Here is a 113,162-nt window from a genome sequence, read left to right on the forward strand (position 1 = left end):
AACTTCGAACTTTACATTTCTATGAAAGTTAATTTAGTCGAAATAAGAGATTGCTTAGTGTTGAGTCGTTAATGAACAAAGCTGTATGAGATTCCTTCGACTGAATAAACCAATCATATCACTGTATCCCTCTAGGACTTTATTTCTTATTGTATGACAATGATATTTCCAAAAGATTTTATGTCCAATTTCTGCAACCCTATTTAAAAATAATTTAAAATATTTTTAAAACGCCTAAGTATTAAATTGGTTTTCATTTTTATTCGAAACTTTTAAAGAACGAAAACAGGTATGCTATATACAGGATGGCCCGTAAGTCCCTACCCATTTATATATTATTATGCTATATTCAATTACGCATGTATTTTTTTCAGAGAAATATGGCCGATGTAAGCCAATTTAAGCTTGAAGAGCGTATTGTGACAAGTACGTGGGTACATGAGCGCAAGAATACTGGTGACAGCACACAGATACACTGGATACATAAGATATATGGATGGGTAGGGACTTACGGGCAACCCTGTATATAAGTATAAAACAGTAAAACTAGAACAGGGACTTACACTGTGATTTATCTTTAGAATAGTCTGTATGTATCACAGAAAAACGTCATCATTGGTAGGAGTTAAATTAAAAACCAGTTATCATGTTACACATGGCGTTATTTGATCCACGAGATAAATTCAGATATAATACTCATGTTATGAATGGGATTCTGATTTAGTTAGAGGAAGTAAAGATATATCTAGGTGTCATTATCACAAAGTAGATAAAAGTAAATATCCCGCTGAAAGATACTGGACGATAAATTTGTACTGTGTCATAGGGGGATCCATTAGGGAATGTGTGTCTCGCGCATGAAAATTGTTAAATGATGAAATTTACTGAATGCAGCAAACGTTTCGTCTGGAAAACCGTGAGGCCTTCTTCTTCTACTGTTCAACCTTCTTCTGCTGTTCAACCTTCTTCTGTTGTTCAACTGTTCAACCTTCTTCTACTGTTCAACCTTCTTCTACTGTTCAACCTGTTCAACCTTCTTCTGCTGTTCAACCTGTTCTTCTACTGTTCAACCTTCTTCTACTATTTCTGTTGTTCAACCTTCTTGCTGTTCAACGTTCTTCTTTCTGTTCTGTTCAACCTTCTTCTTCTGTTCAACTGTTCAACATTCTTCTTCTACTGTTCAACTAACTTTTCTTCTGCTGTTCAACCTTCTTCTGCTGTTCAACCTTCTTCTGCTGTTCAACATTCTTCTGCTGTTCAACCTTCTTCTGCTGTTCAACCTTCTTCTGCTGTTCAACATTCTTCTGCTGTTCAACCTTCTTCTACTGTTCAACCTTCTTCTGCTGTTCAACCTTCTTCTACTGTTCAACCTTCTTCTGCTGTTCAACCTTCTTCTGCTGTTCAACCTTCTTCTGCTGTTCAACATTCTTCTGCTGTTCAACCTTCTTCTGATGTTCAACATTCTTCTGCTGTTCATTCGATTTTCGTGGAAATCGCAGCATTTTTTGTACAAGTTTTTCCCCTTCCTAATGACCTGGTCTCTGTTAGTCAGAATGCATTGAACATGGTGTAAACTATTCTTACGAAATTTCCAGTGCAAACGATTTGCGAGGTAGGGCCTTAAAGTAACGAAATACTGTATGAATAAAATAGATCACCTCTTCCTTTTTGGATGCGCTTACAATTCGGTTTCTTCTACTTCGACACTTCCATACAACTGTGAACCGTTGAATATTTTCGTGATTACGATAAACAAACTTGAAGTAAAAATGTATCTCAGGGCGGTTGGTATGAGTATTAACACTTTTACTAATAAAGCAGAGAACATCTATTGCAACGCCCCCTAAAATCCCATACCCATTTACACTCTGTTCTATAAGACATGTGCCGGCAACAATTAGTTGCAAACTCTCTCTTTGTTAACCTGAATATGACCTAAGAAAGTCGAAACCTTGATCTCTGGTTTATTGGTAAAAGTGTTAATACCCATACCAACCTTCCTGAGCTACGTCGAATCTTTTGTGAAATCAAGTCGTCTGTGTATCACAGAGGTGAAATTTTCAGAAAGTTATGGTCTTCTTAGGAATGGCATTCCCTGCAAATACTACTTCTGTGTTCCACAAAGATTATTCCATATCAGAACGAGTCGTTTGTCCTATACCATCGTATTACCGTCAGTCGAATTTTTTATGCCTCTAACACATTCTGTCTTACCTACAGTCGTTAAAAGCAAACGTACATCCTCCTTTATTGTAAGGTGACATTTTAGGCTAATTTAATCGTTTAACAAACACCAGTCGTTTATCATTTTTCTAATTTACCTAGAGCATCACTTTGCAATACCGTTACGTAGATAAGGAGTCTTTTGGTGTTGTTATTTTCCTAGAACTAAATCTAAATGTAATCAAGAACTTATCGTTGGGCTGCATACCGAAGGATCCAGGGTTCGAGATACGAGTATATGTCACCCATTTGCAGTTGTGGACACGTTATGAACGTCAGTCCAGTTACTTTATTCACAGAACCAAGTGAAATCTGTAGAATGCTGAGTGCATTTGTTCGCCTGTTTGTCTTTCTTCAGGTAAGTGATCCGACATTAGGGACGACTGTACTTGAACCCTATGGATCTCGGACCTGGCTGTTTCGCTGAAGTTGAAAACATCCATTTTTGTAAAGACATTTGCACTACTTCATTGTGAAATAATCAGTCTTCCTAGTAAACCTTGTTTGGTCAGGTGGTTAGGGGCGCTCGACTCGTATTCTGAGAGTTGTGGGTTCGAATCTCCGTGCCAACACAATTATAGCTCGTTCTTTCAGCTTTAAGGATGTTACTATATGACTATCAATTTTACTATTTATTGATAAAAGAGTAGCTCTAGACTCTTACAGCTAAATTAGGAACAGCTAATGTAGAGAGCCTTCGTATAGCTTTGCGCGAAATTCCGAACAAACCAAATCACTCTTAGTAGTCTGAAATAATTGATTTCATTAGTTCGATATAACTGATATTTTTTGAATGTGCGTCCATTACTGTTCTACGGTGGGACAGTAGTAAGTCTTTGGATTTACAACGCTAAAATCAGAGGTTTGGTTCTCTTTGGTGGACACAGCAGATAAATCGATGTAATTTTGCTATAAGAAAAACACGCACACTACGTCCAATCTGTGGGCACACGTGAGCTCTGTCATTAATACTATTAACAATAAAAACTTTCACTTAAGTTCCTAAAGAAAGAAATTCTTTAATGAACAAGATTCATTGAAACAGCTATATTTCTAAGAGTGAGTCATAACCACAAATTATTTATTTTATCCATTATGGACGTTAAAAGGTTTTGACTTCTTTTGTTTGTTTGTAATTGAGCGCAAAGCTACACAGTGAGCTTATAGGGCTTGTCTCACCATGGGTATCGAAACCCGTTTTTTAGCGTTTTAAGTTTGAAGACCTACCATTGTGTCACTGGGGGGACGGCAGGTTTTTGATAAGTTCAAATATACATTTAACTTATGCATTATTATTTGAACATTCTGCCTAATATTTGACTGTGCTGTGTTCACAACAAAAACTGTTCGCAACCTAATAAGGAAATAAGAGAGCAACAAGTATGAGAACGTTAGTAATTCATGACTGTTAAGTACAAAATGGTAAGTTAGGCTAATACCTACATGTTTTAGTAGTATTCACAGTGCTCACATTTTCCCTGTTAAATGCTAAAAAAGTTTTTTTTATTTTTATTTTCCCTTTTGTTGTTTTCAACTTCCGAAGCTCTGCTCAAATAAGTGGTTGAGTCTAACAACGCAAAATGCATATTTTTCTTTATGTTCATTGGCCTTAAGATTTTGGTCAGCAGTGTATGTTTGTGTGGCCCTCTGGGAAGAAAGTTTGTGCTTTAAGAGACGGTCAAATCGTGTTATTATGTCCGAAAACAAAAGTAGCCCGAGAGTGACTGGCTGCATTCGTTATCAGTTCAAAGTTAGTTTTTGTGTTAAAATGACGCAAACCATGAACCTTTTAATTCACTTTAGCTATTGGACCACACTCGACTATATATATATATATATTGATAATGATCTGCAAATTAACCAGAAGCAAACACAGTTCGTTTGACTATCTGATTGGAACCAAGTTCCTCAGAATAAACACTATTTTAGAATACTGACAAATCAGGGTAATAATCATTTTAAAAATTAGACATCAATCTAAGTTGCAAACTAAAGATACTTAATATAGAATTATTAATCAATAACATTAGAAATTCCAAATTAATAGTTTCAAAAAAATTAACTTGGAATATTAAGCATTATTTTTATTTTTCAGAAGAACGTTAAACTTAGTTGTTTGATTTGTCAGGTTATTTCTTTTACGACTATAATTTTCTGTACATTTATTTCTTTTTCAAAAGTAAAATTTTCTACTTTTCCATATATTTTCCACAGATTCAATCTTCACCCCAAATCAAAGTAATGTAACCAAATCGTAACTTTTACATAAAGAACATTTAGAATTTATATATAATTTATCAATATATCTAACGATTAAAAGAAAATAAGTTTCAGTGTAAAGTTATGAAATAAGTTTGAAAAAATTATCCAATAATAGATATATGACACTTGATATTTCATGTGTTATAATTAAATAATCTAATTCTTATTTCTCTGGTCAGAAATATTTCTTGTGTTATAATTAGATAATCTAACTCTTATTTCTCTGGTCAGATGCCTCCCTCCAATCTTTTTAACCATGCCAGCCTTTAATATGCCGATAGTGCAAAGAATTGTTATAATAAATATATATGTATACAGAATGGCAAGCGACTAGGAAAATATCTAATTTACAGTTCTCTAATTATTTTAATTAATTCGAGAAACGTATAAAAGTCCCGACTGGAGGCTAAAAAACTGTGTCATTAGAAAGACGCTTCTCGTTCTTTTGCGTTTTATGGAATTTTTAGGATCAAGTGACAAACACAATTCAAACAACAACTGTATTCCTCCTAAAATGGAAGACACGTTATAGCCAGGCACTATGTAATATATCAAGGAAAAAGCCGAACTAGTATTACCTCTATCATATCAAACAGTTGGATCTGGGCTTCATCTGTGACAACCTATATTGGTTTGATGCCCCAAACTTGATTACGTCATATCTACAACAATTAATAGTAATATGGTTCAGTCATCTTTCATGCAATTTTTTTTCCGATATGAAAAAAGAACATATAAACATTTTTTATTAATGTTCGAACGTAGCGCTGTTTCAATAATCGTGTCTTGGATACCGAATCTTATAGGATGCACTCTGAAGCCTGTTTCCGTGTCGAGGTTTGGAAAACAAAAGTGTGAAGAATGTTATATATGGTGTTACAATGGCATTTTGAAAAACCCGTCTCAACAAACAAACTCAATGTCCCTTCCTTATTTTGAAATTGAGTTCGCTAGGTTTTTTTGAAAAAAACAAAAAAAAAATAAAATAAATGTATTGAAGTATGAAAATTAAACCGTTAACAAGTAAATAAAAAATCGCTGAGGAAAATGTGTGCGAAAATTAATTATGATCGTACAATTTTGGTTTTAATGAAATTACGTCTCTATAAAAGTTTTCAAATGTATTGGTTGTTTATTATTCAATGATTGAATGGAGCATTTATATTTTTAAAGGTAAGCAAATTTTTGTATATGCTGAACCTATTGTGTTATTGATTTAGAATTTTTGACCAAGTTAGAAAGATATTTGCACTTTTATTAAGTCTGTAGATGCTAGTTAGTGTATTAGCTTAATAACGGGTAGGAAGTTCACGTATTTGAGCAACCAATCTGCTTAGAGTAAATTGTAAAATTTCTTATCACTTAACTGATTGGACGTATTCTTTGGAGATTGATGTTAATTTAGTAAAATCATTTCCGTGTTGATCACTAGGGTTAATAGCAGATCGCGTGCTGTCTTTGAAACTACTACTTCAGTAGTTGATCATGCAGCTTGATAGCCATAACTGCGCACTACTGCTAGACATTGCAATACATTTTTATTTTCACAATCTTCTGTGAAGATAATGGCATTTCAAACCTGAACGACACATTATAAGACATATAGGCTAAAGAGCCATGTTAAATACTCCAAATGACTGCTGATTAGAAAGAAGGCAACCTACCAATAACACCCGCTGCCTGAGTGGTTACGTTTAACCGAATAACAGGATTCAATATCACAGTAATAACATCCTCGCAACAGAATATATATTAAACGTGTTCATCGATATAATTTTGGTTTGAGCCTTGGACCTTCAGGTCTAAAGCCTAGAATGCTAACCACTAGACTATACCAGACCTTTCTGTGAATGTCACCCATGTCAGTCTTAGGTCAGACATTTTGAAAAACCTTTAACAGTCATCACATTACATGCAAATGCCCGCTTTCAAGATCACTTTTAAGCAAATCAAGGACACAAAATTCGGAATTTCACAAGCGCGGGGCGAAATTAAATGTGTCCAGCTTTTCTGTTATCCTCTTCATAAAAACAAGACTGGCTAGATTTCCAATACCAGCTCCTCTGTCATCCTCTTCATAAAAATAAAGCTGGCTAGATTTCCAATACCAGCTCCTCTGTCATTCCCTGATGTTTAGTATTTCATTATTGGTACCAGATTCATTTTATAATGCTTTTGGTCAGGGAGTTCTTCTTTATAATTCTTCATTTTTCAAAAGAGGGATTTGGTCAGGATTAATTTAAGAGGTATTTCGTTGCTGCGTGTGTCCCAAATTATTTGATGCGCGAGTTGTCTCGCTTCTTTGAATACCATTGTAAGTTCCCTTTGTGAAATATTGCACTCTCTACCTGTAATAAAAAGCAACATTATTTGGAAAAAAACAACAACCTGTGATATTCCGTCAGTTATAAGTCCGTCTGTCGAACGATTAAGAAAGCACCGAAGTCATAATATAGAGGTGATGTGTCATTTGTGGCGTCGTGGCTCGCATCTGCAGTATCAAGTCGTTACATTAGCCTATACAAGTCAGGTATGTGAGGTTATTCATCTCTTAAAACTCCTGTAAAATATTTAGATATTTTAAGGCACAGTATTTCAAGCAGAAAACAAATCCAACAGACTTTAAGAGCTTCGAGTTTTTCGTGAAGCAGTATTCCTAGAGATGCAATTTCCATCTAGACATTATCATCTATTCAATAAATATTTGTTTGATATTTGAAGGTATTGTTAGAAGGGATGATTGACGTAATTTTCACATTCTAGCTTGTATTGATTAAAGTCTAGTGAACAATGTGTGAAACCCATTTAGTATGTTGCACGTTGCTCACAGACAATAGAGTACGTGAAGACTGAACAATGTATCTTTATCCCTTTCTTCTGAATTAGAACCTAATGCGTTTTAATGTAAAACCAGTTCAGTGACCACAAGCGTTCGTGAACACATGGATTTGTACCGGCTTGGTTTCAGTTACCTCTCCTTTCCTAGACTTTTATTTGTCGCAAAAGTTGATTGAGCTAGTTATTGGAGTTAAGCTAGTATTACAATGGCAAGGAAATATTAAATCCACGTGCATTGTGACACGGGCTGATGTGTGAATGAGTGGTGTCACTGTGTAATAAGTAGAGACGTGCGCATTTACGCAGTGAATTATGTTTCATATACTGTTTGAACCTAGATGTTATGTTGTATCTCTAAATAATGTACTTTTAGTGTAAAAAGTCGGATTACTTCTTTCTTCTTTCGAATAGTTCAGTCTTGTCGAATAGTTGATGTTCGATGTTACATAGTATCTACATTTTTAATGGAATTAATTCGTAATATATGATGCTTTTCTTATGAAGCCAATATGCAGAAAACAAGTTTAGAGTGAATCCTATATTAAACTAGACTTTCTACAAAATATATTGCACGTTCGTACAATTTCGTTTCGGTACAGTGATAAATTATTTAGATTATATTAGAGAATCCGAATGTTAAAGAACGCACGTTCATTCCCTACTTCGAATACTTATTTGTGTTTAATTTTAGATATTAAATTTTCCATTATATATTTACTAATTGGAGAATTGTTTACAAATTTATCTTTCCATAGCATAAGAAAGGGACATAAACTTAATAATAACAAGGACTGAGTTTCAAGTAATTCTGTATTTTCGCAATTACAGTTTCTCATTTATTTCATATTTCTTCCAGTTAAGTTCTAAGAGTTTTGTTTTGTTGTTTTTTGAATTTCGCGCAATGCTACTTGAGGGCTATCTGCGCTAGCCGTCCCTAATTTAGCAGTGTAAGACTAGATGGTAGGCAGCTAATCATCACCATCCACCACCAACTCTTAGGCTACTATTTTACCAACGAATGGTGGGATTGACTGTCACATTATAACGCCCCAACATCTGAAACAGCATATTTGGTGTGACAGGGATTCGAACCCGCGATCCTCGGATTACGTGTCGAGTGCCTTAAATACCTGGCCATGCAGGACAGTTCTAAAAGTAAACGACACCATCAAATTTTTTTACTATTTAAAGACAATGTAAATAGCTTTCTTTATGCTTTGAGTTTGTTTGGAGTTAAGAATGATGAAGCTACACATTGTGGCTATCTGTGCTGTGCCAACTGGTTTTTAGCACTTTAAACCATCAGACTTATAAATGTGCTACTGAAGATAGGGGTCATCTCATAATACTTTTATATTAAAGTTTATTTTTCTTAGCATAATTTTTTTTACCCACATTAAATGTTTTATAAGTGTCCTGATTGCTTTCTTTCACATAATGCCGCTACATTTTAATTTTGTCAAACAGGACTGACAGAACTAGCAACAAGAGAATATCATTCCACGGAGATGCTCAGTAGAAGCTTCAAACACTTGCAGTATGTTGCTATGGAAACTGGTTCGTCCCTTGTTGCAGCTGTGCTAGCTTAGAGGTAACACTATTTTATGTAACGACTTGAATATATCGGAAATTTGGTTTTAAAAGACTTGCTATCGCATAATGTATAACGCGTGAATTAATTCACATTTCCACGTGTGCTGTGGTAACGATGACCTCATTACTGGTTAAATCTTACCATTTTATGAAATAATTTGCAGAAAACAAGATCATTTTTAACTTGGTAAAGGTTTTTTAGTAGGAAACTTATGTAATAAAGGATAGTGTTATAAGTTCAACTGAGTAAATTACCATGTGGAATCATGGAATAATTGTTTATTTGCTTGTTTTGAATTCCACGCAAAGCTACACGAGGGCTAGCTACGCTAGCCGTCCCTAATTTAGCAGTGTAAGACTAGAGAGAAGACAACTAGCTATCACTACCCACTGCTAACTCTTGGACTACTCTTTTACCAACGAATAGTTGGACTGACCGTCACATTGTAACACCAAAAATTCCTCGGATATCTCATCATCCAAATATTATAAGATAACTATACGGCAGGTAAAAGCGATGGGCAAAACATTTTTATTCAATAAATCAGAAGTTAACGCAGCGTACTACTATTTTGTGCATCTATCTATTTATATATAAAGCACAAATAAATCTGTGTGTCTGTTATCTAACCACTTCCAAGTCGCTGGACCAATCTCAACCAAACATTGTGTGTTGATAATTTAGAACAAGGGGCACATTACTAAGGAGTTTACAACCCCTCCACATCGTTATTACTGTTATGGAACATTTGTTCTATTTGACTAGTTAATGCTAACTATATTCATAGATGGCGCTATGTCCTTACACAATAAAATCCATTATATTTTCATCAGCACAACGTGCACACAGTGTGTGGGGAGAGGAGACAGAAAAGTATGATAAATCTCAATGGGGCACTCTTTAAAGACGAATACGATGAAAGAATGACGACCACTATTACTTTAATACATAAACTCTGTTGAAGGTTACACTCCAGCATCCACCATAAATTTGATAATAAAAGCCGTATCTTGAGTTATACCTACTTCTTACTTTGACCCATGACCTTTCAACTTTGGCTCATAAGAAACTTCTGCGCCCAGTGACCATCAATTAATGAATCTAATGAAACACTATGGAAGGACATTAAGAAGTGGCTTTTGTTCAGCTGCTAAAGATGACTGAACTAAGTATCTAAACTCGAAACGTACCGAAGGAATAAAGTTAACATTAGTTTTAAGACCACGAGTTTCTAGTGAAATAATATAAATTTATTATTACTATACAATAACTCATGAAGCTTTTATTATAAGTTTAACGATTTTCAGAAGTTTTGAAAATTTAATAACCAGAAACTTTGTGATTTAAAGAAACAAAGAGACTTTTTTTTTTATCAGTGATTGTTTAAATAAAACTTAGACTTTTGAGTATAAAGTAAACTTTCTGAAATACACGTGGCTTAATAATATCAAAACATTTATGAGAGACATTGTTTGTTTGTTTTGTTTATTAAATTTCGCGCAAAGCTACACGACAGCTATCTGCGTTAGCAGTGTAAGACTGGGGGAAGACGGCTAGCCATTACCACCTACTGCCAACTCTTGGGCTACTTTTTTACCAACGAATAGTAGGATTGACTGTCATTTTATAACGCCCACATGGCTGAAAGGGTGAGCATGTTTTGTGTGACGGGGATTCAAACTGCGACCCTCAGATTACCAATCGACGTCCCTAGCCACCTGGGAAGGCCAGATCTTCTGAAAATGAATACAACTGAGTTTCCTTTCAGGACTTTGCCAAGTAGTGTAAATATTACGTTAACGAACGTATCAACTATCAAATGTCCCAACATGGAGATTACATATGTCGCTTGAATAGAAGAGTTTGCATGCAACATTCCAAACGAACTAACGATTAATAAATTGTATAGCAAACGAACAGAATGAAAAAGCTCGCAAGCGTACTTGTGTACATGTGAACCTTAAAAGGAAGGGAATTTTCAAATATCAAATTTAAAGTTGACACCCTGATGCTAACAGGTTCAGGAAAACGAATAAACATTTTAACAATAATTAACCCCTTCCACTGAAAGCCCAGGAAGAAGTAAACAAGTTAACGTGATTTTAAAGCTTTAAATATGCTGATAAGTTTGTGATAAAATATAAAGCTACACAATTGGTTATCTTTGCCTATCCTCCTCAGGTATAGAAACCTGGTTTTTAGTGTTTAAATCCACAGACGTATCGCTCTGTGACTGGGTGTGTGATAAGTAAAGTTTAGACTGTTTTTATTTCTTGCTTATTCAATACAAAATTTATTCTTAATATTTGGTGTAATTTACATTGTGAAAACTGTTCACATTAATTGAACTGCTAGAACTTACAACAATATAGTTCATAATTAACATTTGTCGTAAGACAATAGTTTCAGGCTTATTGAATTTTTTTAAAAAATCCATTAAGCCTAATGCTATTATCTTATTAGAAATACTAGAGATTATAACTGTGGTTAATCAGATAACGTATTCACAACACGGCCCGGCATGGCCAAGTGGTTTAGGCACTCGAGTCGTAATCCGAGGGTGGTGAGTTCGAATCCCCGTCACGCCATTCATGCTCGCCCTTTCAGCTATGGGGACGTTAAATGTGACAGTTAATCCTACTATTCGTTGGTGAAAGAGTAGCCCAAGAGGGTGGGTGGTGTTGACACTTGTTGCCTTCCCTCTGGTCTTATACTGCTAAATTAGGGATGGCTAGCGCAGATAGCTCTCGTGTAGCTTTGCGCGAAATTCAAAACAAACAATATTCACGTCATAACAGTTATTATTACAACAAATGATCCATAGTATTAGGACCACTACTGTATTTGATGTTTCTAGACTGACCTCATGAATTTTGGAAATAATCAAAACAAGTAGTTGGCAATGGATATGGTCGATCTGGTGTGTTGAAATACACACGTGTTCTCGATGCAACCCTAATTGAACGAATAAAGAAAGTCGTGTCAAAAAATATCCCACAAGCCTGACACTATTGTCTTTTGAGAAATATTATTGATGATAATTAAGTGCTACCAGAAGAAAAAAGCTTTTATACATTAATAAATATAACTTAGTGTTCAGTGTACATTACAATGAAAGATATATTCAGCTTAATTAATCGCTAGATTTAATACAGTGAAATTTTACGTTTTATATACATTACGTTGTAGGAGTGATAAACCGACCATGCTAATAAACCCGCTAAATTTAAAATGAAGAATTTGCTTATGGATTTCGCGCAAAGCTATTCGAGGGCTATCTGCGCTAGCCGCCCCTAATTTAGCAGTGTAAGAATAGCGGGAAGGCAGCTAGTAATCACCACCCACCGCCAACTCTTGGGCTACTCTTTTACCAACGAATAGTGGGATTGACTGTAATATTATAACGCCTCCACGGCTGAAAGGGCGAGCATGTTTGGTGCCACCGGAATTCGAACCCGCGACCCTCAGATTACGAGTCTAACGCCTTAACACGCTTTGCTATGCCGGGCCTCGAGAGGATAGCTTTCTTTATAAGCTAATAGCACAGAATTGTATAGATTTTTTGTTTGTTTGTTTTGAATTAAGCACAAAGCTACACAATGGGCTATCTGTGCTCTGCCCACCACGGGTATCGAAACCCGGTTTTTAGTGTGTAAGTCCGCAGACATACCACTGTGCCACTGGGGAGCTGTAAAATGAAGTAACAGTGTTAAATGGAATTTCGATTTCAGTAATCAATTATTATTCAACTCAGTTAACGTGTTAAAAATTAAAACAATATGATTTATATATAATCACAATATTATGTAACAGAATAAAACTGGTCAGGGTATACTGTAAATGCTACAACGTATTCTATATAATACAATTTACGCGCAGATAGCTCTCGCGTAGCTTTACGCCAAATTCAAAACAAGTAAACAAACAATAATTCAATTTAATGATATTAGATGCTTCTCACCCCACAATATTTATTGTTGCGTATATGCAGTTCTCAGGAAAGTGTAAATTAAAATGCGTACTTTTGTATTATAGAATGGACTTGCAACTGAATGTTACAAACACATTTATGTGCTAACAAGCAATGAAAAAATATTTAGAATATACGAATAGTCTGCAAAGATTCCAATCAACACTCTTAAAAACACTCACTCAAGTTATACAGAAGTTTCAAGCTTTGCTTTTATATTCTAATGAAAATGTTTTGCAATTTTTCAACTGACAACAATTTGGTACAGAAGCAAACAATTTTATTCCATTTTTTAAGGTAAAGATTATCAAATTTTTAAAGTTATTTTACGTTTTCACATAACACGTCGACAACCAAGTCCTAAGCCTTTCTGTTTTTGCTCTATTCAATTATCGTTCTGTATCTTCTCCTAGGCTCACAGTGGCATAGCTGTATATCTGCGAACTCACACCGCTAGAAACCGGGTTTCGATACTTGTGATGTCAGTGCCCAGATAGCCCATTGTGTAGCTTTGTGCTTAGTTCCAAACAAACAAAATCATTCTCCTGATAGCACACTTCGTCTGGCCTTGGAAAAATAAAAAAAAACTGCCTGTAAATTTGAATCTTGAATACAAGATAGACAAGAGGATCCTCCTATGGTAGATAAGGTCGTATTAAAAGCTCTCTTAGTTACCGCTAAGTCACAAGGGTGCTGACAAAGAAATACTTCCGCCTTTAAGGCGTTATAAAATGACGGTTAATTCCATTATTCGTTGGTAAAATGTAGCCCAAGAGATGACGGTTGGTGGTGGTAACTAGCTGCCTTCCCTCTAGTTTTACACTGCTAAATTATGGATGGCTCATGTAGATAGCCCTCATGTAGCTTTGCGCGAAATCCAAAAACAAACAAACAAATACTGCGGCTCTTATATCATTATGATATTAAACTGATTTGAAAGGAATTTGATTTGGTTTATTAATAGCGTAGTGACTAATAACAAACTAACACATTTCTTGCCATATGTACGTTGTTTAATGAATGTCAAGTGTGTCGGATGAATTCAATTTTCTAATATGGCTTCGAATGTTTAGAGTTTACTGTATTTGTACAAATTAAAAAAGGTCCTTCTACAATTTATTTTACTTTTTTATTTTTAAATAGTCAAAAATAAAATTATTAATTTCTGGCGGATCAGGCTGTTTAACAGCTCTTCTTTCTGTTTATATATATATATATATATATACAGTCTATGTATGTTAAGTTATTTGTACATGTAATAAGAAATGTGCATTGACGTCAGAAGCAGTTTGGAAGTATTCCCTTTGGACACAAACGTAATTGTGAAGCTCAGAGGAATTTAATGTTTGTCGATGTAGAAATACACGTGGGTGCTGTTTACTTTACATATAATTCACAGGCTTTCGCGCATGTCAAGATGACTCCAAACTGTATCTGTAAAACGCGAATTGTTAAAAATCGAGAATGAGAAACACTTTGCTTTATCAGCTCCCACTTGCGAATTTTACCAAACCTCTAAGGACGAGAAAGAAAACACCAGTCACAGTTACCTGAGGATCAAGGGGCCTGACATAACGGGCGCACGTGTTTTGCAAACTAAATTAGAAGTAAAATAAATAACGTTTTTAAGATTTTTCTTTCAGTTGCAAGAATTGCGATGGTTATCTTCCAAAGACGATAATGTTTGTACAGCTTCAATCACGAACACAAAGCTCTTTTTACATTCTGATATTGATATTTGAGAGTACTCAATAACGTTTAAGAATAATAAATGTCGAGTGTTCCTCAAGAAAAAACACAAGTTAATTTTGGTTATGGTTAAGCACAATGCTACATACAGGGCTGTCCGTGCTCTGCCATTCCACGGGTATCGAAACCTGGTTTCAGCGGTGAGAGTCAACAGACACACAGATGTACCGCTTTGGGCTGTAGCAATTTGTTGGAGAGTCCAACCAGCATCACGTAAAACTGTTATGCGAACTCTGCTTTACTGACAATTCTCTACACTTTTTGGGCCGTGACATGACAACAAAACTTAATATTTAATGTTAAACACTCTTTTTATCAAGTTTTCTTTGTGGAGTGCTATTAAATTAATTTCTTCTAGCATATACCAATAAGATATGCTAGCTCCTTGCTAGCTTCTTTCTGTATATTTAAGACACTGCATGGGGTACCGTAACAGTTATTTCAGACCCTAAATTTTACCAGTATGTTTTTCTTCAAGCAGAACCCTTGTGACATACCTTCTGTACAAGTATATGGGAATTCTAAAGAATGATAAGTTTTCTCACTCTGGCTCATTCAATTGTCAACAGGGATCAGTGAAGCATTACCACAGTGTTGAACCTCACATTTTGTAGTAACATCGAATAATTAGCCCCATAAAGTGGAGAGAATTAGAAAATGTTCTCTTGTTCCATCACTTTTTCACAGTACTGTACATTTTATGGTAAAAATAGATGGTTAACACAGTTATATTACTAATCTGTTTTACCTATTTTAGGAGGAATGACTTTTTACCATTGATTTTGTACACTTTGGATATTTATATGTGTATTTTTAAGGAAAATCACTCCTATCTTTATTCTCAGATTCGATCATAACTTAACCTCTTCTGGCTAGTTTTGCAAAAAAAACAACAACAAAAAACACACCAAAAAACAAACAAACCCGGGTTATCATTCCGTTAGTTGTCAATAACAAGTAGCAAAACACTTCTGGCCACTATTGGTCACTTTTGTTCTCTCAGCAAGATGGGAATAATAATTTCTTAATTCATGTTTTTACGTCATAGAGGCGTTGTAATAAATGTGGCAGTCAATTCCACTATTCTTTGGTAAAAGGATTAATCCAAGAGATGGCGGTGGGTTGTGATGTCTAACTGCCTTTCTTTTAGTCTTACACTGCTAAATTAGGGACGGCTAGCGCAGATAGCTCTCGTGTAGCTTTGCGCGAAATTCAAAACAAACAAAAAATCATCCGACTACGCGTCCAGATAGCGAAATAATTTCGCTACTCCGCTTCAGTTTACTATCCTTAGGTTGTGAAAACACACACAATAAGGAAAATACCGATTTTATTTCCATATACCGTTATTACACTGATGCAAACCCCATATTAATTCACATTAGATATGATTTTAGATCTTGCCTATTGCAGCAATAAGTTGGAAAACTAACAAAGAAAAATATCGTGTGAAATCATACCTTTTCTGTGTAACAACAACACCGGAGAGACCATTATTAATTAGAGGGATTGAATTGCAATGTTGACCATGTTTTGGTTTAAGTTTTTTTTCTTTATACACATTACGTTGCGAAGGGCTCTGAAACAAACAAACTCATGAAACCCACAATCAACTTGGTACACAAATTTTTGTTGTTGTTAAATATAAAATGTGTTTTTAAAAACCAATGGAGTCTGTGAGGAACATATCGATGACTTTAGGGTTAAAATATATGCTCTGATCTTTATTTTTACATTAAAGAACATAAACTGTTTCACTGCTATAAACAGATTAGGTTTTGTGATGATAGTGCTTTAAAATATCTTAAAGCAATAATATACTGTTGCACAGAAACTGAGTACGTTATATTAAGACCATCTTGGAGTCTCTCTACGTCGTTACAGTCTATGTCGCCATGTCCCGTCATATTCTGTCTGAACACTGTACATCTTGGCAATAGCTCCAAAATGTAGCTTCCAGATAAAAAAAATTATATATTTAGAATGTCACGTTCAAAGCACATCCTTTCCAAAAAAAACCAACAAAAAACAATAAACAAACCATTTTTTGTATTTGGTGACCTGAGCGGTTTGTCTTCACATGAAATAGCATAGATACTTTAATTCTCCAACTTCTTGAGATATGTAATAGTTGAACAAGTGCATCACGGAAGCAGCTTGTTTACTCCTGACTTGTGTCTCTTTTACCAGATGGAGGCCATTTTTTATTACGTTGCATATTGTTGCCTGTAGGGCTTGGACGTCGTTTGATATTGACCTTCATATGTTACAAGACGCTTTACTTTGCCCACCACGATCATGATTCGATTTGTTGAAGGTTTCTTTCCGAATTGTTCTGACACCACAGTTTGATCCATATTTTTGGTTTTTTTTCCAGTCCCATTAAAAACAAGTAATATTCAAGTTTTAAAAATTCCAAATTTCCAAACTGAATAAAGCTTTATAATTTTAGTGTATAAATACTTTGAGTTGAAATGGCGCATTATATGCCCTTTTCAGAAGTTGTTGTTGTTGTTGTTTTGAATTTCGCACAAAGCTACTCGAGGGCTATCTGTGCTAGCCGTCCCTAATTTAGCAGTGTAAGACTAGAGGGAAGGCAGCTAGTCATCACCACCCACCTCCAACTCTTAAGCTACTCATTTACCAACGAATAGTGGGATTGAGCGTCACACTATAACGCCCCCATGGCTGAAAGGGCGAGCATGTTTGGCGCGATGGGGATGCGAACCCGCAACCCTCAGATTACGAGTCGCACGCCTTAACACGCTTGGCCATGCCGGGCCTTTTTCAAAAGCAGTTAGTATTTATTGACATCAAACTAATTATTCAACATCAAACAATTTCAAAATGTAGTTCTAATACATTCCGTTCCACGGCAACGTTAAGTCGTCTGAGGCTGTCGTGCGAGTTACTCATTTACATATTCAAGTCGTTTTGGCATAACGTTTTTAACCCTATCATCTTTATAGAAAATAAGAAAAAGTTATTTATGGAATAGTTTATCATACCCACGAATAACTCTAAGCAGGTCTCACTGGGCTGAAATATTTGAATTCTACAGACATCAAGTTATAAATAGACACGTTCTTAAATTTTAGGTTCTTTTAGGCCGTAGACGTATCCAAATATGTTCTACCAAAAAACAGAGATATTTAAAGGATTTCATCGTAATAAAAAGAAATAATTCAAAACTGGGGAAAGTTTCATGTTAACAATGAATTGTTCAACAGATTTCATATTGCTTTCTTTCAGAATAACACCGTTAGAAACGGGTCTTCCATACCTGTGATGGGCAGATCACGGATAGCTCTTTATGCAGTTTTGTACTTAACTACAAACAATCAATCAACTTTTAGAATAAAAAACATTACTTGAAATGAGTGCATTTTTTGTTTGCTTGTTTGCTTTTGAATTTCGCGCAAAGCTACACGAGGGCCATCTTCGCTAGCTGTCCCTAATTTAGTAATGTAATACTAGAGGAAAGGCAGCTATTCATCACCACCCACCACCAACTCTTGGGCTACTCTGTTACCAACGAATAGTGTGATTGACCGAACATTATAACGCCCCCACGGCTGAAAGGGTGAGCACGTTTGGTGAGATGGGGATTCGAATCCACGACCCTCAGATTACGAGACGAACGCCTTAACCACCTGGCCATGTCAGGAGAGCCAATAAATTAAAAAGCACAAATCAAATATAATAGTGAGTATAGAATTTTTAATTTTTTATTGAATGATGAATTTTATTATACATATAAAAACTGAAAAATCATGTGATAAATACGCCTAGCTTTTTCAGGGGTCAGACTCCCATGGCTATGCCTCTGGTACTAAGAGACAGCCAAACTCTTAGTACCATTAGCTGCTGTCGAATGATTGTTTTCTCCTCTGCTAGGTATTTAAACATTACGTTGCTACGCCTGAACCTTAGGGATCACTAATCTGTAGGTGTTATCTTTCGTGCACACAGGATGTCATTCGGACTGAAAATTCCAGTTCTCAGAATAAGATATTTCTCTTACTTGAACCAAAGCATGTAGTACTCAACATTTCCTTGCATATTATTATCGCTATAGTATTTAATAAGTTTTTGTATTACAATGTGACAAATATTTAATGAAAACAAAATGCTGTTCGATAAGCTATGACCCTTTTTTTTTTTGCATTTACGTTGTAAACGGGTCTTCAGAATCTCAGGACATAACACCCTTAGTCTGGAATTTCGTTTCATTGATAACAGTCCTTCATTATGTTCGAATGTACTTGAACAAATAACAGAAATTACTTAAACATCTTTATTACTGTCCACATAAAAGCTGTTTATAAATTCACAAATACTCCTCAATTTGTCGCACTACGTCATTCAAACTGTCATGCGCTCGGCATGGCCAGGTGGTTAAGGCGCTCGACTCGTAATCCGAGGATCGCAGGTTGGAATCCCAGTTACACCAAACATGCTCGCCCTTTGAGCCGTGGTGGCGTTATAATATGACGGTCAATCTTACTATTCGTTGGTAAAAGAGTTGGCAGTGGGTGATAATGACTAACTGCCTTCCCTCTGGTCTTACACTGCTAAATTAACTCACGGCTAGCGCAGATAGCCCTCGAGTAGCTTTGCTAAAATCCATAAAAGAAACAAATTGTCACAACGCCAAAATCCAAGATTCGATTCCTCGAGGTGAACCTAGCAGATAGCTCAATGTGAATTTGCTCTAAAAATGAAATAAACAAACCTATCATAATTTACGACGACTGTTTCTTTTCGTGAATTATTAGGATTAGATTTTCAACGAGCTCTTTCGTGTAAAATAAATAATAAACTCCTTTGTTTTAAAGTTTCAGAAATTATCCAGATTAAGTTAAAAGGTTAAGTCTCACCTCTTTGTTAAATCTTTTATTTATAGTTACGCGCTAAAACGATCAAATATTAAGGTTCTTATTAATTTATATTGTTCCATTAATCTGTTTGTTATTAGCGTCATAATTACATGAAGGAGTTTTATGTTAGTTCGTATAAATTACATGTTAATGCGTGGCAATGAATGGATTAGTAACTTTTCAGGCTTTTAACGTGGATTTGTTAATTGGTATTTTCAGGTGGCTGTATTTCAGTGTCCATACTAATCGTATGGACATCTTCAAGGCTAAGGTACTTTGTAAGTCACTTCAAATATTGATCAGAGAGAAGGCAGCCAGATTTCAATATCAGGGTTCGCTGAGTCCCATTCTGCTTTAAACCTAAATAAAGGGATTGACTGTAACTCTTATAATGCACCCACAGGTAACCGTTGGATTACACTAGGTCCATTTATTATTTGAAAATAGATATCCTGCACATATATAAATCAATAGTTAAGAAGCACGTTGCAGAAGTTGTGACGAAACGAATCATCACATCTGTAGAACAACATATTTACCATTTATTCATTCTTTAATCTATATTTGATGGAGTGACGTTGGACAGTTTTATACGCATAAAGATAAAGAAAATGGCGCAGTTCAGGCAGTAGGCAACACTGAATATAGAATATAACATACACAGGTTCAATGCTGCCGCTTGTCAAGTCATCATGCTTGAATAAACAGATTTTTCGTGCAAGGAAAGTGCAGTATAGGGAACATGTTATTGAACGCTAATTTTCCTTGGGCAATTTATTTGAAATAACGATTCTAAAAAAAAGGAAAATCGTTTGCATATGTACAAGTGAGAGAACGCAAGAGTTTTGTATAATACTTATTAAACCCGGCGTAGCAGAACAACGGGTAACACCTACTTGTGATTTAAACTACTTCGCAATATCTGGCACAGATAAATCTAAGCAGATCAGCGACAATTAACTTCAAAAAGGACTCAGATCGGGGGTAGTGTATGTTATTAAAGATGAAGCTGTTATGTTAACAAGATATCGTAGTGTTTAGCTGCTTAAAAAACGTGATGATCTACTTGTCTTTTTAAGTTTTAAAAACACCAATCAGTATATTCGAATTGATGGTCTTAAAATATGTAAACTGTTTATACTGACTTGTACACCCCTCACACCAAACTTGCTCGTTCTTTCAGTCATGGGGGGGTTGTAATGTTACGGTCAATCCCACTATTCGTTGGTAAAAGAGTAGCCCAAGAATTGGTGTTGAGTGATAATGACTAATTGCCTTACCTCTAGTCTTACACTGCCAAATTAGGGTCGGCACAAAGTTCAAAACAAGCAAACAAATATTAAATATTATAAAGAAAGCCATTGTTGAGTGAATGTTCCAATCGTTGATGCTTCACTAGGTGGCGTTTTGTGATATTCTTTTAGGGTATTAAACATTTGTATCTTAGACTAGAATGTAGTCTGTTTTTAGACTGATTTATTAATGAATAGTTGTGTTACCTTTCATTTCTACAAGTTCTCACTATTATTGTCCATAAATATATATAAATTAGAAACAGTTTTGCCCACACAAAGTAATGGAACTATCTGTTTACATACAATATTTACTTAGTACGTAGTACATGTTGGATAATCTGATTACATATACAGGTCTTACAAACAAACCTGACTTTAGCCACAAAGAAAAATATTTTCTGACAAAAAAAACAACAACTTAACCATCGAGTTTTCCTCGCGGGTCACGTGACTTATCGATTAAATGTCAGTTTGTCCAGATTGGATTGTCTCACGTGTCCAACAGTTCATGTCACGAAGTTACCGTTTCTTTCTGCTGAACGTTTCGGTTGTTATCGAACTTAATGAACAAAGATCAACGTCATAGTGCAAGAAGAAATTTAGGAAAAATGTGCTTATTGACGCACTTAACACAACTTCTTAGTATTATAAAATGCATATACAAGTTAAATGTTTTTTTTTTTTTATTTTCTACCTTAATTTAAATATGTTCCACCATTTCAACTGATATCACTATGTTGGTTCTTTTCATTTCAAATTTTCTAATCGAAGTTGCGCTTATCGAATTATTTAGCCCAAAGATATACAGTGTCGCTGTATTTGATATGCTATTTTTTAAACGATTGTTTACGCAAATATGTAAAGAAAAAATATACGAACTCGTTTTCATTGAAAAACATTGTTACCATTAGACAAGAACAATATATGTGACAATTTGTCAGTCACTTTAACAGGTAGCAATATTTGTAATTACAAAACCTTTGAATCTACTTGTTATTGAAAATACCACAACTATTTAGATGTTATGTATCGAAAAACCCGGATTTTTAATCAATTGCAAACATATTAAATAACATTTTACTTCTGTGTAATTTATATATTTTTTGATGGATCTGATTTGTCTGTAAATGTACCTAAAGCAGAATTTTATGCTACCTTTTTCGAAGCCATCATGTAGTTAGAATCACCACCAAGAGAAAGAAAGAAATGTCCAAAAACGTATAAAAGTTTAACTTCAACCGGTAATGTGATAACGTCTAACTACATTCAAAGATGACGTTATGTTAGAGAGTTCGTGTCAAAAGACGAAATACAATGGAAACATGAGCAATCGAGATAAAACTTCAAAGAAACCTTATGATCGAGAGTAGGTCCTTTTTTATATTTTATTCTATTATCGCTTGGCAACAGAAAATTGCGATGAACAGGAGTTAAAAGTAAAAAAAAAGTATGCCCGGCATGGCCAGGTGGTTAAGGCACTCGACTCGTAATTTGAGGGTCGCGGCTTCAAATCTCCGTCACACCTAACATGCTTACCCATTCAGCCATAGAATGGTTATATTGTGACGGTCAATCCACTAGTTGTTGGTAAAAGAGTAGCCCAAGAGTTAGCGGTAGGTGGTGATGACTAGCTGCCTTCTCTCTAATCTTACACTGCTAAATTAGGGACGGCTTGATCAGATAGCCTTCGTGTAACTTTGCGCGAAAATTCAAAACAAACAAGTAAACAGTCTTTAATTTAATATATTCATATGTAAATGATAATTATAATTAAGTAATTAAGAAAAAATAATTTTAAAAATTATAACTTTCACCTTAAATTAATTAAACAATATATTGTTTTGCGAACTGAGTTGAATTAAAAGATAACCGAATCATTCTTTACTCTTCAACTTATGTTTAGCGGGAACCGCGCATTTCTTGGTCTGTTGTGTCGCCGATAATTAAAAGTTAATTTTAAGTACCACTCTGTTTAAATAGATGTTGTATTTCTACGTCTCAAGAGTTGATTATTCCACAAGTGTTTCATAATCTTCGCGCAAAGCAACATGTCTATGCATTACCATACTAATTTTTAGCTTATAAGCTCGGGATGAAAGGCAACTACTTAACTGCGCCCACCGCCAACTTTTATGTCTACTCCCATCTGACCAAATTATCATCCTTATAGTTTATCCACAACCTCATGGTACGGAGAACGTTTTTACATCAAGGGTCGCGAGCCACGAACTCTTGTATTCACAGACGGAACATACTAACCATTAGGACCACTCTTCAATAAAGGAAATATAAGACGTAGCATGCTGTAGCCAATTTTATGTATAATAATATCATACAGAATATACTTAAGATAGTCAACCGGTGAACACAAACTGTTTTATTAACTAAGTCTTTAGAAATGTGACATTTTTAAGCGTACGTGTTTTAGAACCAACTACTAAAATAAGTATTTTTCATTTAAATGTTTAATTGCGCTTGCGCATGTAAGTATAACATTTCTCAATGTTAATTTCTAACAAAGGGTTTTTAACAGCCCCTGTAATCTTCCTCAGTAATTCTGAAAATATAAATACTTAGTATATATTATTAAGCACGTGGAATATTCAAGAAAACAGTTCTCTTATGTAACATGTAAAAAGCATTCTTAGAATGTCTTGAAAAGTTAGAAAAATCAATTTTCATCTCGTTTTCTTTTTAAAATGTCATTTACCAGAAATTCTCGGAGTTCTTGTTTCGTCTCTTTTAATAATCTTATAAAACGCTGCGCGCGCATTACGGCTTACTGCACCATTAAACTAGACATTAGCTTCACACAACCACTCTCGTCGAGGCGAACAGTAAAACCTACTGTTATGCGCAATTTCGTGTGTATAAGTGTTTAATGCACTTCATATTCATTTCTTTCTTACGAAGAAGACACTTATAACTAACTAAACAAACGCTTTGCTTAAAAATTATATTACCAAAGAAACTATGGTCTTAAAAAATGAATAATAATAAAAGTCAGTAAGTTCCCCCTTCAGGTATTTTTAACTTCTCAAAAAATATGCGAACCATTAAAATAAAAGAAAGAATAACCTTGGAATAATGATTGTTTGTTTTGAATTTCGCGCAAAGCTACACGAGGGCTATCTGCGCTAGCCGTCCCTAATTTAGCAGTGTAAGACTAGAGGGAAGGCAGCTAGTCATCACTACCCACCGCCAACTCTTGGGCTACTCTTTTACGAAGGAATAGTGAGACTGACTGTGACATTATAACGCCCCCACGGCTAAAAGGGCGAGCATGTTTGGCGCGACGGGGATACGAACCCGCGACCCTCGGATTACGAGTCGCACGCCTTAATCCACCTGGTCATGCTGGGCCTTGGGATAATGAAAATACTGAACAGATTAGAGATTAAATTTATCTTAGTTTTCTTTCTTAAAACGTTTCACTCATAAAATTAACTTTTTACATTCACCTTACTAATATTTACACTAGCCCCTTCCCACCAAACATGCTCGTCCTTTCCGCTGCTAGGGCGTTATAATGTTTCGGTCAATCTTACTATTCGTTGGCGAAAGAGCAGCCCAAGAGTTGGCGTTGGTCAGTGACAAGGCCTGGCATGGCCAAGTGCGTAAGACGTGCGACTCGTAATCCGAGGGTCGCGGGTTCGTGCCCGCTTTGCGCTAAATATGCTCGCCCTCCCAGCCGTGGGTACGTTATAATGTGACGGTCAATCCTACTATTCTTTGGTAAAAGAGTAACCCAAGAGTTGGCGATGGGTGGTGATGACTAGCTGCCTTCCCTCTAGTCTTACACTGCTAAATTAGGGACGGCTAGCATAGATAGCCCTCGAGTAGCTTTGTGCGAAATTCCCAAACAAACAAACAAAACAAAACTGGTCAGTGACGACTACCAGCATTCCATCTAGACTTTTACTGCTGAATTAGGGACGGCTTGTGCAAATAACCTTCGAGTAGCTTTGCGCGAAATATATAACAAACCAAACTAATATTTACATTAAAGTGAGTACACTATATAGCACAAGTTACGAAAAGTTCGATTTTTTTTCTCTATACCTTAACATTATTCCGAGTTTGATTATGATCCTGTCGTGGTAAGAAAGCTAATCACACAAATTTAACTAATTTCACTGTTTAACAAATTTAAAAACGAATAAATATAAAGCAAATAATTTGTTTAATCAAAATTCACAGTTTCTGATTCGACGTATTTTTATGTTTCTTTATGTTCTTTGTGCTTGAAAATAGAAACTGACAATTCATTCCACTAGCAGATTATTCAGTCTAGTGAAGTCTTAGAAATAGTTCGAAAATAGACAAAAGTTTCTTCCCTGATTAGATATTCGAAGAATCTAATTTTGTTCTTATTAATGAGAGACATGAACACAGAGCGTTTGTGTAATGATTTATGAAATATGTGTAGTAGCTTACTTGACTAAATTCGCAATTAGGAAATCACAGCTTCATGTCATATTTAGCCCAACTTTACACTTCTTAATGCAAACGTCCGCTTGTGAGACAGCGGTATCAACGGAATTATAACGCTACAATACGTGGTTTGATTCCCGGCAGTGAACACAGCCGATAGCGCAATGTGGCTTAGGAAACAAATAAACTAAACGAAAACAAAATTCAATGTAGTTCTGCAAATCGAAAACATGTATTGCGTATAAACATTATCAACTGAAACTGGAAACAGCTCACCCAAGTTATATCATCAAACCAGAGATCTCTAGGATTCAGGTGTAATTGTTCATAATAATGAACTATTAACCAGAAGTAAAAAGAGTCGGCCATTAGCACCCGTTGCTACAAGGATTTTGTTTTTCTTTTGATCCTAACTATGAGTTTGACAGTCACTTTTATAACGTGCCAACGGCGTTGAAAGTATGGATTGTGTTTAACAGCATCAAGTATCGAACCCTAGACAGTTTGACTTGTAGCCCAACATGATAACCTCTAGACTACCTCAAGATAAACAAAATAGAATAACCTCACTCACAGCTGAAAACATTTCAGCTCATACTTTAAAAGTAAATGTAAATATTGCCGTATCCCTTTAAGTGGTAGGAAATGTGGTTTGTTTTAAATTTTGCGCAAAGCTACGCGAGGTCCATCTGCGCTAGCATTCCCTACTTTAGTGTTGTAAGACTAGAAGGAAAGCAGCTAGTCATCACCACCTACCGCCAACTGTTTGGCTACTCTTTTACCAACGAATAGTGGGACCGACTGTCACATATAACGCTCACATTGCTGAAAAGGCGAGCACGTTTGGTGTGATGTAACAGGAAAGGCAGTGAATTCCGATTGAAAGCTCTAAAGGTAGCAGGTGTTGTTTTTGATCATTTATAATGTGCTTGTGTTCTAGTAACTTTACGTATTTTCAGTCGTTTGTTTTTCATTGTCTAGCTTATAGACGTCATAACATTGTAGAGTCTGTTTTCAGTGAAAGGAATGTTAAAGAACTGTTTAACATTGTTGCCAAAGACGCCGGGCCCGGCATGGCCAGGTGGTTAAGGCACTCGACTCGTAATTCGAGGGTCGCGGGTTCGAATCCCGGTCTCACCAAACATGCTCGCTTTATCATCCGTGGGTACGTTATAATGTGACGGTCAATCCTACTATTCTTTGGTAAAAGAGTAGCCCAAGAGTTGGCGATGGGTGGTGATGACTAGCTGCTTTCCTTCTAGTTTCACACAACTAAATTACGGACGGCTAGCGCAGATAGCACTCGTGTAGCTTTGCGCGAAATTCAAAACAAAATCCTTTTTGCTGGGTTTCCCACAGTGGCACATCGGTATGACTTCAAAATTACAACACTAGAAATCAGGTTTCGATACTCGAGATGGACAGAGCACTTATAGCTCACTGTGTAAATTTGTGCTTTTTTTATTAGAATTTAACAAATGTTTTTGCGGGTGTTTTTTTTCTTTTCTGTAGTCGCTTTAAAATGATTTTCGAGCTACTTTATGGAGGTGAATTTTGTGTGTAATTTTTTTTCTTCATGTTGGTCCTTCCACTGATAATTGTAATTCTTTAGCTCGTGAAGTGATACTGATTAATGTTCATGGCTTATGCTGTGTCTGTAGGTGGGTGTTTCGGTAAGCATAGATGTCCAATATATAAGATTCACCTAAAAATCGATCTTAAAAAAAAAAAGAATGACCTTAATAAGAATAGGGTTTATCGTAAATAACTAAATCCTTATCACGTTGCAAAGTTTATTTGTAGTTGAACATAGTTAAACAAGAGCTACATAATGGGTTATCTATACTGTGCCCACCACGAGTACGAAACCCAATTCTTAACGTTATAAGTCCACAGACTTACCATTGAGCCACTGGGTTGCATTCTGGGAGGACACCTGAATCGTTTTTATGTAACAGTTTTGGCTGTTTATGTTTCAGGAAAGAAATTAACAATAATTCTCCTCATTGTAATAAAAGAATATCTTAGACATAATTCTAATTTATGCAGAATTATATCTGATACATCCTGTTTTTTTAACCTCATACAAGTTTAACATTCTTTATTAGCGACGTCAATAACCTGCGCTCTTTGCGTGCGCTTTGGAAGACCTCGCGCATTGCCCTCTCCTCTATGTTTAGTCAGTGAACCAGTTGGCAGCAATATAAATTTGTACTGGGTTCTAGGTTTTGAAATGCTTGATGTGTAAGTCGGACGGATGCTCTCTTGGGCTCATTCAGACCCTCAGAAAGGAAACCTCTGCGGATAAGAAGGTAAGGCAGAAATGAAATTGATTTCTATGTAAAATATAAGCTATGTCATTTTTAAACGAAGAAGTTCTAGGACCCACTATCTTACTTCTTTTGCAGCAATAAGTCACTTTCGTATTGCATCATATACTCGGCGAACACATAACACCGAAACGTCTTAGAAATTAACTGATACATCTTTGCAACTTAAAAGAATACCGATAATAAGTTATACTTAGATACATAACGATGACAGGGATAGGTGTTACAGTTTAATGTACAACGTGTGTAGTTACGAGCGAATTATCAGAGATGTAACATTGTGAAACACAAATCCAAAGTTAACGTTATTTGTTCAAACAATTAATTATAAAACGCCCGCCAGTCTCAAGATACTTTGTTTCATATGAGTTAGTGGAAAGTCAAGTAATTTAAAGTATATTTAATTACGTTTAATTAAATTTCATTAATCTGTAATAAAATGACTAATTCAGATGTACATAAAGTTATCAGTAAGACCGTACAACGGATAAATTGCGTTGAGTATCTTCAATCTCAGTGTTATTTCCGACTGTAAATCCAAAAATGTCTCATGAGGTTTGGCCACTTTATATTAAGCTAGAATCGAAATAATCGAGACAATAAACTAAAAATAAAAGTATTATAGATATAATAAATATTTTAACCAAATGTATTTGTTAACTTAATATCAAATAACCAAGAGAATATAATTAAAACATAAAAGTGTCAATATTTATTAGCATCTTATAAATATTTGCTATTTGTTATTTTGAAATTCACGCAAAACTACACGAGGGCTATCTGAGCTAGCTGTCCTTAATTTAGCAGTGTAAGACAAGAGGGAAGGCAGCTAGTCATCACCATCCACCGCCAACTCTTGGGATACTCTTTTACTAATGAATAGTGGGATTGACCGTAACGACGTTGTAATGCCCCCACGGCTGAAAGGGTGAGCATGTTTGGTGCGACTGGGATTCGAATCCGCGACACTCGGATTACGAGTCTTGCCGGGCCCTGTTATAAATAAAACTATTTAATTGGTATCTGGGTGTAGGTATGGTTAGGTTGATTCTGTATCGATTTTGTAAAAAAATATCATATTGTTGAAAGCTGAAAAATTAATTATTGATTATATTTAACATAAAAAAATCGGCTTGTATGTAATGTATCCCGAAACTCAAAATTAACTATGAATGTAAGAGTTTCAGCAGATTTCAAAAAATTGAAATTGACAAATCAATTGATAAATCAATTTCCAATTAGGTATAAATCCAAATATAATGGTGGATACTGCTGAAACCTAGAAGAACGGGGAAACTTAGCATTCATATAAAAACAAGTAATATTGTAGTTATCTTTGATATTTATAAAAGGCAATTTCAATAACTTTCATAGAAAACTACATCCATAATCAGATATTTAAAAATAATACAGTAAATAATGTAGCTTATTCAGTGCATTGATTAGGATTATTCAATATTACAAAATAAAATGAAAACCTATTGTGATTGAAATGCAGTGATTTGCCAGATGAGTATCGTGACTGTTACCAGTATTACCAACCGTAATCCCAATAATAACTCATGAGATTCGCCTAGCATGAGATATTGAAATTAGCCCTAGATCCATATATTAAGCTAACATTGTATATTCATTCTGATTACTAAATTCAATACAATAATTAAATAAGTGAAAAATAATAAAAACAATTATATTATATATATTAATAATTTCTTTTTATTATTTAACCAGTACCAATGAAAATAAGTTTAAGGGCCAACTCATGTTTCTCTTCTTATTTCGAAAATAGTGAGAAAAAAAATGTTCGGTGGTAAAAACAAAAGAGTTTTCGGAAGTAGAAATCTTGAGAAAATAAAACTTAAAGTTATTAATTTGAAATAACGTTGTCTTAACATTAATTAAAGTTTTTCCTTTAATTTATAAAATTATGCAAAACTTGTACTTATTTTATTTTTCACGCTGAGTTTTAGTGACAATATAAATAAACTGAAGAACTCTGATGTAGTCTTAGTTTCAATATTGAAATAGGACTTAAGGCCCGGCATGGCCAAGCGTGTTAATGCGTGCGACTCATAATCTGAGGGTCGCTGGTTCGGATCCTGGTCACATCAAACATTCTCGCCTTTTCAGTCATTGGGGCGTTATAAAATGACGGTCAATCACACTATTCGTTGGTAAAAGAGTAGCCCAAGAGTTGGCGGTGGGTGGTGATGACTAGCTGCCTTCCCTCTAGTCTTACACTGCTAAATTAGGGACGGCTAACACAGATAGCCCTCGAGTAGCTTTGTGCGAAATTCCAAAACAAACAAACAAATAGGACTTAAACTGTCGCTTGACTGTAGAGAAAAACTGGGTCCAAACATGATATTCATTTATTCTTTGTTGATCGATGTATTTTCCCCAAACGTCCTCTTTTATTTTTGTAAAAGTTATTTTTAAGGCTAGAGGAGTACAACGTTTCTTCTGGCTGTAACAAGTGTAGATGTCGCACTAGTTTCTTTTATAGGTGGCGTTACGACCTTGAGTAGAGTTCTCGTTCTTGGAAACTAATGTTCAATATATTATGGCAATCGCAAGAAACTGGGTACAACTGCAAAGAACATATTATACAAAGGGACGTGCTGCCTTGATTTAAGAGATTTGCAGAAATGGAAAGAACCAGTCTTTACGACAGTCTTATGAGGTTTAACACACAGTAGGAGTTGTGCGGGAATAGAGAGAACCAGTCTCTATCACAGTCACATGAAGTTTCATACATATATTTACAAATAAAAAGCAAACTAAACCGTAAGAAGCATATAATGTCTTTCTTCGTAAGAATTATAGAAGTGAATTATAAAACATATACATTAAACCATAAAAGTAAACATAGGTGTAATTTTCCATAGATTTAGACAACTGAGATTTATTATTTTTGATAATAATATTATAATATTATAATAGTATCTTTGTTAAAATTTATTGATAACATTATTTTGTTAGAATATTTCAGTAGCTTTAAGAAACAATTTATACCAGTTTCCGAGAAGATTGTTTTTGTTTTTTTTTAATTTCGCGCAAAGCTGCACGAGGGCTATCTGTGCTAGCCGTCCCTAATTTAGTAGTGTGAGACTAGAGGGAAGACAGCTAGTCATCACTACCCACCGCCAAATCTTCGACTATTCTTTTACCAACGAATAGTGGGATTGACGGTCACATTATAACGCCCCCACGGCTGAAAGGACCAGCATGTTTGTTGCGACGTGGATTCGAACGCGTAACCCTCGGATTACGAGTCGAACTCTTTCACCCACCTGGCCATGTCGGACCGTTTTCAAGAAGAAGAAAGATTGTTTAAAGTGAAATTCCTGTTTAAATCGTATGAGAAAGACTGTTTAGATCGTATGAGAAAGACTGTTTTAAATGGAATTCCTGTTTAGATTGTACGTGTGTATAAGTGTGAATTATGTATCACATTAAAAAACCCACTCTATTTTAACTCCGTTTATTTAAAGGTTTTTATCTCTTTGCTAAGTGGCTACATTAGTCAAAATTTCAGTGTTAAGTCCTGTTCTGGTGATCAATGTTTTTAAAATTTTTGTTATATTTTAATTTGTTTTATGTTTACATTTGTCTTCGAAAATCTTTAGAAACATATATGGAAAAAAATTTCCGTTTTTTATTATAGCTCAAGAAACATTGCACTCTGATCAATTATTTCTTGTGTAGAAAATGTGGTTGTTATGCTGAGTTGTAGGACAAATACGGTTTTTGAGTGTTTGTCTGAGGACTTTTATTCAGTTGTGATTAGTAAAATTAAATTGTTGTATTATTTTGAGGTTTGTTATCAACGTACAAAATCATGTGTTAGTTTTACTTTGTGTTATACCTCAGCCATATGTTTCGAAAATATTTTCAATGCTCTGTTTTGGGGAAACATTTTGTAAAAGAAATGTTTGTTTTAACACAATGTGCTACATAGTAGACTATCTGTCCACCACAGGGAATCGATCCCCGGATTTTAGCTTTATAGGTTTATAAACTTACACTAGAGTGAATAAATTTGATGTGATCTGTTGCACGTGAAATACTGCTGGTTTTATATACATGACACATTGGTTTTGTTGATTGTTATTGATTTACTTGTTTCTAGGAATTTTAAACTTCCGTCACCATTTTGGTGTGTTCGTAAACTGTTCACTCAGGTTGTAACTCTATGTTGGAGATGATGGAAGTTTTATTTATTTATCTAATGAAGTTTTCTGAACGTTAGTTTGGATGCAAGAAACAAAACACAACAACAACACAAAACAACAACTTATTTTGTTTCTTAAAATGAGAAAACTGTTTGATATGATAACCTTTAATTCTGTGTAGATGCTTTTGAAACTGACACTAGGTACTTTAAGCTTTAAAATCTGCTACACCCCCTCAAATAAGCGTAAAGAATGTCGTCACCGATGTCTTCTTTTATAGGAATGTCATAGAGAGTTGAAAGCAATGAACAGGAACCCCTAACTGTGTTGTTGTTGCTTCGTGTGTTTGTTTCATATTTTCTCGTACTGCTACACAAGAGTTATCTGCTCATAATTTTGAACTGATAGACTAGAATAAATATAATTAGTTAATAACACCCACAGTCAGCTCTTGATCTGTTCCTCTTTGATCGACAGTAATAGATATAATTAGTTAATAACACCCACAGTCAGCTCTTGATCTGTTCTTCTCAAATCGACAGTAATAAATATAATTAGTTAATAACACCCACAGTCAGCTTTTGATCTGTTCTTCTCTGATCGACAGTAGTAAAATATAACTAGTTAATAACACCCACAGTTAGCTCTTGATCTGTTCTTCTCTGATCGACAGTATTAGATATAATTAGTTAATAACACCCACAGTCAGCTCTTGATCTGTTCTTCTCTGATCGACAGTAATAAATATAACTAGTTAATAACACTCACAGTCAGCTCTTGATCTGTTCCTCTTTGATCGACAGTAATAAATATAATTAGTTAATAACACCCACAGTCAGCTCTTGATCTATTCTTCTCTGATCGACAGTAATAAATAGAATTTGTTAATAACACCCACAGTCAGCTCTTGATATGTTCTTCTCTGATCGACAGTAAGATTTGACTTTATAACGCTTCCACGACTCCAAAGTTAGAGAGATTTCTTTTTCTCTCGCGCGGCAATTAGACGAGAGCATGTAACATTCGAATTCACAGTTCGGTAATTTTAATATCAGGCTACACTCGGTTCTGTATCTTAACATATAATATTTTATTAGATTAATGGGCTTCTTAAAAATAAATGTAAGACATATAGTCTGGGCGATGTTTTATCACTTTATTAGCTGGTCAAAGTTATGTTTCTGTCGCAAAGTAATAAAAATACTGTAAGGCCTTAGAATAAAATGTGTCCATTAAGTCCATAAGGTGGGTTTTTAGTAGCGATGTGAGTGGGTTTCAATCCAGTCTATAATAGTTTCAGCAAGGTGTTTTCTTCTTCTATCAGTTATTTCGTCTTCTGTCTTTATACTCTTTGTTCAGTTTGTGATGTTATTACTGTGGGCAGATATGTCGTGTACAGATGTTCTTGTATTTCATAGTTATTAAAACCTTATTCAAAAATAAGTTTCTTTTATAGGATTATTTTATAACTAGACCCTTTGCTGCTCTCGTTAAATACGAAGACTTCTTTTTTAACCTAGTCTTTCACTTGATGTTGTATAAAAAATATCCTTTATTCTGTGATTGCTAAAGTTTATAAAAGTCCAGCTTTTCTGAAACGTACTTACATTTATATCTCTCTTGTTAGTACACCATAATTACAATTTCCTGAAATATAGACATTTCTTCTATTTTTATAATTGATTTTAACTCATTAAGCCATATAAGCGAGACCCGATTATCGCTTCTTTGAGTTTAGCTTTGTTGTATTCGTTTCTTCAAGCGCTTTTGTTTTTCGTACTGATGTATGAGTCTTGTGATAAACCTTTTTAAAGTGTTGAGCTGTGGTAAAGAATACACTCTGAGTTGAAAATCAACTCTCCTTGTATCATTAGGCTTAATTTCTATGTAGTGTTTATTTGTGTTTTGTGGCATTATTTCTCGGTTAATACACATATATAGAGAGCATGGATTTAAAGATGCGATTGAATTCATCAAAAAAACGTACTCGAGTTACAAACTTAAAATATAAAATTGGACAACGTTTTTATAGGAGTTACGTTTACTTCACTTGATTATCCCAAAATGTCTGTTTAACTTAAGGGGACTGTAACTGTTCGGGGCCTATCCAGTCTAATTTACCACCCCTCCCACCATATTCAGAAGTTTCCCTCTGGTGAGGAGACAAACAGTTAAACATCTGGAGAACCAATAGAAACACGCGTCACTAAGCGATGAAGAATAAACACATTCGTTTCGACCAATTAGAAGCCACTAAATGATGCTAGTAAGACTTGCTTACAAATTAACGTTAAGGGCTAGCAAACACATCACCAATGTTTTTAGAAAAAGAAACCACTTCATCATAGTTTATAGGAGATAATTAAAATAGCAAATTTTAATATTTTCTACAGAAAATGTCGACTTTGTATAAAGAAAAATAACTGAGTAAGGTCTTCTTACAGCCTTTTGAAGCGTCATGAATATGCATTCAGTTGTTATAACGCACAATCGTAAAAAACTACAAGAATGACATCCAACAAAAATAATTGAATACCTTAATAATGAACATCTTATTAACGATCATATGTGTCATTATGTACCTCGTGATTAATTTGTTTTAAAACTTCTGCCCTCATGGGCAACTGCTTTGTTTGTTGAAAGGACAAGTTGGGTGAAAACAGATTTCAATGATTTCCACGTCATTGTCATTTATTGTTTAAAGAAGTATTTCAACGTTTGATGATTAGCGACAGAGGGTGGGTGATGTAATGAAGAGAAAATAAGTTACTGAACGTATACAACAGTGAGAGAAAAGGTTACGTAACACGTTTTGTTAGACAATATTTCAGACCCTTTCCACGTTATCGTAAAACGTTAAAGTTATAAGATAATTTTCTTTAAGTGTAACACGATAATATTATTCAAGGAATTTCCCATGTTCTCTTTCAAAATATTTTAGAGAAATTGAAATGCATAACATATTTTCTAGATTTATATTTGTCGAGATGTGAACTCGTTTGTTAAGAAAAATATTTGTGTAAAATATTGATTGTTTTAATATTGGTTATTTTTATTTGTTTTTTTATTCGTCACACTGAATCTGTATATTTATATAAGATTTAATTGTGTTTCTTTGCTGGTAAGCACAAAGCTACACAATAAATTATCTGTGCTTTGCCAATTAGAACCTTGAGTCCGTAGATTTACAGCTAGCCTGGCATGGCCAAGCGTGTTAAGACGCGAGGGTCACGGGTTCGAATCCCAGTCACACAAAACATGCTCGCGCTTCCAGCCGTGGGGGCGCTATAATGTGACGGTCAATCCTACTGTTCTTTGGTAAAAGAGTAGCCCAAGAGTTGGCGGTGGGTGGTGATGACTAGCTGCCTTCCCTCTCGTCTTACATTGCTAAATTAGGGACGGCTAGCGCAGAGAGCCCTCGAGTAGCTTTGTGCGAAATTCAAAACAAACAAACAAACAAGACTTACAGCTGAGCCACTAGGGAGTGGCATAAGGCTTGAAGAATGAATTATAAATATAATTGTTTTCGTAATATAAGATATAGTTGTTTTTCAAACACACAAGAAGTCCAGGAGTAATTCCTTACCATTTATCTTGTGGGTCCTCACGTTAAACAGATTGTGTTATTTGTGGTGCTGATATAGCTAAGAGTATAAAGTGTTTGTATTAGTAAAAAAGTTTAAGGTTTTTGAGTTTCCATAAAATTCTGTATTTTACGATATAAAGCTAAATAGTTGAGAAAGTAAGAGGACTAATGAAAATTAATAATTAGGTACCCATCAAACATTCTGATTGGTTGTTCATGTTTTTCACCTTCGGCAGAGCGTAACTGCGCACCTTTTCAGTCTTCTCTCGATATAAGGTAAGGTAAATCGTAAACGTTTAGTGCTTTCAACTCATAATTAAAAGGTTTCAGGCTCCAGGCTCGCCTCCGGCATATTGTTATGTCCCGGCGCAAAACACTTTACTCCATTTGTTCCAAACTACTCAACTGTTTAATGTGCATCAGAAGGGTAGATGGAAGTTTAACCATCTCATCGAGTGTGGACGTGTTACAACTCTCATCCAGGAAACTGGAGTTAAGCAGTGGTATTACGTTATTGATTTTCAAGGAGTGAAAACGGCTTACTTTCTTTATAATCACAATGTTAAAATGGTATAATTTACGTTTATTGCTTTTTTATATATGAAAACAACAATATTTTTAAATACAGGAATTTTTTAACTTCATCATTTAATGTGAATGTCTGAGCTCTTACAGATTATATCTGTACTTAAGTCCTGTGTTAAGAAAACAAACTACTTACTCATAATGAAAGACAATGTTAAACCGCACCTTTTTCACGTGCTCTAACTTATCAATCTTTCCGAATTGATTCGAAAACAAGATATAGAATAAACCTAAAACAGTGCTGGTAAAGTTTCAGTGGAAACTGATGGCTTCTTTATCATGATTGGCCAAAGACTTCTGTTTGAATTCTATCAGTAATCGTATATCCAACAACATAGAAAACTAGAACGCCTCGTGAATGTTCAAAATACTTCAGTCTTCGCTTAAGATGTTTGAAAGAGACTATATTAAATTGTCATTTCGGGGTATTTGTACAAATAGCTTAGCGATAAGTATTTCTAATAAATATCATGTTCCTTATTTAGATATAACTTTATACACAGGATAATTTAAAAGAAACCCTCGAGAGTCGTAAGTTTTATTTAGAAAAATTTTAAATAGTACTAAATGTTTGAAATCCATAATATACAGAATAACTAAATACATGAATAACTAAATAATTAAATCGTTTTTTTTTTCCCATTTCTTCTTTCCTTTTCTCCCTTTCAACAATACGAGATTGATAATTTCAGTAGAACGTGTTCATAGGATATTCCTTATAGTGACTACAGTGAGGGATTAGCTTTTGTGTGCTGTTTGATATAAAACATGTACATCTCGTGTAAAACACACGATATGATGATTGATGTAAAACATGTTCAGCTTGTGTAAAACACACGATATGATGATTGATGTAAAACATGTTCAGCTTGTATAAAACACACGATATGATGAATGATGTAAAACATGTTCAGCTTGTGTAAAACACACGATATGATGACTGATGTAAAACATGTTAAGCTTGTGTAAAACACACGATATGATGATTGATGTAAAACATGTACATCTCGTGTAAAACACACGATATGATGATTGATGTAAAACATGTTCAGCTTGTGTAAAACACACGATATGATGATTGATGTAAAACATGTACATCTCGTGTAAAACAAAATCATTTTTTTATTTATTTTTCATAAACTGCTTTTGGTCTTAAAAATGTTTCCAAATATTTGTTTGACCAATGACTATTCGGCCAAATTTACTCCACAGTCTCCAGGTTTTCAATATTTCATTATGAACGACTATCCAGTCACAGTTACACCAAAGTCTTCAGGTTTTCAATATTTTTATCACTGACTATCCAGTGAAATTTATACCAAAGTCTCCAGGTTTTCAATGTTTTTTATCAATTACTATCCAGTCAAATTTACTCTAAAGCACCCAGGTTCTCAATATTGTGTTTTATCAATAACTGTCCAGTCAAAGTTTTTGCAAAGTCTCCAGGTTTTGAATATTTTTTTTATCAATGACTACCCAGTCAAACTTACCCCAAAGTATACAGGTTTTCAATATTTTTAATCAATGACTGTCCAGTCAAATTTATACGAAAGTCTCCAGGTTTTCAGTATTTTTTTATCAATGACTATCCAGTCAAATTTATACCAAATTCTCCAGGTTATTTTTATCAATGAATTTCCCGTCAATGTTACTCCAAAATCTCGAGGTTTTCAATTTTTTTATCAATGACTAACCAGTCAAATTTATACGAAAGTATCCAGGTTTTCAGTATTTTTTATCAATGACTGTCCAGTTAAATTTATATTCTTTTTTACCCGTCATTATTCGGTCATATTTACTTCAAAAAGAGCTTTCCAATACTTTCTTGGCCCAGCATGGCCAGGTGGTTAAGGCGCTCAACTCGTAATCGGAGGGTCACGGGTTTGAATTTCCGTCGCACCAAACATGCTCACTCTTTCAGCCGTGGAGGCGTTATAATGTTACGGTCAATCCCACTATTCGTTGGTAAAAGAGTAGCCCAAGAGTTGGCAGTGGGTGGCGATGAATATCCGTCTTCCTTATAGTATTACACTGCTAAATTAATGACAGCTAGCGCACATAGCCCTCAAGTAGCTTTGCGCGAAATTGAAAAACAAACAAACAAACAAAACAAACAATATTTTCTTACAAATGATTATCAAATCAAATATACATCAAATCGTTTTAGTGATTCAACGAATACATGGTATAACAAATCAAGGGATGTATGAGGCATGTGATGTGCGTCTTCTAAAATTGATTTTTCTATAGATAAACCCACAGAAATGGAAAACAGCAACAACAATTGTATACTGGTATCTAGAAACACTGTGAGAAGGTCCTAGAGAAAGATATCACGTCTAAAATAAACCTGTTCAATTAATTCAGAAACAAACTATATATATAATCAGCTTGTAGCAGTGCCGGGAAATTTCAATTCAAAAGAAATCTTCAAGAGACGCGTCAGTTCAAAAGAGACCGAAAGACCGATGTCAGTCGGAAATACTCTGGATATGGAGTATCAGGTTCAACTGATCTTGGAGAAAAACATTTTTCTGCAAAACGTGATTAGTATTCTGCGTTGACTGAAAACGATTCTGGAAGAACCGTCATCTGGACGGCTTTCAAAATAAGCGTAAACTTGCAACGATCTAAAAACGTTTGCCGAAACGAGGCAACTTTGAAGAGGATTTGTCAGTTTGAAACGGTTCCGAAATGAACAGTAATGTCAGTGTGAAAAACAAGAGAGGATAGATTAGTTTGAATCGAAACCGAAAGCAAACATGTGCTCGAAGTGTTTAGGGTAAAGATATTATTTCGTAATAACGAATCAACTTGGAATAAATTTTAGGACAGGTATATATCAGTTTGAAACAAGCTTTAAAATTAAACAACCCTTAAAAAAAATGTTGAAAATTAATGTGAAGAACATCATTTGAAAGGCTCCGGCATGGCCAGGTGGTTAAGGCGCTCAACTCGTAATCCGAGGGTCGCGGGTTCGAATCCCCGTCACACCAAACATGTTCGCCCTTCGGCCGTGGATGCGTTATAAATATATGATCAATCTCACTATTCGATGGTAAAAGAGTAGCCCAAGAGTGGGTGGTGACGACTAGCTGCTTTTACTCTAGTCTTATACTGCTAAATTAGGGATGGCTAACGCAGATAGCCCTGGTGTAGCTTTGCGCGAAATTCAAAACAAACAAGCAAACAATCATTTGAGAGATGGATTTGAAAGAGAACATCGTTTGAAAAATTACTTGAATAGTATGGTCAGTACGGACTTGAGAACCAAAAAAAAAAGTTTTAACGCATTTGCCTAAAAATAAGTAGCAGAGAAACATTAGTGTTAACGTATCATAGTAATATGTACTTCGAATTTTCTCAACACGCTAAATAAGGATTCAGTTGTCGCTGAATTCTGATTTTAAATGACTGCAATTTTAGTTATGCTAGGTTCAAACTGGTATGATATAACTACTTGTTTAACTGAACAATATATTATTCCAATTAGAAACTGTTTATTTAACCAACATGCTTCTAAGTCTATAACGATAAAATTCGATCCCTGCAGGGGAAACAGTGTAAATTGCTTTGCGGTAGCGAAAATAAACAACCAGATAGCCTAAATAAACAACCAGATAGCCTAAACAAACAACCATATAGTCTAAATAAACAACCAGATAGTATAAATAAACAACCAGAAGCCTAAATAAACAACCAGACTGCCGAAATAAACAACCAAATAGTCTAAATAAACAACCAGATAGCCTAAACAAACAACCATATAGTCTAAATAAACAACCAGATAGCCGAAATAAATAACCAGATAGTCTAAATAAACAACCAGATTGCCGAAATAAACAACCAAATAGTCTAAATAAACAACCAGATAGCCTAAACAAACAACCAGATAGCCTAAATAAACAACCAGATAGCCTAAATAAACAACCAGATAGTCTAAATAATATTTTAAAGAATAAAAATATGTTAGCACTAATTTCTCATAGTCTAAAACAAACTTATGTTAGCTTTCGTTTTGATAGAATATTTTATTACATTAAGGAAGTCAAATTTTAGCCTAAAATTACTGAGAAGAAGGCGCAAAACAAACATTTCATGAAAGCTGCACAACTTTCTCATTTGTAGTTATTTTTTATTTTTAGATATATGAAGGATTTACAATGGTCAAATATCAAATGAAGCTTTATTACCGTAATATGAATAACTTGTGTGACTGAGAACTCTCAAATTTGAAAATAATTTATCAATATATTCTAGTCAGTCTATCATTAATCAGTAACACCCTAACTTCATTGAATAATTAATCTTCACCTCATTTTAATGGTAGTTTAAAATATTGTTTTATTTTTATAAAGGACGCTCAGTAAATCACCAAGGATTTAGATCCCATTACACTGAATTTTGTTCTAATGGAACTCTTTACTTCTGATGAAAAATTAATCTCTTGGGACAATCTGCTAATTACATATTACATCTAACTAATCCTATTTAAGTATTATGAACGTTATTTATAGCTTTTTAATGCATCAATAATTAACAAAATATCAAGATGAACGAAAGTGACGGTTATATTTATCCCAAGTGTCCTTTATCGGCAGCATCTTGTTTGGAAAGTATCAATCACCTCACTACATTTCTGACCTAACGGATGAAGAATTAATAAGAATTTGTTGTACGGTATGTATGTGGAGGTAAGGCACGAGGAACACAAGAGAATGGTAAATTGACACAAGTCCATCGATCCAACCTTTGGATATAAATTTATATAAGGTTTTCATCGATTATTTCAATGCTGGAGCATGCGTACACAGTCACAGTGAAGATGTACAATACAAAGTAAACTGTCCTCCTGTATTTACCGAGCTGTACGGAACACAGATAAACGCACGTACATATAATCGCAGTCATAAAATTGTGCAAGCGTTTAAAATTTAATTTGTTAACGACTCGAAGCAACAGAATAATGAAAATATTTAGAGTAATATAATAAGCAAATGAGTGTGAAAAGCTTACAATTTTAAAGTGTAGCGCTTAAAATAATAACATTATAAGATTGTGCACCATAAAATAATCAATATATCTTTGGTCTTAAACGTATCAATAAACTCATGTAAAAGACTAATATGTATTCAACATGATTGGAGTTATATGAGAAACGAATAGGATTAGCCCAATTTTCAAATTCATTGAAATACACCTTTTGAGATATTTACAATGAAATATACCTTTTCGTGTTAGAAAAGTACAAATGCCTTAACTGGAACCTAACATGTCTTTTCCAAATCTTAAAACTGTGTCCCCTGTTCTATTATCTAAAGAAGTCAAAATCCTTTAATCGATTAATCCGAGAACGATCTCGTTAACTTCAATAATATCACATTTTACTCTTCTTTTCTCAAAACATAAATAACAACCTTTATCTCCCATCAAAATATAACTAACAACCCTTCTATCCCACCAAAACATAAATAACAACCCTTCTATCCCACCAAAACATAAATAACAACCATTATCTCCCATCAAAATATAATTAACAACCCTTCTATCCCACCAAAACATAAATAACAACCCTTCTATTACACCAAAACATAAATAACAACCATTATATCCCATCAAAACATAAATAACAACCCTTCTATCCCACCAAAACATAAATATCAACCCTTTTATCCCATCAAAACGTAAATAACAACCCTTCTATCCCACCAAAACATAAATAACAATTCTTATATCCCATCAAAATATAACTAACAACCCTTCTATTCCACCTAAACATAAATAAGAACCCTTCTATCCCATCAAAACATAAATAACAACCCTTCTATCCCATCAAAACAAAATAACAACCCACCAAAACATGAATAACAACCCTTATATCGCATCAAAACATAAATAACAACCCTTCTATTTCATAAAAACACAAATAACAACCCTTTTATCCCACCAAAACATAAAAAACAACCTTTATAACAACTCTTCAAAATATAAATAACAACCCTTATATCCCATCAAAACATAAATAACAACCCTTCTATCTCACAAAAACATAAATAACAACCCTTCTATTCCATCAAAACATAAATAAAACCCATTATATCCCACCAAAAAATAAATATCAACCCTTCTATCCCACCAAAACATAAATAACAACAGTTATATTCCATCAAAACATAAATAACATCCCTTTTATCCCACCAAAACATAAATAATACCCTTGTATTCCACCAAAACATCAATAACAACCAATATATTCCATCAAAACACAAATAACAAACCTTCTATCCCACCAAAACATAAATAACAACCCTTATATCGCATCAAGATATAAATAACAACCCTTCTATTTCATAAAAACACAAATAACAACCCTTTTATCCCACCAAAACATAAAAAAACAACCTTTATAACAACTCTTCAAAATATAAATAACAATCCTTATATCCTATCAAAACATAAATAACAACCCTTCTATCTCACAAAAACATAAATAACAACCCTTCTATCCCATCAAAACATAAATAAAACCCATTATATCCCACCAAAAAATAAATAACAACCCTTCTATCCCACCAAAACATAAATAACAACAGTTATATTCCATCAAAACATAAATAACATCCCTTTTATCCCACCAAAACATAAATAATACCCTTATATTCCACCAAAACATCAATAACAACCAATATATCCCATCAAAACACAAATAACAAACTTTCTATCCCACCAAAACATAAATAACAACCCTTATATCGCATCAAGACATAAATAACAACCCTTATATCCCATCAAAACATAAATAACAACCATTATATCCCATAAAAACATAAATAACAACCCTTCTATCACACCAAAACACAAATAACAAACCTTCTATCCCACCAAAACATAAATAACAACCCTTATATCGCATCAAGACATAAATAACAACCCTTCTATTTCATCAAAACACAAATAACAACCCTTTTATCCCACCAAAACATAAAAAACAACCTTTATAACAACTCTTCAAAATATAAATAACAATCCTTATATCCTATCAAAACATAAATAACAACCCTTCTATCTCACAAAACATAAATAACAACCCTTCTATCCCATCAAAACATAAATAAAACCCATTATATCCCACCAAAAAATAAATAACAACCCTTCTATCCCACCAAAACATAAATAACAACAGTTATATTCCATCAAAACATAAATAACATCCCTTTTATCCCACCAAAACATAAATAATACCCTTATATTCCACCAAAACATCAATAACAACCAATATATCCCATCAAAACACAAATAACAAACTTTCTATCCCACCAAAACATAAATAACAACCCTTATATCGCATCAAGACATAAATAACAACCCTTATATCCCATCAAAACATAAATAACAACCATTATATCCCATAAAAACATAAATAACAACCCTTCTATCACACCAAAACATAAATAACAACCCTTCTATCACACCAAAACATAAATAACAACCATTATATCTCACCAAAACATAAATAACAACCCTTCTATCCCATCAAATCATAAATAACAACCATTCTATCCAACCAAAACATAAATAACAACCATTATATCCCATCAAAACATAAATAACAACTCTTCTATCCCACCAAAACATAAAAAACAACCTTTATAACAACTCTTCAAAATATAAATAACAACCCTTATATCCCATCAAAACATAAATAACAACCCTTCTATCTCACAAAAACATAAATAACAACCCTTCTATCCCACCAAAACATAAATAACAACAGTTATATTCCATCAAAACATAAATAACATCCCTTTTATCCCACCAAAACATAAATAATACCCTTGTATTCCACCAAAACATCAATAACAACCAATATATCCCATCAAAACACAAATAACAAACCTTCTATCCCACCAAAACATAAATAACAACCCTTATATCGCATCAAGACATAAATAATAACCCTTCTATTTCATCAAAACATAAATAACAACCCTTCTATCCCACCAAAACACAAATAACAAACCTTCTATCCCACCAAAACATAAATAACAACCCTTATATCGCATCAAGACATAAATAACAACCATTATATCCCATCAAAACATAAATAACAACCCTTCTATCCCACCAAAACATAAATAACAACACTTTTATCCCACCAAAACATAAATAACAACCCTTATATCCCACCAAAACATAAATAACAATTCTTATATCCCACCAAAACATAAATAACAACCCTTCTATCCCATCAAATCATAAATAACAACCATTCTATCCCACCAAAACATAAATAACAACCATTATATCCCACCAAAACATAAATAAGAACCCTTCTATCCCACCAAAACATAAATAACAACCCTTTTATCCCACCAAAACATAAATAACATCCCTTTTATCCCACCAAAAGTCGCTCAGTAACACCACGACATTTTCAATACAATTAGAGGTTCATAAGAGTTTGATGTCATCAGAAAACTTGATTAATTTAATTATTATACCCATAGTGATATTATTAATGTAAATAAGAAAAACAAAGGTCCAAAAATTGCGTCTGAGGAACTCCACCAGTAACAAGAGTCCTGTTTCGCTGGACTTCCTTTAATAACAACCTTGTGCTTCTCACCCAAGCACCTGCGGTCCAGTTCTAGTCTTATAATTCCCATCGCTGTGATTTTCGTAGTTAACATTTTGTATGGCGCTTCATCGAAAAGTTTTTGTAAATCTAAGTACGCTAGCCCTCATACCATCTATAGTCCTGGTGACAAGTCACATCCTCGAAAAATTGTCTTCTGATGAACTCGTTTTGCAATTTTATTAGTATTTTATATTTCACAAAATGATTTTGTGGATATTTATGTATCAGACCAGAATTTCCAGAGGAACTCCATCCTATCCCTTTCAAAAATAGGGGTAACATTAGAAGTTTTCCAAACCTGAGGCGCCTGCCCACTGTCTATTGGTCTACCAGATACAAAATATAGGGGTTTGCAAGCCTTATCTTTGAACCTTTGAAAATCGCAGAGAAATACTTGTTAGTGACTTGAATCTTATCCAGTTTTAATTTACCAGTCGTCCTACTTACTACCAAAGAATTCATTTTACACAAATCTTAGGAAATCTAATCCGTTGACATCTAGGTGTGTTCGATCTTATAAGGTCATCTTCAGCGATATATCTAATTGTTTATTTATTTTAAGGTAAAATCATATCGGGCTATCTGCCGTGTCCACCTCGGGAAACATACCCCACGTTTTAGCGTTATAAGTCCGCAGATATATCGCTGTCCAATCGGAAGACGATAAATTAAAAAAAACAACAACAAAAACTATCCATTTTTTAAATAATTGTCTAAGTTATTATAACATTTTTGCAAACTCTTAGGAAAAAATGTCTGTGAAATATTAAAAAACGTTTTGTAAAATATTTTTAGTTATGAAAACAAGATAACTTTACAAATTTCGACCTATTATAAAACAAGATAACTTTACAAATTTCGACCTATTATTTATCTGATTGCGAAATTAAAGAATTTTTGGTTTACAATCTTAACGTTTAATTTATGAGTTGCTTAGAACAATATTAATGATCTCAGTTAATAGTCACGTCTGTATGTGTGTGTTCCTAATAAGATGTGATATTTATACACTTGATATACATCTCCATAAAACGTCTAATCAAGACTTTAGTCTGATTATTCTGAACTAAATTACTTTTAGCACCTGTACTTGATAAAAACTAAAAATAAACAAAAAACATGGCGTTGCTAATGTAGCAACTGAGCGACAAAGCTCGGCAATCGGGTAAAGACTGTACACGCGAAAACAGCACGTCGTGTTACTTACACATTAGTAACAAAATTTAGTAGTGATATAACACTTAATTAAACACAAGAAAGAAACTTGTGACATTTACACGTGAGAAATAGGCTTAATAATCTTGTAACATTTGTCTGCACGTCAGAATATAGTCTCGATGGTAACGTTGTGTTTATACTTATGTTTCATTACTATATCTAATCAATGCGTTATCTATATGAAGAAGACAATATAAACAAAGAAGTAAAAGCATACTCATTTTCCTTAATAACTCGTTTTCTTGTATGTTGTTAAGGCTACAGATACAAAATAACATCGTTTATCGAAACCCAGTTTTTAGCGTTATAAGCCATGAGACTTACCACTGTGCCTCTGGAGGGCTACATATTAGATATTTGAACATATTACCTATGTGAAACTTCTTCACATTATTCTTTTCAGAATTAATGAGAACATGAATATATATGTCTGTTTGTGCTGCCATCTTGTGAATGATAGTGATATTGCACTTTGAACAGGTGTTGAGTAATCAATTTCATTCGTCAAGATACGTACTACAGAATTGTTTTTCAAATCTCAATAATTAGTTTCCAGAAAATTGTTTAAAAAAATTATAATATATAAACCAACGCATCCTTGAATATTACATTTTGTACCAAGTTAAACAATACAAAAGTGAAAATGAAAATCACCGATTAAACGTCATTGCCAGGTAAAGATGTTCATAACATGAAATTTCACATTTGTTTATTAGATGGACTAATAGTTATCCTATTATTTAAATTATGAAGGTTGTAATTCGAACAACGTTAGAGTGAACGTAAAGAAGAATGTATGACAATATCTAAGCCACACTATATCTGTAATATTCAGTGTCAAATATGCCTTTCTCACAATACCAGAACTCTTCAGACAAGCTGCAAAACGAGAAGTACAGTAGTGGTTGAGACACTATTTAAATTATTAAAATGTATGAAATTTACGAACTGTTATCAAAAATGGTACTTTGAGATAATACTGACTATAGTATGTGATACCATTTAATTGTTTTCAAGTTATCAAGAGGTAAAAACAGCAACATTTACTTATTTTTATTAGAAAACAATTACAGAAAATACAAACAATTACACTAAAGACAAATCAATATATGTTCAAACTAGTAAAACGTTGTCAAGGCATCGGAGAAATTTTGCATAGTAATTGTGAACATGTAAGCGCTTCTTTTATTCCATATTTTTTGTAATTTTAAATTAAAGGTTACGTGGAATTATTAGGTTCTAATTGCTTACTTCCTATTTCTGAATATTTTTTTATCATTTCATTATCTCGTTTATAATTGTTTTGACATGTTAAACTTTAGTAAATTCAACTATTATTTAATTAATTATAATAATAAATAACTTTCATAGTCATCAGCAAATATAACATAAGTATGTTTTTGAAATAACGAAAAACATGTAAATCAATGGTACAAATATTTTTTTAGATTTTTTTATGTTAACATTTGCAAGCGACACGAAAGTTTTTAAAACAGCTTTTTTTTATTTGTTAAGCAGAGAATCGTTATATGGTTATATATTTATTTGTTAGATGGCAGCACTAATGTAAACCTAAGCCTTTCATTCTGTTTGATGCTAAATGTCTAAATTCACGACTTAGAAGAAATAATAATTTTTTATCCTTGCTTTATATTTTCGCGCAAAGCTACAAAAGAGTTACACATCCGTAATTGTGAGCTAATGACACTCATGGTCAACCTTTTGACTACACTTAGAACTAATACGGTAATAAGTGTTTTGGTATATTACCAAGCAAGGACTTGGTGTGGTTTGAATTTCGCGCAAAGCTACTCGAGGGCTATCTGCGTTAGCCGTCCTTAATTTAACAGTGTAAATATAGAGAGAAAGCAGCTAGTCATCACCACCCACCGCCAACTCTTAGGCTACTTTTTGACTAACGAATAGTAGGATTGACCATTACACCATAACGCCTCCACAGCTGAAAGGGCGAGCATGTTTAGCGCGACCGGGATGCGAACCCGCAACCCTCAGATTACGAGTCGCACGCCTCAACACGCTTGGCCATGCCGGGTCCTATTTATTTAGGAACATCATATTTTGATTGTTCGATGGTTCGATTCCCAATCGTACCAAATATGTTCGATTTTTCAGCTGTGGGGGCGTTATAATGTGTCGGTCAATTCCTATATTCATTGGTAAAAGAATAGCCCTAGAGTTGGCGGTGAGTGGTGATGACTAGCTGCCTTTCCTCTAGTCTTACACTGCTAAATTAGGGACGGCTAGTGCAGATAGCCGTCGAGTAACTTTGCGCGAAATTTTTAAAAAATCATTTACTCTAGAGACACGCAAAATTAAATGCTACCTTTATAAAATAATGAAAAACGAGATATTGTGTCAACTGTTGATTATTAATTGTGTTACATTACATCACAATAAGACCAATATTTATTTTTACAAATCTTTCTCTACTGGCTCTGTGTTTTAGGTTTCCAGTCTGCAGACCTTGACCGATGCGTGGTACTACTGCCTTTCGCTCAGTACCAGAGCTTATGAAATCAACTGGGATTGCAATACACAAAGTCTCTCTGGGAACATTTTCTATGTCAGTAATTTACAGTCTATGTCAGTTGTTTTTTAACAGGTGGCGTTAGCGCATAAGGTTTGTGGTTGAGATGTCGTCATTATCTCTCTTATTGGAAACCAATAATAAATGGCCAGTGAAAAAACGTTTGTCTTCCTTACTATACTCTCATTTATTTAACAAATTATTCTGGTTGATAGGCCAGTCATATCTAAACTTTGGTGAATTGTGTTTCTAAAACAGTTTAAGTTTTATTTCTGAAATAACCAAATACTAGCGAGTTGTTTATCTTGCAACTTGTTTGTTTGTTTTGAATTTCGCGCAAAGCTATTCGAGGGCTATCTGCGCTAGCCGTCCCTAATTTAGCAGTGTAAGACTAGAGGAAAGGCAGCTAGCTAGTCATCACCATCTTCAGCCAACTCTTGGGTTACTCTTTTACCAACGAATAATGGGATTGACTGAAACATTATAACGCTCCCAAAGCTGAAAGGGCAAACATGTTTGGTGTGACGGGGATTCTAACCCGCGACCCGCAAAGCCGAGTGCCTTAACTACCCGGCCATGCCTGGCCTAAACATGAGAAAACTGAATATCATAATGACAGTTATAGTAAAGTATTTGTTTTTTCTATGTGTGTGTTTGATTTTTTATATTCTAATGCTGATTCATTCCGTTTTCAATAGAACTGAAATATGAAAAGATGAATTTGATCTAAATAGGGCTCTTATAATGTAATGGCTAATTCCACTATTCGTTCGTAAAAGAGTCGGTGATGGGTGGTGATGACTAATTGCACCACCTCTAGTTTTACACTACTAAAGTAGAGCCGGATAGCGCGGATAACCATTGTACAGTTTTGCGCGAAATTAAAAACAAACAAACAAATTTCTCATATTATCCTTGGAACATATGGTGTTCTAATGATAATAGTAGCTATTCAAGAAGCGAGAACCTTTTTATTACAGTAAACAAACAACTTTAAAAAATGGTATCTTTTCAAACGCCGCATCATCTTGTAAGAAAGTCTAAGAATTTTACTGTGGTGACATTGTGTTTTTTATATCCTGGCGCTTCCCAAAACTTACAAAAATATCATTATTATAATATTTCCTATACACCACACGTGTGTTTTCGCTGTCTGTTGTTTCGACCTTTCTGGATTAGTCCACAAATTAACGATAAGAAATTTTCCCAATTTAGTATGTAAAACTATTACTGTGAGCTCATTATAATAATTCACAAAATCTATTTTTTTTAATCCAGGAAGTAAATGTAGGAAACTTCACCTATTTTGTAACTGGTCCACTTTCTATCAATACTTTTGTATTATATACATGTGTGCTAAAAGTTACTATACACATCCGACTTGTGCTCTAAAATGTCTTGTTCTGATTGTTTACGAATTATTATTTCTTTGTTTATTGTACAGGATGTTTTTAAAGTCGAAGGATCTGGATGATTTATAGAACGATTTCAAAATGGATCATTTTCAGTGTGAACCTGATGACAAACACTTTCCATATGACGCCATTCAAAGGGACAATTATGGCTTAATGCGACGAATACCGGAAAAACTGACGCAAAAAGATGGAGGAACCACAGTAATTGAAAGTGGAGAGAATGCTTGGGAAGAAAATAGTTCTTCTTGGGCTTCGAGCAGCACAGGTGAAACTCCTTCGTACGAAAGTACCAGCCAAACTTTCGAATTTGAGCAGAAATGTAATATTCGTACCGATTACAATATGACGGAACCAATCACTAACGAGTACAGCCAGACAGCAAGCGAAGGACCGGCTTCTAGCGATCAGCAAAAAGATGAAGAAATGATAAGACGCGGAAGTCTGACCTCAGATCAGCTCGCAGAATTTGACAGTCAGGAGTCTGGATCCGAAACTACCAACGACTGGGTCTGTGGTGTTCGAACAAAGGTTCGAAAGGGATCAGGAGATAACTGCAAGTTACCAGGGGGCGCTGCAATGGCTGCTTCTATATCAAAAGGAACTGAAAAGATTTCTCGACTATTGAGAAGAACGCACAGCGCAGGATGTTCCAAAGACGTTCCAGCTCACGCACTGTTTCTTAGGGAAAAGTTAGTAAGTATTTTTTGTTTCGAACATCTCTTTTCCAGGATAATTGGAGTATTTTAAAACATGAAGATTTTATTTACATATAAACTATCAATTTATATAACACTATCTTTTAATTTATTACTCTGTGGAGCTCACAAATAAACTCATTCACCAAACACTATGGTGCTGCAGCGTGGACTAAAAAAATTGATGTTAGTTTTTGCCCAACCCAAAAACACTCTAAAAGTTAATATCTACTAACTTAAATCTCAGACTCCCAGAATTCTGAACCTGTATGACGTCATGTCAGCAAAATGTGGGTATTAGAGATATCTAACCGTTTTCTTCACAAAGGGAAATGCATTGCAGACGTGTGTCTTTCCGTTAGTGAAGTATAGAACATATATATATTCTGATTTCCAAGAGGTATTTACCAAACACGAAACAATGCACACGATGTTCTTAATTGCCAAAGAAATAGTGATAGATGTACTTATGCCACACAATGTACTAAACGTTTAGGATATTGAAGATTATTGCAGTTCTGTACTTATCATAATATTTGATTAATTATATTAATTACTTTCGTCACCAATGCTGTATCACTTTTGATTGGTAAAGATACCAATTTCAAAGGAATTTTACATCTGTTATTACTATTACCCTTGAGTAGGGAACGTAATTTCCAGAGCATTTTTACATCTTCAACCATCATTCTTTGATAATACTGTCATTGTCAGAGGATCTGTACACCACGTATCATTACCCTTTTGTAGTTCTACCAACGTCAAAGGACTCATATGCCACCTATAGTTATTTTTTAGCTATGGTACCAGTTTCACAGGATTTGTGCACAACGTATCCGTTAGTAACGCTACCAATGTCAGAGGCCTGGCATGGCCAGGTGGGCTAAGGCGCTTGACTCGTAATCTGAGGGTCGCGGGTTCGAATTCCCGTCGCACCGAACATGCTCGCCCTTTCAGCCATGGTTGCGTTATAATGTGATGGTCAATCCCATTATTCGTTGGTAAAATAATAGCCCAAGAGTTAGCGGTGGGTGGTGATGACTAGCTGCCTTTCCTCTAGTCTTACACTGCTAAATTAGGGAAGGCTAGTGCAGACAGCCCTTGAGTAGGTTTGCGCGAAATTAAAAAACAAACAAACAAACAGTCGTTTGTTTTAAATTAAGTACAAAGCTACAAAATGGATTATTTCTGTGTTCTGCCCACCACGGGCTGACGATGATGAGAGATTTATTCTGATCAGACAGTCTCATGATGACGAAAACTTGTAACAAAGATAAACCTCTTACAATTACAAGACTTGCTCCGCCTTATTATTGAAAGGAAACAATTTTAATTACGCTACTTTTTGTCAGGACCTACAATGTAATGTTTAGGGCTACGTATTTGGATTTTTTTGAGAATTTTCTAAGAAAATTATAAATTAAAACCTCGAAAAAATGAGCGATGTTATCCGGAAAATAATCGTATTAACACTTGTCAGCGTTGTAATAATCCTCAGCTGCAGTAATTCTTGTCAGCGTTGTAATAATCCTCAGCTGCAGTAATTCTTGTCTGCGTTGTAATAATCCTCAGCTGCAGTAATTCTTGTCAGCGTTGTAATAATCCTCAGCTGCAGTAATTCTTGTCAGCGTTGTAATAATCCTCAGCTGCAGTAATTCTTGTCTGCGTTGTAATAATCCTCAGCTGCAGTAATTCTTGTCAGCGTTGTAATAATCCTCAGCTGCAGTAACACTTTTCAGCGTTGTAATAATCCTCAGCTGCAGTAACACTTTTCAGCGTTGTAATAATCCTCAGCTGCAGTAACACTTGTCAGCGTTGTAATAATCCTCAGCTGCAGTAACACTTGTCTGCGTTGTAATAATCCTCAGCTGCAGTAACACTTGTCAGCGTTGTAATAATCCTCAGCTGCAGTAATTCTTGTCTGCGTTGTAATAATCCTCAGCTGCAGTAATTCTTGTCTGCGTTGTAATAATCCTCAGCTGCAGTAATTCTTGTCAGCGTTGTAATAATCCTCAGCTGCAGTAACACTTTTCAGCGTTGTAATAATCCTCAGCTGCAGTAACACTTTTCAGCGTTGTAATAATCCTCAGCTGCAGTAACACTTGTCAGCGTTGTAATAATCCTCAGCTGCAGTAACACTTGTCAGCGTTGTAATAATCCTCAGCTGCAGTAACACTTGTCAGCGTTGTAATAATCCTCAGCTGCAGTAACACTTGTCAGCGTTGTAATAATCCTCAGCTGCAGTAACACTTGTCAGCGTTGTAATAATCCTCAGCTGCAGTAACACTTGTCAGCGTTGTAATAATCCTCAGCTGCAGTAACACTTGTCAGCGTTGTAATAATCCTCAGCTGCAGTAACACTTGTCAGCGTTGTAATAATCCTCAGCTGCAGTAACACTTGTCAGCGTTGTAATAATCCTCAGCTGCAGTAACACTTGTCAGCGTTGTAATAATCCTCAGCTGCAGTAATTCTTGTCAGCGTTGTAATAATCCTCAGCTGCAGTAACACTTGTCAGCGTTGTAATAATCCTCAGCTGCAGTAACACTTGTCAGCGTTGTAATAATCCTCAGCTGCAGTAACACTTGTCAGCGTTGTAATAATCCTCAGCTGCAGTAACACTTGTCAGCGTTGTAATAATCCTCAGCTGCAGTAACACTTGTCAGCGTTGTAATAATCCTCAGCTGCAGTAATTCTTGTCAGCGTTGTAATAATCCTCAGCTGCAGTAATTCTTGTCAGCGTTGTAATAATCCTCAGCTGCAGTAATTCTTGTCTGCGTTGTAATAATCCTCAGCTGCAGTAATTCTTGTCTGCGTTGTAATAATCCTCAGCTGCAGTAATTCTTTTTTAACTTAAAGATGAAATAATAATAGAAAAACATTTCATCACGGTTGTATTCAACAAATAAAACTGGTCGCGTTTTTTACAAAAAACCAGCGTTATCGTCTTTATAATACAAAAAAAACAAAATATTTACGGCGCCACACACGGTTTTAAGGAATACTACGCCAGGAGGACGAATATTAAGGATAGGCAAATCCTGGTTTAAATTGAATAATACGGTTTTAAAAAAAGAATGAAATGATCTATGATAATTCATAAAAATCTAGAAAAAGAACTTTTAACACTTTGTGCAATGTAATGATAAATTAGCAGCCGTATTAATTAATTTAAATGTACGTAATTATTTTGGAATGTTTTAAGAATCTGTGATTTCGCGCACTTTTGGTGACATTAAAAGAATACCACGTGTTTTTCATGCTGATCTTGAATTTCTTTCATAGTTAAGAGGAGGTTAATAGGAACGTGAAAATGATTACATTGCTCGTGTTATACCGACACATATAAATATATTATAATTCAAGATCATTGATTAAGCCTCGCATGGAACACTGCCTTCATATTCGCGAGTTAAAACACTTAGGTCAATGGTTCTTAACCTGGGTTCAATCGAACTCCAGGGTTCGTTGAGTCAGTCTCAGGGGTTCGGCGGAGGTCAAGACACACACACTGTGTGTGTGTTTGTTCCGTTCACCCCACTCGTATGATTCGTCACATCATTTGGTCTTAATATCTGTGCTGCAGAGAACTTCATGCGATTAGCAGTCGACTTGTGACTGTAGTAATCGTGCGTCTTTTGTGATTTTTTTTCCTAATTTTTCAATCCCTTCATTCTAACTATGTCTAGCAAAAACAGAAAGTGGTCAGACGAATACGTACAATATGGATCCACGCGTATAACGAAACATGATGGGAGTCAGCGTCCTCAATGCATGATTTGCAATGCCAAGTTGAGAAATTCTAATCTAGCACCAGCAAAACTAAGAGAACACCCCCTAAAGCTGCATGGAGATGGGAAATACAAGAACACAACGCCTGCTGAATTCAAGGTAAAGAGTTTGTTTTGGAATTTCGCACAAAGCTACTCGAGGGCTATCTGTGCTAGCCGTCTTTAATTTAGCAGTGTAAGACTAGAGGGAAGGCAGCTAGTCATCAACACCCACCGCCAACTCTTGGGCTACTCTTTTACCAACGAATAGTGGGATTGACCGTAACATTATAACGCCCCCACGGCTGAAAGGGCGAGCATGTTTGGCGCGACCGGGATGCGAACCCGCGACCCTCAGATTACGAATCGCACGCCTTAACACGCTTGTCTATGCCGGGCCAAAAGTAAAGAGAGCCAGGTTCGATGAAAAGGCTACTTTGCCTGTTTTTGGTTTTGTACCCATCGACAAACCGATCCTCACAGCATCGTACGAAGTTGCGACTTGATCGCAAAGCAGGGCAAACCACACATTATTGGTGAAGCACTCATAAAACCAGCTGCGTTGAAGATGGCGAATATCATGCTGGGAAAAGCTACTGAAAATAATTTATCCCAAATTCCTCTTTCAAATGACACCATCAGCAGCAGAATAGATGACATGAGCGATGACATCTTGGCTCAAGTAGTTGCAGATCTGATTTCAAGCCCAGCAAAATTCAGCCTTCAACTCGACGAGACCATCGACGTTTCCAATCTAAGCCAGCTTGTTGTATTCGTGCGCTATGTGAAGAACGACGAGATAAAAGAAGATTTTTTATTTTGTAAGCCTCAACAACAACAACTAAGACAGCCGACGTGAAGAAACTTGTGGATGACTTCTTCAGAGACAACGATCTTTCGTGGGATATGGTTTCTGCAGTTTGTTCGGACGGAGCTCCAGTCATGCTGGGACGAAACTCTGGTTTTGGTGCGCTGGTGAAAGCCGATGCACCATACATCATTGTAACGCACTGTGTTCTGCACAGCCATGCGTTGGCAACAAAAACCTTGCCTTCAAAACTGGCAGAAGTATTAAAAATTGTAGTGGAATGTGTGAACTTTGTGCGAAATAGTTCCCTGAAGCACCGCATCTTCAAAGAGCTGTGTAATGAAATTGGCTCTGAATTCGAGGTACTTCTGTACCATTCTAACGTTCGGTGGTTATCCCGGGGAAAGGTGCTGAATCGTGTGTTTGCCATGCGTGTGGAATTAGCCCTGTTTTTGCAAGAGCACCAACATTGTCATGCAGATTGCTTCGAAAAATCTGAGTTCATTCTCATTTTGGCGAACATGGCCGATATCTTCAATGCTCTCAATCAACAGATGCAGGGCGGTAGAGTCAACATCATCGAAACGGAAGAAAACCTGAAGGCTTTTCAAAAAAAGCTATCGTTATGAAAACGACGAACAGAGAATGATAACTTCGCAAACTTTCCCCTGCTGGACGACTGTGTAAGTAAGATCGAAGATGTGTCTGAAATCGGAGACATTTCTGTACCAGGGGAACTGAAACAAGCAATTGCCATGCACGTAGATGAGCTCGCAAAGTCTCTCGACGGATGCTTCCCCACCAGAGAGTCATATCCAGCATGGGTGAGACAGCCGTTCACTTTTAGTGTTGCGACAGCAGATGTCAATGATGAATACCTCGACGAAATCATTGAACTTCAGCAGAGCCAGGTTCAACAGCAACTTTTCAGAACAACAACGCTCTCAACGTTTCGGTGTCACCAAATCGTAGCGTACCCTCTTATTGCTAAGAAAGCCCTTGAGATACTCATACCGTTTGTTACAATGTGTCTTTGCGAGTAATACTTTTAGAGGATGGTAGACATGAAAACGAAGAAAAGGAACAGACTTTGTTGCGAAAATGATATGAGAGTGGCATTTGTCAAGGTGAAGCCGCACATTTCTGAACTTGTCTCTGAAAGGCAACAGCAAAAGTCACATTGATTTGCAGTAAATATTCATTGAGTTATGTTTTTGTATGAAATTTATGTTTTGTTGATTTTGTTCTTTGAACACAGTGATATTGTGTGCAACTGATGCAAGGTTCATTTTGTGCACTAATAAAACATCTTATGTTTTGAATTTGAAAAAATCATATTTTATTTGGGCCCGGCATGGCCAAGCGTGTTAAGGCATTCGACTCGTAATCTGATGGTCGCGGGTTTAAATCCCGGTCGCACCAAACATGCTCCTCCTTACAGCCGTGGGGGCGTTATAATCTTACGGTCAATCCCACTATTCGTTGGTAAAAGAGTAGCCCAAGAGTTGGTGGTGGGTGGTGATGACTAGCTGCCTTTCCTCTATTCTTACACTGCTGAATTAGGGACAGCTAGCGCAGATAGCCCTCGAGTAGCTTTACGCGATATTCAAAACAAACAAACATATTTTATTTTTCCAATTACAAAGAGCTCAGTGAATGCAAGTAAGAAACGTTTGGGGTTCAGTAACTCCAACAAGGTTAAGAACCACTGACCTAGGTGAATGTCGGATCCCTTTCAGCTCTGATTTACAAGCACGCAAAATTGGACAATTTAAATGTGCTTACAATCTTTACTAAATTTTATTCTGATCTAAAAAAAGGAAAACTGCACGTGGTGGGTTCATTTTTTTGTTTGTTTTGTTCAAGAAAAGTATATTTTATGAAGTAAATTAGGGTTTTATTGGGTTTCTTTGAATTTCGCACAAACGCAAGGGATATCAGCGCTAGCCGTCCCTAATTTAGTAGTGTAAGACAAGAGAGAAGGCAGCTAGTCATCATTACCTACCGCCAACTCTTGGACTGCTCTTGTATCAACGAATAGTGGAATCGACCTTTACATTATAACATCTCTACGGCTGAAAGGACGAGCATATTTGGTGTAAATGGGATAGGTTTCATTGTGAACTCATTAATAAAAAGTCTGGGATACAGTATTAACAAACAATGCAACAAATCATGTGAAACTGGCGTTGTTTTTGAAATTCGCACAAATTTATCTTAAGCCAGAGATTTTGAGAAACTTCCTACACCCTCTCAACTGTACGTGGACTTAAAATATATGTTTAAGTGGATTAAGCGCACAGAAGTCCGTGGGAGAGCATTCAGGTAATTTCAAATGCGTACTGATGATTTCACACTTATTAGAAGTGCACGTCAAATGATTTCAAGTTAAAATGGAGTGCGCAGTGACTTAAATTAACAGTTGTGTGAAGTGCGCAGTGAATGGTTTCGCAGTTCCCTGAGTGCGCACTCATGCCTAATAGAAATACTGCTGAAGAGTTAGAAAGGTGATTTCACGTTTTACCTTAATACAAGAATATAATTCGATGTTGTGGTAATAAAGATTACAAACTTCATCTTACATAATTAAGGTTACTACTTTCTCCTATTCTTAGCCAGAGGTTACCTCTGCTAAACTGCGAACATTACATTTCACATATTAAGAAGAACCCGCCACAAAGTTTGTTTTTGTTTATTATAAAGTTGCAGAAAAGACTACCTGTCCATCACAGATATCAAACCTCGATTTTTAGCGTTACAAACCTTTCAGTCATTTCTCTCAGTCGCAGAGGATTGAATTGGAAGTCAGCCATAAAACAGTGATTCCTCACATCCACTGTACCAGTTCCAAACGTTTCTAATACTTCGTGGTCGGTAGTAAAATGGTTTTTAATTTTTTGTGCCTTTTAAATACACCAGTGGTTTTTCCAGTGTTGCAACAGATTTCCATCTCTGACGTGCTGGGTGTTGTTCTTGCAGTTTATTCTGTTGTTTATCTTCTACCAAATAGCCTAAAAGCAGCTTGTTCTCTTGTGGTTTATCCATCTTTACAAAGACAACCATGCTTGCTTTGTTTATTACATTGCGTTCAGTGCAATTTGTTGCTTAGGATTTTTGAATCCTCATATGTTTATCACCTTTTGCCGAAACCACTTAATGCATTATAGATAATAATGCCTTCTGCGCTTTGCGCTTTTTTGCTTTATCGGTATATAGATATCCTTCACAGAAATGGGCTGTGACATTCCTGCCAGATATGAGCAGTTCGCCTGAACAAAACATACAGATAATAAACGAGCCACTCGTTTCGTCACAATTCACGTCTGGGGAAGCCACTGGATCAATAATAAACAAAAATCCTTCTTATAACTTGTAATTAGTACCCAGTATTAAGTTTTGTAATTAGTACCCAGTATTAAGTTTTGCTTAATTTCATACCTACCTTGCAGTATTTGTATGACGTGTAAAAAAATTATAAGCAAATTAATGTGATACATAAAAACTAATTTTTTCTACAAATACTACTTAGAAAAATAATAACACAACAGTGTCCTAAGAGTTCGTTACGCTGCAATTAGTCTGGTAAGGCTTAACAAACGCTACAGAATAGACCAGATCAGCAAATAGCAGCTCGTGACCTCGTAGCATAGCTAGGAATGTCATTAAGTATGTGTAAAAAACAAAGTATTCAGTATTTAAGTATTTTACAATAACGTCTTGTATGAGAACAATTATGTGTAATATATTTAAGGCAGAAATACTTAATGTTCATTTTTAAACTTCAAACATTCTCGAGTGATTCATGATGATGAATCACGATTAAAGCACGTGGCGTTTGATACGCTAGGAACTCACTGTTTTGTTACAATCATCAAATAGTTTTCTTCTATTTAGATCCATTAAAATATTTTCTAAAAGCACACGGAGACCTTGTAAAAATAAAATACAACTGTGCGGTCTTATTGTTATTCTGGGATAGTTTTCGAATTCACGAAAATAGCACATAGAAAGTAATTTATTCGTGGTGTCCCCCATCAGTGGCTCAGCGGAATGTTTGCGGATTCACTCGTGGTGGGGTAAAACAAATAGCCCATTATGTAGCACTGTGCTTAATTTAAAACAATCAAACGGTCTAGTAGTAGTTGTTTTGACGCAAAACTGAACAATGGCTATCTGCACTGTGTCTACAGCGGACAATCGAACTCCGGATTTTATTGTCGAATGTTTATAAAATTATCACTGGCTCACTGGGGAAGTAACACTGATAATAACATCAACTTATTATTTGATGGAGTTTGTTGTTTTTGGTTTTAGTTCTATTAATATCAAGATCTCTGATTTCCTTTCTTTGTTTACCCTATTTAAAAGTTTTGATATTTCAAAGCTATTTATCTTTGGTTGTAGCTTCGATCCCAGTTTCTCAGTTTCCTTCACTTTTATTACCATAAAATGTTATTGATTTCCGTTCTACCACTATTTATATATTATATTTATATTATATTATATTAAGTTTCTTTGTCCTTTTCTTTTTCACTGAACACAACCATTTCATTTCTTCTCGTATTCAAAGTTTCCATTTTTCGTAGTCGGATGGTTGCAACTTCGAGACTGGCTCTCGTTATGTTTTTGTATCCGATTTATTCCATTTTGTTCCAGTCTATCGAGCTGTTAGCTGGGTGTCAACCGATAATGGACCGGTTACCATTCTCTTCCACTTGGAGCCAGAGCTCGAACATGGCGTACTTATGTTATTATTGTTGCTCCCTATCAGCCTCTTTATAAATTCTTCGATCAGGTTATTTCCTCTTTGTGTTTAGCCTCTCACTTTTCCACACACGATGAAATGTTATTTCCTTAAATTTTCTTTCTCATTGAAAACATTAATTTCTCAAGCTATTTCTTTCTTTCTAATTCTGGGTTTAACAATTTTCTGAAGTTCTGAAAACTTTCATTTATGCCCTTTTTGAAATTACGTTATTCATTTCATAAAGATTCAATATTCTACTTGTCACGCCTTCCTTAATTTTTACTTCTCTGATGGTTTTATCTAGGTAAACTTGTTGTAGTAATAATGTATCACTTATCTTTGGTTCTCTTTTTCATAAAGATTCAATATTCTACTTGTCACGCCTTCCTTAATTTTACTTCTCTGATGGTTTTATCTAGGTAAACTTGTTGTAGTAATAATGTATCACTTATCTTTGGTTCTCTTTTTCATAAAGATTCAATATTCTACTTGTCACGCCTTCCTTAATTTTTACTTCTCTGATGGTTTAATCTAGGTAAACTTGTTGTAGTAATAATGTATCACTTATCTTTGGTTCTCTTTTTCATAAAGATTCAATATTCTACTTGTCACGCCTTCCTTAATTTTTACTTCTCTGATGGTTTTATCTTGGTAAACTTGTTGTAGTAATAATGTATCACTTATCTTTGGTTCTCTTTTTCATAAAGATTCAATATTCTACTTGTCACGCCTTCCTTAATTTTTACTTCTCTGATGGTTTTATCTAGGTAAACTTGTTGTAGTAATAATGTATCACTTATCTTTGGTTCTCTTTTTCTGAAAGTTTCAATTTCCTAGTTTATTCAATGTGTTCTTTTTAGCTTTATCACATAATTCCGTTTTATCCTCAGTTTTTATCGAGTGAATTTTCTCTCATTTTCAGTTTCTTTACACTTACTTGTTTGTTTTGAATTTCACTCAAAGCCACACGAGGGCTATCTGCGCTAGCCGTCCATAATTTAGCAGTGTAAGACTAAAGGGAAGACAGCTAGTCATCACCACCCATCGCCACTCTTGGGCTACTCTTTTACCAACGATTAGTGGGACTGACTCTCACACTTTTAACACACATACGGCTGAAACGGCGAGCATGTTTCGTGGTGACGGGGATTCAAACCCGTGACCTTCAGAATACGAAACGCGCTTTTCTTCAATATCAACAGCTCTCACTCATCTAGCTTCTATATCAAAGAACGCTTCATTTTTAGCTTTACTATTTAAAAAAAAAATTACACACGCAACTTAATCATGAGACTGTATGGACCAGTTATAAGTTAACTTCCAACCAAAAGTAAATTATTCTTCACTAAAACCACCCAGTGAACACAGCTTCTCTTGAAAATGAGTTGTTCCTGTTTTTACACACTCCATCAGTGAAATCTTTAATCGGCCCGACATGGCCAGTTGGTTAAGGCACTGGACTCGTAATCCAAGGGTCGTGGGTTCGAATTCCCCTCACACCAAACATGCTTGCCCTTTCAGCTCTGGGGGCATTATAACTTGACGGTCAATCCCAGTATTCACTGGTAAAAGAGTAGTCCAAGAGTTGGCGGTGAGTGATAATAACTAGTTGCCTTCCCTCTAGTCTTACACTGCTAAATTGTAACGGATATTGCAGATAATCATGGTGTAGGTTTGCGTGATATTCAAAACAAATCACACAAATCTTTTAACTTATCCAATTTTTGCGTTCATTGTTGTTACCTTGAGCTCAGTTTATTACTCACTGAGAATTTCCATTTACCCACCTATTATTTTATCCCTTCTTAATTTGATGAAAATAATATCCGTCTCTGGTTATTTTTAATATGAAAACTTAGTAAGAAAAAATTAATAGTTTTCATAAAGCAATATGTTTTTTACTTAAAATTAGCTGTTAGATTAATTGGAGAGATATTAAAGCCATATTTGTAATACACTTATATTACAGCTGCAATTTTTAATTTCTTAGTTAGATGCTTGTAATCATGAAAGTACGTGACAGAAACAAACGAATCTGTGGATGTGATGCAAGTTACTATTTGGATACGATACAATTTGCTTGAAATACTGGGTAAAACACTTTTAAAATAACGCTCAATGTTTCTCGTTTTTTACCCAGTAAATTAGATTTAATAAGGTACAAAACCTGTAAGAAAACTATGCTCTTAATATATATTGCAAAATTTTTAACTTGAAACTGAGACCATTCGAAGCACGTGACTAATATGAAATTTAACCAGAAGGTGGCAGTTTCTTCGCACAAGAGTTGGACAAGTAGAAGGAAATAATATTTGATTGTAAGATCTTTAAACATTTGTTTCGATTTGTTAACTCTATTTTCCCTTTCTTTAATATTTTAATAATCTCGTTCTTTTTGAATATATATATTTAATGTATTAACTTTTGTGATTAATATTTTATAAAAGTTTTTCTCTTTCCTGGTCATTTTCTCATGAAGTTACAGCCCGGCGTGGCCAGTTGGGTTAAGGTGTGCGACTCGTACTCTGAGGGGCGCGGGTTCGCATCCCCGTCGCGCCAAACATGCTCGCCCTTTCAGCCGTGGGGGCGTTATAAAGTGATGGTCAATCCCACTATTCGTTGGTAAAAGAGTAGCCCAAGAGTTGGCGGTGGGTGTGGTGATGACTATCTGCCTTCCCTCTAGTCTTACACTACTAAATTAGGGACGGCTAGCGCAGATAGCCCTCGTGTAGCTTTGTACGAAATACAAAAAAAACAACAAAAAACATAAAGTTACAAAATGCGCCATTTGCTCATATCAGTGCTTAATAGTGAAATGATAGGCTTGTGAGAAAGCAAGTGGCTAATAGCACTCACTGTCAAGACGTCGTTTCCTCTTGCTTTATTTTTTTTTTTATTTCGCACAAAGCTACACGGGGGTTATCTGCACTAGCCGTCCCTAATTTTGGATAATGATGTTGTTCCAGTGAATAGTGTGAACATTTTTAAATAATTATGGTTGATACAGAAGCCACTCAATTATCTATTTATAGAATTTTGTAGTGGAAAAACGTCATTAGGAAGTCTAAATATGACACGTTTTTATCGGTAAGTGTTTTGTTTCTTTCACATTTTTTTGCAAACTACTTTGTCGTAACGGTTTCTATCATTGAGAGTGTTGTTTTTTATTATTCGCTAAAAATAACGCGACAGAAAGTATTTTTATTTGCTTTACCGTAAGTTATTATAAACTCACTGAGCAACTTGTCTGGCTCATAAATAAAACAAAACAGTCACTTGTTAAATTTCATCTCGTTTCTACCACATAAACTCTAAACTGGCTGACAGAACACACTCACTTGTCGTTCGATGACGTAGTAAGAGGCTTACTAATTAGCTAACTAAATAATCAACATACTCTCTGATGTTTTCATAATGTTTCCAATAAATATCTAATAAAAATTCGAGAGGTCACTTCAAAATCTACACATTCGAGAAATTGCTAGGCTTAGCACAACATCGCAACGTAATGTTAAATGTCGCTATTGCGTTCAAATTGAAAGACGTAGAAAACAATATACGACAATGTACACAACAATATTAGAGACGTCAGTAGTGTATCTATATGAACACAATCTCAAGTGGAAATGTTAAAAGAATATTTTTAAAGTTTAGATCACTTGTTTGAGACGATGTTCGATTCACCTTAATGTTCTTTCTTCAGAACACGCCTATATCCAAAACGATCCATTATCTGACGAAGCAATGCTATACAACTTATCTGACTTAACATTATCTGACGAAGTAATCCTACACATCTCCTAGTTTGGCTATTCTATCAGAGGAACACTAATTTTTGCGAGGCATGAGATAAAAACAGAAATTATTCGTCTGAAACGAATAGCTCATTCAGAATGCAAATAGTAAAGTTGAATCTAAAGATGAAGCGTTATAAAGCAACAATCTATTAATCTTTGCCTATACATTCCAAAGTGACAGTAATCTCAGAATATATGTATAATTTGGTGAAATAAAATGTAGGATAGAAAAATATCTTGAAAATGCCCTTTTATTGTTAAAATCTATGTTCTTGAAACAGTCGCTTTGTTTTTCATCTTCAAAACTCGTGCCATTCCGTGGGTAACATAACATTTTCATTATTAATTTAGGCCCTTTGTGTACCCCAATTTCTTTAATAGTTCGGCAACAAGCTAGTTAACCGTCTTATAATTATTAAATACAAAGTAATCAATACGTTATTTTTACCATACATCATATATATATTACTTGTGAAGTTAATCGAAACTGGATTAGATAGTAGAAGTACTTATACGTACATAAAATGTATTGCATGCTTAAGTTACCACTTTATTATGGTATAATATTAAATTAGATATTTAGTCCTTGTTTTTGAAAAGTTAATAAAAATGTACACAAAGATGTATAATTTCTCATGACTGAGTACTCATTGATGAAATATGGTACCTTATAGTCTCGATTTCACCTGAAATATTTCTTTGGATTGTACTTGCTGTTGCAGTCGCTACCGCCAAGATGACCACCAGACAACCAGGACTATTTGTATACCGACCAGCAGGGCTCTTTAATATCAGGATCTGATTGAGTGTTTTGGGTTTTATTAAGCGCAATGGGCTAATTGTGCTGTGCCCACCATGGATATCGAAACCTAACTTTTAGCCTGCAAACTTATCGTTGAACCACTGGGGAGTATTAATATCAGATAAAATGCTACTATGTCTAACAGCTAATAGAAAGCACCAGAGGGCTGGCTACATGACCCAATGCCTATTACCTGTGACACAAAGACAAACAGTATGACATCTGTATAACATTGTAACATAATCCATTGTTGGAAATGTTATATGATTATCCGGTTTATTACAAAGTTAATACCTGACTGGTTCAGGTTTCATCGACAGTTTAATAAGCGATCGTATCTGATATCATGTCACATAGTTGACCTATCACCACTTGAAACAACCAAAATAATTTAAGTAGAACATACGTATCTGTTCGATACCTTGCTAATAGGATGAATAGAAAAACTTTTGAATAAATACTTTTGTTTTTGCCCTTTACAGAATACCCAATTACAAGCGTTGTCCAAATAGAAATACTGAAAACAGGAAACGAACAATTTTAAGTTTTGTTGCTAAATACATTCATTGGTCAGAAAAAAATATACCCACGTTGTGTCAATACATATTGCGTGTATAAATACGTCATGTAACTATTACATTTCCTGTTAAGGTATACATGTTATACGCATTTTATCCACATATATATATATATAAAATCACTAAATCTGCGATAAGTAACGTTGTAGTGTGTTAATCAGTTAATGTGAGTAAGCATTTTCTCGGTGTCTCTGAAAATTATAGTAGTTTAAATGTAAGAATATGTAAGCAAGACAAAAACAGATAAAAACCTGTTTGCACCACATCAAGACCAACACCATCTCATGGGAATGTCAACTGATCGGGTCGTTTTACAATGTTCTCTGGTCTATATTCAATATGCTTTCTTGTGGGGGAAGAAAAACCCAACAAGAGTAGTTTTAATCCGTAGCCACCTGCGCAGGCACAAAACATGTCTATTTTAGTGGGTGATCTAAAAACGTGTGTTTCATTTTGTATTACGTTTTGTATCTGACGAAAAATAGGTTTTGATTTGTTAACAGATGCGGATTTGAACTTTTCTCTTCCTTTTTTACGTGCTCAAGTATACTTCGTCTTCGAAGTAAAATATTAAACACAGAACATTGAAATAGAATGGTTAATTGCAAACTTCATGTTACCGATATAGAAAGTTCAGCCAACTGGTTCACTTGGATAGAAATAACGTTGGCCATAAATGTTTTATGTTCTCCTTCCTACAAATTATGCAGGTTAATAATGTTCCAAACTCCATCATTTTATTAATTTTAATGGAGATTTATAATATCAGAATAATATGCATGTTTAATGAATAGGCAAGATGCATTATACTTGTAATATCGGTGACATTAAGATGACCTTTTGATATTTCCGGCTTGAAATAAGGTAATTAGTTATGGCTGTCTTTCAACACTGGTCGCACGACTGCATGCGTGTCCTTATGTACATTTATAGATGAGAGAGAACTGATCCTTCGCTGTTAGTCGGTTTCATGTTTCGTGAAACTAACAATGTATTATTTTAACGGGATCTACAAGTTGAAATGACTGGAAATACATTCTACACGAATAACACTAACACTGTCTATAGGAAACGCATTCTAATGACTATACTTGTTTTTGTTTGTTTGTTTTGAATTTCGCGCAAAACTACTCGAGGGCTATCTGTGCTAGCCGTCCCTAATTTAGCAGTGTGATACTAGAGGGAAGACAGCTAGTCATCACCACCCACCGCCAACTCTTGGGCTACTTTTTTACCAACGAATAGTCGGATTGACCGTTACATTATAACGCCCCCACGGCTAGAATAGTCGGATTGACCGTTACATTATAACGCCCCCACGGCTAAAAGAGCGAGACTGTTTGGCGCGACAGGGATGCGAACCCGAGACCCTCAGATTACGAGTCGCACGCCTTGACCCACCTGGCCATGTCGGGCGGTATATACTTGTTTTTAGTGTTTATCATCATGTGATGAGACAGCCTAAGTTTGTCATCAAACTGTGAATATGATATTACTCTGATAATAAAATATCGATGAGTTCGGTTTCGACTAATGGACACGAATGATGCAGGACTAAATATGATGTTTTTTACTGATAGATATAAGTGATGCAGAACATTCTTTGCGCTTCTTGACTTGTAAGTGCAACAAATTCAGATTGATAAATCTGATGTATAGTTGAGTTTACTATTCTTGACTGGTTTACACAGATGATGCATGGTTGAACTCAACTTTCTCATCTGGTAAACACAACTAATACATAGTTGAGATTATCACTCTTGACTAGTCCACAAATGATGCAGTCATTCTTAAACTTCTCTGTTCTTCTTATTAGTGTCTTGATAAAGATATTCGTCAGATTTCTCAAGTCTGTAACTGAAACACTGAATGTATTAAAACAATATTTGTTTTACTATCGCAAGCATGCAAAACTTTAAGCTCGAATTTATAACCAATTATTTGAAACTAAAAAAAATATTATAATAAAGAGTCATATTTAACGTTTCAAGGGATTAATTGAATAATATACCCAATAGGATGCTAGTGAAAAACTAAGTAATTGTAGAAAAGAGTGGTCACGCTGATAATAAAATATTTTATATGAATCTTACGGAACTCATGCATTCTGATGGCTCAGCGATAATCGTGTGGGACTATAACACTCAAGAAACCCATTGGTACAGCGCAGATACCCCATTGTGTATGTTTTAGCTAAGCAACAAACATACGCCAAGTTTGTTCACTTAGGTTGAAAACGCTTTATGCAACGTACAATAGTTTACACAGTCAGATGGAAATGTTATTTACATATCAAGTTTGTTTGTTTGTAATTAAACACAATTACACCTTGGGCTATCTGTGCTCTGCCAACTATGGATATCGAAACTCGGATTCTAATAGTGTAAGTTCGCAGACGTGCCGCTGTGCTACTGGGGGCCATAGGAAGTTGAGATTTATAACAAACATTATAACTTTTAAACTAAAATTTAATTCAAAAATGATAATGTTTGATATACAGTATTTTCTCTATTTGTTGCTAAAAGCACATAGCTATACAATGAGCTATTTGTTCTATGCTCACAAAGGGTATCGAAACTCAGTTGTTAGCATTATAAGCCTTCAGATTTATCGGTGAGTCATTTTTTTTATCTGAATTATGAAAAAATTCCAATTCAATTATTGAATTATTCAATAATTAAATAAAATTTGTAACCTTCTATCAAGATTGATTGATTGATAGTTTGGAATTAAGCATAAAGCTACTTAATGAGCCATCTGTGCTCTGCCCACCACGAGTATCGAAACACGGTTTCTAACGGTGTGAGTCCGCAAACTTTATCAAGAAATAAAACATAAAGAAGGGTCTGGGAAAACCAAATGGTTAGGGCGCTCGACGTTTAATCTGCGAGTCTCAGGTTTGAATTCCCGTTCCACCAAATATGCTCGTCCTTTCAGCCATGGGGGCGTTATATGTAACGGTCCATCTCGCTACTCTTTGACTAAGTAGTGGTGATTAGCTGCCTTCCTCCTAGTCTTTCACTGCTAAATTAGAGATGGCTAGCGCAGACAGCCCTCGTAGCTTACCGCGAAACACATAACAAACAAACAGACATCAAGGGCTTCTTGTTGAATTGTTTAACACCGCAAAACTCATAACAAACAAACAGACATCAAGGGCTTCTTGTTGTATTGTTTAACACCGCAAAACTCATAACAAACAAACAGACATCAAGGGCTTCTTGTTGTATTGTTTAACACCGCAAAACTCATAACAAACAAACAGACATCAAGGGCTTCTTGTTATATTGTTTAACACCACAAAACTCATAACAAACAAACAGACATCAAGGGCTTCTTGTTGTATTGCTTAACACCGCAAAACTCATAACAAACAAACAGACATCAAGGGCTTATTGTTGAATTGTTTAACACCGCAAAACACATAACAAACAAACAGACATCAAGGCCTTCTTGTTGTATTGTTTAACACCACAAAACTCATAACAAACAAACAGACATCAAGGGCTTATTGTTGTATTGTTTAACACCGCAAAACTCATAACAAACAAACAGACATCAAGGGCTTATTGTTGAATTGTTTAACACCGCAAAACACATAACAAACAAACAGACATCAAGGGCTTATTGTTGAATTGTTTAACACCGCAAAACACATAACAAACAAACAGACATCAAGGGCTTCTTGTTGTATTGTTTAACACCACAAAACTCATAACAAACAAACAGACATCAAGGGCTTCTTGTTGTATTGTTTAACACCGCAAAACTCATAACAAACAAACAGACATCAAGGCCTTCTTGTTGAATTGTTTAACACCGCAAAACTCATAACAAACAAACAGACATCAAGGGCTTATTGTTGAATTGTTTAACACCGCAAAACACATAACAAACAAACAGACATCAAGGGCTTCTTGTTGTATTGTTTAACACCACAAAACTCATAACAAACAAACAGACATCAAGGGCTTCTTGTTGTATTGTTTAACACCGCAAAACTCATAACAAACAAACAGACATCAAGGCCTTCTTGTTGAATTGTTTAACACCGCAAAACTCATAACAAACAAACAGACATCAAGGGCTTATTGTTGAATTGTTTAACACCGCAAAACTCATAACAAACAAACAGACATCAAGGGCTTATTGTTGAATTGTTTAACACTTTTTAACACAGTTTAACAGTTAAAGGTTTTCAAAGGACGTATTTTTACTCCAAGATGTTATTAAATTATTAAACAAAATGAAGCCGTCATGGCTGATACAGGAAATTAGTAGACTATTTATTTTTACTGCACATAGGATAAATTTCTTGCCCAGATTACAAGAGACTACATTAATAGAATAAGTGGAATGATTGTTAATATCTGACTGAATACTTTTGATAATATTCGGATCATCAAGGACTTTACTGGCTGTAGCTAAAAAATCGGAAAATTAACTGAGAAGACAAAACATCAAAAGTTTTGATTTTGAGAAAGCTTTTGTTTGTGCTGATCCTTGTTATCTCAGAAGTATTCTAAATTATTTTAGTTGTGCAGTATTTGGTACAAATATAATTCAATATTTTATTGTGTGGCTCAGTCTTAACCTTAAAACTTACGACTAATTTTAGCCCTGATTACGGATGTGATGGATCTTAGTGTTTAAAGCTGTTATTATTATACATTAATAAACTAGAAATAGTCAATAACTAAACCGAAACATTACTATCATACATTAGACATCCTGGGTCGTAGAAAATAAGATTTAATTTTTTAAGTTACATGAAACAGGTTTATATGATCAATATGAATAAAAAATAAATACATTCTTAATTTAATGTCTGATTTATTAATTATAATTGTTGGTATAAGGTTATGGAGTATAGTACAACCTATTCAATCAACAGAAATATCATGATATGCTTTCTTGTGTAAGTTTGAACAAAACTTGTAATCCATATCTTTATTTCTTGTAATTATTATAGAATATTTTTAGATTCGAAAAAAAAAAGTATGATCGAATACATTGTATTTGTTATAAGCTGATCTTGGAATAGTAGAGGGAGCTAGCTACTCGTGGTAGTAGATATGTTGCAGTAGGATTGGTGGAGTTATGTACAAAAAACGTTTTTGTACTGATGAAACAATATTCATCGAGCAGTATCCCTCGAAGTGCTTGCTATATTACATAGTTTATAGCCCACTTCTATTGCACTCTCCCTCTCAGCGGAACAGTTTAAGAGCTTATAACGCTCAAGTCTGGTTTCGATACCCATCATGGGCACAGCACAGATTGCTCAATGTGTAATTTTATGCGTCACTACAAACAAAAAACATTCCTACTAGTAAAAAAAACAACAATTTTTTTGTTTTTTTGGAGAATCATACTGGAGGTTTTGTGGATCCAAACGATGTAAAAATCTAAAACACTTCAATCCAATACATTACTACTTGGAACAAACCATAGCTTGCCCATTCTGTCTATTCCACGCTTGGATTATTATTGTTATTATTATTGTAATTCAAAGTCATGTGAGGTTTCCTACCTTCTCTACTTTTAATAATGCATTGCTAATTGTGAACTGTACTTATCCGTAAAAGAACATAAATATGCTCACTCTTTCAGTTGTGGGGGCGTCATAATGTGATGGTCAATTCTACTATTCGTTAGTGAAACAGTAGCCCAAACAGTAGCGGCGGGTGGTGTTGACTAGCTGCCTTGTGTCTTCTTTCTAAATTCGGAATGGCTAGCGCAGATAACCCTTGCGTAGCTCTGCGCGAAATTCAAACCACTCTAAACCAAATCCTCTTTTGCTGAGTTAATATGAATTTAAATAGTAACGACTCCCATCCGGAAATTTTGATGAAGACTTTCGGCGCGAAGCAGCTGTAGTGATTAAGTTTATCGTGACGCAACAAGCCTGTGCCAATTTCCTCATCTACTGCAACTAAATTAGTATAAAGAAATAGGCGTTGTCCTGTTCTTTTTGACAATCCCACTACGTGATTTAAATAATTACATACACTAAATAACATAAAAATGTATATATAAATTACTACAAAAGTATGAAAGATATTTTTTTTAAATTTTATTTGTATGAAACTTACTTACATATCAACAAAACTAGAATGTAATACCAGTGAAGTCATAAAATATCAAATACATATTACAAATAAATAAATAATTAGAATGAGACTGGTGATTTTTATGCAAGGGTGCACAATGGGTTCTCTTCACTTTGCGCCCCCCGCTAGTACAGCGGTATGTCTCTGGATTTACAACGCTAAAATCAGGGGTTCGATTCCCCTCGGTGGGCTGAGCAGATAGCCCGATGTGGCTTTGCTATAAGAAAAACACACAAACACACTCTTCACTTTGCCCACCACGGGAAGTCGTTATAAGTCTGAAAACGTACCAATGACGCGCTGAAATTGGGCATAAACAATTTGTTTGTAAAAAAAATATTCTATCAGAACAAATCTATGGGAATGTGTTAGTTTGACACACACAGTGAATGTTTGTTTCTCTCCTACATAAAGATCTCATTCAAAATCTCCTAAAATTCCTGATAAGCGCTTTTAGCTTATGCTGGGCTTTCCAGTGGCACAGTGATATGTCTGCGGACTTACAGTGATAGACACCGGGTTCAATACCCGATGTGAGCAGAGCTCAGAGAGCCCAGTGTGTAAACTTGTGCTTAATTTCAAACAAAGAAACCAAAGCCTACTGGTGTTGTAAATATTACTCAGTGGCGTAAAGAAAAGCGAATTAAATGTACTTACTGCTGTTATAAAGTTTTTTTCTTGTATATTTGTTTAAGTTCAATAAAACTAAATCTTTTCTGCTATGAGCGGTATAAAAATGGTTAAGTTAGAATAATTATTACCACATATTGTTGTGGTTTTATCTAGGAAACTTCACTACATGGTGTATAAAAATTAGAAAGAATTGAAAATAAATGTATTTAATCCATGTAACAGATGGAACGTGTTACTACATAATCCGCTCTGCGTGGAAAAATTATATTTTGAAATAAGCTGTTTCTGGGATTGTATAACACAAATTTTCATGGGTCAACTTACTTTGATTAAAGTGATTCGGGAAAAAAATTATTTATTTTGAATTACGCTCAAAGCTAATCGAGTACCATCTGTTAAAGCCATTCCTAATTTAGTAGTAATAGATTAAAAGGAAGGCAGTTCATCAACACCGAGCACGTTGAACTCTTGGGTTACTCTTTTATCAACGTATAGTGAGGTTGACCATCACATTATAACGTCCCTAAAACTGGAAGGGTGAACGTTTTCGGCGATGGGGATTCAAGCCAACGACCAGAGCTCTAACCATCATTTCATTTCAGGTTACAATTCAGGATAAAAACAATACTTAAACTTTAGTTCAAGATATGTATTCTAACACTAAGATTACTTTTCGGAAAGTTAAATTAATTATATTTGGAAATGTTTCTTCAGATACGTTTTTCCACAGTGAAAGACCTTTTTTTAACAATCCTCGGTGGTAGCGATTTGTTTTATTAGATATAGTGGAAAGTTCGTTACCTTTACTTTGTTACTTAAAGAGCCACTGATCCAAAACGAAACGTATTCCATTGGGGCAAAGGTAAGTCTATGGAGTTATATCGCTAAAATCAGGTGGTTCGATTCCCCTCGGTGAATAAAGATGATTGCCCAATGTGGCTGTGCTATAAAAACACACACACACACCAAAACGAAATAGAGATTCATATGTTACTAACTTGCCGTTTTGTAATTTTTTATCCGCTTTGATTTTAGTGCAAATTTCAAACCGTCATTTTACTGGTTATTTAAGGTTAAATCTATAATGGAAATAATTTTCTAGTTTATACAAAACCTTTCGTGATTGGTATGATAAATCAAGTTCTTGAAATTAGTACAAATATAAATTTATATATTTTTTTAAACTACTGGAACTACCCTTTCACTCTCGTGGACATTTAACTTAGTTCGAAACTCTATTCACATTTCGCTCGGTGTCTGACAAAATTTTCAACATTGAATTATTTTTTCGATACTACTTTGTTCGCCATAGAGCTTGGTTATAACTTATGAGAGTTGACTCAGTTAAGATAGTTGAAATACTCATGAATTAGGTTATAATTATATCGTGCTGCTTTATTTTTTCACTCCAAGCAAAAAGGAGACGTAACTAAAGAGGTTTTATAGTGAAGTGAACAGCGAAACAGAAACAAATTCACTGCAATATGTTTTTGCTTAGTATTTTTACCTAACCTTTCAGTGATGGCAACGTTAAATCTAATCACTACGTGCTAATGGGGAATTCTGAGTGCTCTTTTAACAATACTACCTTGTGCTTATTTGTTTAAAAATAAAGATGTGATGTGCGCATGAGCTCAAAATCGAATCCTAGTTTTTATCGATGAAGCCCCAACGCATAACACTAATTTTATGATCAGAGTTGTTTCTTTGTTTGTTTTAATCGTACAGCTACACGATAGGCTATTTGTGCTGTGCCTACTCCAATTTGTTAACATTATAAGCCTACAGAATTACTGTTGAGCCACGTCAGATGGGTAGGGCGCTCGACTCAAAATCTGGGGTCGCGGGGTCGAAACCCCGTTCCAACCAACATGCTTGCCCTTTCAGCCGTGGGGCATTATAATCTGACGGTGAGTTACACTTTTTGGTGGTCAAATAAATAGCCCAAGAGTTGGCGGTGGGTGATGATAACTAGTTACCTTAGCTCTGGTCTTTCGGTGACAAATTAGGGACGGTTAGCGTAGATAACCCTAGTGTCACTTTGCTTGAAATTCCAAACAAATAAATACTGCTGGACCACTAGGTTCCGCTAAGTTTAGGCTTAGTAACTTTAAAATATATTTATGGAATATTTTAGAATAGAATGTTTAAACACAAGACTATTAAACACGCTTTCAAATAATAACCTAATCATGTACTAGCTAAAGAAGACCTGGAAGGTTAGTGCAGTATCTGTGTCTTTCATCATGCTTTTTTTCAAACCTGAACTTCATTTTCGAATAAATTTTAGTTCAATAAATTAAAATGTTACAGAAAATGACACATGAAGTTTCATCAGCATTTGTAGACGTAAGTTACGTAAGATTACATGTAAGTGATTTCAATGAGAAATAACAAGCCAATAATTCAAACAATAATATGAAAAACCACTATCACGTGATTCAGTTCTTGCATCAGAAGGAAGAGCTGTGTACATTATCTTCAACTATTAGATACAAAATGTTTAGTCATTATCCATCACTATATGACGTCAAGCATTCTAGTGATGGATAATGACTGTTGTTTAATAAACTCTATATCGAGTAACATTAAGGCAGATACAATTATTGGCCTACTTTCAGTGCGACCTTTCCCTTGCCAACCAATTTCATTTTCAGAAATAGCAAACTGACAGTTAAACTGGTTGCCATAACAACATTCATTTTTAACTACGAAATTTGCGTGTGTTAGGAGGAAGCTTAAAACGAATGACATCACAACTAATACGTCAAACATTTGAAATCGCTCCCGTAACACAAATACTGTTATTTATTTATCATGACGGCTTTAGATAAATATCGTATTCAGTAAATTATATTAATATTAATATACATGTATAAATAACAGTGATTTAACTGGGTGTGTGTGTGTTTTCTTACAGCACAGCCACATCGAGCTGTCTGTTGAGTCCCTCCAGGGGTTTAACTGTGAATTTCAAAGGTATTCTTCTTTAATATCTAGTTGTTGTTGTTGTTGTTGTTTTTTCACAACCTCTGTAATATACAGTCAACTATCACAATTAGTTACTTTTAACGCGTAAGTTTGTAATGCAAGTAAAACACAGGACAATGGAAAATATATTGAGAGTAAAAGCACTGTTGTGAGAATGTTATTTTAAATAGAGTATCTCTTTATTTGAATACTGGGAGAATATAGAATTTCTGACAATTAATAACACGTAATCTTAATCAATATTTAATGCTGTTTTTCTGGTCGTATCTATAGATTTTCGAAGTTTTTCCAATCCTCTTTATGGAATATCAAATACTAAACAAAAACTAGTACACGCAAAAAAACAAAATATTCGCATACTGCCTGGAGTTATGTATCAAATAACATTAATTACATTTTAAGGTATTTCACACTGTCGATGACGCAACAAATTTCGGAGTTCATAGATCAACTGTGATAACTAGGTATGAGCTAGAGGGTTATGAGAGAAAAAAAGCAAAACATCGAATTTGTTTGTTTGGAATTTCGCGCAAAGCTACTCGAGGGCTATCTGCACTAGCCGTTCCCAATTTAGCAGTGTAAGACTAGAGGGAAGGCAGCTAGTTATCACCACCCACCGCCAACTCTTGGGCTACTCTTTTACCAACGAATAGTGGGATTGATCGTAACATTATGACGTCCCCACGGCTGAAAGGGCGAGCATGTTTGGTGCGACAGGGATTCGAACGCCTTAACGCACCTGGCCATGCTAGGCCCTTTTCTATAGTCTATCACTCTAAAGGTAAGGGCAGTTAATGCATATACAAATCTCTCGAGTAGCTTTGCGCAAAATTCGGGAACCATAGCAACAAATACTTCTCACCAAACATACATCTTCATCAACTTGTCTTTCATTGCATATATTTGGATTCTTGAAATATCAAATTAATACAGCACACGCACGAGTTTAGGGGAGAAATGTTTCTTTAGCTACGTTTGCATTAAAAGTACACGATTCAAACCGGTTGGCCAGAAATTCAAATTAGAAATAAACCCTTTATATTAATTTATGTTCAGCTAGGCTTTCTAAATTATATGTATGGAGTTTCGATGTCATTTTACTCATACAATAATTGTATACATGTGTAGAATTTTGTTTTCTTTGTATGTATGTTTTGTTATAGCAAAACTACAGCGGGCTATGTGCAGGGTCTACCGACTGGGATCGAACCTGTAATTTTAGCGTTGTAAGACTTACTGCTATCTTACCACAGGAGTACAGGAATTTTAAGAATATTAAGCTTTGATGTTACTAATTTATTTATTATTATGAATTATTCAACAAAACAAGCTGTTTAAAATACTAAAAGCAAATGTGAAACCCAATTTAACCTTATGGAAATCCATGACTTCTATAAGACATCCATATTTCCAAATTAAAACAAATTAACAAATCTCATAATTTATGGTTGAAAGACGTTGTACATAAAACGAAGCTGACGTAATCTGTCACCTTCGCTTGCAGGTGGGTGAGAAATGATAAAATTAGAACAAATAGCGGTATACGTTTAGATAAAAATGTTCTCTATCTCAACTTCATGCAGCTGGTCAAAGAAGTGAGAAAGTTAATAATAGGGGTTCTTCGCTGTTTCATTTGTTTAGAAGATAAGTGAATGTTACGGATAAATGTTAAGATTTCCTTTTGTCTGTTTGAGTGAGATCACATTGGTTCTGTTTGAGTTAAACAATATTACTTTTGTTTGAGTGAAATAATATTAACTCTGTTTGAGTGAGATCGTATTGGTTCTGCTTGAGTGAAACAATATTAGCTCTGTTTGAGTGAGGTCATACTGGTTCTGTTTGAGTGATATCATATTCGCTCATATTCGAATCGTGAAATAAAACCAAAAGGACAAGTGTTATGTTAGTAAAGAGAAACGAAAAAAAAAATCAAACCTTACTCACAAAATTTCTTTATGCTAAAATAAAAAGACTTAGACAAAAACAAATATGACCTACTCGTCTTTATAAGACTATATTCGTTAGTGAGGTTTAAAGAGTTGTTTTTTTAGTGAACGTATTTTGTTCATCACGTCAATACTTTTATCACAAGATACCTCAGCTTATTTAAGTCGTACTCCTAATAGATGTTTATTTCTGTTTACGCAGGGGCCTGGCATGGCCTAGCGCGTTAAGGCGTGCGCTTCGTAATCTGAGGGTCGCAGGTTCGCGCCCGAGTCGCGCCAAACATGCTCGCCCTCCAAGCCGTGGGGGCGTTATAATGTAACGGTAAATCCCACTATTCGTTGGTAAAAGAGTAGCCCAAGAGTTGGCGGTGGGTGGTGATGACTAGCTGCCTTCCCTCTAGTCTTACACTGCTAAATTAGGGACGGCTAGCACAGATAGCCCTCGAGTAGCTTTGTGCGAAATTCCAAAACAAACAAACTGTTTACGCAGGCGTGTAGTTATTGAAGAATACGACACTGTGTGCTTGATACATAACGAGAAATAAAGTGAGCACGACAACATATCATTTATTGTGGTGATAACACAGTGTCAGAGTAAATAACAAAAATAAAACTTTGATCAGTTGTTATGAAAGAACTAGCATGAATGTACTTTAAAAATCCCTTTAAGCAGTGACCTATTTATCTACACTAAAATTTAGTTCAACACTATATGACTGACAGAGTAGAAAGATTTAATCCAATTCATGAGTTCCGAAGAGTGAAGGATAAGAAATGAAACAACGAATAGCAACTTACCATCTATATGGTGTTAGTTTTTTTTTTAACTATGTATGTAAACAACACACGTCGATTTACGTATGTTTTAGGAGGATCTTTTTTTTTTCAACACTAAATATTTTATTTCACATTATATTGAAAGTAAGGCCTATCATTTCTGGCATCATTCAATACAAAAACGTACAAATGCAATAAGGCTGGCGGAAGTTATTTGTAGTCCAAATATTTTATGATAACTTTCGCTGTATTTGTTTTGGATATTCGAACAAAGCTGTACATGTGCGTTGACGGTCCCTTATTTGGGTCTGATAGACTAGAGGAAAGCCAGCTAGTAAACAAGACCAATCGCCAACTCTTGGACTGCCCTAATTGGATGATGGGATTTTACCATCACTCTTATTACGCATCCTCGGTCACGAAGTCGCAATTTTACGGCAACAGAACGTGAACCAAGAACTCTCAGATTCACAGGTCCGAGATGCTAACCATGTAGCCACGTTCTACCCAAATGGTATTTGTATTTACAAGTGCAGATTTCTTATCCATTTTTATCCTACTCTAAACTTGATACGTTAGTAAATGAGCTTCTCTAAATATTGAGACCACTACACACTTTGTGGTCTACACCACGATAGACTAGTGGTAGGTCTATAAACCTAGAACCCTAAAAGTCGGTGCTCAATTCCCCGTGGTGAACAAAGCGTAGACAACCTATTTTATAACGTTGTGCTAAAACGAACAAACCAAACTTCATGGTATAAATTTCCATGATTACAAACCGATCAATGTTCTTTCTTTCTTAAGGTTAGGTTTCAGAACCAGATAATGTGTTTTATTGTGCACCTTGTAGTATATCAATACATAAGGTGAAATAAAAATGTTAGGCCCGTACTTGCACAAACGATTTTAAAACATAAGTTTTATCTTTCAACGGACATGGAGGTCACGGGTTAGAATCCCTGTCGCACTAAATATGCTCGCGCTTTCAGCCGTGGGGATGTTATGATGTGACGATCAATCACACGATTCATTGATAAAAGAGTAGCCCAAGAGTTGGCGGTTGGTGGTGATGACTAGCTGCCTTTCCTCTAGCCTTACACTGCTAAATTAGGGATGACTAGCGCAGATAACCCTCGTGTAGCTTTGCGCGGAAATCAAAAACAAAAACAAACAAACATGTAAGCAAATTCTTAGTCGCTAGTCACACTATTGGAAAAACGAATTACAGAATTACAGCTTTTGCAGAATTTATTTATTTTGATATTTACAGCTTTTCTTAATTTTTAGTTTTATCCTCCAACTCAAAACTACGCTACTAAAACTCTTTCAAAATAAAAATATTTCAAAGCTAGTTCTAACAACTACCTGTTAATTAACGGCGTTTCTCTTGTTTATTCGGATAGGTTACACAGTTTAGTAAGTAAATTTATTGGCCTTAAGAACATAATTAAATACTGTTTCCCTGTTTTCTAAACGTTATCGTTGGCGCAACGCTACGTACTTAAATAATTATTCATTATTATATTTTATGAAAATATATCACAGTGACATAGTTTTTAATTGTGTTAACGTTTGTTGAAGTTACGGTTTCAGGTGCCTGATTAAAAAATAAATCAGGATTCAGTTGAACTATATGCTCAAACTTGAGGATTACATTGTGACGCATAAGACAATCCAATACGTTGTAATTCTCTATTGTATTGCACGTTTTAAAATGGTGTACGTTTTTTGGAAGGAACTTGATATAAAGTTCCTGTTGTTTAGATTCACTATTCTCGTTCTTAATACAAATATTTTGATTATTATGGGATTCATGAACTATTTAAAGCTCAACAAATGTGTCACTCACGCGGAAACTTTATTTGTAAAATTCATTTGAGGACACATTAAAACAACTGAGCTTCACGTTGTGACGTCATATACGTTTGGTTGCTAAGTCTTGATACATTTACGAACCAGCCAATCACTGTGCAGTTCCCGTACTGACGTGTTGCTGTATTCTGCAATGAGTTAGCTAGCTGGCTTGCTGGGAAAGCTTAGTATAAATATTTCCGGGCTTATAATTCCAGGCACTGGTTACGGCGCTGTATTCAAGAGTTCTTTCTGTTGACTATTACTTCGTCGAGTTGCACCAATACAGAAAGCAAGTTGAAAATGAAGACATCTCACTGTTTTATAGTTGTAAGTAATGAATTAATTTTGTTTGTATAACTATGTCTCCACTGAAAACACTGACTGCATCCCAGCTTTCATTGAAATGTAACTTTTATATTTCATTTTGAAACATATATATTAGGTTTTAAATGCAATTACCACTTTCACCAAATATTTGAAGCATAGAGTTTCTTTCTCGATGTATTTTAGAACTCTCTTTATTATAAGTTTGTTATCATGGAAGAAAGATCTTCCCGCAAAATTGTTTTATTAACTATAATCTTTTCTAGCCAAACAAACTAAAATCAAAATATGGATTTTTCTGATCTTACAGTGGTATGTTTACGGACTTAAATACTAGAAACTAGGTTCGATACCCATGATAGGCAGAGTATAGATAGACAATTGTGCAGCTTTGTGCTTAACTACAAATAAACATGAAATATTTTAGAATATGCCAAACATCTTAACCTTGCCTTGTTTTCCTCAGAATTAACCTGCTTATGAACAGGTGGACACGGATTTATTTACAAAAATAAAATAAACTATGAAAAATGAAGTATTTGGTTAGATTTTACCGTCTGTTGTTAACATTTCGAAGTAATAAAAAGTAATTTGTATTAACTAGATTTATCTAATATTTGTATCGTCCAACAGACAATGTTTTTGTTTCAGAATTTTGGAGAGGAAAATGGTTTGTTTGGCAACAAATTATCGACACGAAGTATCATAAAAGTTTCAAAATATTCTAAACAGCAACACAGTTTTATTTGTCACAAGATCATCTGTGAAAATGTTGTACATTCAAACTGGTAAAATACCTTCCAAAAATAAATAAATAATGTTAGATTAAGTACGACAAAATCTGTCAGAGGATAAAAACTACGTTTAATATGTTTCATATCACAATTTATAGATAAGGGAAATCAGCTACAACTATTCAAATTACATGTGGGATTTAAAGAACTGTTGCTAGGTAAAAGGAATGAAACAGCAATTATAGATCCGTCATAAACGTTACAGGTACCATTTATAGAGTGTCATTTACGAGATGTTTACACGTGTCTTTTATCGGTGTCAGTGACGTTTCATAGGTGTTAGTAATGAAGTGTTACATGTGTCATTTATAAGGTATTAGTGATGAAGTGTTATATGTGTTAGTGATAAGATACTACATGTTCATCTATAGGTGCCAGTAATGTAGCATCTCTAGAATGTTTATAGTGAGAAGTTACATGGGTTTTTTATAGGGTGTCAAAGATAAGAAGACACATTCGTTACTTAGATGGTGTCAGTAATGAGGTATTACATGTATAATTCATAGGGTGTCAGTGATGAAATATTACATTTGTAATTCATAGAGTGTCAGTGATGAAGTGCTTATTATAATATAGTGTAATAGTGTAACTTTGTTGAATATTTACAATATAATGCAATAGTGTTTCAAGCTTTATCTACTGGTATGTGCAGTTTTTTTTCTCTCTCTCTCTGGGTGTGGAGGGGATATTCTACTGTAACCTGGTGGTTATCATACTTTGATTTGGAATCTGAGGGTCCCAAGTTTGTGTCAAGTTATCCGTAGTTTAGAGATGTGAGTGCCCAATCCTGGTATTTGGTCAGATAGTCCAAAAGCCTTCGATTGGTGCTGCTAACAAACTACATTCCCCCATAACCTATCATTTCAAAAATGGGTTGAAATACGGTCAGATAACCCTTGTGTCGTTTTGAGTCAAACTTTCAAAGAAATTAACAATTTTCCTCACCTTCAATAAAACATGTTTACGCTGACATTCAATAACTGGTGCCCCACAAACACGTATGAGTAAATTCCCAAGATTAACACAATAGTTGAAGGGAATATTTAGCGGGAACTTCGGAAATGTTTTAGTTTGTAGTATTTAAAGTAAATAGAATACAAAGAAAATAAAGTAACATATACTTTAACCGAAAGATCTTGGAGAAACTAGTCTTGACACATTCATGTTGTTTTTCTCAAGTCACATCAAAGTTTAAACCAAATTAAATCCTCGGTCCTACCTTGTCTTCTGGCAGTAAAATTGATAAACAAATCCTGTATAATCCAGGAACTGTCAAACTCTTTAGGGATATAGGAGTTCAGGAAATTTAGTTCAAAGTGACCTCGGAAGATATTGAAATTAGGCAGGCTTTCGACTAAGACGTTTTCGATAATTCTTTTTTTATTCGGTTATTCTTTTTGTGTCAAGTTATTTTTTTACTTTCATTTGATTTGATGACCAGAATTTCTCGTGTGAATTAAAAGGCAATGTTTGCGTGTCCATATTTTCTTCATACGTGAGGTGGTGAAATTGCAGACAGTAACGTTGAAATATGTGACTAAAATAAAAGTGTATTAGTTAAGTCATTTATGTATTGCCCAGTGTTGTTGTTCGAAGTTAAGCACAAAGCAACACATTGAGCCATATGTTATAGTATCGAAGCTCGGTTTCTAGGGTTATATTGAGAAATAGTAAATGTATTAAGTTTGCTAATCTATACTAACAGGGTGTTTTACCATTCTTTAGCCCTCCTTCCCAGTGTCTGAAGTCTTAGAACGCTAAAAATCGAGTTTTGATACCCATGTTTGGCACAGCCCAGATAGCCCATGGTGAAACTTTGCGCTTAATTATAAACAATCAATGTAGGTTTTACTGTTGTAAGTTCGTAAATCGACCTTCATTCTTAACGACAAAATCAACTGCATTTCGTGGTGCTAGATGGCAAATAGTTCATTTTTTTTTCTTTTTTGACGAAATAAAATCGAAAGTATGAAAAAACAAAGATGCATTTATTGCCTCAGTAACAAGCGAGTATGATTAAGCTTTTTATTTGTAAATATGAAAATAACTAGATGGCAGCAGTTGTGAATATAATCGACTGAGAGATAAAATAATTGAATTAGATTGTGAGAAGCTACTTTCACGACAAAGTAGCTAAAGCTTGAAAAGAAATTTAACTCTTGGAAAGAGGAGACTGTACAGTTATAGCTTTTCTTGGAAAAGAGGAGACTGTACAGTTATAGCTTTTCTTGGAAAGAGGAGACTGTACAGTTATAGCTTTTCTTGGAAAAGAGGAGACTGTACAGTTATAGCTTTTCTTGGAAAGAGGAGACTGTACAGTTATAGCTTTTCTTGGAAAAGAGGAGACTGTACAGTTATAGCTTTTTCTTGAAAAGAGGAGACTGTACAGTTATAGCTTTTCTTGGAAAGAGGAGACTGTACAGTTATAGCTTTTCTTGGAAAGAGGAGACTGTACAGTTATAGCTTTTCTTGGAAAAGAGGAGACTGTACAGTTATAGCTTTTCTTGGAAAAGAGGAGACTGTACAGTTATAGCTTTTCTTGGAAAGAGGAGACTGTACAGTTATAGCTTTTCTTGGAAAGAGGAGACTGTACAGTTATAGCTTTTCTTGGAAAAGAGGAGACTGTACAGTTATAGCTTTTCTTGGAAAGAGGAGACTGTACAGTTATAGCTTTTCTTGGAAAAGAGGAGACTGTACAGTTATAGCTTTTCTTGGAAAGAGGAGACTGTACAGTTATAGCTTTTCTTGGAAAGAGGAGACTGTACAGTTATAGCTTTTCTTGGAAAGAGGAGACTGTACAGTTATAGCTTTTCTGGAAAGAGGAGACTGTACAGTTATAGCTTTTCTTGAAAAGAGGAGACTGTACAGTTATAGCTTTTCTTGAAAAGAGGAGACTGTACAGTTATAGCTTTTCTTGGAAAGAGGAGACTGTACAGTTATAGCTTTTCTTGGAAAGAGGAGACTGTACAGTTATAGCTTTTCTTGGAAAGAGGAGACTGTACAGTTATACTCTTGGAACAGAGGAGACTGTACAGTTATAGCTTTTCTTGGAAAGAGGAGACTGTACAGTTATAGCTTTTCTTGGAAAGAGGAGACTGTACAGTTATAGCTTTTCTTGGAAAGAGGAGACTGTACAGTTATAGCTTTTCTTGGAAAAGAGGAGACTGTACAGTTATAGCTTTTCTTGGAAAAGAGGAGACTGTACAGTTATAGCTTTTCTTGGAAAGAGGAGACTGTACAGTTATAGCTTTTCTTGGAAAAGAGGAGACTGTACAGTTATAGCTTTTCTTGAAAAGAGGAGACTGTACAGTTATAGCTTTTCTTGGAAAGAGGAGACTGTACAGTTATAGCTTTTCTTGGAAAGAGGAGACTGTACAGTTATAGCTTTTCTTGAAAGAGGAGACTGTACAGTTATAGCTTTTCTTGGAAAGAGGAGACTGTACAGTTATAGCTTTTCTTGGAAAGAGGAGACTGTACAGTTATAGCTTTTCTTGGAAAGAGGAGACTGTACAGTTATAGCTTTTCTTGGAAAAGAGGAGACTGTACAGTTATAGCTTTTCTTGGAAAAGAGGAGAATGTACAGTTATAGCTTTTCTTGGAAAAGAGGAGACTGTACAGTTATAGCTTTTCTTGGAAAGAGGAGACTGTACAGTTATAGCTTTTCTTGGAAAGAGGAGACTGTACAGTTATAGCTTTTCTTGGAAAAGAGGAGACTGTACAGTTATAGCTTTTCTTGGAAAGAGGAGACTGTACAGTTATAGCTTTTCTTGGAAAGAGGAGACTGTACAGTTATAGCTTTTCTTGGAAAGAGGAGACTGTACAGTTATAGCTTTTCTTGGAAAAGAGGAGACTGTACAGTTATAGCTTTTCTTGGAAAAGAGGAGACTGTACAGTTATAGCTTTTCTTGGAAAAGAGGAGACTGTACAGTTATAGCTTTTCTTGGAAAAGAGGAGACTGTACAGTTATAGCTTTTCTTGGAAAAGAGGAGACTGTACAGTTATAGCTTTTCTTGAATAACTGTGTTATAGTGCAAATAATATCAGTTAAAGGTTTAAAAGAAAATGTCAACTTCTAATTAGAGAGATTTATAAGCGCCATTCCTCGGAAGGTCATTTGTAAGTTTACGAACCCACAACACAAAAATCAGGGGTCATTTCCCCATAGTGCAGATAGATATTTTAAGTTGCAAATATTATAATTGCGGCTTTCGGTATTGTTTATAAAAATTAATATACAGGAACAAGAATATATTTGTTTTATAATTCACGATTTGATCCTATATGTGGTTCAAGGAAGTACAAATGTAATAGTTCAATATAAAAACTGGAAAACCTGTGAACTCATCTCACAATAAGCAACACTTGTTATTCCGGAGCGTCATTCACCGATGGTATACTTTTTTTTTTTTAACACTAAATGTTGCAGAAAAAAATTTGAAGTGTGCGTTTGATGAAATCTTTAGAGTTTCAAGAGCTCGCTTGTTTCAATCTAAAACTGCACAGGAAACTTCAAAGTTATTATGACAAGAATTATTATTATTCGATGATTGTTTCATTGTGTGTTATGCACTTACTTACAAATCAGTTGTCTCTAGCTAAACATGCTAAAATTATGGTTCGATACCCGTGGTGGGAAAAGTACAGTTAGTCCATTGTGTAGCTTTACGCTTAACAACAGCTAAATAAAATCCAAATCAATCTTTGCGCTTAGCTACAAGGAAACAAAAATAACTATATGTTATTTGGTTTCTACTTTGTTACATACCACATGGTTCGACTGTTCACTTGATTTTTGTGGATTGTACTTAGTAATTTACGAAGTATTTTAGAATATTTCATTGTTCTCATTATTTTGTTTCTTTCTTTAAAATTTAGCATTTTTATTATATTTTGTTATTTATCGTCTGCTCGAAAGTGTATAAAGATATTTTAAAATCTGAGAGTTGCGGGTTCAAATTCCCGCTCCACCAAATATGCTCGACCTGTCAGTTGTTGGTAAAAGAGTAGCCTCAGAATTGGATGTGGGTAGTGATGACGAATTGGCTTTTCTCTAATCATTCACTGACAAATTAGGGAAGGACGGTGCAGTTGACCCTCATGTGGCTTCGCACGAATTTCAAAACTAATCAAATGTTATCTTTTTTTTTTACTCGTTTAGAGTTTTAAAAGATTGTTAATAACTTCCAAAAGTGTGGTCTCCCAGTGCAACATAGAATAGTAACAATATATCTTTTCAGTTCATAGAACTATGATAACTCGTCATATGATCTGGAATGGAAATATTTGAATGTTAAGCCCATGCTCCTAAATTGAACATTTAGTGAAGATAGATTTACATCTTTAGAGTTTATGTCATGTCTTCCAATATGGAGTAGAGTCATTATGAACAACAAGGGCAGACTGATCCAGTGTTGCATTTGTGAATTCAAATTTTTCATGAGGTTCCGAGTCACCCCGACCACTGCTTTAGAGGAACCGTTTCTAGTAAATATTTAAGGTCACTTAACTGGATGTGACGCATATTTTAAAATCATGCTATACATAATTATGATATCATCAAAGATCGGTGAATGTCCAAATGTTTTTATTTCGTTAATAATCTTTTCCTCAAGGAATGTGTTAACCAGTATAACATAGTGAGGATGGGCGATATCATCCAGTTACATCAAAACGTGGCAGAAGAGGGAGTCGTGCGGCGTCACTTTTATAAAGAGTGACATAATAGCACTATTATACAAGATGTCATGGCCCACATACCCACCAGTGCTTTTTCTTGTCTAGATCATCATTATTAATGTAGTATTCCTGTATAAAAACGGTTTTGAATCTGGTGACACGAGATTCAATCAAATGAGAATGTAAGTTTGTTATGTGTTTGCAGAATGAAATTCTATGTAAAGACACTATTACTCCACATGTCGTTGGTCCAATAGATGTCGCTGTAAAAGGCTCAGTGGTAAGTTTATTGGAAGCCTTCTTCTAACACTAAAACTCGCAGATCTATCTCAGTAACAGCCGCAGCACAAATATCCCTGTATTATTAATACCACTGTAGACAAGTTGTTTTATGTCTTGCTGTCATTAATTGGCGCTTTATTTACCAGGTGTGTAATATGAAAACCAGCCTTGCGAACTCCTTCTTGTAATATGTATACTGACGTAGCGATTTGTTGCGACTGAAACATCAGATTGAGTCTCGGAGAAGATATCTCATGATTGTAGAAAGTCAGAAAGAATAGGTAGCGGTCATCTACTTGACGTTGGTGTCCAAATAACTGTAGCATTTGAAAACAATTCCTGATTCTACTCATAAAAATTTTGGGACACGTACAACCTGCTATGATTGGCTGCTTTGATTCTTTTAATAGCACTTCATACGAAATATACATTCAAGTGGTGTCTAGCCTTGCCAAATTATCAAACTGAAATATTTTAAACTGTATGCTTTACTTCAAAGTAGCAAATGAGACATACTTATGAACGTTTAATATATATGACTTAAGCTGAACGAATATCTATTTGCATTTCATATTGTAAGACAGTTCATAAAACCTAATATCCCCAAATTATGGTGACCGACGTTATTCTATAGCAGTGCATACATTATAAACTCTGATTATACTTTAACTGTTTGGTGCAGGGTACGCCCAATGTTTCTTTATCTTCCTGTCCATTCTTCACTTGACTGTGTTCATAGTTCATTGTATGCACGTAACAACTCACAAGTACAAAAAATATCTCAAACGTGAAACGAAAATGTGCAGAATAGTATATCTTTACTTATGAAACATTTTATGGTAGCTTTGTTTAAAATATATCGTAAAACTCACAAGCAATACTGCTTGTTTAAAATTAAATATTCCACCAGAGGGACCAATAAAGGCTTGGTTTCGTTTATTTTAAATTTCATGTAAAGCTACACAAAGGCTATGTGCGCTAGCCATCCCTAATTTAGCAGTGTAAGACTAGAGGAAAGGCAACTAGTCATCACCACTCACCGCCAATTCTTGGGCTACTCTTTTACCAACGAATAGTGGGATTGACTGTCACATTATAACGCTCCCACGGCTGAAAGGGCGAGCATGTTTTGTGTGACCGGATTCAAACCCGCGACCCTCGAATTAAGAGTCGAATGCCTTAACCACCTGGCCAAGCCGGGCCCTAATAAAGGCAAGTTGCAAAATCGCATTATTGTGAAGAACATTTGAAAATTTGTGTATTCAATACTTATATATACATATAGATGTGAAAGAATAAAGTTGGGGTTTGAGATTCTTTTATTAAAGTCCTTGCTGTTGATACGTACACTGACTCAGCGTACCACGTGACAAGCGGAACGTTTGTGGAAGACTTGTATTACAAATATACGCAGAAGACTTTGTCAAACTAAACTCGTGCGTGTAATTATAACTGTCAAGCAAGTCTTTTAAAGTGACACTTGTGTAAATAGTTGGAGAAAGAACGGTTATGGGTGTGTTTATATAAAGAAAGAGTGGTCTTCTGTGACTTTAGTTTCTCGTCTTTCTTCTTAAAACGATTGGATCCACCTATCAATTTTGAGATGAACTAATATAAAAGAACAGGTTCAAAGAACACTAAAGAGTGGTGAATGGCCAAAGACTAGCACTTCATTTCACATTCTAAAGTGCACGTTTCAGTTGTGTTTATTTTTGGTGCAAAATTTTTAGCCAAACTATCAATTCATACCGTTGGCATGTTAATATACAAATTCTAAAAGATCAAAGTATATTTTAATTTTTAGACCTTGCGTGTTTTTTTTTTTTTAAATAGGTATTGTTCCCTCTCTAAAAAGAACTTACGTAACGTTTCATTTTAAATATTTTCTATCCAATCTGTCCTTCCATCTAATATTATCAGAAATATGTAAGACAGAACTTTTAAAGTTAATAATATTTGAATATGAAGCCTAGAATTTCAACACTGGGAAAAATTTATGTAACTTTAGAGCATGTATGAGTCGGAAGTTCACGTTATTACTGTATTCTGTAATCGGTGTTACTCTAACAACAATACAGGTTATCCAAATACTGTTGACACTGTGTTTGAAGTTACTTTTTGAACACAAAACCAGCAAGATAATATTAACCTCTGACCTCGACATGCTAGGCAACGTATAAGAAAGTCCTGGAGTTGTTCTCAGTTGTTTGGATTACTTATTTCTCGCCAATCCATGTCTTTTATGGTTTCATATTGAAAGTGGTCTTGTCAGCATCGCACAGATATTATTCGGCATTAGTATTCTTTTTCCAACGAATAGTGGGATTGACCGTCACATTATAACGCCCCCACGGCTGGGAGGACGAGCATGTTTGGTGCGACCGGGATTCAAACCCGCAATTTATAGATTACAAGTCGAACTCCTTAACACGCTTGGCCATGCCGGGCCCCAGATAAACGGAATGCAGGAGTTGGATACGTGTAACTTTGCGCGAAAAACCACAAAGAAAACAAACTTAATTTATTGACATTCTTTATCAAGATAAGTACTTGATAAGTACTTAAGGAAGGAATTAAAGAAGATTAAATGAAACCAATAAGTTTTTAAAACTGTTCCAGTTTGCAAGACTTGTACTTTTTTTTTCTGCGGAGGCTGCTGTGTGATTCGAACTTTCTTATTATTACAGAATAAATTGTATTAATATCTTTTGCTGTTGTTTGGAGCTCAGTCTGACTGCAGTTTGTTTAAAACAACCAATAAAAATATTTGAAATGAACAGTGAGAGTATAGGATGAAATTGATTACATCGAAAAACAAATTCTGAAATTATTTACTATTTGTATTTTGTTTTTGATTATTGAAAATATAAAGAGTGTGAAAGAAAACTGAGACTGAGCACACAAATCAGTTTACTCCACTTTTTGGTATATTTTATTCACCAGTTTACATGTTTCCTTTATTTTCTGTTACTATCAACTTATTTTGTCTTTCTACGAATTATGACTCACCACATAATTCTTGCCAGGTTGTTAAGGCACTCGACTCATAATCTGAGGGCTGCAGGTTTGGATCCCCTTCGCACCAAACATACTCACCCTTTCAGCTGTGGAGTCATTATAATGTGACGGTCAATCCTACTCTTCATTGATAAAAGGGTAGCCCAAGAGTTGGCGGTGGGTGGTGGTGACTATCTGCACTATCTGCCTTCCATTTAGTCTTACACTGCTAAATTAGGGACGGGTAGGGCAGATAGCCCTCAAGTAGCTTTGCGCGAAATGCAAACCGAACCAGTTTCTGGGCTTGCAACTTTCAAACTGTTGTTGTCATGACAACACTGTCACAAATAAAACCCACGATATACTGCTGACGTAATTTCTCCTGCAAGTTTTGTGATCATGTGGCGCTACTTATAATCAGACTGGAACTATCTGCTTCGATTTGGATTTTGTCTTGAGTGATTCTAATCGGAGCTGGTTTTCTGAGGAAGCGCAGCTAATGGGCTGGAGAGACCTTTACAAAAACTGGGAATAAATCTATAGGTGATTGAACAATACTTGAACTCTTTACCTGAGAGTTGAAGCATGGTTAGGGTTAGAGAACGAGGCAAGTGAGATTTACGAAGTTTCACATGTTGTCTCTCTGCTGCTTTACTTCATTAACATATCAACAACCCAGACATCTGTGTTGATGTCACGCCTTGATGTTTGGTAGAACATAAAAAATGGATTATTTACAGCTTTAAAACTTATCTCCTTATTCAAAAACAAGCCAATAAAAACTTTGAGAAGGTTGTTTCTAAACACTACTTAAATTTCTATGCATGCATGCACACCACGCAGATCCTCTGTTTGTTTGTTGTAGAATTTTAACACAAACGTTATTTGAGTTGTTAAGTAACAACTACTGCTAACTCTGATTTGACCAAATAGTAACATTTAACCGTATCTATTACAGAGTAGCTACGACCCCAAGGCAAGAAGCAAATTTTTGCGAAAACAGGCGTTGAATCATGAGCACGGGGTTCACAGCCCGGACCCATTAACCAGTAGGATACGCTCAGGCTATGCTTTAATTTTCGCTTCACTGTTCTATTTTCTCTACTTATAGCATCTCACCGTCTGATCAGTCTTTACATTCTGAAAGGTTTGTTCTATATACGTATGTATATTTTAAAGTTTCTAAGCTCATCTCTCACTATATATATATGTTTATATTTTAGCATGTTACTGAAGACAAACCTAATGATACTAGTTCTGCCATAACCTGTGAACTAGAAGAAGGAGAAGACAGAAAAAAACACCGGAAGTCGCTGTAAGTGTATCATTTTATTTTCGAATCTGGAGCAAACTTATTGAAATATAAAGATAAAACATGAAAAACTAAAGTGATACTTAAATCCACTTTATTTTTTGTATTATTTTTTAATTTTGTGCAAAGCTACACGAGGGCTATCTGCGCTAGCCGTCCCTAATTTAGCAGCACAAGACTAGAGGGAAGGCAGCTAATCGTCACCATTCACCGCCAACTCTTGGGCTACTTTTTACCAACGAATAGTGGGATTGACCGTGGAATTATAACGCCCCCACGGCTGACAGGGCGAGCATATTTGATGTACAGGAGAGTAGAAACCGCGACCCTCAGATTACTAGTAGAATTACTACTGAATTCACTTAGAAAATATAGTTTATGCCTAATTCATCTACAGGTTTATAAATAATAATTCAATAAAAACAAGCTATTAACAAGAACATTCTGAGTTTTATGTCTAAAACTTGTTCGAAGTACTGAAAGCATTCCATATGAATCACACAGAATTTGTCTTGGTCTGTGTGTGGGCGAGCTAATTGTCTTGTTTAACAGATTTGTTTTATATTCACGAATTGTGATGAAATCAAATCTTTCATACAAATTTAAAAAAAGGCTAAATTTAATCCTAGAACTTTGACGTGTCCAATTCAATATTGCAACATATAGTAACCATTGAATCATTTGTTTTATGATAATCGAATCAGTATGTTATTTGTTATGAGCCTTACAGTAACTGGGCATGGAATTAAAATGAATGATATTTAAACTTACAAACCACATAAGCTTCCAGTGGTTCAGAGGTAAGTCTTCAGGCTTACGATGCTAAAAAGCGGGGTTTGATACCAGCGGTGGACAGATTACAGATAGCCCATCATGTTTAATAACAATCACCCAACCGAACAAACAAACAATTTATACGTTTAATGCTAAACAGCACCTTATACGAAACATTGGTCAAACAATAAGTTCAGATATTCCTGGGTTCAGACATAGTCATCCATATTTTAAAACTGCTGACCACAAGGAGTGGACCCAATCGGGAATACACGCCGTTTGTACACAGCTATTTTTATTGAATAGTAGAATTGATTATCTCAGTTATAACATCTTCACAGTTGATTGTATGGATCATGTTTAGCAATATATAAAGGTTGACCCTTGACCTAACTATTCCACAGCCAATCACACTAACGAATATGCTAGGTCATGCTCAAACCATAAACTAAAAAAGAAAGATAAACGAATACAAGCATATTGCCAACTTGCTAAATATATAGTTCACAAACTGTAACTGTTCTTTAGCACAAAACTACACAGTGGTCTACCTATATTATGTCCACCATGGGTATCAAAACCCGGTTTCTAGCGTTGTAAGTTCGCAAGCATACCGCTGTGCCATTGGAGGGCCATCTCTTTGGACAAGAAAGTATGGTAATTTATGTACAACATTTAACCACTACAGAAATACGAATTTTCTTCATAAAATCTCGCTCAAGTGTCATTAATCAAATTCCTTTTTAGGAATAATTTTACGCCTGAAGTCAATAAAATAACCCTAAAAATACCACACTTATCTACAGAACAACTTGTTTAATATAATTATCACATATTATGTATTTATTCACGACTTGCTACTTTTGCCTTGGCTTAATTCAACTGTATAATATAATCGCTGGTGAACCAGCTGTGTGGCTAAAGTACGTTTTGCTTGTTTGTTTTATATAACAACGTTAAACTGGCAATCTCCGAAGTAAAGATTTTACATATAAAAATAAGTATTTTTGAAATATGTCTGATTAAAGATTTTTCTATGAAATTTTTGTATATGGTGTCTTCAGCTCCCAGTGCACATTTAATTTATGAAACAATTAAAAAAAGTCTCTTTTATTAATATTCTCACTACTAGCTTACTCCCATTCAGTTAGTCAATATTTCTTAACTGTTGGAATTTTGTTTTATACACTGAACCAAATTTCTTCGATCATTTTCATGTCCTGTTTGTACGACTTCTACTTTTTTCACATCAGTTTGAAGCTTTGTTTTTACTTAGATTCATTTATTTAACTCAACAACTGCGTATTTTTTTCTGATTACTGTTCTTCTTCATTCCAGAGCACAAGACATGAAACTGAGGCTCGGATTTTTGCGTCGAAGGCATACTGACAGTTCTATTCAAGCAACAATAAGACCTTCGCCTGAGGAAGCAGGAAGGTGGGCGGAGTCTTTCAACGAACTGATGGCTAGCAAATGTAAGCAGTTTATTCTCTCATACGAATAGCACGTAACTGGACTTCAAACAAACCCATGTAAATAAATTAATAAAAACAGATTCAAGGTTATTTGTTTCAAGAGTAAGTAAAACCAAAATTAAGAGCAACGAATATTTTTATTTTTTGCTTTTAAAGTCAATATTCTACGTCATGTCGTAGCCTAAAAAAGTGCATAATTCTTCTCCTAATTCATGACGGCCTGGAGAGGTCAGTTGTTTTAACCACTCACATCAACATGCAGTGGTATGTTGTCTGTTAGTCAGTCAGTAGGCACTAAAATGTTGTTACATAAAAGACCCTTAAAGTAAAATTTGTTGTGACGTCAGTAAAACTTGCGCATGCCATGAATTATGAGAAAAAGTATGCACTTTGTATGATACAACACAGCGTAACATATGCACTTGAAAAGCAATACCCCCCGTCCAAACAGAGGCACAGTTGTATGTCTGCGGATTTACAAAGCTACAATCAGGGACTTGATACTAGTGGTCGGCGGAGCTTTGTGCTTAAATTCAAAGAAACAAAGTGAGCAGACTTTAAATTTATAGTCCGGCATGGCAGGTGCACCATTAGGGGCGCTTAACTCGCAATCTGAGGGTCGCAGGTTCAAATCCCTGTGCAACCAAACATGCTCGCTTTTACAGCCGTGGAATGTTATAAACTTACGGTTAAGCCTACTACTTGTTGGTAAAAGGATAGCCAAAGATTTGACAGTGGGTGGCATTTCTCCAATCTATCACTACTAAATTATGAAAGGCTAGCCTAGATATCCTTCGTGTAGTCTTGCGCGAAATTCCAAAGAAACCAAACCTAATTTATACATTTAATCATGTATCAAATGAAGCAGTATTAATATTGACATTAAAGGTCAAGTTACAAATATAGATAAGTAAGAATTATGGACATAATAAAAATAATGATAAAAAGAAATTAAATTGTAATAAAAATGAGGACATTAGAAACGTATTTTTCTTCTTATAAGGTACGTTTAAATAATAGTATTTAAAGTATTCTAACGAAGGAAACTTTACATTTTTAATTTTTATGCATATAATTCATAATGTGTATTTCAGAATTTTAAATTATTTTTAAGAAACTTTAATTTTACTTTTTTCTACATATAAGATTTTGTTGATAAGATTTGGTATTTTATTTATAATTATGTTCAACATTTTCACTTATTATCAGTATTAATCTTAATGTAATATTTTTATAATTAAAATAATTTTATCTGATATATATATATACATACACATACATACACTAAAAATAGTTTCACAGGGTTCTTAAAAGTGTTGTCTTTCAAGGGTAAACAAAATCAAAATTGAGAGTAACATATTTTAATTTCTTGCTTTTCAAGTTAGTAATTAATATATATTTTGTTGTTATCAACATCACCTTATCGATAATATTCTACAGTTATATTGAATTTTGCTTTTTTAAAATTTCTGCTATGTTCAAACTTCTACAGCCAGAGGTTAGTCCTCACTTACAAGAATATTCTTCGTAGTAATATTAGGCCTCACTTTCAAGAATATTCTTTGTAGTAACATTACGCCTCACTTACAAGAATATTCTTTATAGTAACATTATTTACAAGAATATTCTTCGTAGTAAAACATTCAGGTAACCCTTGTAATTTGAGCAAGGGATTCATAGATTTTGAAAATAGTATGGATATTTATCATATATACATGAATGTTTCTCAATGCTAAATGCAGCTGAATATCATTTGAATTATTAATAGAAATAAAAGTAAAAATTAGCGTAAAACTTTTGGGATCGAGTTCTCATATGAACACTGCATGGGACAGCTTAGTGTGCAGTTTTTGTTTAATAACTAAATGTATTTTTGACATTCCAGTGAAGAATGAATATTTCTAAATATACATGTATGTAATTAGTGTGAAAATCGAGTTTGAACAGCACAGTATGGAAACAAATGTATTTTAGTCTATTTTGATTGATAATTTATCTATGTTTGTGTTTATTACTTCACTTTTGAAACTCGCAATGAATGCATGATCGGAAAAAAACTAATTAATTCTTGATTTAATAAACTTAATAATACGGTTACTTTCGGAAATCAGGTCTTTGTCACTTTGGTGCATATATACATCCGTTTCTTTTCTATCTCTATCTTCTTGTGTGTTATTTTGAAGTAAACTAGATACCAATGCTAGCAGGAACACAAATAATTTGATTTTGATTTTGTAGATGGTTCCTCGCTCTTCAAGGCCTTCTTGTCCAGAGAATTCAGCGAAGAAAATATTGAGTTTTGGTTAGCTTGTGAAGAGTTCAAAAAGACAAGAACCAACAAACTATTATCCAAAGCACGGAAGATATACAGCGACTTCGTTGCAGTTCAATCACCTAAGGAGGTAATGTCCAGAATGATTAATAAACGTATCAACACTACAATTAATAAGGGGAGTTCCATATACCTCATCTGTTTATGTACCAAATGTCTTCTGGATCAATGTTTTAAGTTTCAATGTCTCTAATAACGTGAACCACACAAAAATGTCATTATTATAAAATTTATTATGTCACTGATTTCTGATGGAATCCTTTATATATTTTTACACAATATGACTGATTGGTTTTACCAAGGTTTGATTCTTGATACTGAGTATTGTAAAAAAATAAAAACACGTAATTTCTCCAGAGGTGAGTCTGGCATGGCCAGGTGATTAGAACGTTCGAATCCTAATTTGAGGGTTGTGAGTTCTAATTCTCGTCACGCCAAACATACTCACCCTTTCAGCCATGGGGTCGTAATAATGTTATGGTTAATCCCACTATTCGTTGTTAAAAGAGTAGCCCAAGAGTTGGAGATAGGTGGTGATGACTAGTTGTCTTTCCTTTAGTCTTACGTTGTTAAATTAGAATCGGCTAGCGCAGGTGATCCTCGTGTAGCTTTGCGAGAATTTCAAAACACACAAATTTTCCATTAATTCTGAAACATTTTACTTTGCCTACCGTTAGCTAAACCTATGAACCAGCAGCATACTCCTGACACATATAATTTTTGGAAAAAAAAATCGCGTTTGCATTCAAGATTGAGTGAAAAATATACAAACTTTGAATTGTAGTTAATGAAATAAACTAGAAATTCACCAAGAACACTCGTATTTCGAAACACGGGGTTTATTTTAAAAATGTTTTTCACAGATTCTCGCATACTCTCTGGTGAATATGTGAATTACTTAGTACAGTGCCATAAGTGAGCCTACCGAGAGACGTAATTGATGATAAATATGGTAGTGCCCCAGACTCGTGGAAAAAACAAATATTTCCAAACTTGACTGGGAAATTAAACTTTGGAAATTATGTATTCTTTAGTGTAGCCAAGTTTTTTTTATTGGTGTTTATAAGGCGTAAATTGTTATTGGATTATAAAATGTGTAAGAATTTAAACAATGTTATAGGACATTTAAGAATGAATGCTTAAAATCTTGATGGCATTATGAAGTACATTAACAAGACATGTGCATTAGTGTGTGCTGCAATTGTATATGTCTAATAATATATCTAATCTAGGTTACGTATATAATAAACATATATCAAAATAAAATAAAGTATGTTATAAAAGCAATATTCGTACGATAACTGTTGCTGTGGAAATGTTGCAGATGAATAATCAAGGTTTCAAAACGTAAATAACTATGCAGAACAAAATAAATTACGAATGTTTTAAATCTACAAATACCAAATGATGATTTTAAAGAAAGAAAAGCTGTCCATGATAGAACAGTGGTAAGTATACGGATTTACAGTGCTGCCATCTGCCTTCGATTCCCCGTGATGAACACAACATATGACGTGGGTTTAAAATAAACAAAGAAAAGTTATTTGTCGGTGTTTTATATGTGCACGCGGCTGTTTATCTAATATGTGACAGTTGGATATAGAATCAGTGGACGTTTTTAGAAAAATATTCAAAACCAAACGCGACACTTGCAGTTACGTTCGTTCATCCTCTGGCGGCTCAGTAGCAACTTATAACTCTAAACATCTTATTTTGATATTCACGCTCGATAGAGCACAGAAAGCCTGTTACGTAGTTTTTCTTCAACATCAAACAAACAAAAACAGTTGTAGTCCAGTATATTCGATTGCTATTAAGCCTAAAACTTTATAACGGGCTGTATGTACTGTGCGGAAACATACTGCATTCATCCGCAATGTAGGCTTATTTAATTGGAAATATATTCATTACACGAAAGTATTTATTGCAATTCACTTATACCGTTGGACATGATTTTATTTTGCCAAACAAAAATGTTCACTCTTAGCGTGCAAACACCAAAGTAAAGGGTTAGCTGTTATTTTGCCAAGGAGCCATCATTCCCTAATAACATAACCGATATCACTTTCAAGATGGCGTTTCATGTCTATTTATTTATCATCAGACTGTATCAAATGGTGAAGAAGTGAAAAACCTTCACTTGATGAAAAAGTATACGTAGCGATTTCATAGAGTGCTTCGGTACTCATGGGATGGAAATACTTGCTAGAACAATCTGAGGATTCTACTCTTGGTGTTCCTGAGCTATTTTGTAGTTGTAGATATTACTGAATTATATATGATGGCATGTTTGGGACTGCTGTGAAGTGCTTTCATGTTTCCTGCATTGTGTGTCGTGCGTCTGCTTAAAGTAGATATTAAATTTACGATTTGATTAATAATTTGTAATTTATACATTAACCTATTGAAAAGCATACATTAATAAGTTATTTATCCTTCATTCATAAACATTAAATATCGGTTTATAATTAGTTATTTTTTATTTATTTAGGTGAATCTCGATTCTACCACACGAATGGCCATAATGAACAGTCTTTCCAATCCTGATCATCATTCGTTTGATCAAGCCCAAAGAAAGGTCCAAGGGTTGATGGAACGTGATGCTTATCTGCGATTTCTCCAGTCTGAGTTTTACCTAGAATTACTTCAGGACTCTAGATGAGTAGGCTAGCGTTGTTTTCAGCTTTTGGAACTTTTGACCTTGCTGGTTCAAGGTCCAGTTAATGGAAAACGCAATATGACTGTCCATTTCATATAAATACTTCAGGAAACAACATTGTACAAACGTATTGAAAAAAATGTTTCACGTTGCTGGACGACCACGAGGCCTTTAAATACAACTTATTGTTAGAGATTAACACGAGATAAACAATGACTGAGAAAGTAAATAAACGAAAAGAAAGAAAAAACGACATACTAAATATGCCCAACAATCTCGCATCACGTATGGCATATCCAAACAACTGTAAAAATGTCAAGGTTCTTCAAAAGCTTTCGTAAACTTGGTTTTAACAACTAATTTAACGACTGTTCAGTATATATATATATAAAAAAAACTGCAAGTAATACCAGGGTGAGTGAAAATTATCCCTGATGACAAAACTCAAGAAAGATAACAAAATCTTGGTATCTCTGCTATTAATTCTCTGATGAGGACACTGCATGGCTATGTACGTGGAAGTACTGGGTCTGTTGTTAATGTTAATTTCATGTACATTCCGTATTTATTTAATATGTGTTGCGTGAAATGTGGGCTAAACCAGAGCTCTATACAACGCTTTTACGCCCCATTTCAAAGAACATTTGTACAGTAATGTTATGCTTTTTTCTTTGTTTTATAATGAAAATACACAGGTTATAAGTTAGTCTTGAATTCAATAATACACACTTCTCTAGTATTTGGATATTATTTTATACATTCGACTGTGAAAAAAAATTATGAGTCAATAAAACTCTGATTATTTAATCTTTAAGGCAGTTCGATCTTAAGGCAAGAATTTCAAAATTGTGAGCTTGATCAAATTATTTATTGTTTACACGGTTTTATTTAGCATTTATTCCAGCTGATATAATTTCACCTGAAAATTCTAATATCTAAATTTTTAGAAATATACTTAACAACAAAAAACAGTTGACAGTACCTTTATTAATATGTACTTTATTCGAAGCGATGATGTATATAAAATTAAAAGATTTAGTTGGGTAATTCTATATTGACAATAAGTTAATACTATCAACTAGTCGAAACTAGTAGTTTTATTACCTACTGAACTGCGTGAGTTAGGCTTAGCTAATAGTTCTGCGTTTATAATACATTTACTCTGTTAACTGAACGTCAACTAAATTTAACTACTAGTTCTGTTATTTATAGTACCTTTACACTGTGTCAACTATGTTTAACTTGTTTGTTTTGAAATTAAGCACAAAAACCATATAATGGGTTACCTGTGTTCTACTCATCACGGTTATTGAAACTCGGTTTTTATCAGTTTGAGTCTGCTGTGCCACTGGGAGATCTTAGCTTAACTAATAATCCTATATTTACAAGATATTAAAACTGTGTAAACTAGGCTTAACTAATTTATTTATTTTTGAGCTAAAGTGAGAAGAAATGTTTAACTCACACGGGAACTTTTGTCTTTAAAAACACACACACACATAAAAAACTCTTAACGTGTAAAATTATTCGTCTAAATCAAAAGCTATCATTTATAACAGTTTGTTTTTTAACTGTTTGATTACCTTTGAAACACGTGTGAATTATACCCTGGTTCTGTTGCAATTGATGGGTACCATTACCAGTCGAGAATAACTCAAATTTTTACGAATTATTAACTTGATCCTGATATTCGATTACTTGATATTCTGTTTAATCTCCGTAATAATTTTACATTGAATAATTTTATTATAAACCTTAGTTTATGTGTTCTAACTGGCAATCTGTGCCCTCCTCACCATGAGGTATAGAACTCCAGATTTGAGCATTGTAAGTTTGTAAGTGGCTCCTGAGCCATTGGGAAACATTTTAGTTCGTGAATATACGCTAGGACAAAATCTTCGTAAAACAGGAAAGGAAAAATCGAAATTTAAAAATTTTCCACATAGATGGGACAAAAACATTGTACATGATACACGTTCATGGACACCACAGAAAAGAATTTATAGGTCATAATATTGTTCCCACAGTGATTTTGTATATAGGTTTCTTTGTGAACTGTATTTCTAAATCCATCTGTATGTAGTTATAGAGCTTAGTATTTGTTTCTTCGTTTGTTGTTAAGTACAAAGCTACACAGTGAGCTACCTGTGCTATGCCCATCACGAGTATCGAAATCCAGTGTGGGCTTTCAACCTTATCATTGAGCCACTGGAAACTGCATAGCATAGTAGAAGTCTGTTATAATTAAGTTTGTGTGAATTTTTTTGTTGTATTGTTTAAAAACTTGATTAAAATAAACGTAACAAGATATCAGTTGAGAATATCAGTTTTCATTGTTGTATAACCACAACATATAATTATCTTCAAGTTCTGATAGAAAGTATTCCACAGGCTCCACTTACTGGCTTAGTATGTTTAGTAATGTATCACTTTTAAAAAGTAAAAATAATTAAGGATGAATACACCAATAAACAAGTACTAAACACGTGAGATGTCAGTCGGATTTAGACTTTATATATGTCCTTCATGTCATACATTAAATTAGTTGTTTCCTTAGTACCTGTTTCACTGTTTAATTTTGGCTATAGTCCAGTATGTATCAAATCTCATAATTAAAACTTTTCAGTTCACTCTGGTAAAATACACTTCATTCTAGGCATTTTTAGGCCTAATACTAAAATACACTTCATTCTAGGCATTTTTAGGCCTAATACTAAAATACAGGGTGGCCCGTAAATCCCTACCCATCCATATATCTAATGTATCCAGTGCATCTGTGTGCTGTCCCTCATTCTCGCTGCATAATATTATGCGACGCCATGTTCTGTGAGACATTTTCCTCAAGATAGCAGGGGTTATTGTTCCAAATGCCGCGGTAACAGCTGCCTTCAACTCATCATTAGTATTATAACGTTGTTTAGACACAATGTCCTTTATGTATCCCCAAAGAGAGTTATCACATGCATTCTTGCGCTCATGTACCCACGTACTTGTCACAATACGGTCTTCAAGTGTAAATGGACTTACATCGGCCATATTTCTCTGAAAAAACAAAACAAATTTATAATACATGCGTAATTGAATATAACATAATAACATATGGATGGGTAGGAACTTACGGGCCACCCTGTACAATTAACATTATAAACATTTTTAGGGCTAAGACTAAAGTACAATTTACTCTGAAACATTTTTAGGCCTAATTGTAAAGTATTAATTCAGAGGTACCAGCACAATATTCTTTTATAGTCTTGCGAGTTGTCTCTGTTTATGTATTATGAACAGTTTACTTTCAATTATGCATTTTCTTTTCTATTTTTGAACTCTTAAAGTTTCACAGAATCCATTTGAACAATGAATTATGGGTAATTCAATTTTCTGTGCAAGTGACTGAGCTGTTAATGTAACAAAACTACAGCAGTTTTCATTATAGCCCTCCACCCTCTTTCAAGAAACATGTATATATATGTATGTTCATGTACATACAGTTTTAAGTAAAAATTCCGTAAAGTGCCCATACGTGGCTTATGTATATGTATAATATCAGAGTTTAAGTAAACAGTTAAAATGAGTTATGAAGTCTCCCTGATTGTTTGTTGGCTGCTCTCTCTCTCTGTGGTCTATGGCTCAAAATTAAGAATACCTATAAGAAAATCTTAGGAGTCTAAAACTGGTAGTTTAGGGCATGTATGTTCGGGTACCCTTTATTCAAATTTACTAAGTCATCAGTGTAATATCTATAACACTTAATCAAAATAAAACTGATAAAAGTTTTAATAACGTTTTTCTAATGTTTCATGTAAACAAACAAAAACAAAACGTGTTAAAACTGACGATTTTGCAGGAGAGAAAGTCTTTATCCATGAAGATCCACCTATCGAAAAGGTTACAGTTTATAAGATTATTTTTAACAAAAGTAAGTGATTTACAAAACTATACGTATTTTTCATACTTATTTCCACTAATTTTCCAACATTTGGTGATAAAAATATTCAATGATCTTTCTAACGAAAGTAAACAAGTATTGAAATGAACAAGCTACACCTGAATAGCTAACAATTTATTTTGCCTAACTTTGAAGAAATAAATTGCAGTTTATTAACTGCTATTATACAATAAAAAGGTCATATGGCCTAGTGGATTATGTGTTTGACTGAGGATCACAAGATCTAAGGTTAACCTGCGATATCATTGTAAACAGCTCCGCAAAAACCACCAGGCCCGGCATGGCCAGGTGGTTAAGGTACTCGACTCGTAATCTGAGGGTCGCGGGTCCAAATCCCCGTCGCACCAAACATACTCGCTCTTTCAGCCGTGGGGAAGTTATAATATGACGGTCAATCCCACTATTCGTTGGTAAAAGAGTAGTCCAAGAGTTGACGGTGGGTGGTGATGACAAGCTGCCTTCTCTCTAGTCTTACACTGCTAAAATAGGTAGGGACGGCCAGAGCAGATAGCCCTCGTGTAGATTTGCACAAAATTCAAAACAAACAAACAAACAAACAAAAACCAACAAGTAAGTATCTCAAAATGATTCCCATAATTCCTTAAATGAGTAATACCTCCTCTAGCCTTTTGTACATCCATTTACCTCTCAGCTTAACCAGTGTTGAAATTTAATGAACAAAATAAACAGAAAGACCACATGACTATTACAAGAAATCTTAAACACTAAGTTAAAACATGTAATGTTAATTGCTGAGATCAAGATAAACAGTCCAAAAACAACCTAACTGGTTAACAAGCTAATAAGAAGGTGGGCAGCGAAGTAGCGACACATTCTAGTTGTTTTATGGTAATTACACGATGAAGTTCTATTAATATTGCATTTTATCATAAGCATGAATATTCAGGGGGATTACAAGCTACTTAAGTCTACCTTATGTGAAAAGATCATTAATAGCCAAATTAGCAGCTTTATCATAAATGATTGCGGCGGGTAATTATGTACTATTGATAAAAGGGAAAGCATCCAGGCAGCAGCACCCACCACCATCTTTAATGTATTAGTTATCTCCCTTTTCAAGCACTGATAATTGAAAGTACAGGAAAAACCTTGTGATATCATGCGGATTCGGACGCGGCTCGTTCGCCCCGAAATCTAAAATTTTAACACAGCGCCAACCCGAACCATTTACAATAAATAAGAACTAGTTGGACAATAAACATAAAAAGGTTTTGTTTTACAACTGCCGGAAATGTAAAAGAACTGTAACGCAATCGCCAAACATTTATAGCCATGAAATCTTATTTCAATCAAGGTTAGAGCAATCGTGCCCCCTTCCTCCCCTCCCCAAAAGCAATCAGTAACACAACCTAAATACAACAAATAGTGTTTATTTATGACTTTCATACAAGCTTTAGGTTAGGGGTCTCTGTGGCGGGTCAGCCGTAAGTTTCCGGATTTATCATTACAAAATCCGGGATTTGATCCACGAGGTGGATAGAGTACAGAAAGCCAGTCTGTTGTGACTGTCTAGCTTTGCGTACAAAGAACCACTACCTTGTGAATAACGCAATCAACTGGAAAACACACGTGGTAGCTTTATGTATGTTTGTTTTTTGTTTTCGAATTTCGCGCAAAGGTACACAAGGGCTATCTGCGCTAGCCGTCCCGAATTTAGCAGTGTAAGACTAGGGGGAAGGCAGCTAGTCATCACAACCCACTGCTAACTCTCCCTTTTACCAACGGATAGTGGAATGGACCGTAACATTATAACGCCCCCATGGCTGAAAATGTTTGGTGCGACGAGGATTCGAACCCGTGACTCTTAGATGACGAATCTAACGCCTTAACCCACCTGGCCATGCCGGGCCTTCAGAATGTTGACAGTGGTACACTAGTAAGTAATGCCACAGAGAAAACCACCTGACCATATTGAGACTACTTATTAATGTATATGTCTGTGCTTACGATGTTTGTTGTATCGTTACAATTATCAGAATGTTATAGTTTTGATTTGTTTTTACGCGTGCAGAGTTCACCACTAGAACGGTGGTAAGTTTTCGGATTTACAACGCTAAAATCAGGGGTTCGATTCCCCTGATGTGGCTTTGCTATAAGAAAAACACACAAACACTCTGGGTGGGAAGTCACAAACAATTTTCATCATCAAGTTTTTCTGAATAGCCTCTCAAGCTTCCGTAAACAACCACTTAATGTTGCCCAGAATAATGCTGTACATGTTGTATGGATGACCAAGAAAACTATTTGTTCATGACGAAAGCAATAAAGGTTTAATAAAGTCACAAAACGTGTTAAAATTGAACGTAAAATGTTTAAATAGAATATAGTAATGCTAGTAATAAAACCTGCGAAAATACGTCTCGATGTTCCATGTTTTGCTTTTTATTACTGTAGTTACTGTTCTAAGCATATTATGGTAACGTCTTTCCTGTCCTAGTAAAATAGGGTTGGATCAGAACAGGTTGTCCGATACCAATTTGAACGTCACTTTGATCTAGGACATTCAATTAGTAAACAGAATACGCATCAGTGAAACACTTTTCTATTGGATTTTCGAACCTCTTAATAGCATATATTGGGTTGAGGAATAATTCGTAAGCGTTTTTTCAAGTCAAAAAATATATTCATAAATGAAACGCTTTCGCAAAATATTTCATGTCATTTGGTAGATAATCTTTTGCTCTAATAGATGGTGTGTTTGATTTTCATATGTCTTTAATTTTTGCTTTCATTTTTAGCTCATTAAATGGAATGTCAAGTGAACAAAATCGAGCATTTTCGACACCATCTGCTTTTCGCATTTAATTTCTTGCAATTTCGTTTAAAACAATGCATACTATATACCTAGGTATTACATGAAATAACGTATCATAATAAATGTTTTGGGTGTAATGTGTTCATGCATTGAAGTATTGTATAATCTTGCATGTAATGCTTGAATGAAATTATTTAAAAACGCTCACGAATTATTCCTCAACCTAATAATTTCGTAAAGTGTGATCCACATTTACTCTTCATAATACCTCGGGCCCGGCTTTGCCAGGTGATTAGGACGCTCAATTCGTAATCTGAGAGTCGAGGGTTTGGATCTCCGTCATACCAAACATGTTAGCCCTTTCAACCGTATGGTCGTTATAATGTAACGATCAGTCCCGCTATTTATTGGTAAAATAGTAGCCCAAGACTTGGCGGTTGGTGGTGATGAATAGCTGCCTTTCCTCTAGTCTTATACTAGTAAATTAGCGACAGCTATCGCAGATAGCCCTCGAGTAGCTTTGCGCGAAATTCAAAACAAAGAAACATAATACCTAATTCATGACAAAATAGACAAAAACAGTGCTTGTTTGAAAACAAACTTTATTATTCTGTTCGTAAAGAAGGGTAGGGGTGAATTAATGACTTTTTGTCCAACACATGCTTGAAGTTCAGGCTTCAATGTTGACTGCACTAGTGTACGATATTTAGAAATATTCTAACAGCATCTCGATTACATTGTGTGGGAAAGAGAAAATAAGCTATTGAAACCTTCACTGTAGAACTAAGAAGGAAATAAACCGTTACCACTGTACAAGAAGAGATTACCATCTTCCTAAGCCGTATGGTTTTGAAACAAACACTCCTATCGTGTATTGTCGAACTCAACCATTTACGGTTTAAGGCATGGCTTATTTGGCTTGTTGTTATAGTATAAATTGTTGAAACACTCCTGTATTCCTATACGGATACCACAAACATTAACAACAGATCTTGCAAGAACTAATTATGTCATGATAACATTAGACCACCCCCACAGAAGCTAGAGGACAAATAGCAACTAACAGAGTCCAACAAAGCAGAAAAGGGATTATGAGAATAATGTGCTCTTTTTATATTCTCATTTGACGGAAGAAACACATCTTAAGGTTCGCTCTATAATAGTTTGCATTTTCTAAGTTATAAAAAATAGTTCTTATTTTCTATGAAACAAAGGACCAGATTCCTGTAGACAAGGGAGTATATATTAATGAGAGGACATTCTGGGATTAGTTAGTCTTCCGGGGTCCGGGAACCCCAAATATTTTTTTGAGCATCGACGCTGACAGGTGGAAACGCATGTATGTTTGTTGTTCTCAGTGCCTTCAGCAATTGGCTACTTTGTGTTAAATTATTACACTTAGTTTAGGCGCTAAAAACCAAAACTTGTGATATTCAGTGTTTATTTATTGATTGATAAAGAAAAATATTATAAATTTAGTGTTTTTTTGTTTCCGAAATAATGTTTTATTATTATTATAACTTAAATATTTTTCAATTAACTTTTATAATGAGGTCCGCTCAGAGTCTTGGAAAAGTTGGTTTGGAATTTTTTTTTTTTACAAAAGCCTAACACGGGGTTAAAAGTTATTGAAGCTACTGCTTAGGAGAGTTGTGAGAAATATCTTAACTGCATCAGTTAAGTATAAATTCGAAGCAATCTGGAAATTGGTTATAGTGTTTCAATCAGTAAATCTAAATACGAATAAAAAATCCAAAATATGTTCTGATCTCAAATCTGGGGTAACTCAGAGATATTTAGCACTGATAAAACAAACACCAACTACTAAATGGGATTATAAATAAGTTTTTTTTTGTCGTGCCAGTTAAGAAAGAAACAATAAATTTTCAAAACTTCAACAAATGTCTTAAAGAAATAAATGCGCAGTGATATACAAAACGACAATTCAAACAATGTGCCGTAATCAGTTTATAGTTCTCTCTTCTTGTCGGTGCCATTTTAAACTAAGCACACTATATGATCACGTACGCAAGTACTGTATATCAAACCATATTCACAAGCAAACACACTTATTTATTTATGCAGCGTAAATATGTTGAAATACACAAATATTCAGAAAATAACTTTATCGTTCAACCAATTGCATAAAATACTTGAGATAAAACAAGAGAATAGGCTGCCATCTATGGTTAAAAAGTCATAACATTAGTAATATAGGAACAAATATGGTGAAATTGGACAAACTCATGTAATATATCATTTCTTTACGTGCTGATAAGTTTATTCTCTTGAATTTCGCAGATTATTTCTAACCTCATGAAAAAACTCTATTTTTTCAAAAAATTATATATCTTCATATATAAGTGTACATGTGTTTTTATACATTTTATTGCCAGTATTTTTCTCAAAATATTTCTTTTTCATATATAAACTCTTTGTGAGTAATAACTAACTTTCACAGTGGCATTGCATCAATATTTTAATTTTGGATCTGCAATCTTGTCAGATTAATTAATCAAGTTAACAAAATCAAATAGTTCATACAATAGATATAATGACTCTCTTTTTCTATTATCAAACATTATCACAAAGGTTGAATTTGTACCCGAATCTCCACCAGATTGAACCATCATACAACTGTACTTGGGTGCTCGTAAAGTAAAATAGGTGCGAAACGTTTTCAGTGCTTATATGTTCATGCTAGTTTAAGTTACATTTTCTCAAACTGCTTTGGTTTATCTTTGTTCATCTGTTCCTGACACTAATTTGTAAATAACATAGTCTCCTTATCGACTTATTTCGGTCAGTCAGATAAGTACATGATGCATCATCCGGCCTAAGAGCTGGGTCAAGGTTACTGGACTTCTCTTTCTTTTTGATGTAAAATACATCTTCTCCATATCTCTTTCAAGTCTTGATCGAACCAATTCAGGAGAGGCTACTTAGTGAAATGTCTTCAGTCTTCGGCTATTTTTCACGTATCACATAATCAATGAAGCTTTTGGTTCGATGGATACACCCTAGATCAACTGGACCTAAGAGGTTATGTACATGATCAATGAAGTCTATAGTTTCATGGATACACCCTAGATAAACTGCAAACTGGGAAACTAGGGTCTTGGTCAAAATGTTTGTATGATGTTCTGTGTTAATGGTATTGTCTACATGCATGAAATAGTTATTGAGTAAATACCCTAATAGTAACAGAGAAGGTCGCTTATGATTGTACAAACATATACGACTTGTTATTCTGATCTGTATAAGTTGTTTTAAGTATTTGTTCGTTAAAACACACATACACACCTGTTTTGTATAAGAATGTGTGTTTTGGTGTAATCTTTTCTGAAACAAATCAGTGATTTGTTCAGACTATTTTTCTGTAGTTCATATAGTATCATGTTTCGTTACGTACCAGAAGTTATAGGGCGTAAACTTTTTCGACTGTCCAGAAATAGTATGAAGCAAACGGACATTGCCAGAACAGTAGAGAATCCCTCGTGTATTGTATTCAGAATCCTGAAACGTCATCGGATTACAGGAAACCTCAAAGAAAGTTTACTGGTAGACGCCGAAAAACTACTGCCTGAGATGACTGTGTTTTGATCAGGTTAACAAGTCAAGATCTAACATCTCATGAAAGGAATGGCACGAACAGGAGAACAATGAATAGAAGAATGAAAACTTAAGGTTATTTTGCAAGGAAGGCTATTTGCAAATCAATATTAACCAGAATGCACCGCCGTCACTGTGTTACATAAGCAAGACAGCAGGCTAAATTACAGTTAGGGCACTCATGACATGTGTTCTTATAAAATGAGTCCTGTTGAAGCTGATGGTAGGATTTGTGATCATCGTTTGCCTGGAGAACAGGGAATACACAGGATATGGTGCAGTACATGTTTTGGCAGCTATTTGTGAAGGTGGTAAAGCTGCTCTTCACATCCTCTAGGTAAACGTCACTGATACTTTCTTCAGGTATAACATGGAAACGATATCTCTGCCATATGGTAAGGCAAGGTTTGCAATAACTATGTGTTCTAGGATGAAAATACTACTGCCAACAGTGCACATATTGTACACGATTATCTCGATCAGGAAGACGTTACAAAATTTTCATGGTCAGAAAAGTGTCTAGATTGTAATCCCATTGAGAACTGTTGGTGTGGAACTGAGCCATAAAATTGATAATCACGACTCTAAATCAGCTATTGTGCTAAGTTGTAGCATCTTATAGTTACAGGTTTGAATAAAATCACAGTGGATTATATAAATAACTTTACCGACAGAATTATATGTCTCCTTTGGGAGGTTATTAGAGTGCAAGTCTAAATATTTAATATGATTTGATGTAAGGTTACAGATGCTATATGGAATACTTTAATTTTGTTATTTTATATACGTGTTTTGGTAAGGTTTTGTTTTTATAGATAAAATGCTGAATTACACATTTTTATACAGATGTTTCTTGCTCTAATAAATTGTTCATAATGCCTATAGAACATGTCACGTTATACAAATTACATATGTAAATGTTTAATATGACATACATTTCTCATTTTGACAGCTATAAGTGTATTTGTATCCCACCCTAATAATCATGTTGTTGTTTGTTAGAAAATATGCAAACATTTGGCCAAGTTTGTACAACGATGCTAAAATGCTTCTCTTTGACAGTGTTGTCGCGACTATTTAATGGCCGCTTTCCACATTTGTTGCCGTGCAAACACACATGCATCAGCTTACTCCACGCATAATTGTTAACATTCAAAAGTGTCCACATTTGGTGGGGGACCGTACACTATAGTTGGTTGTTTGGTTGATTTAGTGTTTTATGGCACAAAGCAGCTAGGCTATCTGCACTAAACATCTGGTAAAAAGTTAAAATTAAATTAGTAAAATTCATAAAAGGAAATTAAGGTAAAACAAAACAAAGTTTAAAAAACACATAAATAGCATAAAACCAATGTTTACATCTAGTCTACAATGTTAAGAGAAAAACTACAGTAATTCAAGTTGTAAAGGACTCTCTGTAGCATAACTAATTATCATAACTCACCAGGAAGACTAACAGGTAAGTACAAAAACCACCATAAGTCACCTGAAGTTGGCCTTTCTAGTTCTGGTTCCAAGTTACTTGACATTATGGCCATTTTCAAAAAGGAAAATAATAAAAATGTTTTAAAAAACGTGCAGCAAAATTATAACAATAACTCGCCAGGATGACTAACGGGTAGTTCAAACGGATAGTTCAAACAGCAGCGTTAGTCATTTGAAGTTGGCCTCTCCAGTCCTGGTTTCGAGTTATTTAATGTTACGGCCAGTTTCTAATTTCAAATCGATTTAGATGAACTGTGATTTTTAAAAGGGAGCCACATTAAAAAGGTGTAAAGTATAAATTAAAAAGCTGAAATGGCATTAAAAATATTAATGACCTTTAAAAAACTATAAACATTTTAAGGTGAACAGTGTCACCATCACCAATAACACTGCCTAACGTTATGGATAAATCTTGGGCCAGAACATGTTTGAGATGGTGCCGTCGTTGAGAGTCGTAACGATGGCAAAAAAAAGTAAAATGTGGCTTATTGCGACCTGAGAGTTACACAAACTACACACTGGTGCATCAGTTCCAGATAAAAGAAAACGATAAGTTAAAAACTGTGACCAATGCGTAGTCTAATTAAAACAACTTCCTCCTTCCGATTCTTACGGAATCAAGACGGCAAAGTCCAATATAGGGTTTTATTTGGAAAAGCATGTTTTCACGTTACTCACTCCAAGTCGACCGCCAAGTGACACAAAGTCGAGCCTTGAATACAGGACCATAGTCCATGTATGGAACAGGCATAGCAGTGACAGTGCCAGAACAGGTAAATTTATCTGCGGTGTCGGCGAGCTCGTTCCCGCGAATACCAACGTGGCCTGGTATCCAGAAAAACTGGATAGAAGTACATATTAAAGAGAAATGGGCAAGTCAGTTTTGAATATCGGCGAGAACAGGGTGAGATTTAACGTGAAGCGATTCCAGGGCCAGTAGGGAACTAAGCGAGTCAGTATAAATAGTGCAGTTTGAGTACTGCTTAGCTTTTATGTGATCCAGGGCAAGAGAAATGGCGTACGGTTCAGCAGTAAACACAGAAGCTGTAGAGGGAATTCTGCACACAACCACTGGACCACAACAAACATGGCAGAGCCCACACATTCCTATTTATACAGATGGCTCGAAAGATGTTCAGCAAATAGCAGACAGCATTTCCGATCAAGAGTGTCTACTTTTTTCAGATGACTTAAAGATAGGTAACAACTGGGGACTAAGAAGTCATGGTGGAATGGGCTGACCAGTGGATACAGTGATGTTATCCAAGGACAGACCCAATTCATCCAACTGCGCCTGCATACGAAGGCCAAAAGGAGCAGTAACAGACCGCCTGTTCTGAAAAAGTATGACCCACCGAGGATGGAAAACACAACCCCAGGTGGGAACCCCAGGAACAAAGTTTCGAAGCATATAGTAAAGACGGTTGCAAACGACGAAGGTACAAAGAAGGTTCATGAGACTCTATGTATAAACTCTGAAATGGAGAAGTGCAGAAAGTCCCAGTGCAGAACCAAAGTCCTTGATGATGTCCAGCATCTTTAAGATCGATGGTCTGGCAGAGCCATAGACCAGTGGTCCATAGCACGATATATCTTTAGTATAGAACGTCGATCCGTTCTCCAAGTGGTGGAAGAGAGGACATGGAGGATGTTCAGTGCTCTTCTACATTTGACCCGTAGCTGCTTGATGTGTCGTATAAAAGTTAGCTTACGACCAAAGATAAGCCCCAAGAACTTTGTCTCAGGGACCACAGGCAGCACAACTTCACCGATACGGAGTTCAGGATTAGGGTGTTGGCGGCAAAAGTTCATGCAAATGGTTTTAGAGAGAGAGAGTAGTTAAAACCATTTGCTGTGGTCCACTTCAGTAAACAACTGAGGGCAGTCTGTAGCTGCCGCTCAGTATACCTTATGTTCAACGACTGATATGAGACGTGAAAGTCGTCGACATAGATTTCATTTGCAACAGTGAGAGAGAGTTGTTCAGTGATGGCATTAATTTTTATACTGAAAAGTGTGACAACTCAAGACTCAGCCCTGAGGGACTCCAAGTTCCTGTAGAAAAGAATGGGAAAGTGTCGAACCCACATGAACTTGAAATCTCCTCTCCATTAAAAAAAATAATAAAAATGGGCAAATGGCCACGTAACCCATATGTATGGAGGTCTTGCAAAATGCCATATCCCCATGTTGTATCATAAGCCTTCTCAATGTCAAAGATTATTGATACAAGAGTCGTTTAAGAAAGGCTTCTCTGATTGGCGTTTCAAGTCGAATCAGGTGGTCCATGGTGGAGCACTGTCGTCGGAACCCACACTGGCTGGGCGAGAGGAGGTTGTTTGATTCGAGGAACCAAACAAAACGAGCATTAACCATCCTCTCTAAGGTCTTATAGAGACAGCTTGTGAAAGCAATTGGACGGTAGTTTGAAGGAATCTTGGGATCTTTCCCAGGCTTAGAGAAAGGTAAGATAATAACCTCGCGCCAGGCATTAGGAAAAACATTCTCCTGCCAGATCTGGTTGAAAACAATCAGAAGAATATCAAGAGAAGCAGGAAATAGATGGCGCAGCATGTCATAGTGTACATAATCTGGTCCAACAGATGTACTGCCAGACCGATGAAGGGTCAGTTTAAGTTCCACCAGTGTAAAGGGACAATTATAGACAAAGAGACAGTCAGTTCCAAAGGAAAGAGGTGAACGCTCTGCCCGAGTCTTGATGGCCAAGAAGGTCGAGGAACAAGCAGAAGTGCTAGATACCCGGTAAAAACTTTCATCTAGAGTATCGGCGATGCTCGGATATCAACTACTTCTTGGCCATCAGAGAATAAGATCGAGAGGAGGACAGAATTATATTGCCAACTGACCTTTCAAATCTTGTCCCATATGACTTTGGAACTGGTAGTAGAAGATATGCCGGTTGTGAACTTAATCTAAGATTCTTTCTGGCTTTGACGTCATACCCATCGAGCATGTGCACTGGCCCGCTGGAAAGCGATACGGTACGAGAGTGTGAGATATCTACGGAAGGTATTCCAGGCCTGATTCTGAGCCTTCCGTGCCATGTGGCAGGCAGGATTCCACCACGGACGAGGATATCGTGGAAAATATGTCGAGGTTTCAGGAATACGCTGAGCAGATGCTCGTAAAATACAGTCAGTTACTGCTGCCACACAATCGTCTATTAGTGGCTTACAAACAATGGCAGGATCAAGTTCTGCAAGAGCAGTGTAAGAGGGTCAGTTTGCCTGATCCAATTTCCAGCGGGACACGCGGGTCGAGTGGCGTCGACCACGGCCTGTCTCTCTCAAAATTATATGAAAATGATCACTGCCTCGTGGATTGTTGTCAACCCACCATGAAAAATGGGAAAATAATGAAGGGAGCAAATTGAGAGATCAATAGCAGTAAAGGACTGACTAGATGCATGGATATAAGTAGAAGAACCAGTAATGAAGAGAGAAAG

General features: G+C 35.1%; 1 protein-coding gene across 1 annotated transcript; it reads left to right on the forward strand.

Annotated features, from left to right (window-relative positions):
• Positions 1-27,431: 27,431 nt before the first annotated feature.
• Positions 27,432-101,328, forward strand: LOC143252237 (uncharacterized). The gene is made up of 6 exons (XM_076504072.1): positions 27,432-27,557; positions 49,770-50,433; positions 90,549-90,640; positions 92,750-92,886; positions 95,125-95,288; positions 97,710-101,328. Exons 2-6 carry the CDS (start codon positions 49,819-49,821, stop codon positions 97,878-97,880), a joined length of 1,179 nt encoding a protein of 392 aa, XP_076360187.1. The 5' UTR covers positions 27,432-27,557; positions 49,770-49,818; the 3' UTR covers positions 97,881-101,328.
• Positions 101,329-113,162: the final 11,834 nt, after the last annotated feature.

Source organism: Tachypleus tridentatus, chromosome 6 (genome assembly GCF_004210375.1).
Source record: "Tachypleus tridentatus isolate NWPU-2018 chromosome 6, ASM421037v1, whole genome shotgun sequence".
Taxonomy (NCBI): Eukaryota; Metazoa; Arthropoda; class Merostomata; order Xiphosura; family Limulidae; genus Tachypleus; species Tachypleus tridentatus.

Bases quoted from the DNA above. Each gene is read 5' to 3' on its own strand.
- LOC143252237 (XM_076504072.1), top strand. From the start codon at position 49,819: ATGGATCATTTTCAGTGTGAACCTGATGACAAACACTTTCCATATGAC. The intron at 90,641-92,749 runs GTAAGTGTATCA...TCTTCATTCCAG, and splicing joins AAAAAACACCGGAAGTCGCT to AGCACAAGACATGAAACTGA. The intron at 95,289-97,709 runs GTAATGTCCAGA...TTATTTATTTAG, and splicing joins CAGTTCAATCACCTAAGGAG to GTGAATCTCGATTCTACCAC.